Source organism: Pseudophryne corroboree, chromosome 3, assembly GCF_028390025.1.
Source record: "Pseudophryne corroboree isolate aPseCor3 chromosome 3, aPseCor3.hap2, whole genome shotgun sequence".
In the NCBI taxonomy this organism is placed as follows: Eukaryota; Metazoa; Chordata; class Amphibia; order Anura; family Myobatrachidae; genus Pseudophryne; species Pseudophryne corroboree.
Genome location: NC_086446.1, coordinates 389,103,755 through 389,247,933, shown reverse-complemented (window position 1 = coordinate 389,247,933; position 144,179 = coordinate 389,103,755). Strand labels below are relative to the sequence as shown.

The 144,179-nt window shown below is 45.5% G+C and overlaps 1 protein-coding gene, 1 non-coding gene and 1 pseudogene across 6 annotated transcripts; 1 reads left to right on the top strand and 2 right to left on the bottom strand.

Moving 5' to 3' along the window:
• Window positions 1-12,845: 12,845 nt before the first annotated feature.
• On the bottom strand, window positions 12,846-12,951 carry LOC134899968 (U6 spliceosomal RNA). The gene has a single exon (XR_010173493.1). It is a non-coding gene; the product is annotated as a U6 spliceosomal RNA (small nuclear RNA).
• Window positions 12,952-59,220: 46,269 nt separating this feature from the next.
• RAMP2 (receptor activity modifying protein 2) lies at window positions 59,221-138,524 on the bottom strand. Of its 5 annotated transcripts, none has more exons than XM_063960044.1 (6): window positions 138,401-138,486; window positions 96,077-96,262; window positions 81,794-81,862; window positions 76,857-76,895; window positions 67,226-67,316; window positions 59,221-60,453 (listed from the first exon to the last, which is right to left on the bottom strand). In XM_063960044.1, exons 3-6 carry the CDS (start codon window positions 81,849-81,851, stop codon window positions 60,198-60,200), a joined length of 444 nt encoding a protein of 147 aa, XP_063816114.1. In that variant the 5' UTR covers window positions 81,852-81,862; window positions 96,077-96,262; window positions 138,401-138,486; the 3' UTR covers window positions 59,221-60,197. The 5 variants fall into 5 exon arrangements, with proteins under 5 accessions (XP_063816114.1, XP_063816113.1, XP_063816112.1 ...); XM_063960043.1 differs by having other exon boundaries at window positions 96,137-96,262; XM_063960042.1 differs by lacking the exons at window positions 96,077-96,262; window positions 138,401-138,486 and adding exons at window positions 84,853-84,929; window positions 85,351-85,407.
• LOC134897568 (5S ribosomal RNA) lies at window positions 64,550-64,668 on the top strand (annotated as a pseudogene).
• Window positions 138,525-144,179: the final 5,655 nt, after the last annotated feature.

The window sequence follows — 144,179 nt, the reverse complement described above, 5'->3', positions numbered from 1 at the left end:
ACGATATGAATGATAATGATCTTCTTTAAAAAGATCTATTGTTTATACTATCTAGCGTGTATGCCTGAATAATGAACGATATCCGCAACCACAGCTCGTTCTCGTTCAGGCATTATCTACAGAACATGCAGCTTAACGTTAACTATATAATTGAGCTGCATGTTCCGTGAGTGCGGGAAATGAAGTCAATGAACGATATCGTTCATCAATATCGTTCAGTGTGTGTGCACTGACAAACTCACCTAATTAGCAGCAGCGATATAGAGCTGATTGCTAACTAGGGGAGGTTGCCCAGTGTGTACCTCCTGGCTATAGATATCAAGTCCAGTATATTCAATTGTTTGCTTAGTTTACTATAACAGTCCATCTGCCAACATATGTTACCCACTTTCATTGGGCACATATACCACCATCAACCAGAAGGGATAAAAAAAAAAAGTGTAGTATTTCTGGATGTCAAACCAAGACTCCTGCTTTCCATTAGCTGTGGGGTATGAAAGGGAAGACTCACCCCTGGAAACTCATATTTTTGGCCCTGTTCCTGCATTTTGTCTGCCTGTTGAAGTTGGCTTCCTGAGGTCTGGAGATAATGGTCATCATCTGTGTTTAACAAATGTTTTTAATCAATCAAGAATTAGATGAGTAGAGTATCTCTCTCTCTCCCTGAGAGTGTGATGTGGTTAGTGTATGAGTTGAGCAGCCAATCATTGACAGTGCGGACAAGCAGGGAGTTAATGTTGAAAGAGATAAAGGGGGTAATTCCAAGTTGATCGCAGCAGGAAATTTTTTAGCAGTTGGGCAAAACCATGTGCACTGCAGGGGGGCGGGGGGCAGATATAACATTTGCAGAGAGAGTTAGATTTGGGTGGGTTATTTTGTTTCTGTGCAGGGTAAATACTGGCTGCTTTATTTTTACACTGCAATTTAGATTGCAGATTGAACTCACCACACCCAAATCTAACTCTCTCTGCACATGTTATATCTACCTCCCCTGCAGTGCACATGGTTTTGCCCAACTGCTAAAAAATTTCCTGCTGCGATCAACTTGGAATTACCCCCAAAGTCAGAAATGCAGAAGTCAGAAATGCAGAGGGGGAGAGAAATGGCTGAAACTTGGCTTATAGATGAAGACAAGTTTGGCTGTCATTGAGTAGTATGCAGATTGGCATTTGGCAGAGCTGCGAAGTGGAAGCAGAGTGGGGTAAAAATATTGATTTAATGAAAATATGCATTCTGTATATTGTATTCCCCTTTCATTCAGCACAGGAAATTACTTATAAAACTATAAATAACAAAATAAACAGTATAATCTATAGTGTTAACAACTGCCTTTATTCTGATTCTGATTGCTTGAAAGGGATTCGTCCATTATTTTTCATTTATGAAATTATTATATATTCCCGTTTCCCCTACATTAGATGAAAAATAACATTATTTCTATTTTCTTTGTTTCTGTGATTTGACCCTCATTTAAATCCATCAGCTATTGCTGCTTGCAGAATGCAGTCGTACTTTGAAAGAATGGAAAGGTGAAATCACGTGTTTGCCAGCCACTCAGGTTACTTCATAATACAAGACCGAATCAAAAGACTTTTTCAAAATTGTTGGGACCCCAATAGCTACGTTTTTTTTTATAATTAATTTTACTTGACTTAATCATATGCTTTTTAAAGTTCTTATATTGACATTGTCCCTCATTCCGAGTTGTTCGCTCGCAAGCTGCTTTTAGCAGCATTGCACACGCTAAGCCGCCGCCTACTGGGAGTGAATCTTAGCTTAGCAAAATTGCGAACGAAAGATTCTCAAAATTGCGAATAGAAATTTCTTAGCAGTTTCTGAGTAGCTCGAGACTTACTCAGCCATTGCGATCAGTTCAGTCAGTTTCGTTCCTGGTTTGACGTCACAAACACACCCAGCGTTCGCCCAGACACTCCCCCGTTTCTCCAGCCACTCCCGCGTTTTTCCCAGAAACGGCAGCGTTTTTTCACACACTCCCATAAAACGTCAAGTTTCCGCCAAGAAACACCCACTTCCTGTCAATCACAGTACGATCACCAGAACGAAGAAAAAACCTTGTAATGCCGTGAGTAAAATACCAAACTTCTTAGCAAATTTACTTGGCGCAGTCGCACTGCAGACATTGTGCATGCGCATTAGCGACTAATCGCTCCATTGCGGAAAAAAAATAACGAGCGATCAACTCAGAATGACCACCATTGGGGGTAATTCTGAGTTGAACGCATCAGCAATTTTGTTAGCAATTGGGCAAAACCATGTGCACTGCAGGGGGGGCAGATATAACATTTGCAGAGAGAGTTAGATTTGGGTGGGTTATATTGTTTCTGTGCAGGGTAAATACTGGCTGCTTTATTTTTACACTGCAATTTAGATTTCAGTTTGAACACACCACACCCAAATCTAACTCTCTCTGCACATGTTATATCTGCCCCTCCTGCAGTGCACATGGTTTTGCCCAACTGCTAAAAAAAATTCCTGCTGCGTTCAACTTGGAATTAGGCCCTTGGGGCCTAATTCCAAGTTGAACGCAGCAGGAAATTTTTGGTGTCAATTCCAGATTTATGCTGTCTGCTGAAATACTCTGTGCTGCTGTCCAGCCCCAAAGGTTGCTAGGGGTGTCTTAGCCCCACAGTGTTTGTTCACAGATTGTAAGTCATATGTGTACGAAGTTTGGGGTAAATTGCTCCAGGCATTCCAGAGTTATGCTGTCTACTGAAATACTCTGTGCTGCTGTCCCACCCCTATGGGTGCTAGGGGTGTTTTACCCCCACAGTGTTTGTTCCCAGATTGTAAGTCATATGTGTGCCAAGTTTGGTGTAAATTGCACCAGGCATTTCGGAGTTATGCTGGAATATACATATACACATCACATACATACATACATACATACATACATACATACATACATACATACATACATACATACATAAAACTGGTTCTTAGCAAGCACCTGGGACCTAAGGAAAGTAGGAAAACTGCCAAATTTCAAGATTGTAGGCCTTATGGTTTAAAGATTTCATGATGAGTCAATCCATACCTCCCAACTTTTCATTCTCCTAAAGAGGGACACACGCGCGGCACAGCGTGCTCCCGGAAAAGGGGGTGTGGTCTAAGAAAAGGAGGCATGGCTTCGCTGAAGGACTCGCGATCGTAAGCCACGCCCTGGTTTCGTCACTGAGGGGGTATGCCCAGCGCTCTGTGAGCCGCTGCCATGCCCCCTCTCCCTCTGACTCCAGTGAATAATATATACATTATATATATATATATATTAGTGATGAGCGGGTTCGGTTCCTCGGAAACCGAACCCCCCCCGAACTTCACCCATTTTACACGGGTCCGAGGCATACTCGGATTCTCCCGTATGGCTCGGTTAACCCGAGCGCGCCCGAACGTCATCATCCCGCTGTCGGATTCTCGCGAGATTCGGATTCTATATAAGCAGCCGCGCGTCGCCGCCATTTTCACTTGTGCATTGGAAATGTTAGGGAGAGGACGTGGCTGGCGTCCTCTCCGTTTATTAATCTTGATGCAAATATTTGTGCTTATTGCTTAATTGTGGGGACTGGGGAGCAGCTGTATTATATAGGAGGAGTACAGTGCAGAGTTTTGCTGACAGTGACCACCAGTATACGTTGTCTGCCTGAAAAACACTCCATATCTGTGCTCAGTGTGCTGCATATATCTGTGCTCACACTGCTTTATTGTGGGGACTGGGGACCAGCAGTATTATATAGGAGGAGTACAGTGCAGAGTTTTGCTGACAGTGACCACCAGTATACGTTGTCTGCCTGAAAAACACTCCATATCGGTGCTCAGTGTGTTGCATATATCTGTGCTCACACTGATTTATTGTGGGGACTGGGGACCAGCAGTATTATATAGGAGGAGTACAGTGCAGAGTTTTGCTGACAGTGACCACCAGTATATATAGCAGTACGGTACGGAAGGCCACTGCTCTACCTACCTCTGTGTCGTCAAGTATACTATCCATCTAGATTCTATACCTGTGGTGCATTTTAGTTTTGCAGTTTGCTGACAGTGACCACCAGTATATATAGCAGTACGGTACGGAAGGCCACTGCTCTACCTACCTCTGTGTCGTCAAGTATACTATCCATCTAGATTCTATACCTGTGGTGAATTTTAGTTTTGCAGTTTGCTGACAGTGACCACCAGCAGAGCCGGATTAAGGGGGGGTCACAGGGGGTACATTACCCTGGGCCCCCCTGCTGCTAGGGGCCCCACAGTACAGTGTGCAGCTGCAGTGCAAAGTACACCGCAAGCTGCATAAAGTCCAAAGAAAGCAGAGGGAGAGGGCAGAGGGGTGGAATCCGAGCCGGGGGCGGGGCTACACGGCACTGCTTTCAGTTTCACTGCAGGCAGCATGTGAGAGGAGGGAGGAGAGAAGGCAGTAGGAGCAGCTACAGACATGTGCCCACGGCCCACCCAGTCAGTGTGTGATAGTGAGGTAAGAGGGAGGAGAGGAGCACTCTACAGTATATGTATAATATGGGTATAAGTGTGTGATTGATTGTGGTAGGTGTATATACAGTATGTCTCTGACTGTGTGTGACAAATGTATATATGTGTATAAGTGTGTGACTATGGGAATGTATGTGTCTGTGTGAATGTATGTGTATAAGTGTGTAACTGTCAGTGTGTAACAGTATATATGCTTGTGTATACGTGTGAGACTGTATGTATGCTTATATGTGTTTATATATATATACTGTATATATGTGTGTGTGTGTATATATATATATATATATATATATATATATTGTGTGTGTGTGTGTGTGTGTGTGTGTATATGTACATGAGTATGAACGCATGCATTTCCTGCCAACCATCACGTTTTGGTGGGACCGTCCTGTTTTTCGGAAACTGTCCCACCTGTGGGCTGGAGAAAAGGTAGGGAGGGATCGCTCCCACCTGCTGTGTGCATGATGCTGGGGGCAGCACAGCAGCTGGTTAAGTGATGTGCATGCCCCCTGCGTGAAGTGAATTTTTTGCGTGACGTGTGTCCATGCTCCTTGTTTATGTACACGCAGAAGGCTTGTGCACTATGGTGGTCATTCCGAGTTCGCTCGCTAGCAGTTTTTAGCAGCCGTGCAAACTCTATGGGAGTGTATTTTAGCTTAGCAGAAGTGCGAACGAAAGGATCGCAGAGCGGCTACAAAATTTTTATGTGCACTTTTAGAGTAGCTCAAAACCTACTCAGCGCTTGCGATGACTTCAGACTGTTCAGTTCCTGTTTTGACGTCACAAACACGCCCTGCGTTTGCCCAGCCACGCCTGCGTTTTTCCTGGCACGCCTGCGTTTTTCTGAACACTCCCTGAAAACGGTCAGTTGACACCCAGAAACGCCCTCTTCCTGTCAATCACTCTGCGGCCAGCAGTGCGACTGAAAAGCTTAGCTAGACCCTGTGTGAAACTACTTTGTTTGTTGTAATAGTACGATGCGCGTGCGTATTGCGCCGCATACGCGGAAGTGCCGTTTTTTTGCCTCATCTCTGCACAGCGAACGAATGCAGCTAGCGAACAACTCGGAATGACCACCTATGGCTCTTATTGAGATGTGGATGAGTAGCGGTTCATGCAGCAAAGTACCGATGTTCAGTACTTTGTGCATGGACCAGACCCGTACTGCATGTGCGCAGTACGGGTCTGTGGCGCCAGACATAAGGCGGCATCAGACAGTCAGAGATTGACAGTCTGATGCCATTTGGGGGCAGCGACGGCCTCCATTTCTCCAAACAGAGGCGTGTCTCCGGGGACACAGTAGGCCAGGATCTCTGTCAGAGGATGGATATTTCCTGGCCTCTTGGTAGGTATTGTGGCGGGCGGCTTGCGCAACCCCTTGGGTCACGCAGCCAGCCAATGCTTGTCGGGATTTAGGGGGTTCAGGATGTAGCCATCAGTATTGTGACCAACTAAATCCCCATCCTTGGACATAGTTCATATCAGTAATGCAGCTGGAGGCATTACACCTACTGCTGCATTACCACATTAGTGCTATCGCTGCTGCTTTTATGTAAGCAGCAGCGATAGCTACTCCGTCCACATCTGAATGAGGGCCCCCCAGTCTTAAATGCCCCGGGCCCCCCAAAGCCTTAATCCAGCTCTGACCACCAATATATATAGCAGTACGGTACGGAAGGCCACTGCTCTACCTACCTCTGTGTCGTCAAGTATACTATCCATCTAGATTCTATACCTGTGGTGCATTTTAGTTTTGCAGTTTGCTGACAGTGACCACCAGTATATATAGCAGTACGGTACGGAAGGCCACTGCTCTACCTACCTCTGTGTCGTCAAGTATACTATCCATCCATACCTGTGGTGCATTTCAGTTGTGCGCAGTATATATAGTAGTAGGCCATTGCTATTGATACTGGCATATAATTCCACACATTAAAAAATGGAGAACAAAAATGTGGAGGTTAAAATAGGGAAAGATCAAGATCCACTTCCACCTCGTGCTGAAGCTGCTGCCACTAGTCATGGCCGAGACGATGAAATGCCATCAACGTCGTCTGCCAAGGCCGATGCCCAATGTCATAGTAGAGAGCATTTAAAATCCAAAAAACAAAAGTTCAGTAAAATGACCCAAAAATCAAAATTGAAAGCGTCTCATGAGAAGCGTAAACTTGCCAAAATGCCATTTACGACACGGAGTGGCAAGGAACGGCTGAGGCCCTGGCCTATGTTCATGGCTAGTGGTTCAGATTCACATGAGGATGGAAGCACTCATCATCTCGCTAGAAAAATGAAAAGACTTAAGCTGGCAAAAGCACAGCAAAGAACTGTGCGTTCTTCTAAATCACAAATCCCCAAGGAGAGTCCAGTTGTGTCGGTTGCGATGCCTGATCTTCCCAACACTGGACGGGAAGAGCTTGCGCCTTCCACCATTTGCACGCCCCCTGCAAGTGCCGGAAGGAGCACCCGCAGTCCAGTTCCTGATAGTCAAATTGAAGATGTCACTGTTGAAGTACACCAGGATGAGGATATGGGTGTTGCTGGCACTGGGGAGGAAATTGACAAGGAGGATTCTGATGGTGAGGTGGTTTGTTTAAGTCAGGCACCCGGGGAGACACCTGTTGTCCGTGGGACGAATATGGCCATTGACATGCCTGGTCAGAATACAAAAAAAATCACCTCTTCGGTGTGGAATTATGTCAACACAAATGCGGACAACAGGTGTCAAGCCGTGTGTTGCCTTTGTCAAGCTGTAATAAGTAGGGGTAAGGACGTTAACCACCTAGGAACATCCTCCCTTATACGTCACCTGGTCCACATTCATCAGAAGTCAGTGACAAGTTCAAAAACTTTGGATGACAGCGGAAGCAGTCCACTGACCACTAAATCCCTTCAACTTGTAACCAAGCTCCTGCAAACCACACACCAACTCCCTCAGTGTCAATTTCCACCTTACACAGGAAAGCCTACAGTCCTGCAGGCCATGTCACTGGCAAGTCTGACGAGTCCTCTCCTGCCTGGGATTCCTCCGATGCATCCTTGAGTGTAACGCCTACTGCTGCTGGCGCTGCTGTTGTAGCTGCTGGGAGTCGATCGTCATCCCAGAGGGGAAGTCGGAAGACCACTTGTACTACTTCCAGTAAGCAATTGACTGTCCAACAGTCCTTTGCGAGGAAGATGAAATATCACAGCAGTCATCCTGCTGCAAAGCGGAAAACTCAGGTCTTGTCAGCCTGGCTGGTGAGAAACGTGGTTCCGGTATCCACCGTTAATTCACAGGCAACTAGAGACTTGTTTGAGGTACTGTGTCCCCGGTACCAAATACCATCTAGGTTCTATTTCTCTAGGCAGGTGATACCGAAGATGTACACAGACGTCAGAAAAAGAGTCACCAGTGTCCCAAAAAATGCAGTTGTACCCAATGTCCACTTAACCACGGACATGTGGACACGTGGAGCAGGGCAGACTCAGGACTATATGACTGTGACAGCCCACTGGGTAGATGTATTGCCTCCCGCAGCAAGAACAGCAGCGGCGGCACCAGTAGCAGCATCTCGCAAACGCCAACTCGTTCCTAGGCAGGCTACTCTTTGTATCACCGCTTTCCATAAGAGGCACACAGCTGACAACCTCTTACGGAAACTGAGGAACATCATCGCAGAATGGCTTACCCCAATTGGACTCTCCTGGGGATTTGTGACATCGGACAACGCCACCAATATTGTGCGTGCATTACATCTGGGCAAATTCCAGCACGTCCCATGTTTTGCACATACATTGAATTTGGTGGTGCAGAATTATTTAAAAAACGACAGGGGCATGCAAGAGATGCTGTCGGTGGCCCGAAGAATTGCGGGCCACTTTCGGCATTCAGCCACTACGTGCCGAAGACTGGAGCACCAGCAAACAGTCCTGAACCTGCCCTGCCATCATCTGAAGCAAGAGGTGGTAACGAGGTGGAATTCAACCCTCTATATGCTTCAGAGGATGGAGGAGCAGCAAAAGGCCATTCAAGCCTATACATCTGCCCACGATATAGGCAAAGGAGGGGGAATGCACCTGACTCAAGCGCAGTGGAGAATGATTTCAACGTTGTGCAAGGTTCTGCAACCCTTTGAACTTGCCACACGTGAAGTCAGTTCAGACACTGCCAGCCCGAGTCAGGTCATTCCCCTCATCAGGCTTTTGCAGAAGAAGCTGGAGACATTGAAGGAGGAGCTAAAACAGAGCGATTCCGCTAGGCATGTGGGACTTGTGGATGGAGCCCTTAATTCGCTTAACCTGGATTCACGGGTGGTCAATCTGTTGAAATAAGAGCACTACATTTTGGCCACCGTGCTTGATCCTAGATTTAAAACCTACGTTGTATCTCTCTTTCCGGCAGACACAAGTCTGCAGAGGTTCAAAGACCTGCTGGTGAGAAAATTGTCAAGTCAAGCGGAACGTGACCCGTCAACAGCTCCTCCTTCACATTCTCCCGCAACTGGGGGTTACGAGGAAAAGGCTAAGAATTCCGAGCCCACCCGCTGGTGGTGATGCAGGGCAGTCTGGAGCGAGTGCTGACATCTGGTCCGGACTGAAGGACCTGCCAACGATTACTGACATGTCGTCTACTGTCACTGCATATGATTCTGTCACCATTGAAAGAATGGTGGAGGATTATATGAGTGACCGCATCCAAGTAGGCACGTCAGACAGTCCGTACGTATCCTGGCAGGAAAAAGAGGCAATTTGGAGGCCCTTGCACAAACTGGCTTTATTCTACCTAAGTTGCCCTCCTTCCAGTGTGTACTCCGAAAGAGTGTTTAGTGCAGCCGCTCACCTTGTCAGCAATCGGCGTACGAGGTTACTTCCAGAAAATGTGGAGAAGATGATGTTCATCAAAATGAATTATAATCAATTCCTCCGTGGAGACATTCACTAGCAATTGCCTCCAGAAAGTACACAGGGACCTGAGATGGTGGATTCCAGTGGGGACGAACTAATAATCTGTGAGGAGGGGGATGTACACAGTGAAAGGGGTGAGGAATCGGACGATGAGGAGGAGGTGGACATCTTGCCTCTGTAGAGCCAGTTTGTGCAAGGAGAGATTGATTGCTTCTTTTTTGGTGGGGGCCCAAACCAACCAGTCATTTCAGTCACAGTCATGTGGCAGACCCTGTCGCTGAAATGATGGGTTCGTTAAAGTGTGCATGTCCTGTTTATACAACATAAGGGTGGGTGGGAGGGCCCAAGGACAATTCCATCTTGCACCTCTTTTTTCTTTCATTTTTCTTTGCATCATGTGCTGTTTGGGGACAATTTTTTTGAAGTGCCATCCTGCCTGACACTGCAGTGCCACTCCTAGATGGGCCAGGTGTTTGTGTCGGCCACTTGTGTCGCTTAACTTAGTCACACAGCGACCTTGGTGCGCCTCTTTTTTTCTTTGCATCATGTGCTGTTTGGGGACAATTTTTTTGAAGTGCCATCCTGCCTGACACTGCAGTGCCACTCCTAGATGGGCCAGGTGTTTGTGTCGGCCACTTGTGTCGCTTAGCTTAGCCATCCAGCGGCCTCGGTGCAAATTTTAGGACTAAAAATAATATTGTGAGGTGTGAGGTGTTCAGAATAGACTGAAAATGAGTGGAAATTATGGTTATTGAGGTTAATAATACTATGGGATCAAAATGACCCCCAAATTCTATGATTTAAGTTGTTTTTGAGGGTTTTTTTGTAAAAAAACACCCGAATCCAAAACACACCCGAATCCGACAAAAAAATTTCAGGGAGGTTTTGCCAAAACGCATCCGAATCCAAAACACGGCCGCGGAACCGAATCCAAAATCAAAACACAAAACCCGAAAAATTTCCGGTGCACATCACTATATATATATATATATATATATATATATATATATATATATTTATATTATATAAGGCGCCCATCATTTTATTGTGATCACTTACACTTTAACTTTAAGCTAGCTTAGCACTACAAATAAAGACACGGACACCAATAGCTAGATTTAAAAGGTCAGACAGTATTTATTGATGACTGACCGGAACTTTAAACTAGATTTTATGTTGGAGGTTGGCAAAGAAAAAGGCGCTACCAAACGCCAGCTCCAGTCATCTGATTATATCACCGAAACTGAGGAGGGGACTACCAAAACAACCACCTCCTACATGCCTAACCCGCATTGTGCAGGACCCACCACTCTTTCCTCTGGCAAGTATGGATACTCCCCTAGGGGAGCGTCCGATTGTCCAACCGCAGGGTAAGGACACACTCGCCATCTATTCCGAAAGAGGGTGCCCCACAATAACCACTTAGGCCTAAAAGACTAACATGCTTAACATTGCAAAAAACTACGGGCCTGGAAAACCAGCAAAAAAAACCGCGCTACCAAACCACCGAAAGCTACAAAAAGAACCCACAGAGCCACTGTCTCCCCAGCCCGAACAGACAGAAGAGAAACACGCTGCACCCCTACAATAACAACGAAGCATAATCCTCCCCGGCCAATGACAGCAGAACGCCGCTGAACAGCCAGTGAGTGCATGGAGCAACAAAAGGGGACCTGATAGCCAATATGAGGCAGAAGCCTACGAACACGACCCAAACACAGTACTGACTAGGGGCAGGACACCTAAACGGGCGACACCACCTACCTACCCGGTAGAATAGAAAACCCCACCAAATCACCCCCACGCAAGCCATGAGCTCCTTACCCACGGATGACCACCCTGTGACCAAACCACAGCCGTTCCTCTTGCCATAGGATGCGAAGCCACTCAAATTTTTTTTTAAATGGCCCAACAGGCACACGCTCCTGTGTGTCTATAGCATCTGAAAAAGAAAAGATCCCTAACACCTGTGACTAAAACAGACATTAAAATTACACTATAAACAGTAGCAAAAAACAAACCCAAGTGAAGGAGAAAACTCAAAAAACCTCCCGTGGACCTTTGATAAGCCAATTGTAATTAGGCCCCCTCGGAGGAAAATTTAAAAATTCGCTTCACACCCTCAATTTCTGAACGCTATCCGTTCAAAAACTGACCGGTAAACATAGTTTTCGGGTTCGCGCAACAGGCGCAATTAAGACCTTACAAACATACACAAAACTTATACAACGCAGATTCCCAGTGGCCCAGCACCCGAATCGCAGCCGCTGCCGTCCACGCAGCTGCCCAATCCGCAAGGAATGGGTACCATAGCCCTGAAGCCGCATCCAAACCCCATTAGAAAAAGGCGCTGCCAACCCACCAGCATCAGTCAACTAGCAGAAAACTGAATAACCTAGGAGGGGACTTCCCACTCCTCCTAAAGCATAACCCGCATTGTGCAGGTCTCACCCTCCTTTACTCCAGCAGAGCAATGGACGAAACCGCACGGGAACGTCCGTAGTCCACCCGCAGGGAGAGGACACTCGCCGACTTACCAAAAGGGGGGTGCCACACAATGACCACTTATGCACACCCTTGACCGCTGGCTGGTAGCGACTTTCCGCCAAACCGCAATACTATGCACATACTCAGCGGCCCCGCACCTGAATCGCTGCTGCTGAAGAAACCGTCGCCGCAGCATGCGTAACTGCCCCCATCCGCAAGGAATGGGTACCATAGCCCGAAAACGCATCCAACGTACACCAGTCGGATACCACGTAGACTCCCAGCACCGGAATCGCTGCCAAACCTGCCACCGCAGCATGCGCAGCCGCGTCAATCCGCAGTGAACAGGTACCCCAGTCGTAAAGCACAAAACAAAGCAAATCCCCAGCGGCCCAGCAACTGAAAACGCTGCCGCCGAAGAACCTGCCACCTGCAGCCTGCGTAGATGCCCCCATCCGCAAGGAATGGGTACCCCAGCCCAAAAACACCATAAAATGCACCGTCCCCGCGTCCCAGCACCCGAAGCGCTGCCGCTGAAAAACCCGCCACTGCAGCATGCGCAACAGCCCCAATCCGCAAGGAAACTGGTATCAATAGCCCATCAACCCAACCCAAACGCACAGAGGCTGTATACCACGCATATTTCCAGCAGCCCAGCACCTAAACGCTGTCACCAAAGAACCCGCCACCGCAGCAGGCGTAGTCGCCCCAATCCGCAAGGAAATGGGTACCCTGGACCCCTCCACTGCAAGCCCCCGGCAATCATCATAGCCGTAACGCTACAGAAACTGAAAACTAGCGAAGAGGACCCAGGAGGGTACACAAAAGAAAATGGCCATCCGCCAAAGGCTGCACCGGACACACACCCACGCCAAAGGCAATGTGCCACCATCCGTAAGCGCCTGCACTCTAAAAGGTGGAAACTAATGATCCCGGCCATCCCAATCCCTTGCAGAACCCGCCAGACTGCACAGGAAAATATGGAACGCCTCACGATTGGCGTGGCATCCTTGCGCAGGGGCCATGCTAATCTTCTCTGTATCGACCCACACACAGTACCTGTGCTGCCGAACCGACCACCATCTAGCGCCCCACCATAAAAGACCACTGAAAGGCAAACCGGAGTACAAAGACGACCAGTCACCGGCCACCAACCCACTGAACCGGAAAGCCCGATGAAAAAACCAGCGCAAAAGCTAGCCCAAACAGCACAACCTCACGAACCAGACTACGCCCCGCCTGGTCGGACCCAAACGGGACCACCAAACTTCACCTAAGTATACCGAAATTGACGTGCCCACTCAAAAGCTGCAGCCATAGGATGCCACGTCGCCCATCCCATAAGGGCCATGGATAGCACGAAAGACCTGATAGAGCTGCCAGCCGCAGCAGTACGGAGCGAAAAGAAGTGCCCGCAAGGGCAGACGCCCTGGCTGCCCCGGACCTGCCATCCCGGAAAAAACCCGCAGACCAAGGCCCTCAAAGTACCTAAGGTGACCCAATAAAAACCACCGCGGTGGAGTAAACAAACCTACCCAAGAAAGCCAATGAACCCCGGCAATCGGAGCCATCGTCCGGAGCATGGGAGGAGCCACCACTAGCCCGTCCAAGTAGCTGGACAACTCGGCCATCCGCCAGATACAAGTCAGGCATGAAAAGAAACATCAACAGTCGTCCCAGGCACCAATGCACGTAATGCAGCAAAGGAGGCGCAACCATGCCTCGCCACCCCAGGTGCCATGCCCGGGTCGCAACGCCGGGAAACAAATGTCACGCTGCCAACTTCTGGGAACCAGATGACATAACAGGTGGAGGACTGAGGGGGAGGAAGGACATCAATCATGAAAAGCGTAAACCACCTCCGGAAGCGTCCAGAGAAAGAAAACAAGGCCCCGAGCCATCACCGGAAGCGGCCTGTAAGCATACGGTCAAAAAACGTACAGAATTAAACCAACAGGTGAACAGAACAACCGAAGCGGAAAAAAACTCTCCACAACGGAAAACCCAGAAATCGAAAAACAGATACCGGGGCAAGGGATGAAGGTGAAAAGCGGACGCGACATCCAGCTCCAATCAGCAGGAAACACGACCGCAATGTCACTCAAACACAGGGACTAGTCAAAAGACAGAAAAACGCTCCCTGCAGGAAGCATCCGGAAAAGCAGTAGAAAACAAAACCCCATGTGGGTGAGACAAAGGTGACAGAAATGGGCACCCACCCGGAAACCTACCGGTAACAGCGGAAGGGCCTTCCGTGCTACCTACCCTGGTCCCTGAAGGAGCGGAAAGTGTTCCGCTCGCGACCGGGGTGCATACCTAACTGTGTGACCACCCGCGGAGAGGCGAACACGATAATGTACCCCCACCCTGTGCTGACCATAATCCGAGGCCACTAACCCTCAGCCCCCCAGGGTGGGAGCCCGTGCCAATAGGACAGTCCATGGTCCGAGCACCAGCATGGCAGGCAGAAACCCTGATATTAAGAGGCCCATGCGCCCCCAACCGAGCTAGCTGCAACCGCGTCCCCAGCTGCTAGCCTATCACAACCGCGTAGCACGACCCCTGTAATGTAGAACAAGGCCACCTGCCCCTTTCTAATCGTATCCATACCTACCCTGCTAAAATAAAATGGCACCCACGACCTACCAGTATATGTGCGGAGTAGCGAGGACCCCACGTACGTATGGGGAGAATGTAAAAACTCCACACAGTCAGAGCCCCGGTGGGAAACGACCGCATGACCACAGTGCAGTGCGGCAGAAATGCCGCCGTCACACCATCCGCACCGCCCGCAACCTCCGACATAGCACTATGAACCTGCCACCAAAACATCGGGGAGCCGACATGCCCGTAGCCACCGGCACCCCATCGTAACCAGTTCCCGTAGCCGCGCAACATGCAGTAAGCTAGGCAAATTACGTGGGCGCCCGGGGAAACCAGAGGAAACACAACTAGAACTAAACAATGCTAAAGGAACAAAGAAAACAGCATGCTCACCGTTATCTGAATTACCCTGGAACCACCCCGAACATCTCCAGCAGACACAGACACCGAATCTTCTCCCGGCCTTCGACTCGTGGACCCCCATTCCGCAGTCCTGCCGACGCCCGAACAGGAAACGTGTATCTGGGAAGAAAAGAGTGAGCCTAACAGGGAACCGAAACCGCAGCGCAACAAAGCGCCGCCGGGAACGGGGTGTGTGGGACGGCTGCGCAACAGTGATGGGCTGGACCCGGAGGGACAGATGCAGAAAAAGGGAAGGAGGGACCGGCCAACGATGGGAGCCAGCCAGGGAGCCGGAGACACCACCAGCATAACGCACCCTCCCAGCGGACAGGGGACCCTGAAGAGCGCCCGCGGTGTGCGTAGGGGCACCCCTCCGCACTGCAGGGCCCCAGGAGGAACCCCCGTGATACGACCCCCAGTGACCGAACCAAACCCCACCCACCCATATGCGTCAGCTGGGGGACCCAGGCGGTACCCCCCGGGTTCCCGAGCCACCAAGACAAAAAATCACCACCCCACTGGAAGCCGATCCGGCCGCCCCCTCCACCCCCAGAGAAACGAGCGCCAGGCCGTCCCCCCGCTGCGGTGCCAGTACTGCGCCAACCGTGGGGGGGGGGGGGGGGGAGCGACCCTGCACACGGAGCCCGGCCGCCGGAGGCCAAGGTGCCAGCGGCCGGAGCTCCGTAAGCTGAACCGCCCGCCATGCGCATGGGTAATCCGGCCAGCAGACGCCACATAGAGCAGCGTCCGCCGCTAGGCGCCACGGACGGGGACCGGGGGAGACGCCTGGGAGGGGTGGAGGTGGGGTGGCTAAACGCCGTGCCGGACCCAGAGGCCGAGACACGGCCCAAGACCACATAAACTGGCAGCGTCACAGGGACGAGCTGCCCACGCCAGCATGAGGCGTGAGCGGCATGCAGGAAGGGGAACGCAGGATAGCAGAGCTGGAGAGGGGGAGAATGAAAAGGAGAGAGAGGAGGAAGGAGGGGGAGCAATAAAACAGTGTGACCATTAAAACAGCAGCCCTAAGAAAAGTAATTAAAAACAGGCACACAGCCTGTGTCGTTGTACAAATGGCAAGAGGAAGTATGAAGCACATGACCCAAGCTTTTATATGCACTGAAGCCTACATCCACAAATACTGATGGAGAAGGAAAACAACCTCTGGAAAATTTCCAAGGTCCCTTGGAAAAACTGCCTAGCAATTGCTTTGTCATAAACAACCAATCACAAAAAATGGGGCTCTTATATGGTCTCGTGCTTATTCAGCCTTCATCTAATCATAGTAGCAGGCAGGCATAGCCACGCTGCCCGAACACACACACCTCTTTTCAATTTATATATATTTTTAATGCTCGGTGACGGTGCTGCTGTGTATTCAGACACGCAGCTAATCTCTCAAAGTCTCCTCTCCAGCGTCTCCTCCTATTGCACATGCGCTGTGACGTCATGATGTCACATGCACCATTTGGGACTTGGGAGCGCGGAGGGAGGAAGCAGCTCACACTGTTATTAAACAGCTGTGAGCTGCGAACTGCGGGCTGCGGGTGGACGGGAGGCAGGAGTCGGTGGAGTTGGGCTGTGGCGCGCCTTCCAATATTTTAGGCGCCCGGAGCTTGAGCTCCACCAGAGCCACCCTCCCTATGCCCCTGCTGACACTATTGGTTTTAGAAGCTTGATGAATTGCACCGAAATCATTTCTTATGGTTTTTTTTTTTTACTATGATTTATGCATATTTGCCGACTTAGGGGTCTATTTACTAAGCCTTGGGTGGAAATAAAGTCGCTGGAGATAAAGTACCAGCCAATCGGCTCCTAACTGCCATTTCTCAAACACAGCCTATGACATGGCAGTTAAAATCTGATTGGCTGGCCTGGTACTTTGGGGGTCATTCCGAGTTGATCGCTAGCTGCCGTTGTTCGCAGCGCAGCGATCAGGCTAAAAATCGGCATTTCTGTGCATGCGTATGCACCGCAGTGCGCACGCGCGATATACGGGTACAAAGGCATTTGTTGTTTTGCACAGGTTCTAGCAAAGTTTTCAGTCGCACTGATGGCCGCAAGGAGATTGACAGGAAGGGGGTGTTTCTGGGTGTCAACTGACCATTTTCAGGGAGTGTTTGCAAAAACGCAAGCGTGTCTGAAAAAACGCAGGAGTGGCTGGGCGTTTGCTGGGCGGGTGTATGACGTCAAATCCGGACATGAATAGGCTGAAGTGATCGCAAGCGCTGAGTAGGTTCAGAGCGACTCAGAAACTGCACAAACTGTTTTTGCAGAGCTCGGCTGCACAAGCGTTCATACTTCTGCTAAGCTAAAATACATGCCCCAGTGGGAGGCGGCATAGCGTTTGCACGGCTGCTAAAACTAGCTAGCAAACGATCAACTCGGAATGACCCCCTTTATCTCCAGTGACTTTATCTCCATCCAAGGCTTAGTAAATAGACCCCTTTATGCTTTACTCTCTGGAAGATGCCTGGAGAGGAGAAGCAGGTGGGCAGTGATGGGGCAGGCTAATCGCATCATTAGGCCCCACCCACTCATTAGGAAATTGCCGTGATTGGCGCAAATTTGCATAGTGATGAGGCTAAAAGGGCGCAGTATAGAATCATGTAATTAGGCCCCGTCCCCTCCGCCAGGACTGCAGATTAACTCTATTTATCTTCCCATTCAGCCCACTTCACTAGGAAGTGGGCAGAATGCAGGAGTGGTGCCCACTCTTTCGGGGACGCGGGGGAATACCTGAAAAACCGGGTTTCTCCCACAGGATCCGGGAGAGTAGGCAAGTCTGGGTTTATGCTATGTAAAAAGTTCAATTTTTCAATGAATTTCTGTGCATACAGTAATTTGGATTAGTTTACTCAGTTCTCTTAGCATGTGAGGGAATAAGTGGTTAAAACATGACTCTATGAATTTCATAAAACCTCTGTACAAAAGCTAAGAGGCTAATTCGGACCTGATCGCTGCTGTGCGATTTCGTACGGCGGGTATTCAGGACTGAACTGCGCATGCGTATGCACCGCAATGCGCAGGCATGACGGTCCGCAGTGACGGGGAGCACCTGGCAGCGACGGGAAGGTGCAAAAAATCCGATCGCACCGGCGATCGCAAGAAGATTGACAGGAAGAGGACGTTTGTGGGTGGCAACTGACCGTTTCTAGTCAGGAGGGACCCGGCGTTTTGTGGGAGGATTCCTGACGTCGGCTACGACCCCCGATCATCGCAGTGGCTGAGTAAGTCCTGGTCTGTGCAGAGACTGCAGAAACTGCTGTTTGTGCAGCTTTCCTGCACATGCGATCGCACTCCTGCACAGCGAATTCCCCCTCCCCCTGTAAGCAGAGGCGGATTGGCCATAGGGCTTACAGGGAAGATTCCCAGTGGGCTGACGCACCCGCGGGGCCTGTTTTGTTTGAGGACACGTGGTCCTTTTTATAGACATAATGAATAAGATGCAAAATAATTTGCATATATGATAATGACGTTGCCACTTAGCCTGTGATTGCAGATGATCTAGTGTATGCTCTGTCTGCCTGCTTGGCTGACATATAAGATTGAGTGAATAGTGATTGGGATACGGTTGGTGTAATAAGCAAGAAAATATATATTTCTAAAGAATTATATAGTTTCCTAAATTCTGAAGATGTATCATATAATGTGCTCATAATATTTAATTTTATTTCCTTTTAACTTCCCCCTTGATGCTGGACATGCCCACTATCTGGAAAGTCTTGGGGGGAGGGTGCTGCAGCCATGGCCCATGGCTAGACCTTACACCTCTGGTGCTGCCCATGTGGGGCCACTAGTACAAATTTTTCCAGGGCCGCTTTTTGTTCCCAATCCGCCCCTGCCTGTAGGCGGCAACTAACTGATTGCAGGGATGAAAAAAATGCACACTAGCGATCAGGTCTGAATTACCCTCTAAGAGCGCATTGTTTTAATCTCTGTTTAAGTTGCAGAAAGAGGCCAATAAATTGATTTAAAGAGGTGTTCTTGAGGTAGATAAACTGCTGTGTACTCTGAATAGTATGTTGTTTATATAAAATCCAATGTGCCAAACTCTTAGCGGTATGAAAAGCGTTAGCACATCATGCGTGTTTGGTGACATGTTGGCCATGAATGTCTGACATTCAGCAAAATAGTTCTGTAAATTGAATTATGCAACTTTATACCAGTAAGGCAGATTACAGATTCAGTTGCTTGCAGTTTAGAGATTAATAAACAATAGTCTTTCATTTAGGGGATGATTGAGTTTAAATGAAAAAAATGGCTTAAAATGTACCAGCACATATACGGAGTCGAGGCAGCTACTTTATGGTAGAGATGAGCGGGTTCGGTTCCTCGGAAACCGAACCCGCCCGAACTTCATGTTTTTTTACACGGGTCCGAGCGACTCGGATCTTCCCGCCTTGCTCGGTTAACCCGAGCGCGCCCGAACGTCATCATCCCGCTGTCGGATTCTCGAGAGGCTCGGATTCTATCGCGAGACTCGGATTCTATATAAGGAGCCGCGCGTCGCCGCCATTTTCACACGTGCATTGAGATTCATAGGGAGAGGACGTGGCTGGCGTCCTCTCCGTTTAGAGAAGAGAGTGAGACAGTAGAGAGAGACACAGTAGTAGTAATTTTGGGGAGCATTATTAGGAGGAGTACTACTATACTACTACTACTTGCTGAAGTGATATAGATTAGATAGTGTGACTGTATTAATTATCTGACTTGTGGGGGAGACACTGACAGTGGGGAGCAGTTAGAGTCTGAGAGCAGGACTCAGGAGTACATATAACGTACAGTGCACACTTTTGCTGCCAGAGTCAGTGCCACACTGCCATTGTGACCACACTGACCACCAGACCAGTATAATATATTTTGTGATTGTCTGCTAGGAGTACTACTTGCAAGTTGCTGATAGTGTGACCAGTGACCTGACCACCAGTTTAATAATCAATCACCACCACCAGTTTAATATATATATATATATATATATATAATTGTATATAATATATATATATATATATATATATATAATATTGTATACCACCTACCTGTGGTTTTTTTTTTTTTCATTCTTCTTTATACATACTACTATAGTAGCTTACTGTAGCAGTCTGCGGTGCTGCTGAGCTGACAGTGTCCAGCAGGTCCGTCATCAGTCATTACACAATAAATATATATACCTGTCCGGCTGCAGTACTAGTGATATTATATATACATATATATTGATTTCATATCATTATCATCCAGTCTATATTAGCAGCAGACACAGTACGTTAGTCCACGGCTGTAGCTACCTCTGTGTCGGCACTCGGCAGTCCATCCATAATTGTATACCACCTCCCCGTGGGTTTTTTTTTTCTTTCTTCTTTGTACATACTACTATAGTATAGTAGCTTACTGTAGCAGTCTGCGGTGCTGCTGAGCTGACAGTGTCCAGCAGGTCCGTCATCAGTCATTACATAATAAATATATATATACCTGTCCGGCTGCAGTACTAGTGATACTATATATACATATATATTGATTTCATCTCATTATCATCCAGTCTATATTAGCAGCAGACACAGTACGTTAGTCCACGGCTGTAGCTACCTCTGTGTCGGCACTCGGCAGTCCATCCATAATTGTATACCACCTCCCCGTGGTTTTTTTTTTCTTTCTTCTTTGTACATACTACTATAGTATAGTAGCTTACTGTAGCAGTCTGCGGTGCTGCTGAGCTGACAGTGTCCAGCAGGTCCGTCATCACAGTCATTACATAATAAATATATATATACCTGTCCGGCTGCAGTACTAGTGATACTATATATACATATATATTGATTTCATCTCATTATCATCCAGTCTATATTAGCAGCAGACACAGTACGTTAGTCCACGGCTGTAGCTACCTCTGTGTCGGCACTCGGCAGTCCATCCATAATTGTATACCACCTCCCCGTGGTTTTTTTTTTTCTTTCTTCTTTGTACATACTACTATAGTATAGTAGCTTACTGTAGCAGTCTGCGGTGCTGCTGAGCTGACAGTGTCCAGCAGGTCCGTCATCAGTCATTACATAATAAATATATATACCTGTCCGGCTGCAGTACTAGTGATATTATATATACATATATATTGATTTCATCTCATTATCATCCAGTCTATATTAGCAGCAGATACAGTACGTTAGTCCACGGCTGTAGCTACCTCTGTGTCGGCACTCGGCAGTCCATCCATAATTGTATACCACCTCCCCGTGTTTTTTTTTTTTCTTTCTTCTTTGTACATACTACTATAGTATAGTAGCTTACTGTAGCAGTCTGCGGTGCTGCTGAGCTGACAGTGTCCAGCAGGTCCGTCATCAGTCATTACATAATAAATATATCTACCTGTCCGGCTGCAGTACTAGTGATATTATATATACATATATATTAATTTCATCTCATTATCATCCAGTCTATATTAGCAGCAGACACAGTACGGTAGTCCACGGCTGTAGCTACCTCTGTGTCGGCACTCGGCAGTCCATCCATAATTGTATACCACCTCCCCGTGGTTTTTTTTTTCTTTCTTCTTTGTACATACTACTATAGTATAGTAGCTTACTGTAGCAGTCTGCGGTGCTGCTGAGCTGACAGTGTCCAGCAGGTCCGTCATCAGTCATTACATAATAAATATATATATACCTGTCCGGCTGCAGTACTAGTGATACTATATATACATATATATTGATTTCATCTCATTATCATCCAGTCTATATTAGCAGCAGACACAGTACGTTAGTCCATGGCTGTAGCTACCTCTGTGTCGGCACTCGGCAGTCCATCCATAATTGTATACCACCTCCCCGTGGTTTTTTTTTTTCTTTCTTCTTTGTACATACTACTATAGTATAGTAGCTTACTGTAGCAGTCTGCGGTGCTGCTGAGCTGACAGTGTCCAGCAGGTCCGTCATCAGTCATTACATAATAAATATATATACCTGTCCGGCTGCAGTACTAGTGATATTATATATACATATATATTGATTTCATCTCATTATCATCCAGTCTATATTAGCAGCAGACACAGTACGGTAGTCCACGGCTGTAGCTACCTCTGTGTCGGCACTCGGCAGTCCATCCATAAGTATACTAGTATCCATCCATCTCCATTGTTTACCTGAGGTGCCTTTTAGTTGTGCCTATTAAAATATGGAGAACAAAAATGTTGAGGTTCCAAAATTAGGGAAAGATCAAGATCCACTTCCACCTCGTGCTGAAGCTGCTGCCACTAGTCATGGCCGAGACGATGAAATGCCAGCAACGTCGTCTGCCAAGGCCGATGCCCAATGTCATAGTACAGAGCATGTAAAATCCAAAACACCAAATATCAGTAAAAAAAGGACTCCAAAATCTAAAATCAAATTGTCGGAGGAGAAGCGTAAACTTGCCAATATGCCATTTACCACACGGAGTGGCAAGGAACGGCTGAGGCCCTGGCCTATGTTCATGGCTAGTGGTTCAGCTTCACATGAGGATGGAAGCACTCAGCCTCTCGCTAGAAAAATGAAAAGACTCAAGCTGGCAAAAGCACCGCAAAGAACTGTGCGTTCTTCGAAATCCCAAATCCACAAGGAGAGTCCGACTCCAATTGTGTCGGTTGCGATGCCTGACCTTCCCAACACTGGACGTGAAGAGCATGCGCCTTCCACCATTTGCACGCCCCCTGCAAGTGCTGGAAGGAGCACCCGCAGTCCAGTTCCTGATAGTCAGATTGAAGATGTCAGTGTTGAAGTACACCAGGATGAGGAGGATATGGGTGTTGCTGGCGCTGGGGAGGAAATTGACCAGGAGGATTCTGATGGTGAGGTGGTTTGTTTAAGTCAGGCACCCGGGGAGACACCTGTTGTCCGTGGGAGGAATAGGGCCATTGACATGCCTGGTCAAAATACCAAAAAAATCAGCTCTTCGGTGTGGAAGTATTTCACCAGAAATGCGGACAACATTTGTCAAGCCGTGTGTTGCCTTGGTCAAGCTGTAATAAGTAGGGGTAAGGACGTTAACCACCTCGGAACATCCTCCCTTATACGTCACCTGCAGCGCATTCATAATAAGTCAGTGACAAGTTCAAAAACTTTGGGTGACAGCGGAAGCAGTCCACTGACCAGTAAATCCCTTCCTCTTGTAACCAAGCTCACGCAAACCACCCCACCAACTCCCTCAGTGTCAATTTCCTCCTTCCCCAGGAATGCCAATAGTCCTGCAGGCCATGTCACTGGCAATTCTGACGATTCCTCTCCTGCCTGGGATTCCTCCGATGCATCCTTGCGTGTAACGCCTACTGCTGCTGGCGCTGCTGTTGTTGCTGCTGGGAGTCGATCGTCATCCCAGAGGGGAAGTCGGAAGACCACTTGTACTACTTCCAGTAAGCAATTGACTGTCCAACAGTCCTTTGCGAGGAAGATGAAATATCACAGCAGTCATCCTGCTGCAAAGCGGATAACTGAGGCCTTGACAACTATGTTGGTGTTAGACGTGCGTCCGGTATCCTCCGTTAGTTCACAGGGAACTAGACAATTTCTTGAGGTAGTGTGCCCCCGTTACCAAATACCATCTAGGTTCCACTTCTCTAGGCAGGCGATACCGATAATGTACACGGACGTCAGAAAAAGACTCACCAGTGTCCTAAAAAATGCAGTTGTACCCAATGTCCACTTAACCACGGACATGTGGACAAGTGGAGCAGGGCAGGGTCAGGACTATATGACTGTGACAGCCCACTGGGTAGATGTATGGACTCCCGCCGCAAGAACAGCAGCGGCGGCACCAGTAGCAGCATCTCGCAAACGCCAACTCTTTCCTAGGCAGGCTACGCTTTGTATCACCGCTTTCCAGAATACGCACACAGCTGAAAACCTCTTACGGCAACTGAGGAAGATCATCGCGGAATGGCTTACCCCAATTGGACTCTCCTGTGGATTTGTGGCATCGGACAACGCCAGCAATATTGTGTGTGCATTAAATATGGGCAAATTCCAGCACGTCCCATGTTTTGCACATACCTTGAATTTGGTGGTGCAGAATTTTTAAAAAAACGACAGGGGCGTGCAAGAGATGCTGTCGGTGGCCAGAAGAATTGCGGGACACTTTCGGCGTACAGGCACCACGTACAGAAGACTGGAGCACCACCAAAAACAACTGAACCTGCCCTGCCATCATCTGAAGCAAGAAGTGGTAACGAGGTGGAATTCAACCCTCTATATGCTTCAGAGGTTGGAGGAGCAGCAAAAGGCCATTCAAGCCTATGCAATTGAGCACGATATAGGAGGTGGAAGGCACCTGTCTCAAGCGCAGTGGAGAATGATTTCAACATTGTGCAAGGTTCTGATGCCCTTTGAACTTGCCACACGTGAAGTCAGTTCAGACACTGCCAGCCTGAGTCAGGTCATTCCCCTCATCAGGCTTTTGCAGAAGAAGCTGGAGACATTGAAGGAGGAGCTAACACGGAGCGATTCCGCTAGGTATGTGGCACTTGTGGATGGAGCCCTTAATTCGCTTAACAAGGATTCACGGGTGGTCAATCTGTTGAAATCAGAGCACTACATTTTGGCCACCGTGCTCGATCCTAGATTTAAAGCCTACCTTGGATCTCTCTTTCCGGCAGACACAAGTCTGCTGGGGTTCAAAGACCTGCTGGTGACAAAATTGTCAAGTCAAGCGGAACGCGACCTGTCAACATCTCCTCCTTCACATTCTCCCGCAACTGGGGGTGCGAGGAAAAGGCTCAGAATTCCGAGCCCACCCGCTGGCGGTGATGCAGGGCAGTCTGGAGCGACTGCTGATGCTGACATCTGGTCCGGACTGAAGGACCTGACAACGATTACGGACATGTCGCCTACTGTCACTGCATATGATTCTCTCACCATTGAAAGAATGGTGGAGGATTATATGAGTGACCGCATCCAAGTAGGCACGTCACACAGTCCGTACTTATACTGGCAGGAAAAAGAGGCAATTTGGAGGCCCTTGCACAAACTGGCTTTATTCTACCTAAGTTGCCCTCCCACAAGTGTGTACTCCGAAAGAGTGTTTAGTGCCGCCGCTCACCTTGTCAGCAATCGGCGTACGAGGTTACATCCAGAAAATGTAGAGAAGATGATGTTCATTAAAATGAATTATAATCAATTCCTCCGTGGAGACATTCACCAGCAGCAATTGCCTCCACAAAGTACACAGGGAGCTGAGATGGTGGATTCCAGTGGGGACGAATTGATAATCTGTGAGGAGGGGGATGTACACGGTGATATATCGGAGGATGATGATGAGGTGGAGATCGTGCCTCTGTAGAGCCAGTTTGTGCAAGGAGCGATTAATTGCTTCTTTTTTGGTGGGGGTCCAAACCAACCCGTCATTTCAGTCACAGTCGTGTGGCAGACCCTGTCACTGAAATGATGGGTTGGTTAAAGTGTGTATGTCCTGTTTATACAACATAAGGGTGGGTGGGAGGGCCCAAGGACAATTCCATCTTGCACCTCTTTTTTCTTTAATTTTTCTTAATTTAATTAATTAATTAATTTTTCTTAATTTAATTTTTTGCGTCATGTGCTGTTTGGGGAGGGTTTTTTGGAAGGGACATCCTGCGTGACACTGCAGTGCCACTCCTAGATGGGCCCGGTGTTTGTGTCGGCCACTAGGGTCGCTTAGCTTACTCACACAGCTACCTCATTGCGCCTCTTTTTTTCTTTGCGTCATGTGCTGTTTGGGAGGGTTTTTTGGAAGGGACATCCTGCGTGACACTGCAGTGCCACTCCTAGATGGGCCCGGTGTTTGTGTCGGCCACTAGGGTCGCTTAGCTTACTCACACAGCTACCTCATTGCGCCTCTTTTTTTCTTTGCGTCATGTGCTGTTTGGGGAGGGTTTTTTGGAAGGGACATCCTGCGTGACACTGCAGTGCCACTCCTAGATGGGCCCGGTGTTTGTGTCGGCCACTAGGGTCGCTTATCTTACTCACACAGCTACCTCATTGCGCCTCTTTTTTTCTTTGCGTCATGTGCTGTTTGGGGAGGGTTTTTTGGAAGGGCCATCCTGCGTGCCACTGCAGTGCCACTCCTAGATGGGCCCGGTGTTTGTGTCGGCCACTAGGGTTGCTTATCTTACTCACACAGCTACCTCATTGCGCCTCTTTTTTTCTTTGCGTCATGTGCTGTTTGGGGAGGGTTTTTTGGAAGGGACATCCTGCGTGACACTGCAGTGCCACTCCTAGATGGGCCCGGTGTTTGTGTCGGCCACTAGGGTCGCTTAGCTTACTCACACAGCTACCTCATTGCGCCTCTTTTTTTCTTTGCGTCATGTGCTGTTTGGGGAGGGTTTTTTGGAAGGGACATCCTGCGTGACACTACAGTGCCACTCCTAGATGGGCCCGGTGTTTGTGTCGGCCACTAGGGTCGCTTATCTTACTCACACAGCTACCTCATTGTGCCTCTTTTTTTCTTTGCGTCATGTGCTGTTTGGGGAGGGTTTTTTGGAAGGGCCATCCTGCGTGCCACTGCAGTGCCACTCCTAGATGGGCCCGGTGTTTGTGTCGGCCACTAGGGTCGCTTATCTTACTCACACAGCTACCTCATTGCGCCTCTTTTTTTCTTTGCGTCATGTGCTGTTTGGGGAGGGTTTTTTGGAAGGGACATCCTGCGTGACACTGCAGTGCCACTCCTAGATGGGCCCGGTGTTTGTGTCGGCCACTAGGGTCGCTTATCTTACTCACACAGCTACCTCATTGCGCCTCTTTTTTTCTTTGCGTCATGTGCTGTTTGGGGAGGGTTTTTTGGAAGGGCCATCCTGCGTGCCACTGCAGTGCCACTCCTAGATGGGCCCGGTGTTTGTGTCGGCCACTAGGGTCGCTTATCTTACTCACACAGCTACCTCATTGCGCCTCTTTTTTTCTTTGCGTCATGTGCTGTTTGGGGAGGGTTTTTTGGAAGGGACATCCTGCGTGACACTGCAGTGCCACTCCTAGATGGGCCCGGTGTTTGTGTCGGCCACTAGGGTCGCTTATCTTACTCACACAGCTACCTCATTGCGCCTCTTTTTTTCTTTGCGTCATGTGCTGTTTGGGGAGGGTTTTTTGGAAGGGCCATCCTGCGTGCCACTGCAGTGCCACTCCTAGATGGGCCCGGTGTTTGTGTCGGCCACTAGGGTCGCTTATCTTACTCACACAGCTACCTCATTGCGCCTCTTTTTTTCTTTGCGTCATGTGCTGTTTGGGGAGGTTTTTTTGGAAGGGACATCCTGCGTGACACTGCAGTGCCACTCCTAGATGGGCCAGGTGTTTGTGTCGGCCACTAGGGTCGCTTAGCTTACTCACACAGCTACCTCATTGCGCCTCTTTTTTTCTTTGCGTCATGTGCTGTTTGGGGAGGGTTTTTTGGAAGGGACATCCTGCGTGACACTGCAGTGCCACTCCTAGATGGGCCAGGTGTTTGTGTCGGCCACTAGGGTCGCTTAGCTTAGTCATCCAGCGACCTCGGTGCAAATTTTAGGACTAAAAATAATATTGTGAGGTGTGAGGTATTCAGAATAGACTGAAAGTGAGTGGAAATTATGGTTTTTGAGGTTAATAATACTTTGGGATCAAAATGACCCCCAAATTCTATGATTTAAGCTGTTTTTTAGGGTTTTTTGAAAAAAACACCCAAATCCAAAACACACCCGAATCCGACAAAAAAAATTCGGTGAGGTTTTGCCAAAACGCGTTCGAACCCAAAACACGGCCGCGGAACCGAACCCAAAACCAAAACACAAAACCCGAAAAATTTCCGGTGCTCATCACTACTTTATGGCTTATCATTGTACTGATAACTACTGAGGCATTGGGCACAATATAGGCTACCTTGTCTATTTCATCAGTCTCTCAAAATGCGTGCTACTACAGGCAGCTATCCAGGTATACTTCTATGATAGTTTAAAGCAGTTGTTTTATTTATACTCTCATATGTCCATGCAGTAAAATGCACAGTTTACTTTGGTTGAAGTTCCAGATACTGCCTTGAAAATAAATGGAGCATAATACTTTTCTATCTACTAGAGATGAGCAGGTTCGGTTCTTCGGGATCCGAACCCCCCCGAACTTCACCCATTTTACACGGTTCCGAGGCAGCCTCGGATCTTTCCGCCTTGCCCGAGCGCGCCCGAACGTCATCATCCCGCTGTCGTATTCTCGCGAGATTCGTATTCTATATAAGGAGCCGCGCGTCGCCGACATTTTCACTCGTGCATTGGAGATGATAGCGAGAGGACGTGGCTGCGTTCTCTCAGTTTCTGTGTTCAGTGTGCTGCAAATATCTGTGCTCAGTGTGCTGCAAATATCTGTGCTCAGTGTGCTGCAAATATCTGTGCTCAGTGTGCTGAAAATATCTACGTTCTCTGCCTGAAAAATGCTCCATATCTGTGTTGCATTGTAGTAAATAGTAGGAGGACAGTGCAGAATTTTGCTGACCACCAGTATCTATATAGCAGTACGCAGGGGTGGATCCAGAAAAAAATGATAGGGGGGGCACCATGGAAGGGGCAAGTACATTTGCGTGTGGCTTATGTCTCCACTACATGGGGTATGTCTCCACTACAAGGGGCGTGGCTTCACAGGACAGGGAAAGAGTGACTTGCAGTAGGTGACAGGTAGAGTGACAGTCAGTGCGTGTCAGCTAGTGGTTGATGGAGAGTGACAGGCAGTGGGTGACGTGGAGGGTGACTGGCAGTGGGTGACACACAGTGGGAGAGAGGGTAACTGGGAGAGTGACTGACAGAGGGTGATAGAGAGTGGGTGGTGGAGAGAGTGACTGGCAGTGGGTGACAAGGAGAGTGTGACATGCAGTGGGGGGATAGGGTGACGGAGAGGGTGATTGGCAGTGGGTGACAGGGAGAGTGGCAGTGGGTGACAGCGAGAGGATGACTGGCAATGGGTGTCAGGGAGACTGGCAGTAGGCAACAGGGAGAGGGTGACATATGAGTAAGTGTAATGTGGGCCCCTATGACACACATACAGTATAAGTGGGGAGTGAAAGGAGCACACTTAAAAAAAAAGTTTACATTTTTTAATACAAAAAAAGTCTGTCATCATCATGCATGATATAACACATTCACATAAACAACACACACACTTCACTGACTCACTCACCTTCCCTGGGATAGGTCTCCCACAGCACAGAGCCCACTCCCATGGACTCCAGTAATGCTCCTCAGCAGTACCCAGCATGATAGTCAGCGGGTCCAGGCACATAACAGCACCCCGCTGTATTGTGGCAGCAGGCAGCCGCCGATCCTCCTGGGACTACCGCGGGTCCGGGAGAGAGTTTGAGCACTCAGCAGGTTTGGTGCACTCCGCTGCACCCAGCCTGCTACATTAACAGTATGGCGGCGGCACGCAGCCGCCGGGCCTCCTGGGACTACCGCGGCTCCGGGATTGAGTTTGCGCACACAGCAGGCTAGGTGCACTTCGCTGCACTCAGCCTGCTACATTAACAGCACGCAGCCGCCGAGCCTCCGAGGACAACTTCCCTAGTGCCCGCCGGCTCTATCAGGTGGAGATTGCAGCAGAGCTGTGACTGCTACTCTCCATAAAAAAAAAAAAAAAAAGAACTGCCACAAATGACAGGGGGGGCACGGGCCCGAGTGCCCCCCCCCCTGGATCCGCCACTGGCAGTACGGTACAGTAGTCCATTGCTCTACCTCCGTGTCGTCAAGTATACAATCCATCTGTGTGCTGCATTGTAGTTGTGCACAGTATATAGTAGGAGGACAGTGCAGAATTTTGCTGACCACCAGTATATATATAGCAGTACGGTACAGTAGTCCATTGCTCTACCTCTGTGTCGTCAAGTATACTATCCATCCATACCTGTGCTGCATTTTAGTTGTGCGCAGTATATAGTAGGATGACAGTGCAGAAATTGCTGACCACCAGTATATATATATAGCAGTACGGTACAGTAGTCCATCGCTCTACCTCTGTGTCGTCAAGTATACAATCCATATGTGTGCTGCATTATAGTTGTGCGCAGTATATAGTAGGAGGACAGTGCAGAATTTTGCTGACCACCAGTATATATATAGCAGTACGGTACAGTAGTCCATTGCTCTACCTCTGTGTCGTCAAGTATACTATCAATCCAAACCTGTGCTGCATTTTAGTTGTGCGCAGTATATAGTAGGAGGACAGTGCAGAATTTTGCTGACCACCAGTATATATATAGCAGTACGGTACAGTAGTCAATTGCTCTACCTCTGTGTCGTCAAGTATACAATCCATATGTGTGCTGCATTGTAGTTGTGCGCAGTATATAGTAGGAGGACAGTGCAGAATTTTGCTGACCACCAGTATATATATAGCAGTACGGTACAGTAGTCCATTGCTCTACCTCTGTGTCGTCAAGTATACTATCCATCCATACCTGTGCTGCATTTTAGTTGTGCGCAGTATATAGTAGGAGGACAGTGCAGAATTTTGCTGACCACCAGTATATTTATAGCCAGGGCCGTTTCAAGCCCGCTCGGCGCCCCGGGCAGGAAACGGGGCGTGGCCTAATACAGGGGGCATGGTCAGTTACGCCCCCTGTACATTACTAGCGCCGCTTGACTGCTGAGCGGTGCGCGATGACGTCATCGCGCACCGCACAGCAAAAGGTCCTCTCCACGAAGGGAAACTAGACGCGTAGCGTCTAGTTTCCCTTCACGGAGATTACCTTTTGCTGTGCGGTGCGCGATGACGTCATCGCGCACCGCTCAGCAAAGGTACACTCCACGAAGGGAAACTAGACGCTACGCGTCTAGTTCCCTTCACAGGAGGAGGGGACACAGCGGGCAGCGGGCAGCGGGCAGCGGAGGCGGACGGGGGACACAGCGGGCAGCAGTGGCGGATCTTGCCACGGTGCGGCGCCCTCCGGATGGCGCCAGCGCCCTCCGGAAGGCGGCGCCCCGGGCAAAAGTCCTGCTTGCCCGTGGCAAGATCCGCTACTGTATATAGCAGTACGGTACAGTAGTCCATTGCTCTACCTCTGTGTCATCAAGTATACTATCCATCCATACCTGTGCTGCATTTTAGTTGTGCGCAGTATATAGTAGGAGGACAGTGCAGAATTTTGCTGACCACCAGTATATATATATAGCAGTATGGTACAGTAGTCCATTGCTCTACCTCTGTGTCGTCAAGTATACTATCCGTATGTGTGCTGCATGTGCTGTTTGGGGACTATTTTTTTGAAGTGCCATCCTGTCTGACACTGCAGTGCCACTCCTAGATGGGCCAGGTGTTTGTGTCGGCCACTTGGGTCGCTTAGCTTAGCCATCCAGCGACCTTGGTGCACCTCTTTTTTCTTTGCATCATGTGCTGTTTGGGGGCTTTTTTTTTAAATCTGCCATCCTGTCTGACACTGCAGTGCCACTCCTAGATGGGCCAGGTGTTTGTGTCGGCCACTTGGGTCGCTTAGCTTAGTCATACAGCGACCTTGGTGCAAATTTTAGGACTAAAAATAATATTGTGAGGTGTAAGGTGTTCAGAATAGACTGGAAATGAGTGGAATTTATGGTTATTGAGGTTAATAATACTATGGGATCAAAATGACCCCCAAATTCTATGATTTAAGCTGTTTTTGAGGTTTTTTTGTAAAAAAAACACCCGAATCCAAAACACACCTGAATCCGACAAAAAATTTTCAGGGAGGTTTTGCCAAAACACGTCCGAATCCAAAACACGGCCGCGGAACCGAATCCAAAACCAAAACACAAAACCCGAAAAATTTCCGGTGCACATCACTACTATCTACACAGGTCAGAGGCAGCCATTTTGTGGTTTCATCCAATATTTATGAGAATGTAGCATCATAGGCCCTCATTCCGAGTTGATTGCTCGCTAGCTACTTTTAGCAGCGATGCAAACGCATAGTCGCCGCCCACGGGGTAGTGTATTTTAGCTTTGCAAGTGTGCGATCGCATGTGCAGCTGAGCAACACAAACACATTTTGTGCAAGACCATCTCGTGTGAGATGATTCTAGCGACGGAGGTCCCGGAATTGACGTCAGATACCCACCCTGCAAACGCCTGAACACGCCTGCGTTTGCCCAACTACTCCCAGAAAATGGTCAGTTGACACCCATAAACACCCTCTTCCTGTCAATCTCCTTGCGATCGGCTGTGCGAATGGATTCGTCGCTAGAAGCATTGCACAGCAACGATGCTCTTTGTACCCTTACGACATGCGTGTGCATTGCGGTGCATATGCATGCGCAGTTTTGCCGTTTTTTTACCTGATCTCTGCGCTGCGAAAATTGGCAGCGAGCAATCAACTCGGAATGACCCCTATAGTTGCCTACCCTCCTGCATTCTGCAGGAGACTCCCTAAAATAACAGCAATCTCCCTGAATCCCTGAATAGTCCATTAATCTCCCTGATTGCACCTTACGCCCATTATGCAGCTGTTACATTCTGGAGGAAAAAAAGAAACCAGAGATAAATACATTCACTGGGAATCATCAGTGACCTTTCTCTGCATTGGTTATAACGCACAATGGGGGTAATTCAGACCTGATCGCTAGGCTGCGTTTTTTCGTACAGCGGGCGTTCAGTGCAGGTGCGTTGCACGTGTACAAAGCTGATCGCCGCTCAGTGATGGGTTTGTGCGAAGGATCTATTCATACGGGCTTTCGCAAGGAGATTGACAGGAAGAAGGCGTTTGTGGGTGGCAACAGACCGTTTTCTGGGAGTGTTTTGAAAAACGCAGGCGTGTTCAAGCGTTTGCAGGGAGCGTTCCTGAAGTCAGTTCCGGTGCCGGACAGGCTGAAGCGATCGCAATGGCTGAGTAAGTCCTGGGCTGTGCAGACACTGCCCAAAATCTGTTTGTACAGCTCTGCTACACATGTGTTTACACACTTGCACAGCTAAAATACACTCCCCTGTGGGCGGCGACTATATGATCGCAGCAAAGCAAAAATCGCTTGCTAGCGATCAGGTCTGAATTAGGCCCAATGATCCCTAGGGCTACATTCATTTTAAATAAGGTTTCTCATGGCCACTTGACTTGCAGTATATGGAACCTCTTGTAAAACACAATAGGGTCATTCCATGTCAGTTTCACCAGGCATGACACCTACCGACTCATTTTTCAAGATACTTTGTACACTTGATACTACCACATAGATTCTAACCCATGACACATTTTTCTGCTCTAGGCCACACAGTTTTTGAGATATAGGGGGGGTCAAAATTTTGAAAAATTGCTGAGAAATGCTGTTTTTCCTGAGGTATATTTGGAATAAAAATCACATCTCAGTGCCTAATCCACGTATCACTTTGAAATTCTGACCCTTTGTCAATCAAAATATGTAGATTTCAGTCAAAAATGTTTTATCAGTATTTGCCTGACTCTGAGAGTTGATTATACATTCCTTTACTTCATACTTTAATAATTTTTGGGAAGCAAAAAAAAGTTGGTTCAATTAGCATTATCAACCCAATACACTGAATGTGAGATAGGACACATAAATAGATGCACAAGCAAACCAATATAAAAAGAAAAGGTAATTAAAATATTTGACACTTGAAATAAAGTCAACATTGGCACCTTGCTGTCAGGTATTACGTGAAATGAGGGTGCAATCAGCAGTATATTAGGAGAAAAACTGAAAACGCTAAATTAATATTGGGTGGAATAAGCGCGTTGTCCTTAGTTCTGTGTATTAAAAATGTGCTGTAGAGTCTCATCTTCGGGGCAGTACGGATGGTGTAATGGTTAGCATTACTGCCTCACAGCACTGAGGTCATGGGTTTAATTCCCTCCGTGGCCCTAACTGTGTGGAGTTTGTATATTCTCCCCGTACTTGCGTGGGTTTCCTCCGGGTACTCCGGTTTCCTCCCACAATCCAAAAATATACTGGTTGGTTAATTGGCTCCCAAATTTTTTTAACCCTAGTGTGAATGTGTCTGTGTGTACTGTACATGTGATAGGGAATATAGATTGTAAGCGCTGCGGAATATGCGTGCGCTATATAAATAACTGGTAATAAATAAACCGGTAATAAATACCCTCATCCATTGAACATATTGAACTCTGCTCAATATACTGTATTTATGCCTATACAGTTGTGACTGGCAGCTGTTGGCCCCAATGCCATAAGTAGATATGCAGGTAAACATGCTTTGCTACCCAACATTCTGGAACTGGGACCTGGACAGACAAGTCCACATGCTCGATCCACATACTGTAGATGCCACAAGTTCATCTATGCCACTCCCATGTCACACCAAACCTTGTCCTCTTTCCTATCTATACTTTACACCCGTTTGAACAACTGCAAAGTGTACTGTAAAGTTGATATATGGACATGGGTGATGAGTGCACTTTAAAATGTAATCTGTTAAATGAATAATAATAATAAATAGTCCGCTTTTATAAACCACTGTATCTATGACATGTTGCAGATTGCCTTTCTGCACATTGGGGACTGAAGATGCTGGATCAGTTCTGCGTGAATAATGACAGCAAGGGCCGTGATGGTTTGCATCCCAAGATTAAAATGTCACACTCACTAGTTTTCCACCAGAACACATGCTGTTATGATATCAAAGTTCCAGGAAAACTGTCACTTTGACAAATGAATAATGTTAATAAACAAATTAAACCCCAAGGGGAATATTATTTCAGGCAATAAAATACATTAGCGGGTAAATTGTCTATTTCATATCTGGTTTCACGAGAGCCACATCTGGTTGATGCAACATGGTTTTTAGGGTGTTGGTCAACTATATACTGTGGAAGCCCTGCTATGCTAACCTTTGTAAATACACATAGTCATTTTTAAGGTAGACTATGGTGCAATGGCCCTCATTCCGAGTTGATCGTTCGCAAGGCGATTTTAGCAGAGTTGCTCACGCTAAGCCGCCGCCTACTGGGAGTGTATCTTAGCATCTTAAAATTGCGAACGATGTATTCGCAATATTGCGATTACAAACTACTTAGCAGTTTCAGAGTAGCTCCACACTTACTCGGCATCTGCGATCAGTTCAGTGCTTGTCGTTCCTGGTTTGACGTCACAAACACACCCAGCGTTCGCCCAGACACTCCTCCGTTTCCCCGGCCACTCCTGCGTTTTTTCCGGAAACGGTAGCGTTTTTTCCCGCACGCCCATAAAACGGCCTGTTTCCGCCCAGTAACACCCATTTCCTGTCAATCACACTACGATCGCCGGAGCGATGAAAAAGCAGTGAGTAAAAATACTATCTCCATTGTAAAATTACTTGGCGCAGTCGCAGTGCGAATATTGCGCATGCGTACTAAGCGGAATTTCACTGCGATGCGATGAAAAATACAGAGCGAACGACTCGGAATGAGGGCCCATATTTGTATCCTGAAATGTTTACTAAGATCTTTTTAAAACAACATCAAAGAGTGCTTCTCAAAACACAATACCCTTGATGGCAATTTTAGGGCTTGTTATTGTGTATCCCTGTACATGAAGGAGGTTATCGACATTGGTGAGTCGATTTATCAAGTAATACAGCTGTACTCTGTGATGTCTGCTAAGAAGACACTCCTAAAAAAATTATTCATTGATTAAAAATATCCTATCTGTCTGGATCTCTATGAAATGAATAGTGCTATTGTACCGCCCCACCCAGGAAATACCAGCAACCAATGCACCAATCACAAATATAATAGTAGCAGCTCCTGGTAGCTCCTGGCATCCGAAACACAGGTGACAGGAGAAGAATCTACCATGTGTTGACCATCATCTAAATAAAAGATGGAGGATATAAAGACTAGCACACAGGCAAACACAAGTTTGTTATATTTTGTACAAGTCTATTTTACCCATTTGTCTATATATTTAAAGACTGGTGTTGCAAGTATACAATATATTGATATATTTGCTTCTATGGCTATATCTCTCAGCACTGGTTATTTTTGCAGTTGATATTCACCCAACACAGAGGGAGGATATAAAGACAAGCCTACAGATGATCTCGATCACTGTATTTCTGTGTACTATTAATATTTATCATTATTACTACAGATGAGCAGTTTGGTTTTGCTGAAAACCGAACACACCTGAGCTTTGGATTTCTTAGTCAAACCAAGTCCTGGCTTGGATCAGCCCACCAAGTTCTAATCTCGGATCTAAAAACCCAATCTTGCATGTTTTGAATGGCATGTAAGTCCCTCTCTCGTGATGTCAGTTGCCATTACACACTGGTGTGTTGTGGTCCTGTAGACCATCCTAACAGAGGTACTTATAACATTCTTCAGTTATTCCATTTGCAGGATTAATATTGAATTTTTTATGTGGTTCTATTTGTAATGTTTATTTGTTAGACCAGATACAGTATGTGTGCCATTTTTCCTTTAAAAGTAAACAAACCATTGATAAGCCATTACTATGCCAGCTGAAGTCCTGGCAGCATCAAAGTATCTTTTGGAGAAAGAGCACTACATAAATAAAATTATTATTATTATTATTATTATTATTATTATTATTATGTAAGCATACCTGGCTTTATGGAAATGTGGCTGTTATTGGTGAAACATTTGGTTCTGGTTTATAAGGCTCACCACAAGGTTATTAGCGTGAGTTGTAACAGAAACTGTGGCATAGGCTTCTGGGCGTCCATTTTGGATGAGAACCAATCACTTGGTTCTTGGTCTAGATCACCACTTTATCAGGGCCTGCTAGTGTGGTCAGAGGATTACTATCACATACATGAGCCAAGAGCAACCATCTTCAAACTATATTGTACATGACTACTGATACTGAGCCATATTGATTTCAATATTTCTTGGGTCTTGTGAGCTTGATGCATCATTCCCTATCACACTTTACAGAATCAAAGCAAAAACCCTTCCTAAGTCACTGATACTTAGCAGTGCTGTTACAGTTGCTGAGCAGAGGTCTTCTGCTCCAAAGGAAAATAAATTTGCCCACGCTCAGTTTTACCCATATGGTACATGGGCTGCTTGCCAATATTTATGTCATATATGTATACAAAACAGAAAGACTTTTGCTATTGACACAAACAATAATATACTGTACTGCTAATCTAGGTGTATCTAGAAAATATATGCATGGGGATTTTGTTCATATTTTGATCAAAACATTAAGCTTGTCCCTTGACGATGGGCCTCAAGCTTAAATGTTCTGGTCAAAATATGAACAGAATTCCCATGCATTTATGATTTCAGGGCTGGCTCTTCCTTATTAATGGTGGGCCCTGACAACAATACACTTTCTTGTGGTTGGCCCACCAGCCACCTTACTCCTTGAGCCATACGGATCACTACAGGACTGATCTAGCCAGGTGGCCTTTCCTGCAGGATTGTACAGTACAGATTCCCTTAATGACAGCTGGAGGATGAATACATGGGATGTCACCATGTCAGAGAAAGTCCAGCTGCCTGTTGTCACATCCCATGCACCATGCCAGGTAAGTGGAAGGGTCCGGAGCACACAGCAGCCAAAGAGCAGAGCCTCCTATTAGATGCAACCTGTGTGGGAGGGTGTTTCTCGGCCAATCAGCTGTGGGCTGGGTGTGATAGCCCTGCCGCTAACCCAATGAGAGCTCCTAGCCACGCCCAGTGTTAGGAAATGAGCCACAGATCTGGGCAAATATATAGGAGATTTTTGCATGTATAGCCATTTAAGAAGTCTGAGAGACGAAACGTATTGGGCCTTTCCCCAGAGACCTCCTGCTAATATCAGTTAAGACTCTTAATATTATTTATGCTATACCTTCCATTTTTGAAACCTCTTTTTTTCTTTGCACAAGCAATATGCACTTTAATTGAGGACCATATGTAGCATAAAGTATGTAGCCATTTTAAAAAAAACTAGCTGTTTTTAGAGAAGCTGTTTGTGCACATTTATGTAAAGGACTTTTTATTATATATATATATATTTTTTATTCATCTGTATTTTTTATTCCTAGTATTGTGAAATAAATATATATCTTTTTATACATATTTATTGTGATAAATTCAGTTATATATACACCTTAGGTCGCTAAAGAACCCCTATCCGGTATACCCATATATATATATATATATATATATATAAGAGTGGTTGCAGGGGGGCACCAAACAAACACCCTAGTATGACCACATATATATATATATATATATATATATAATATACTAGCTGAACATTGTGATGGATGTAACTGTCAACATATAAAAGATAATTAGTAGTTTAGAAGCAGGGGTGTTTCTAGAAAGGAGGAAGCCCCCTCCTCTCTAGCTGGCAGTGCTGTGTAGACTCTGGGCACTAGGGTCCCTAGGGGACCCTAGCGCTGTCCCAGAGTCTACAGCGCATGTGCAGGTCTCCGGGAAATGGCACGGCGGCCATTTTCCCAGTGATTTTCCTACTGTGCATGTGCGTATCACCGGGAAAATGGCGCTGCACCATTTTCAGAGTGATTTCGCCAGTGCTGCTGCTGTGCTGCGGGACTCTGGAGGGTAAGTATTTCTATTAATGGGTGCCGGGTGTGTGGTGTGGGCCCCCCTGGAACCCCCGGGGGCCCGTGTGCACCGCACACACTGCACCCATTATAAATACGCCAGTGCTTAGTAGCTCTTCCAACACACCTATGAGGTGGCTGCCCAGTGTCATTTTTGTTTATAGAGGTGTCGCAAGTAGCCCTGATCCCCGTCTTTTCTTTCTGTTCCGTTTTATAATCACTTTTCCTTTGCGAGATGGGTTTACAGTTTTCTTTCTGTTATCAATGTTGCCTTTTCATGGCTTTTGGGTACACAACATTTTTTTCTTCCTACCTCCCTTTCTGTCAGTTATTTCAGATCATTGAAGTATGGTTATTTCTGTCAGTTATTACAGTTCATTAAAGTATTCATTCAATTCCAACCAAAAGAAGGCCCAGAACAGGTTCCCTGTGTCAAAGTTCTGGCCAGTGTACACCAACGGGAGGTTCGACCGGGACACCAACCCACTGGTATGTCTTCTGGGATCAACTGTTACCACTCTTTGAAGTTTTCCTCAAAATACATCCAGTGGAAGATCCAGAACAGGCTCCCCGGGTCAAACTTCTGCCCAGCATATACCAACAGGAGGTCTGACAGGAACTCAACCCCCTAGTATGTGTTCTGGAATCCAATGTTACCATTCTGTGAAGTTTTCTTCCAAATCCATCCAGTGGGAGGCTTACAACAGTTTCTCTGGGTCACAGTTCTGCTCGGCGCATTCTGCCGTGAGGTCCGACTGGGACCCCACCCACCTAGTATGTCTCTTGGGATCCAATCTTACCACTTGGTGATGTTTTATTCCAAATTTATCCAATGTAAAGCCCAGAATAGACTCCCTGTGTCAAAGTTCAGCCCAGTGCATTCCACCATGAGGTCCGACTGACCCCAACCCCCTAGTATGTCTTCTGGTATCCATTGTTACCACTCAGTGAATTTTTTGTTCAAATCCACGCAGTAGAAGGGCTAGAACATGCTCCATGGGTCAAAGTTCTGCCCTGCGCATACCGCCGTGATATCCGACCGGGACCCGAACCCCCTAAAATCTGGCCAGGATTCAACTGGACCACCTCGCATTGGTTGCATCCCAATTGGTGCAGGGCTGTCCAGATGCATAACCAGACAAACAAACAAACAAACCAACATACCAATTAATTTTATATATATCAGATATATGATTTTGGCCCCCGAAAGGGGTGGATTTTTTTTAGTTGAAACCTCGCCAGCATTTTAAGTTGGATAAAAAAGGCTACAGTATGTGTGCAAAGTTTGGTCCACATACATTAAGCCATGTAGGAGCCTATGAAGAACAAATATATATATATATATATATATATATATATCCTATATATTTGCCTTGTCTGTGCCTAGCCCTCTAACGCTGGGTGGAGTCACAGATGTGGGCTAATCTATGCAGATCAGTGATGGCTGCCAGTGAGGAGAAGTTCTGACACACACCACACGCCTTCTCACATGTCCCCAGTCTTCTGACCAAGGTCCTGTCTAGAGGCATCCATCGTACCCCAGGTCCTGCAGCAGTGATGTGTGGCCGGGAGGCGACTCTCCGTCTGACGCCGAGCGGCTCTCACTCCCGCGCCCCGTCTGAGCCCCGGCGCATCTCCCCTGCCGCCTGTCACAGTAGCCTATACAATGGCCTGCCCCAGCAAGGAGAGAGACTACCATGCACTGGGGGGGGGGATGTCAGGCACAGTGGCTCACGCAGGAGCACGGAGCACAGACACCGCTGTTTCCCAGCTGCCTGCCAGGGGGAGGAGGAGAGATGTCAGGCAGAGCGGCCACCGTACACTGCTGGGCTCCCCGGCTGCCTGCTAAGGGGGGGGGGGGGGGAGAGATGTCACGCAGAGAGGCTCACGTAGGAGCACGGACACTGCACGCTACTGGGCTCCCCATCTGCCTGACGGGTGGGGGGGTTGTTAGGCAGAGCGGCTCACGCAGGAGCACGCACACCGCACACTGCTGGGCTCCCCGGCTGCCTGGAGGGGGGGGGGATGTCAGGCAGAGCGGATCAGGCAACCTCCGCACCTGCCTCTCCGCCACACGCCACTCCGCCACCCCTCCCCCACCCACGGCCCCACTTCCCTGCCCCTCCCTAATCCACAGAACCTCAGACCCCTCTTCCACCCACAGCATCTACAGACACCCTACCCCATCCGCATTCATCCCCCGCAACAGCCCTTCACCCACCCACAGCACCTCCTGACCTCCTACCTCACTCGCGGCCCCACTACACTCACCCCTCAACCAGCCGCACCGCCTCCGGACTCCCTCCTCCATCTGCCACACCACCACACCTGCCCCTCTCCCACCCACGCCGCTTCCGGACCCCCTACCCCACCCGCAGCGCACTCGCACCTTCCCCACCCGCAGCATCTCCTCACCCCCTACCCCACCAGCGGCCCCACTGCACCCCCCATCCGCCAGATCCCCTTTATCTGCCCCTCCCCTACCCGCGCCCCCCCCATAGCGCCTCTGGATACCACTCCCCCACACATCCCCACCTGCAGCGCCTCCAGATCCCCTCCCCCATCCACGGTCCCCCCACACCCACTGCATTCTGTACAGTGTGCCCTGCAGGCGCTGTTCACACCATCGCAAGGGGCTACGCCCCCTTCACCATCCGACGCATGGGTTAAGCCCCTTACGACGGTGTGAAGAGCGCCCGTAGGGCAGGATGAAGCACCTAGTATATATATATATATATATATATATATATATATATACAGGTTGAGTATCCCATATCCAAATATTCCGAAATACGGAATATTCCGAAATACGGAATTTTTTGAGTGAGAGTGAGATAGTGAAACCTTTGTTTTTTGATGACTCAAAGTACACAAACTTTGTTTAATACACAAAGTTATTAAAAATATTGTATAAAATGACCTTCAGGCTGTGTGTATAAGGTATATATGAAACATAAATGAATTGTGTGAATGTAGACACACTTTGTTTAATGCACAAAGTTATAAAAAAATATTGGCCAAAATGACCTTCAGGCTGTGTGTACAAGATGTATATGAAACATAAAAGCATTCTGTGCTTGGATTTAGGTCCCATCACCACGATATCTCATTATGGTATGCAATTATTCCAAAATACGGAAAAATCCCATATCCAAAATACCTCTGGTCCCAAGCATTTTGGATAAGGGATACTCAACCTGTATATATATATATATATATATATATATATATATACCTACATATTTTCACTATTAAATATATACAGCTTTTCCAGCATCAGTCATATAGATAAATGGCCCAGACAGTCTTTTAAACATTAGACTACTACTCCCTCTCCCAGACTGATAAGTAAATGGCACTCCCACCTTGCCTTCTTAAGGACTTTCTTTCACAGCTGCTCTGTTTTGATCAGCCACATGCCTTCTGCTGTGCCTAATCAATGGCCAGATTTTCCAGCATTGGTCATACAGATTAATTGCCCAGACAGTCTTTTATACCTTAGACTCCTTCTTCCTCTCCCAGACTGACACACAAATTACACCCCAACCTTGCCTACTTAAGGATGTTCTTTCCCAGCTGCTCGGTTTTGAGCTGTCACATGCCTTCAGCTGTGCCAGGCTGCAGGGGAGAAATCACTGAAATCAACCAGCAGGTAAGACACACATTTCTTTTAATCCTCCAAATGCATGACTTTTCTGTGCTTAACTGCTAAACACCCCTGGTTCCTCTGCAACACACTGTTCCTATTGCTACAGATCCCTCTCCCTAGTATGCGAGAAGCGCATATTTCTGGGACTGGACATCTGCATTGTTGTGTAGGATCCCAGGCCTGGTAAGCTGGGCATTCAGCTCTCGGTTTCTCTGCATCTAGTGTAATGGAGCATTGTCCGTGATTAAGGAAAATTCTCTTCCCAGCAAATAGTACCAAAGTGCCTCTATGACCCACTTTATGGCCACTCACTCCTTCTCTACTGTAGTGTATTTTTGTTCCCTCTGCAAACAAGTTCCTGCTCAAGTATAATACAGGGTGTTTTAGCCCCCCACTTTCCTGGGATAGGACTACACCTAAGCCAACATCAGAGGCTTCTGTCTGGAGGAAAAATCTACGGACAAAATCAAGTGACTTTAGTGCTGGAGAGGTACAAAGGGCCAGATGAAGATCTGCCCATGCTGTTTCAGCAAGACTGGTCCATTCCAGCTAATTGGGACAGCATTTATTTTAGCAAGTCTGTTTATGAGGCCACTCTAGTTGCAAAGAGACTGATTAACTGCCTACAGTAACCTACCAAGCCCAGGAAGGTTCTCAACTGTTACTTGGTCTTAGCTTTTGACCAATTTTTAACTGCTTCAACCCCTCCTATCTGAGGTTTCGCCTGGCCCTGTCCAATTACGTAATCCAAATACTTAGCTTCTCTCAGGGCCACTGCACATTTCTCAGGGTAAGCCGGGAAACCTGTGAATCTCAATGATTCCAGTACTGCCTCAACCTTAGGAAGATGCAATTCTCCGTCTACATTATGTCATCTTGATAGGCAGCTACATAGGCAGTATGGGGTTTCAGTACCTTGTTCACCACCCTTTGGTATAATATCCTCCACCTGTCACTTTTGCTTTTTCGAAAAGGTAGGTTCTGTGTCAATCAAGGACTTTTCTTCTATCATACTCATCAACCCTGGCACTGAATTCTCGTCCTGCCATGGTTTTAATAAATTTACAGTACATAATATATCTGCTCTTCCTTCCTCCCCCCGAGCCTGCTAGACCTTATAGTTCACAGGGCCAAACATCTCTACCAGCTCATAGAGCCCCTGCCAATGAGCAAAGTGCTTACTCTCTTGGGTTGGCGAAAGAACCAAGACCTTATCCCCGGGACAGAAGTACTGGGTTATCATAGTAGTATAATTTTTCTTCTGTTGACTTTGTGCTTCGTCTAAGTGTTGGCGAACCAAAAGGCTTATTTTTTCCCAACCTCTCATACATTTGGGAACAAAATGTACCATGTTTGGTTCTCTAGGCTCCTGTTGTTCACAACCCTCCTTTAGCATATCCATAATGCCCTGGGGGTGTCTCCCATATGGTAGCTCAAAATAGCTAATCCTCTGTGAGGCTTGGGGAACCTCTCTGACAGCATACAACAGCTAACGAAGATGGGTGTCCCAATCTTTTCCTTTCCTGCACCACTTTCAGATCATATGCTTCAGGGCCCAATTAAACATCACCAATTTGGAGAGTCTGCCTGCATCACCCACTTCTGCAGACCCCGGTCCAAAGTCTGAATGCAGTGTCAGTTGCTAGTAGCTTCACCATTCACTGGGGCAAGATTTCAGCTGGTTTCAATTACTTCCTCAGTATATTGATCAAGGAGTCCAACTGAGTTCTGACTGTATTTTCTTTGGAGAAACGCTACTCATGGAAGCGCTGAGCTCAGCCTGGCCTGGTTATGCAGAAACAAGCCAGTATAAGTCTTCAAGGTTGAGTACATTGATGCTTCCCTCTCCTCAAGGTCCATATAAACCTACTGGGCCTCACTGGACAAGTATGGCACTAGCTTCTCCACCTAGATTTGCAGTGATCATTTCACCCAATGTGCCTTTCTCTCAAAGGTGGCTAGGTAGGCTTCATCAGCTGACATTTTCTGTAGCTTGGGCTCCTCCATCTAGCTGTTGCTGCTGGCATTGCAGCAGCAGTCATTCATACCGCAATTCTTGCTGCTGTTGCATCTGTAACAGATGTTTCCTAAATTGCTGCTGTCTTTGCTACTGCCTGTTGGTGAGCATTTTTAGTATTTCCTCCATATTGGCTTCTTTGTGTGCTGGGAAGCAGAAACTAGCTTCCCTTTGCATCCCATGCACTGACATCACTTGCAACAAAGTCTCCACTACAGTTTTATTTTGTCAGGATGACCGCAGACCAGTAACCATTACACAGTAAATGTTCATGGCCTGTCGCTAACTAACAGGGATCTACGCCCCAGTCACTGGCCAGCTTTTCCAGCATCTGTCATACAGATAAATGACCCAGATTGTCTTTTATACCTGAGACCCCTCCTCCCCCTCCCAGACTGACAGGCAAACAACACTCCCACCTTGCATTCTTAAGGTAGTTCTTTCACAGTTGCACTGTTTTGATCAATCACATGCCTTCAGCTGTGTCAGGCTGCTGGAGAGAAATCACTGAAATCAACCAGCAGGTAAGACACACACATCTTTAATCCTCCAAATGCAAGACAGCAGTGCATTCATGGCTCACAGCTCAGCCTAAAATACTTTTTACTGAGGGAATATGAAAGCTTGTTGACAGATGGACAGATGGAGTGTATTGAAAAGCAGGGAGATTATGTTGAAAAATAATGTATTTGTCTTTTATGAAACTTGATTAAAATAAATTCTACAGCCAGGGTGTGGATTATTTTGAACTCACCCTTATAGATAGATAATAAATATATATATATATATATATATATATATATATATATATAAATTATCTAAGAGCAATAGATGCGAAGGCGCACAGGTAACGCTAAAAGGCATGCGTGGTGCATGTTATGAGTGATAAAAATATTTTATATGTACAATTACAATAAAAAGTGAAAAAATACTCAAGTATTTGTTTACAAATGACACTCCTGCATATAATAATGAGTGGCAGCAACCTTAATCAATGTGATATGTGCTTGGATACACATATAAAACGTGAATTAGAAAGTGAAGAAAAGGGCACCTCCTAGATTATATATAGATTATGTATATAAATTGTATAGATATATAGCATCAAGGCAATCATTCTTAAAGAAATACAGAAGCGTTAATGCTGTTTTAACATTTCAATATTCACATATTGTCATCGGGATCCATTGTTACGTATGCATGGTTCAGAGGTATGTGCATTGCAAAAGCACACAAGTTACGCTCCGCAACGGACTTCAACTCTGCAACAGACTCTTCATCAAATTTACTTTCCTTTTTTTTTTTCAGTTTTCACTTCTCAGACCATAGTCACCATAATTCCATTGCTGCATCGCTACAATTAAAAATAAAACGTTCCACAGTCATTCCACCGATGCAATTGCTTGGGTTATAAAGATAACCGTTTGAGCGCCATAAGCAATAATTCACAAATTGTTTTATTTAATTTGTTTTCAGCTGAGCCAGAAAAGCATTTGCTTCACTGACAGCAGATGTTAGCAGAATGGAGACTGAACATGTGGTCTCAGAGGGGCAAAATGACTATATTAAATAACCTAATGAATACCTATGGCGCAGTCTCAAATCAGAGGCAATTTGATATTAATCTCATTGGCTCCTCTTACAGGCTGTGGTTGTGCTGTTATTTCCCTTAGAGGAAAAAAAAATCTTAATAATACATTCAGTATTCAACAACTAGACCAGAAAGAGAAATGTGTTTGGGAATGGATGTCTGTACAGCTTACAGATGACTATAGCAATACTTGAGGTAGAGCAGACATGCCCTGTAGAAATATTAAGAGAAAACCTCTGGTGGTTTTGATGTTTAAGTGTTTTGATTGTTTCATTGTTGGCCATAATTTGGGTCTGTAGCAGAGCCAGATATATAAATTCATCCACTGGATTGATCTGCTCACTCCCAGAATGATGAGCTTGGCTGTCTTCCATCAGGGAGAACTAATGGCGTTTGCTCATTCTGAGAGTGAGACACTGTTATTGTTCATACTATTTACATTCTATTTTACCGGACTCCTCGGCAGAAGTGTTCCGTATGTTTTATACCTCCTCTTAACAGTTCCTTTTTTCAGTCCATGAAAATGTAAGATTATAGATTACAGCTTTTGCAAGATGTTGCAGTTCCCCAGTGTATCCTCCACAGTTTATAGAAAATGTTTACAGTATAGGGAACAGGTCCTACTTTTTGTTGTTCAATGATATTTTGTCTAAATATTACCATGTCAGATATAAAACAAAATTATTGGAAGCTGCTCCTTTTCTTAATTTAGTAGGATAAGTATAAATGCTTAATGGGGTTTTTCTAACCACGGAGAACTTTATTACGTAATTAATGCTCCCCTACAACTTATAAAGGGATGCAGTTAATTGCCCGACAGTCGGAATACCGGCAGTCAAAATAACGACGCCGGAATCCCAACATCAGTCAAAATGCCGGCGGCCCGGTACTCCCACTATGGTGGTGGTCCACCTCCCCACCCGAGGGGGGATATAATAGTGTGGCGAGCAAAGCTCGCCACTGAGTTTGAAGCATGGTGAGATCAGCGAGCCCACCAGGGAACACGCTGTGCTCGACTGTCAGGATTCTGATCGCCGGGATCCCGACTGTCGGGAAATCCTACTGAATCCCTTATAAAAATATATTGTTTTATCTTGCTGGCCTCATTTTGGGGCATAATGCCCAACTGACCATAGGTACTGGCGTCATTGCATCTGGTCCTTATACATAGTCGCTGACAATGACACATCCTCTTCTGGTAGCCACCTCCCCAGTAACCACCCAAAAACGCTTATCAAAATGACCATGCAATTTCAATTGGCGTTACTGCGCGGTAACTATCATGACACGTGCGCAGTGAGGCCTGGATACATGCACAGAGGGAACATGTCTTGCGCCCAATGGCTCCCCTGAGGCAACCTTTGAATCACCCCTTTTATGTTTATTCACTAAGGTTTTTATATTTAGGGGCATATTCATTATTGAGGCCCAAATTGTGGAGGTGGCTACTAATATATCGGAGCAATTCCATATAGTTATGTTGCAGGGATGGCTGCTTTTTGCAATACCTACCACCGCTGATTCCACCACTAATTAGTAGCTGCAGAATTTTAACCTGGCAATGTTAGTGCACATACATGAACTGAGGAGGTGATTCAGACCTGATCGCTGCTGTGCGATTTCGCACAGCGGGCGATCAGGTACTAACTGCGCATGTGTATGCACCGCAATGCGCGCTCGCGTCGAATAGCAACAAAGGGCATCGCCGGTCAGAGACAGGATGGTGCAAAAATTCAGATCGCATGGGCGTTCGCAAGGTGATTGACAGGAACAGGCTGTTTGTGGGTGGCAACTGACCGTTTACTGGGAGTGTCTGGCATGCCCAAGCGTTTTCAGGGAGGGTGTGTGACGTCAGCTCCGGCCCCGATCAGCCTGTTCTCATTGCACTGTAGGAAATAGGAATAAGTCCTGAGCTGCGCAAAGACTGCACAAAGTGGATTTTTGCAGCTCGACGTACACATGGGATTGCACACTTGCACTGTGAATATACACTCCCCCTGGAGGCGTCGACTATCTGGATTGCAGGACAGCAAAATTAGCAGCCCAGCGATCAGATCTGAATATCCCCGAGTTCACGCATGTGCACTCCTGGAGGGCAATAGGGCCCTAAGGGATCTACTTGGATCCCTCTTTGCAATCCGGACATCATTCCTATTTCAAAATGTCACACAGAAGGTTCCTGTAGTCATACTAATGGTGTATACACACGGTGAGATCGTTGCTATGCCTGATTTTCACTTGCGATTTCCCTTGAACTCCCCGGAGCCCAGCACCACCGATTGTGACTAACTTTTCTTGAGATATGGACTATGTGTGCTTAAGATTTTGGCTTGGGATGCGGTCAACATCCCGCTGGACGGGATCCCGGCGGTCGAAATCCCGACGCCGGAATCCCGACCATATTCTCCCTCCGTGGGTGTCCACGACACCCATAGAGGGAGAATATAATAGTGTGCCGAGCGTGACGAGCGAAGCGAGCAGGCAAGGGGCAGCGTTCCGCTCGCCACCCCTGTCGGGATTGTGTGGTCGGGATTCCAGCATCAGTATTTCGACCGCCGGGATCCCATCCAGCGGGATTACATACTAATCCCTTTGGTTTAAGTGCGATTTTGGTTTATGTGAGATTTAATTGACATGTGAGATTAACTAGATAGTACACCGATCTAGAAAGGATTGACTTGCCTGCACAGCCTATCTTTTCTTGTGATACTGACCTGGCGGGACCGCGCATCGGGATCGAATCTGGTTCGCAAGTGGAATCACACCTTGCGATTTGCACTAACTTTTCTTGCGATTTTGACTATATAGCCAAAATTGAAAGAAAAAATCTCACCGTGTGTACACACCATAATAAAAATAAGTATGGGTCCTATTGCTTTAAACATGCAGAGATTAGTGTTTGTGCATGTGTAATGGGCCACTAAGTGATCATGGCCCCTCTGAATATTCTGCTGTTGGTTTTATTTCTCTTGGCTACATCACATTTCACCTTCGGTCATTGGATATACCAAAGCAAAACAGAGCAATTTGATGCTGTATCCATCGACAGCAAAAAATAAAAAAATGACTGCCTAGATTGCATAAAGGACTAGTTTTTTACGTGTTCATTGTTTATGTTGTTTGATTTCAGATTATAATCTGAAAAGTGTTGTCAATGAAACCTCAGACAAGGCCCCATTGAAAGAAGCAGACACACAGTATCCAGTACCAGCAACTATAATTTGTTAAGAAGTGAACAAAGTAAGCGATGTTTGACAAATAATTTTATTAACCACACGCACAAGCAAGTTTTTAGTTTTCAAATTCCGCTGTATATGCAGTGATAAAACCATCGTAAAGTGCAAATATCAGGCTACATTGCAAGCATGTTAACAGGCCGGATTTGTGTAGGATTTACAGTGACTACACCAGTTACTGGCCAAATGTAATATACTGTATCAGGAGTTTAGCCTGCAGCTGTCTGTGCGCTGTGGCCTTTTACCCTCATTCATTTCTAATTTACACGGGCTAATTTACCAACAATAGGTGCAAAATGTTCACTATACACAATGGCCCTCATTCCGAGTTGTTCGCTCGCTAGCTGCTTTTAGCAGCATTGCACACGCTAAGCCGCCGCCCTCTGGGAGTGTATTTTAGCTTAGCAGAAGTGTGAACGAAAGATTAGCAGAATTGCGAAAAGAAAATTCTTAGCAGTTTCTGAGTAGCTCCAGTCTTACTCAGCCATTGCGACCAGCTCAGTCCTTTTCGTTCCTGGTTTGACGTCACAAACACACCCAGCGTTTGCCCAACCATTCCCTCGTTTCTCCAGCCACTCCTGCGTTTTGCAACTCGAACGCCTGCGTTTTTCTGCACACTCCCATAAAACAGCCAGTTTCGGCCCAGAAACACCCACTTCCTGTCAATCACACTATGATCAGCACAGCGATGAAAAAGCTCTGTTATGCCGTGAGTAAAATACCTAACTTTTGTGTAAAATAACTAAGCGCATGCGCTCTGCGAACCTTGCACATGCGCATTAAGCGACTAATCGCAGTATAGCGAAAATCGTCAACGAGCAAACAACTCGGAATGACCCCCAATGTTCACTAAGCAAGAAATAAACTATTAGCTTTATAAGAGTATGAAAGTAGTGTTGCAGACTAACACAGCCTTATTCACGAGTCAACATGGTTTGTAGATTGCATGCACAGTAGCCATGTAGTCCATTAGAGGAGGGCTTAGCCTTCAAACTGTCTTCCTGATGTTTTTGTTTATTTCCATTGCCTTTAGAAACAACAACATATTGGCCATCTAGATTCAAGTGTTTCAAATGCACAGAGCTGATCTTATCAGTTGTCATATCCGAGGGCAACAAGCATAAACAAATCTGCCTAGAAAATAATAGAATTTTAAATACCTACCCGTAAATCCTTTTCTCGTAGTCCATAAGGGATATTGGAGACAGAATTAGTATGATGGGCATAGATGGGTCCAAAGGAGCCAGTGCACTTTAAATTTCTTCAGCTGGGTGTGCTGGCACCTCCCCTCTATGCTTCCTCCTACAGGTCAGTTATAGGTAAACAGTGCCCGAAGGAGAATGACATATTTGAGAGAAGGAACATAACAACAATAATGGTGGTGAGAATTATACACTAGCACACCAAAACATAACCAGGCCAGCAACGTCTTACAACAGTAACAGCAACAGCTGAACAGGTAACACCTAACAGAGGACCTGCAGAAAGTCACCACACAGAGGCGGGCGCATAATATGCCTTATGGACTACAAGAAAAGGATTTACCGGTCGGTATTTAAAATCCTATTTTCTCTAGCATCCATAAGGGATATTGGGGACAGAATTAGTACGATGGGGATGTCCCAACGCTTCCAGAATGGTCCGGAACGTGCGGAGACTGCTGCAGCACCACCTGCCCAAACTGGGTATCCTCTTTGGCCAGGTTATCAAATTTGTAGAATTTCACAAAAGTGTTCTTCCCCGACCAGGTAGTGGCTCGGTATAGTTGCAAGGCCGAGACTCCACGGGCAGCCGCCCAGGAAGACCCCACTGATCTTGTAGAGGGCCTTCAGAGACTTAGGTACATGTAAGGCTGCTGACACATAGGCCTGTTTGATAGTAAGCCTAATCCAATGAGCAATGGACTGCTTTGAAGCAGGACAACCCTTCTTCCGCACATCATAGAGTACGAACAAGCAATCAGTCTTCCTAACCTGAGCTGTGCGTTTGACATAAATCTTAAAAGCACGCACCCCATCCAAAGACTCCGGTGGAGCTGAAGCATCAGAACAAGATGGAACCGCAATAGGTTGATTCAATTTGAAAGCGGAGACAACCTTCGACAGGAACTGCTGTCTAGTTCGGAGCTCTGCTCTGTCCTCATAAAAGACCAAGTAGGGACTTTTACACGAACTCCAGCTTGTAACCCTGAGAGATAAGGTCCCTTACCCAGGTATCTTGGCAGAAACCATCCCAGATGTGGCTGTAGTGATGTAACCGAGCTCCCACCGAGAGATCCCCTTGGGGTCGGTGGGCACCGTCATGCTGAAGCCTTAGCAGAAGCTGAACTGGTGCTCTGGTCTTGAGAGCTGGCAACGGCTGGTTTCTTAGGCCCACTTCTGGAGCCTCTAGCTGCATTGGAGGCACCCCGGGCCCTAGATCGGAATCTGGAGGACTGAAAGGACTGAGTAGACGGTCCTAGGTAGGTACGTCTAGCAGGCGGAGCCCCTGAAGGGAGAAACGTGGATTTCCCAGCAGTAGCTTTGGTGATCCATGCGTCCAATTCACCTCCAAAAGAGGTTATGTTTGGAGTTCGCATCTGCAATCCACCGTCACAACCATATGGCTCTGCGTGTAGACACAGCCATAGCAGTGGTCAGAGCATTAATATTGCCAATCTCTTTAAGGGAGTCACAGAGGACTCTTGTCCTGAATGTGTTTTAGGAAAGTTACAGTAGTAACCAAGGTCATATCCCCTGAAAAGCCCTTCTGAATCTGAGTAGCCCATGTATGAATGGAATGCGTCATCCAGCAACCAGCAATGACTGGCCTTTGAGCTACACATGCAGCAGCGTACAGATGGGTCCCTCGTTATCTTGGCTGGCTGAAGTGTTAGTCGCGATTGAGCATATGCAGCATGCCTGGTCACAAGGAGGCACGCCTAGTCGTAGGGAGGCACACAGAGCATTTGGCGTTATCTTTGAGTGTAATACCTGCGATCATCCACCAGATGTCACTTTTTAAAATCACCAATGCGCATGCGTGTGGACTCCATTAAAATACAATAGTGAACTACAGCGTAAGAACTACTTGCATCTCATTACACTACAATATGGTACACTATGTCATACAGTATATAACAGTATATACAGTACAGACGCAAACAGTACAGCATATACAGATGCAAACGAGCATGTTACAGGTACAGTATGGTCTATTGATGTTAGGAATTTGTGAGCGTCCAAATCCTGTAGTATTAAGTATAATGGGGAGAGATAAAAGCTCCTCCCTAAGTTCCTGGTTGCCAAATCACCATCCTTAGTATCTCTGTACAGTATTTTCTATTTGAGTACTAAATAGCACGAACTGCTTGTAACGTACTCTGCTGTAATGGTTACAGTGGCAAGTGTTATCTATAGCATAATGGCAAGAGATAAAAGTCCCTCCCTAAGTTCCTGGATGCCAAATCACTGTCCTTAGTATCTCTGTACAGTATTTTCTATTTGAGTACTAAATAGCACAAACAGCTTGTAATGTACAGCGGCAAGTGTTATCTTTCTAAGTATAATGGGGAGAGATAAAAGATCCTCCATAAGTTCATGGATGCCAAATCACCATCCTTAGTAGCTCTGTACAGTAATTTCCATTTGAGTACTAAATAGCACGAATAGCTTGTAAAAGTACTCTGCTGTAATGGTTACAGCGGCAAGTGTTATCTATAGCATAATGGTGAGAGATAAAAGCCCCTCCCTAAGTTCCTGGATGCCAAATCACCGTCCTTAGTATCTCTGTACAGTATTTTCTATTTGAGTACTAAATAGCACAAACAGCTTGTAACGTACAGCGGCAAGTGTTATCTTTCTAAGTATAATGGGGAGAGATAAAAGCTCATCCGTAAGTTCCTGGATGCCAAATTACCATGCTTAGCATTTCTGTACAGTATTTTCTATCTAGCCAGAAACCCCGCACCCCGTGCAAGCTGGGCGGACAACTGGAGGGGACCCAACACACAGTTGTTTGTTGTTTCCCTTTGCAGTGTCACATAAACTAGTGGTTGGTCTGCCCTGAAACCCAAGAGTCTCCTCTTTTGTATGGTACCAGTCCAGAGTCTCTGGGACACCCATAACCAGAGATATCAGTATGGAAACTGGACCCATTTTCCCATAGACTATAATGGACCCGTTAATTCAGACCCACCATGGGTTCCGACACTTGCCATGAGCCTTGTGGGGGTCACAGAAACTTGGGGTTGGTATCTTCCAGTAGCTAATCATCTCTCCTTCCATACCAACCTAATACTGAGCCGATTGGATCCTCAGAACTTGAGATATTAAGCTTTATGCCCATTTTAATTTAATAGCTCACATAAACCGAACGTCAGTGGACCATTGCTTTAACACGTTCGTTTGTGTCTGTACACACTACTTTTATTTATTGATCTATTGGTTTCTATTTTTGGATCCCGACAGACAGCTAATGTTTTCGACAGCGTCTCTGAACTCCACTGGTTAATCCCTACCTCCCCCTCCCCTTTATGCTGTTTAAGGGACTTGGATGATCATATTGCAAAACACAGTTTTAAGCCACTACCTCCCTCTACCCCCATCCCACTTCCTCCTTCCCCCCGGGAGGCTGCACAGTTCATACAGTAGCCAGGAAGGGAGGTCAGGTTACAATAAATGTACTGTATATGAAAATCAGATAGAGAACTGCAGTCGCTTTGATAGATGTGCAAATGGTACAGTAGCAGTGATCCCTTCTCATAAAGTACAACACAGATTATCTAACGCCGATGATCTACAGTACTGTGTTGCTTGAACAGTTAGATGCGTCAGAATACACTAATTTATATTTACTGGTATGTCTACGGGTGCTCATTACCGCTGTGCATTTTAGATAGCAGAATGAGTCGCTCCTGCAGATTTACCCTGATTTATGTGAAACCTGTGTGCACCCTTCTATTGAATGTATTACAAAGGATTACAACAACAAAAACAATAAGAAAGTGAATGTCAGGTGAAAAAATAAATAGATTGGCACTTTGGGAATCGAACCTGGGACTCTCAGCATGGGAGGTGGGAACCTTCACCACTAGCCCATGTCACTGCATGGAAGTTACACAAGTTCATGTGTAAAAGTAATGCAAGTTCCTTTCCATTGGTGTTTGTTTATGCTGTTAGGGGACTCGGATGCTCAAAATGCAAAACACAGTATTTAATGCACTGTACATACTTTAAAGTCAATGAGCTACATTATTCCTTTCACACATTAGTTGCATCTGCATACAAAAGTGTTTTAACATGTTCATTGGTGTTTGTATAAACTATTTTTTTTTCTCTCTCTCCATCTGACCATTGGTCACCATCTGTGTGTACACTATGTAGTACAGGACTGTATATTAACATTACAGTCATCACTGACCATTTGCCAGAGCTTATACTGTAGATCAATCCGCCGCTATTCAAACTAAAAGTACTGAACTAGTGGAGCATTAGCCACCCAGTGGTGATGTGTATTGCATGCTGAGTATGTCATCGTGCCACAACGTGCCTGTCCGTGATTAAACTCAGCAACGTAAGCTATCGCCTAGGCGTGACTAAACCTCCGGCTTGGCGGAAGAAACAGCCGATAACGGAGGACCCATCTGTATATAGATTTTAGAGTGCTCTCTATTTTTCTATCCCCTGGGTCCTTTACCGTAAAAGAGCCTGGAGCAGGGAGCACCGCCTTTTTAGAAAGGCGAGAGACTGAGACGTCTACTGCTGGAGATTCTTCCCAGGATTTCCTGCCTTCATGGGCAAATGGGAAGGTATTCAAAAACCTTTTGTACACCTGATATTTTTATCTGGATTTTTCCAGGCTAATTTTAATAAATCATCCAATTCTTTACAATCAGGGAAGGTGAAAGATATTTTGTCTTGTGGGAGGAAAAATGACTGCTAATTAGCAGCTTCCTCCAGGAGAAGCTTTAACACATCCCGTATAACAAATATAAGGGGTTCAATACCCTGTGTAGGGGTGGATATCATCCTGTATATCATCATCATCATCTGATAGAAGTGCAGGTAAAGCACGTTTTTGTGCACCTGTAGTGAATGGGGGGTTTAGCAGCTAGATTTGCCACTGCTTGATGCAGTTCTGGAGTTTTATTGGCATTTGCAGTGAGTTGAGATGACATATCAGACATCATAGTTTTAATAGCCCTCATCCAGGAGGGCTCTAAACTCTCCCCCACATTGTTATCAACATTTTGTGATGATTGACTACATTGCTCACATGATATGGAGTCAGATGAGCCAGGGGAAAATCTAGCATTACACACACTGCATAACTTCTGTTTTACCATTGTGAAAAGAAAAACAGGTACAATACACATACAATACAGCCTGAAATACAATACCAGCCTGCCCTATTGCATGTGAGAGGAGACACAGGAGAGAGGACACCAGCGCACCCAGTGCTGTGTAGTCCCAGTGAGGCTGTCAGCGTTTTATACCAACATAGTGAGTCTGTCTAATGAAAAATCCCTCAGAGGGATGATAGTTGTGCACAAAATAACGGCTCTCCCCCTTTACACCCTGTACCAGAGATCCCGTGTGTGCCATTATGGAGGAGCTGTGTGAGGCTGCTGCTAATGCAGAGGAAGGCACCAAAATGCAGCAGCGTCCGCTCTAATGTAGCTCTGCCCCCCGGTATGGCGCCAAAGCTACTGTTTATTTTTTATATACTGGCCAGGTCTCCCAAATGTTAGTAACCTTACATAAATGTTTGGTACCATGTAATAAGCCAGTCTCACGCAGGGGTCAAAGCGAGTCCCCACCAGGAGGGACCCGTATGCCTCACCCACGCTTTTGCCGCACCGTGAACCGGGGTGACCCCCCTAGCGGGGCCCCGGTGTTTAGTCACCACCGATGATCACCTTCTGCCAGTGTTAGGGGTGTGAGGCATGCGGCGGCTGCGACACCCAAGGCGCCATGCCCCGCTAAACAAACAGCCCCTCAGTATGGTGGTCCTGCAGCGGGGAAGTGGCTCTGCACCTCAAGAGGCCGGTTAGGCCCCCCCAACTCCCACGGTGCAGGTATGCTGTTGCCCAAATAGCATACCGAAAAAAATAAAAAACTTGAAAAGAAATTGAAGAAAAAAACTGTGGAGCTTGCAGAGTGTGCATCCTCTCCTGAGGGCTCTTTTTTCTAATCTGACCTGTAGGAGGAGGCATAGAGGCAGTGTCGGACTGCTGCATGTAGGGCCCACCGGGCAAATGCAGTGGTGGTGGCCCATGTTTAGGCCAATCTCTAAAGGCCTTGGGCCCAGCCGACACACTGGTTTGCCTAACCATTTTGCATGGGTTGATATATATATATATATATGTATATATATATATATATATATATACACACAGTAAATACTGTAGTGCAGGCATGATAATATACTAGATTAATAACAGCACAGTCTGGAACCTGATCCGTAGAGGATGGGGTGGGCGCCAGTCATTAGGGCCCACCGGAGGTTTCCCTTGTACGCCTGTGGGCCAGTCCAACCCTGCATAGAGGGGAGGAGCCAGCTCATCCAGTGGAAGAAATTTAAAGTGCACTGGCTCCTTTGACCCGTCTATACCCATCGTACACATTCTGTCCCAAATATCCCTTATAGATACTAGAGAAAAAATACAAGATGGCATTTAACTTTAAGGACTGTTTATGCTGCAGCACATTAATGGTATATTTAATAAACAATATTGTTTCAAAACCGCCAATTGTGGGTAATTTTGCTCATGGTATTTAATATGGCAAAATATTAAAGCAAAACATGCTGGGTGTGCATTTAATATTATTGCTGTTTTAAATACCACTGATCATTGGCAGCTTTGTAAATATACCCTTAAGTCTTTACCGACCTACAGTATATAATTGCAATATTTCCAATATACTGTATATCCTGTAATAATATGATTATTCTCATTTTAACATATAAGAAAAGACCCCAATAGTTTTTCTTTTGAGCTGTTTATTTTATTTTGGTTTATAGGGGACCATGCTGGTCTGATGGTCATGGAGATCAAAAGCTAATTGTAAGAGGTCTCTTGTGTATTCTATGCCATGGGAATCTGACTGTTTCTGCAGATAATGCTGCTTTCTATTCTATTTTAAAACTACAATAACAAATGCATTTACACTGCAGGACAAATGTATTTGTGGTTAACTCATACTTGTCTATTTTCCCAAAATGATGAGATACACATTTTTGGGAGCTCTCCAGGCCTCCCGAAAGAGCAGGTAACACGTAGAGCCACCAAAGGTGGGTACAGGCAGTATACATGGGACCAGGATAATGCCAGGGCCCACGGCATGACCTGTGGGCAGATACTTGTTTTTTTCAAACTGTCTACTGACCATCACTGGATCAGGTGGCCTGCCACTGCACCATTGCATAGGGGAGGTGGTGTCACAATCCGTCCCCTGCCTGATTTACTTGTACTGGGCCCTATAAATTCCTGATGGCAGACCTAGTCACTCTACAACATTACTAGAAAGTGAGCAAAGCTTGATTACACAGTATGCAGTGAATTAATCATCATGGCCCTGCATCACAAGTGCAAATCGTAACTGCACGCCCCACTCATTGATATACATTTGTTGAATGTGTAGAACATCTGCAGATTAATGCTGTCCATTAGCACGACCGACCAGATGATTTCACATGCGACCCACAGGAGCGCGCAATTGTGCGTATTCATTAGACGATGTAGACGATTTGTCGTTCCAATACTGCAAATCGTCTTGATATTGTTGTAGTGTGTACCCCCCCTAAGTCTTGGAGAGATATAAAGTGTAGAGAGAGAAACTACAAACCAATCAGCTCCTAACTGTCATTTTTCAAACATAGGGGCAGATGTATTAACCTGGATAAGGCATAAGGAAGTGATAAACCAGTGATAAATGCAAGGTGATACACGCACCAGCCAATCAGCTCCAATATGTAAATTAACAGTTAGGAGCTGATTGGCTGGTACATGTATCACCTTGCATTTATCACTGGTTTATCACTCCTTATGCCATCTCCAGGTTAATACATCTGCTCCATAGGGTCATTCCCAGTTGATCGCTCGCTAGCAGTTTTAGCAGCCATGCAAACGCTATGCCGCCACCCACTGGGAGTGTATTTTAGCTTAGCAGAAGTGCGAACGGTTGTATCACAGAGCGCATGCAAAAAATGTTTGTGTAGTTTCAGAGTAGCTCAAAACCTACTCAGCGCTTGCGATCACTTCAGCCTATTCAGTTCCGGATTTGACGTCACACACCCGCCCAGTAATCGCCCAGCCACGCCTGCGTTTTTTCTGGCATGCCTGCGTTTTCCCAAACACTCCCTTAAAACGGTTAGTTGCCACCCAGAAACTCCCACTTCATGTCAATCACTCTGCGGAAACCAGTGCGACTGAAATGCATCGCTATACCCTGTGCAAAACTACATCATTTGTTGTGCCCGTACGTCGCGCGTGTGCATTGCGCCACATACGTATGCGCAGAACTGCCTTTTTTTAGCCTGCTCGTTGCGCTGCGAACAAATGTATCTAGCGATCAAGTCCGTTCATGGCAGTTAGGAGCTGATTGGCTGGTACTTTATCTCTCTCCACTTTATCATCCTTCAAAGCTTAGTACATCTCCTTATTGTCAAAACTTATCAAAACTCACATCTCCTGATGATACTGAGTGTCAGCTTATCATTTCTCTAGGCCTGTCTCTAGTTGTGTGCATGCATATGCGAGCTTGCTAAGGCCAAACGTCTAGGCCTAAAGTAGTTATTTAAAAAAAATCAGGATCACTATACCATCAACATCAACATATTTGATCAAAAGTGACCCTAGAAGCTATGTTAGTGATGTGCCAGCTGTTTAACATATTTTCCTGAATACAGAGTACACAATAGTTAGCCTAAACATACAAAATGACAATGTTCTTCATATCAATACACAACTATGAAAATGCTTGTATTTCCCTTCTCTCTCTCTATCTATCTATCTATCTATCTATCTATCTATCTATCTATCTATCTATCTATCTATCTATCCATTTGAATGCATTGTGCCAAATCCACCTCCTGATGGGGCTCGGCACTACAGGACTTTGAAATATGCTCAGTTTATTTTCTATGTTTCGGGGAAACACACCCATCTTCATGAAAAACTTAACACACAATAAGCTTACCTTAAATCCCCAATGTGTACCAATTGTTCCCGTAACACATACAGTACAAACACACATACAAACACACTCTTCCTAACATTCTGAGAGACAAGATGGGACAATACTTAGCACATATAAAATAATTATCAAAACCCTCATATCTACATTATGGTTTGTCTGAGTACAAACAGAAGTGGTTTATAACAATTGCATGAGTTATTTATATCCAAAGAATACAGTTGGAGGTTTTGGCGATAGCCTGCAAGTTTATTACACCAATCACAGTCAGCTGCATGTCATCCACTCAAGATGCCTCCTGCAGGGTTTTACAGTCTTCATCTGTAGGCCAGATTAAGGCCAGAATTCTTCAGAGGAACTGATTTCCGTTTGAGAATTGGTGAGAACAATTTTTTGCGATATGTTTAATTTATACAGTATATGCTAAAGTAGGAGGTTTTTCAACGTCTCACATCAGTTCCCCCCCAGGCTGAAGGCTCACCTTTTGTCATAGATCATCTTATTGAGATATTAATGTATTTTTGTAAATATTAAAAAGAGATGACAAAAAAATTAAAATCTTCCAGTATTCCATTATAACAGTTTTTCTCCACTCTATGAGTGACTTCATCTTTACATCGAAAGACAATATTTCTTATAATAAATCTAGGCCATAAAATATACTCACACTGCTCATTTAAATTATTTTACACAGTTTTCTGATTTTCTGGTTTAAATGGAAGATATCCATGAAAGAGATTTGAACGAATTCCAGAATTCTGGACATTTTGTTGAAGTTTGCCACCAAGATACTTAATAACTATTTGTTGAAAATAGTTATGGTGTTGTCGTGCATGACATTTTAATGAGTTCATTTTATTCTTTATCCATCTGTAATGTCCTGAAATGCAGGTCTTCTAAGGACTTTTAAAGACATCAATTTCTGAAGAGACCTTCAAAGTAATGCTTCCATCTATTTTCTACAGGTTGGAAAATATTGTGTAACAAGATACCCAACATTTTTAATTGACCATAAACTGAAGACCAGGTAAGTTAGGTGGGTTGGACATTCCAAAATGTAAGTGGATTCAGACTTGTACAGTAGATGAGCATCAGGGATTAGGTATGGTCACAAAACTGACCATGCGCTATTCAAGCCTGCTGGTAAATATTAACAAGAGTTCTGGGGTATAATCTCCGTGCTTAGTTATATCAGCAGCTAGAACCTACGTCTGCGGTTTGCTAGTGTTGCTCTTGACAACAACAAGGGTGACAAGGAAAGGAATTATACAAATAGGTGCAAATATTAATGCCAGCAGCACAGGGTCAGGAGGGTCTGTAAATTCATAAGACAGAAGAGTGCAATTCGCAAAAAATTCTCTGTGAACATCCATGAAAATGGCATGTGACACTTCATTTGGATAGGGAATATTTCCATCTTCGGCTCCTAATTCAATGCAAAATTGTAATGTGCTGTAAAAACTAAAACAACAAAATAGAAAACATTGACTGATTAAATCATAATACAAATATTTATTGCTATACTTTTTAATTGTACAAATATTTTGGAGCTAATTTCAAGTTGGACACATCTGTGTCACAAGGTGTAACTAGCACCTACATGTTTATTTTACGTTACACATAAATCTTATGATAACGTGAAATTCAAACTAAACACATAAATACATTTACATCTAAAACACATGAAGTACAGAGGTCCAGTGAACTTGGGAGCAGTGTTCTGTCTGGTACGCAATTGTGGCAGCTGTTTATCTTAGGTCTTATATCATAAAACATATATATTATGCAAGTACTTGGAAGACAGCTTACCTCCTGCCTACAGCCAATCCCTTGCATTCTCTGAGGTTATAAATCTGGCAGTTAGTTGCACAAACTGTCAGATTATTGTGATTCCCTGCCTTGCGTCCAGGAAATACTATGCCAGACCTTACAGGTAGACGGGTCTATGTACTAAGCCTTGGAGACAGACAAAGTGGATGGAGTTAAAGTACCAACCAATCAGCTCCTGAACGCTATGTTACAAGCTGTGTTTGAAAAATGACAGAAACTGCTTGGTTAGTACTTTATCCATACCTCCCAAAGATAGATAGATAGATAGATAGATAGATAGATAGATAGATAGATAGATAGATAGATAGATAGATAGATAGATAGATAGATAGAGCTGCAAAAAGCATTAACTTCAAAGCCAATGGGCCTAATTCTGAGTTGATCGCAGCATCAAGTTTGTTAGCAATTGGGCAAAACAATGAGCACTGCAGGAGGGACAGATATAACATGTGCAGAGAGAATTAGATTTGGGTAAGTTATTTAGTTTCTGTGCTGGGTAAATACTGGCTGCTTTATTTTGACACTGCAATTTAGATTTCAGTTTGAACACACCCCACCCAAATCTAATTCTCTCTGCACATGTTATATCTGTCCCCCCTGCAGTGCTCATGGTTTTGCCCAATTGCTAACAAACTTGATGCTGCGATCAACTCAAAATTAGGTCCAATGTTTCAAATTGCCTTGTCTTTCTTCATTATTTTTCATACGGTGCCATTTTGTTCCACCAGAACTACTACTACACTATAAAACTGATATTGTAAAAGTTATTTGTTCATAAAAATCCAATTCCCAATGATGAATAATGAAATGGATAGTTCTGCCATGGCGGGTCATTCCGAGTTTTTCGCTCGTTGCCTATTTTCGCAGCGGAGCGATTATGTGGAAAATGCGCATGCGCGTGGTACGCATCGTGCATGCGCTAAGTACTTTCACACAAAACTTAGTAGATTTACACAAGGCAGACCGACGTTTTTTCATCGCTGGAGGGATCATAGTGTGATTGACAGGAAGTGGGTGTTTCTGGGCGGAAACTGACCATTTTCTGGGAGTGTGCTAAAAAACGCAGGCGTGCCACGTAAAAACGCAGGAGTGGCTGGAGAAACGGGGGAGTGGCTGGCCGAACGCAGGGCGTGTTTGTGACGTCAAACCAGGAACTAAACGGACTGAGGTAGGAGTAAGTCTGGAGCTACTCAGAAACTGCTGCAAATTATTTAGTAGCAGTTCTGCTAATCTTTCGTTCACAATTCTGCTAAGCTAAGATACACTCCCAGAGGGCGGCGGCCTAGCGTGTGCAATGCTGCTGAAAGCAGCTAGCGAGCGAACAACTCGGAATGACCACCATAGTGCAGATGTACTAAGCCTTGGAAAGTGATAAAACGATGAACTTTGGAGCCTTTCTCCCAACTTAATTATGCATATATCCTTAGACTTCTATTAAACACACTAATTTTCCCTCCCCCCTCCCCCTGTTTATACACACCTATATCACTTCAAACAATCTGGTACAACCATTAACCTATGATACATTCCTCACACTTATAACGGTCCTTTGTTTGCACGTTTTTCACCTCACATTTTATTGGTTGTTTCACTTTGTTTCACAGTTGCATTAACCTCTTTTGGGTTCAGTTTATTCCCATCTCCATATCTGACACTACACAATTTCACCCTTTCATTTTTATTGCTTTCCATAATCATATTTATATAATTATATCATCCATGTTAGCACTTTTTTGCACATATTCACTGATTTCATTACACTCATTACAGTAATTTCAATCTTTTTCACTTATATAAACTACATGCCAGATCACATATTTATTCACCCTTAAACCAAAATTCTATCACTGCCACATGGAATGAGGGCATTTAATCAGGCAGGGTGTGCACAAAGTCATCCATATATTAGTGGCATCATGGACCATGTAATTTTTATTATCACATGGTATCACTATTATTAATTTCTCTATATTCCTACTATTTTTATCTCCTCTCACTGTTTTACACTTTCACCCCCCTTTTCTTTATGTTTGGTCATGTATTTACTCATTTATTTATTAACACTCCTCAGTATCATAGGCAATTATTATAAAAACAAAAAAATTGTCGTTTTTTTGCTTATAATCCGGACATCCTAATTACTGGCACTTTCCTTTATCATTATTTTCCTTTTTGCTCTTGGTAATTTATTAAATACACATCCTTAATCGGCAATCATGTGATTATGTTATAATCTAGGCATGATGGTGTTCATGTCTGTTGTACCATGTAATTTATACATATATACAATCGGATTATTATTATAGGATATCACTAATTTACATAACAAATTCCTTCTATTAATTTGAACTATCTCCCTTTATTATGTTCATATCTCTGCTCCCTTTAAATGAAATAGTGACATCATTTTATCATGTAGATCACTTTAAGCTGTCAGTTTCATTCAATGGAGCTCATGTTTCTCTGGCGTCAGGCACAGCATTATCAATTATATGACTCTGCTGTGTCATTTTAGCTGCAAGAGCCATGATTGGTGGCATCCCCTAATATATTCTAACCCACGGCGCTACATGCTCACGTTACCCGTGAACAAGCCTGCTGCGAAACGTACGTTGGGTACGTGATTAGGGTCACGGAGAGCGCTCTCACGTGACCGGCCTCAGACCAGCGGCAGAGGAGAGGAGATCGGGCGAGACGCCCAGTCTGCATACCGCACGGACTCAAGTGGTTCAGCGGCACTTGACAGGACAGGGAGGCGCACAGTAGAATAAGTATCCCTCCCCCCTTCCCTGTCTAGATTGTCCTTACCCTCTAGCGATACAGCCAATGTTTAATTGGGCTATTATGATGCTGGTTGTGAGTGGCAAGTATATGAAAACCATTCACCGTAGGTGCTTTGTATGATTAACTGCATTATTACCCATGGTATTCAGCCGCAACTCTGGCTATTAAATGATTCAGGCTCTCTGGCATGCTTTAAAATGTACAAATTGAGAACATACCTACAGTATATTGCAGGGCATTTGAAGTTGCAGCGCTGTGTGTTTTTTTCCTAAATTTGCACCTGGCTTCTTAGTATCAGTCTATGCAAAATTTATGGCAACAATTGTATCTGATGTACTGGCTGCCAGTATTTGACTGTTTGCTATTGCAGCAAGTATTCTTTTTCCCGCCCCCCCCCCTTTCTTTTGATATATACCAAAAAGGTGGCTACAATTGTATCTGGGACATTGGATGTTATTATAAAAACACACTCAATTATTCATCTTTTTGTTATTGTAGCTAGTCTTCTTTGTTTCTTCCTCTGACACAAACTAACACCACACCTGACATTGAGCATGGACAATATCTTTATTAATGTTGATGTATCAGAAAGTATTATCCAACCAATGCTTTTTTGACAGGTAGATCCAGTCTGCAATAACAGACATCTCTTTTTTGGATTTTGTGTTTGTTTGTCACACATGCCTTAAATTGTAATAGGCTATTTTCCTTGTTTTGCCTCATGCTACGCACAGGAAAAACAGAGGCTTGCTGTCACTAACCGTTATTGACCATATGATTTAACCTCCGCATACCCATGTGTTTGGGCTGCCAATTGGTGCAATGACGGTCAACTAAATATCCTTAACGAGTTAGATAAATGCATTTAATAAAACTGGCACAATAATAAACATCCTTCATTTTGTTACATAACAGCTGCACTCGCTGCTCTTTTCCATACGCAACCTACTACCATACCACACTGGATATGCCCAACCCCGTCTGATCTTGGAGGCAATACAGTGTTGGGCCTAGTCAGTACTTCAGTGGGAGACCACTTAGGAATATCAGGTGTTGTAGGTTACTGATGGAACTCAATTGGTGATTGCGCTGACTCCACGGGAGGATGGGCATATGCTTGCCAGACACCAAATTACCACAGTAGTAATCCATCAATAGGTTCGCAGACTTAGCTTTATGTGTGGCTTATAAAGTTTAGAGCCATTCAATCATTATTTGCTTATTTTTTATTTTTTCTTGCAATTTCAATTGGTGTACCCAGTTTTTATATATTTTATATATATATATATATATATATATATATATATACATATATATATACACATATATTTACACTATTAAAAGTTACGTTTTAATTATCTCATTGTTACATCACTACTCATACATACATCAATAATTTCAAGCTACTCTCCGGGAGTGAGTGCTCCCAACCAAGGTCACTTTTTTCTAGCTTTCTCTTCCTATCTTTAAATACGTTTAGACCTTTGGGAGCACCGCTGACAATCACCATTTTTTCTACCCATAGATATTTATTCTTTCTGGCAGAAGGTGATTAATTTTAGACTACTGTCTAACCCGTCAGTTTTTCTCAGAGACAACATTTTATTTATTATTATTCACTATAATCCACTTAATACTGTGCGGCATTCCCAACCCAATCTTTCTCAAAGTGATAAAGTGGAGAGAGATAAACTACCAACCAATCAGCTTCTAACTGTCATTTTCCAAACACAGTCTGTACCGTGGCAGTTGGGAGCTGATTGTCTGGTACTTTCTCTCTCTCCACTTTATCACTTTTCAAGGCTTAGTACATCTTTCCCATAATGTGATACCTGCCGAGCCTAGTCAGCATGATGTGGTTAACTTACCTAGAGGAACTGGCAAACAAAAGATGTGTAGTGTTGTACTTTGATGTACTGTAGATGGTGTCATATGCAAGGCATTATACCAGTGTTTTCCTAACAGTCCTGGTTTTAGTGATATCCAGGCATGAACACAGGTGACTTAATTAGTACCTCAGTTATTTTTATTTAACCAACTGTGCTGAAGCCTGGATATCACTAAAACCTGCACTGTTGGTGTTCCTTGAGGACCGCGGTTGGGAATGCCTGCATTATACAATGCAAGGCATCCTACACATCAGGGGTGTCACTTACCTTGAGAACACCTGGAAAAGGGGGTGGGACTTCCGTAAGTGGGCGTGGCTTCACGGGAGGGGGTGGGCTTCACGTTCCGACCCCGTTTTCCATCACTTAGGGGGTTCGGGAGGTGCGGTCTGCCTCCTGCAGAGTGCTGTTTGGCAGTGGTGACTCCTACATAGTGACAGGAGCCGAGTGCTGCACATAATGTAACAGTGCAGCACTCGGCTCCTGTCACTGAGCAGGAGCCGGCATTTTGGTGTCACCCCTCGGCGGGTGACACCCGGTTGTGGGCGCCCCCCCCCCCCCCTTCCCGCGCCCCCCTTGTGATACCTTTGCTACACATCACATCACACTACACTACAGCAGTATGCATATGCTACTATGGATGCTCAATAGTTTTTATTGCAGCTTTTGGATCCAGTAGATATGAAAAATACACTCATATACAAAATCATAGAGTAATATTATCCTACATTGTATTGTAGACGCTAGTTTATGGCAGCGTCATCATAAATGGCACGTAACATTGCACACATAAAGCTGTCAGATATAGTAGATATAGAAATGCGCCACATAACACCACAGTGCACTCTAGTGAAAAGACTAAAAGAATACTGCACTACCCTGTACTGTAGATTCTGGCATATAAATGCATTAGGAGCAAAAATGCATCATATACTGATACATAACATTACATTGCAGTATTTCAGATTTTTTTTCTTCAATAAACCTGTCTGTTTAAAAAAACACCCCCCCAAAAAAATTTAGTAAAATACCCCCAAGTCGGTTTTCACATGCCAACTGAAGAACACAAAATGGACCAAAACAGTGGGGGTCATTCAGAGTTGATTGCTCACTGCCGATTTTCACAGCGCAGCGATCAGGTGAAAAAACGGCATTTATGCGTATGGGCCGCAATGCGCACGCATGACGTACGGGTACAAAGCTCTTTGTGGTTGTGCTCAGGTTCTAGCAAAGTTTTCCTTCGCACTGACGGCTGCAAGAAGATTGACAGGAATAGGGCGTTTCTGGGTGTCAACTGACCGTTTTCAAGGAGTGTTTGCAAAAACGCAGGCGTGTCTGAAAAAACGCAGGCGTGGCTGGGCATTCGCTGGGCGCCGGGCGGGTGTATGATGTCAAATCCGGACACGAATAGGCTGAAGTGATCGCAAGCGCTGAGTAGGTTCAGAGCTACTCAGAAACTGCACAAACTGTTTTTGCAGAGCTCAGCTGCACATGCATTCGCACTTCTGCTAAGCTAAAATACACTCCCAGTGGACGGCAGCATAGCGTTTGCACAGCTGCTAAAAACTGCTAGCGAGCGATCAACTCGGAATGACCCCCAGTGTGCATCCTAGTTTTTGTGCACTTTCTACTATACATTGTCACGTTAGTGCACAGGAGCAATCCACTCCCCTAGTGGATATAGAGATACCTGCAACCTAATGAATTTTATTGGATTGGAGGTAAATAATTACCTGATAACATGGTCCAATTCGCATAAATGCTCAGGTTTAATTTTGGACATTGAGTCATAAAAAATGTAAATGCATCGTTCATTATAATGATCTACAGAAAGAAACACAGAAACAGAAAAACAAAGTTAAACAGAGATATTCTATGATTGACCATTTCCTGAGCAGAAGTTTGCTGTACCTTCTTGACAGATGTCACAATGTTAAATATATATACAAGTGCTGCGCTTGAAGTGAGCTAGGTTAATTGGTACTTAGTGAAAAAATAAGTATATAAATAGGTGTCTGCTCCAATCAATCAACAGCTCACACGGAACTTGCTGATAAACAAATTTAATAATACACACAAGATAAATAAAAAGACAATTGTAAAAACAAATGTTTAAAACTAGCTCAAGCACACTGATACATTTGCTGAATGGATCACTGAAATAAAAAGTTTGTAAATAGTGTCACTTCAATGTTGCCACAATAGACCTGATTGTGGTCTCTTTGTATCAATTGGAACTGATAAATGACAGTTAGTACAGCCTGTTGGAGAATGAATGTAAGAAACTCTTGTACCTCTAAGCTACTGGCGTCCCAGTGCAGAGGAGAAGCCGCTGATTATAATTACCCGTCCTGCGGGAAATGCAATGACGCGGCACAAGAGGTACCGGAGCAGCTACCGTGCGTCCGCCGTTGGCACTAGCAAAGTGCAGATGGTAGGATCTTGGCGAGCCGGTAGTGGTGCTGCAGTGATACGCTGGGCTGGCGTTCCGGTTAAAAGTTCTCCACAGCTGATTGAGCAGGTTCAAGAAGCACCACTGCGGGTGAAAGTGACTGGCAACACTCAGTGCGTCCGTGAGCAATACGAAGGAGTGACGTCAACGCGTTTCGTCCCGTATCCCGGGACTTCCTCAAGACGATGGGGCTCACACTATGGAGGCCCGTATTTAACTCCTCAAAAGGACCCACCTCTAAATTCATTAGGGGTCCTGGTGTGCATACTTGATTGATTACTAAGATAAAATTAAATAAAACAAAAGACATGCAAGTTCCGCCTGATTGTAATGATCAAATCTAAAATTAATAATCGTGATACTATATAATAGAATTAAGAAACGATTACCGAAATTTACAAACTTTTTATTTCAGTGATCCATTCAGCAAATGTATCAGTGTGCTTGAGCTAGTTTTAAACATTTGTTTTTACAATTGTCTTTTTATTTATCTTGTGTGTATTATTAAATTTGTTTATCAGCAAGTTCCGTGTGAGCTGTTGATTGATTGGAGCAGACACCTATTTATATACTTATTTTTTCACTAAGTACCAATTAACCTAGCTCACTTCAAGCGCAGCACTTGTATATATATTTTATTTCTGTCTTTTGGGGGAAATAGCAGTCCCCCAGTGCTTGCAGCTGTTGTCCAGCTTTCTTTGAATTTATTTAATCAAGGTGCGCCAGGAGTGGGAGTGTTTACACACTCCCAAAAAACCTAGATGTCACAATGTTGTATGATAAAACACTAGCTACATACTAACTCCCATTAATTTTATACAGGTTTATTCCGTGAAAAAGAAAAAACAATACATTCTCTACTAGACATTGATTCTGAACATATCCTAATAATTAGCAATTCTAAATTACAGGCAAATGCTAACAGGTGAAAGTTATGGGCCCTACACATTTAAAGATCCGCCGCAAAGATGTCCGACTGCGGATACGGCCGACCTGGCGGCGGGGGGGGGGGGGGGGGCTCCATAGCAGCGCAGGCAAATATGGATGAGATCGTCTATATTGGCCTGCATGCACGGCCGGCGGGGCTTCAGCAATGAACAAGCGCGGGGGCGCATACCGTTCATCGCTGGTGCCCCCACACTGAAAGATGTGAATGATATCTCGTTCATAATGAACGAGATCGTTCATATCTTTCAGGAACATCGCCAAGTGTGTATGGTCTATTAGGCTTTTGCTGCCAATTTTTACATTGTCAAATGTTAAATGTACTGTGTCAATCATGTGTGGATGACATACATAGATGCCAATATCTCGTCTTCTCAATTATGGATGAGAAATAACAATTTATTATAGTGATACATTTAACAGTTGGCTAATATTAAAAGTAAAAATATTCACAAGCTTCCACTTGCGGTAGGGTGAATCACCCTCACCGATTACTGGGTTTTTTTTTGAAAGAGGAGGTTTATAACATACCCCTCCGCAAAATATTTTTTTCTAAAATATTTCTCTGTTGTATTGTGAGAAGTTTTATATTCTTTGCGTTTAACATTTTCTATACATATCGCCTACCCCGAGTTACATGTCTGGGCCTGTCCTCTGTTACTTCTTGTAATAATTGGTCTTAGCATCATTCTCTTACTTTCCAGGTCTGGGTGCTGTGTAGTATGGGTGCGTCTGTGTGAGCATAGTATGGGTGCGTCTGTGTGAGCATAGTATGGGTGCGTCTGTGTGAGCATAGTATGGGTGCGTCTGTGTGAGCATAGTATGGGTGCGTCTGTGTGAGCATAGTATGGGTGCGTCTGTGTGAGCATAGTATGGGTGCGTCTGTGTGAGCATAGTATGGGTGCGTCTGTGTGAGCATAGTATGGGTGCGTCTGTGTGAGCATAGTATGGGTGCGTCTGTGTGAGCATAGTATGGGTGCGTCTGTGTGAGCATAGTATGGGTGCGTCTGTGTGAGCATAGTATGGGTGCGTCTGTGTGAGCATAGTATGGGTGCGTCTGTGTGAGCATAGTATGGGTGCGTCTGTGTGAGCATAGTATGGGTGCGTCTGTGTGAGCATAGTATGGGTGCGTCTGTGTGAGCATAGTATGGGTGCGTCTGTGTGAGCATAGTATGGGTGCGTCTGTGCGAGCATAGTATGGGTGCGTCTGTGCGAGCATAGTATGGGTGCGTCTGTGCGAGCATAGTATGGGTGCGTCTGTGCGAGCATAGTATGGGTGCGTCTGTGCGAGCATAGTATGGTGCGTCTGTGCGAGCATAGTATGGGTGCGTCTGTGCGAGCATAGTATGGGTGCGTCTGTGCGAGCATAGTATGGGTGCGTCTGTGCGAGCATAGTATGGGTGCGTCTGTGCGAGCATAGTATGGGTGCGTCTGTGCGAGCATAGTATGGGTGCGTCTGTGCGAGCATAGTATGGGTGCGTCTGTGCGAGCATAGTATGGGTGCGTCTGTGCGAGCATAGTATGGGTGCGTCTGTGCGAGCATAGTATGGGTGCGTCTGTGCGAGCATAGTATGGGTGCGTCTGTGCGAGCATAGTATGGGTGCGTCTGTGCGAGCATAGTATGGGTGCGTCTGTGCGAGCATAGTATGGGTGCGTCTGTGCGAGCATAGTATGGGTGCGTCTGTGCGAGCATAGTATGGGTGCGTCTGTGCGAGCATAGTATGGGTGCGTCTGTGCGAGCATAGTATGGGTGCGTCTGTGCGAGCATAGTATGGGTGCGTCTGTGCGAGCATAGTATGGGTGCGTCTGTGCGAGCATAGTATGGGTGCGTCTGTGCGAGCATAGTATGGGTGCGTCTGTGCGAGCATAGTATGGGTGCGTCTGTGCGAGCATAGTATGGGTGCGTCTGTGCGAGCATAGTATGGGTGCGTCTGTGCGAGCATAGTATGGGTGCGTCTGTGCGAGCATAGTATGGGTGCGTCTGTGCGAGCATAGTATGGGTGCGTCTGTGCGAGCATAGTATGGGTGCGTCTGTGCGAGCATAGTATGGGTGCGTCTGTGCGAGCATAGTATGGGTGCGTCTGTGCGAGCATAGTATGGGTGCGTCTGTGCGAGCATAGTATGGGTGCGTCTGTGCGAGCATAGTATGGGTGCGTCTGTGCGAGCATAGTATGGGTGCGTCTGTGCGAGCATAGTATGGGTGCGTCTGTGCGAGCATAGTATGGGTGCGTCTGTGCGAGCATAGTATGGGTGCGTCTGTGCGAGCATAGTATGGGTGCGTCTGTGCGAGCATAGTATGGGTGCGTCTGTGCGAGCATAGTATGGGTGCGTCTGTGCGAGCATAGTATGGGTGCGTCTGTGCGAGCATAGTATGGGTGCGTCTGTGCGAGCATAGTATGGGTGCGTCTGTGCGAGCATAGTATGGGTGCGTCTGTGCGAGCATAGTATGGGTGCGTCTGTGCGAGCATAGTATGGGTGCGTCTGTGCGAGCATAGTATGGGTGCGTCTGTGCGAGCATAGTATGGGTGCGTCTGTGCGAGCATAGTATGGGTGCGTCTGTGCGAGCATAGTATGGGTGCGTCTGTGCGAGCATAGTATGGGTGCGTCTGTGCGAGCATAGTATGGGTGCGTCTGTGCGAGCATAGTATGGGTGCGTCTGTGCGAGCATAGTATGGGTGCGTCTGTGCGAGCATAGTATGGGTGCGTCTGTGCGAGCATAGTATGGGTGCTGTGTGAGCATAGTATGGGTGCTGTGTGAGCATAGTATGGGTGCCACTGTGTCAGTGTAGTATGGATGCTGTGTAGTATGGATGCCGCTGTGTGAGTGTAGTATGGGTGCCGCTGTGTGAGTGTAGTATGGGTGCCGCTGTGTGAGTGTAGTATGGGTGCCGCTGTGTGAGAGTAGTATGGGTGCTGTGTAATATGGGTGCTGTGTGAGTGTAGTATGGGTGCAGGGGGAGTGTAGTATCGGTGCTGTGTAGTATGGGTGCTGTGTAGTATGGGTACCGCTGTGTGAGCGTAGTATGGGTGCCGCAGTGTGAGCATAGTATGGGTGCCGCTGTGTGAGTGTAATGTGCGTCCTGCTGTGTGAGCGTAGTATGGGTGCTGTGTGAGCGTAGTATGGGTGCTGTGTGAGCGTAGTATGGGTGCTGCTGTGTGAGCATAGTATGGGTTCCGCAGTGTGAGCATAGTATGGGTGCCGCTGTGTTAGTGTAGTATGGGTGCCGCTGTGTGAGCATAATGTGTGTGCTGCTGTGTGAGCGTAGTATGGGTGCAGTTTGAGTGTAGTATGGGTGCTGTTTGACGTAGTATGGGTGCTGCTGTGTGAGCGTAGTATGGGTGCCGCTGTGTGAGCGTAGTATGGGTGCCGCTGTGTGAGCGTAGTATGGGTGCCGCTGTGTGAGCGTAGTATGGTTGCCGCTGTGTGAGCGTAGTATGGTTGCCACTGTGTGAGTGTAGTATGGGTGCCGCTGTGTGAGCGTAGTATGGGTGCCGCTGAGTGAGCGTAGTATGGGTGCCGCAGTGTGAGCGTAGTATAGGTGCAGTTTGAGCATAGTATGGGGGCTGCTGTGTGAGCGTAGTATGGGTGCTGTGCAGTGGTGCAAGTAGAAAAAATGTCTTATAGGTACTGTGTGGGTGTGGCCAAATGTCACATGGGGCATGGCCAAAGGAAATGGGGGCATAGCCAATGAAAATGGGGGAGTAATACACATATGGGGGGGAGGGGCAGATACACATACAACCCCAATAGTGCCAGATAAACGTTGTCCCTCAGTGCCAGATATACATTGCCCCACAGTGCCAGATATACATTGCCCCACAGTGCCAGATACACAAATGCCCCCAGAGTGCCAGATATACATTGCCTCACAGTGCCAGATATACATTGCCTCACAGTGCCAGATATACATTGCCTCACAGTGCCAGATATACATTGCCTCACAGTGCCAGATATACATTGCCTCACAGTGCCAGATATACATTGCCTCACAGTGCCAGATATACATTGCCTCACAGTGCCAGATATACATTGCCTCACAGTGCCAGATATACATTGCCTCACAGTGCCAGATATACATTGCCCCACAGTGCCAGATACACAAATGCCCCCAGAGTGTCAGATATACATTGCCTCACAATGCCAGATACACATTGCCCCACAGTGCCAGATATACATTGCATCACAGGGCTAGATACACATTGCCCCACAGTGCCAGATACACAAATGCCCCCAGAGTGTCAGATATACATTGCATCACAGGGCTAGATACACATTGCCCCACAGTGCCAGATACACAAATGCCCCCAGAGTGCGAGATATACATTGCCTCACAGTGCCAGATACACATTGCCCCACAGTGCCAGATACACAAATGCCCCCACTGTGTCAGATATACATTGTTCCCTAGTGCCAGATACAGAAATGCCCCCAGTGCCAGATACAGAAATGCCCCCCAGTGCCAGATACACATGTCCCCCCAGTGCCAGATATGCCCTCAGTGTCAGATATGCCCCCAGTGCCAGATACACATGTCCCCGCAGTGCCAGATATGGCCACAGTGCCAGATACACGTCCCCCCAGTGCCAGATATGTCCTCAGTGTCAGATATGCCCCCACAGTGCCAGATATGGCCACAATGCCAGATACAAATGTCCCCCCAGTGCGAGATATGCCCCCAGTGCCAGATACACACCCCCCCCAGTGCCAGATATGCCTTAGTGTCAGATATGCCCCCAGTGCTAGATACACATGTCCCCCGCAGTGCCAGATATGCCCCCAGTGCCAGATACACATGTCCCCCCAGTGCCAGATATGCCCCTAGTGCCAGATACACATGTCCCGCAGTGCCAGATACGCCCCCCAGTGCCAGATACACATGTCCCGCAGTGCCAGATATGGCCACAGTACCAGATATACATGTCCCACCAGTGCCAGATATGCCCCAGTGCCAGATACACACATCCCCCCAGTGCAAGATATGCCCCCAGTGCCAGATACACACGTCCCCCCAGTGTCAGATATGCCCTCAGTGTCAGATATGCCCCCAGTGCCAGATACACATGTCCCCCGCAGTGCCAGAAATGCTCCCAGCGCCAGATACACATGTCCCCCCAGTGCCAGATACACATGTCCCCCCAGTGCCAGATATGCCCCCAATGCCTAATACACATGTCCCCCCAGTGCCAAATATGCCCCCAGTGCCAGATACACATGCCCCACATGCCACCCCAGTGCCAGATATGCCCCCAGTGCCAGATATGATCTCAGTGTCAGATATGCCCCCAGTGCCAGATACACATGTCCCCCCAGTGCCAGATATGCCCACAGTGCCAGATACACATGTCCCCCCCAGTGCCAGATATGCCCCCAGTGCCAGGTACACACGTCCCCCCAGTGCCAGATATGCCCCCAGTGCCAGGTATACATGCACCCCTTCCCCTGCTGCTCACCGCTGCTACTGATGCTGGTGTCTTGATCGTGTGTGTGTGTGTGTGTGTGAGGGGAGAAGAGCGCAGCCTGCGCTTCTCCTGCCCTTCAGTCAGTGCGGGTGTCACTGTCTTCTTTCAATTCAGCGCCATCCGTGAGCAAGCTCTGATTGGCTCAAGGGCCGGCGCTGACTTGAAGGAAGACACTGAGGGGCAGGAGAGCGAACGCTGCGCTCTCCTCCCCTCAAGCAGCAGCGCCGGTGAGCAGCGGAGGGAGGGGCGGTGAGGAGTGTTGGCCCGTCGGCGTGGGTATGGCGTACCCACGGCTAAATTCTTAAGGGTACGCCATACCCATCCGTACCCGTCCACTTGCACCGCTGGGTGCTTCTGTGTGAGCGTAGTATGGGTGCTTCTGTGTGAGCGTAGTATGGGTGCTTCTGTGTGAGTGTAACCCTGATTTAGGGTTTAAACAACACTTATACTGAGGTAGTTATAATATGGTGACTAAAATGGAGTATAAGCATATATATTATTCATATAAAAGTTAATGGATGTTGTAATACTGTATGCATGTTTTGAGGTAAATAATACAGTTCACATATATGTAATTGTATGTACATTGATGTAAATGTAGTGGTGAATACAATGAAGGCTTATTTTATGGTTTCACAGTGTATCTAAAGGGTTAATGTCCTTGTGCTCCTAACTGTCAATCACCTAGTGGGGTGATTGCCAGTGGGCGGGGCATCACCTCAGAGTGGGTCATGTGACTACTAGAGAGGGGTGGAGAGGTGCTGTGAGTGTAGCTGAGGGAGAGACTGCATATCCCTTGGTGAGAGGACATAGTTTTTTGCTGCTCCGGCCGTCGCCCGCATTAGAGCTGAGCGGTATACATTGCGGCGGCCGGAGGGTGCTTAGTGTGTGTAGCCAGAACAGGGCTTCCTTACTGTAAAGGTGGTGACAGCAGCATTGAGACTCAGAACTGTTCATAGAACCCAAGATCAGCGCTAGTCAACTCACCCAGCAGTATTGGAAGGGCACATCTGTGACAGGGAGACAGAGAGGGTTCCTTCCTACCTATTACCGGCACAGACTCTGACAGCCACAACAAAGAAGCCAGGACCAGCAGCAGAGGCTCCATTCTGTGTGGCTGTAAGTGTAAGGGAGGAGTCGGGGGAGCATCCTGCAGCAGCATCACTAGATGGTAGAAGTGTGAGTGCATAATCCAGCCATTTATATTACCCCTACACTAAGCACAGCAAGCCATAGGTGACTATTGTACATAGTCAATTTCATATTGGGACTAAGGACTCCAGGGCTAGGCCGCAATAATGGCTATTAAGCAGTAGTAATGGGTCACAGTAGTCAGAGTGACCTATAATTACAGTTCCATGTATGGCTTAATCATAGTGCTAAGGAGAAGGTAGAAAGCACTGGGTATATATATGTAACAGGAGGAGTGGAGTGAAACTTGAACTGTTTAACGCTTCATAAATAGTTTTAAAACTCCCCCATATATCAGCATCACATCAGTCAAAGGAGAGCCAGAGACATTGTTCCGCAGCGCTAAATAGAAAGTAACACCCTAAAGCTGCCACCTAATGTGTGTATTTATGCCCCTGAATTAGCAGAATTAGAGTCAAGGACATTAAAGGTAGCCATACTACAGTGACATTGGATGAATGTTAAAGCCTCTTAGCCACAAAGGATAAGACTATCATCCCGATTCAAGGACTAGCTTGTGGCACTTTAATACAACTGTGTTATATGTATATTCGTGAACCCGTAAGAAGGACTGACACGAAAGAGACTATTAGTTTTAAAGTTAAAGGATTTGAGCTCGCTGTGACTATGATAAGAGAAACCATCTCTTGCAGATATATTTAATATAGACTCATCCTAAGAGACAACAATAATTTGAGGCATACAGGAATCGAAAAGCTATATATGCTCTGAACTATAGAAAGCATCAGCTACTTCAAATGGACACAAGGACGCAGCATAACAAAGGTTTATCATACCAGCTTCTTAGGAGTTTAGTTTAATACTGGACAACTACAGTAACATTTTTACTGAGGAAAGGATACAGATTCCTTGGTAATCAACTGTTGATGTTACTATATATGAGCTAAATAGATACTTTCTGTTATCTGCCAAGGAGGAACTATAAGTAACCTTATAGGAGAAAGTAATCGCTACCATAAGTAGACTGAGCCAAACATCTTTCTCTTTAACTGAAGGGAGAACTGATAGTTGATACTAAAACATAGTGTCAGACATTCTGTATTAACTGCTGTTATTTTTAGGAAGTTTATGGGCCCTTATAGTGCACTATCATATTAAGAGTACCCGGGTCACTCTAACACCTAAGGGTGTGTTGAAAAGAAAAAGGATTTGTTGTATTGCATGCAGGTACTGTGTATAGGCCTAATTGACCGGGGGTTAGCATGGATTAATGACTTAAAGGGGAATGTGTAATTGATGAAATGTTAATGTATACTTAATCCATTTGGTACTGGTCATTAAAGTGTTATACTTGCCATGTGTGTCTGGTCCGTCTGGAAGTTGATCTGAAGATCCTGGAAGAAAGAGACAGGTATATTAGATAATATATCTATGATATAAGGGAATCATCCCCTAAGGATAGAGATCAGGCTTACTCAAGCAAGCCTTAACGGTAGTTAAATACTACACATAGCTTGAGTGGAGGCACAGCTATTAGGTAACCATCCCTTAATAGAATACATAGACAGCTCTCGTTCAAATGTATTGAGGGTAGGGTTACATGAGCGTAGTATGGGTGCAGTTTGAGTGCAGTATGGGTGCTGTGTGATGTAGTATGGGTGCTGCTGTGTGAGCGTAGTATGGGTGCTGCTGTGTGAGCGTAGTATGGGTGCTGTTTGAGCATAGTATGGGTGGTGCTGTGTGAGGGGAGCTGAGACGGTGGGTGGATGAATGTGCTAATGGGTGTTGGGAGGAGGGATTGATAATGAATTGGGGAGAGATGGGGTAATGGATGCACAGGGATGGGGTGCTTCAGTAATGGGTTCTTGGACAGGGATATGTTTGCGGTTGTTGTGTATGAGAAATTGGTTAATCGGTGCCACCACCAAGTAAATACCATGCCACCTTTAAGACACCACCTGATACCCCATGTCACCTCTAAGACACCACATGATACTCCATGGGGGTCATTCCAAGTTGATCACTTGCTAGCTACTTTTTGCAGGCGTACAAACGCATAGTCGCTGCCCACAGGTGAGTGTATTTTCGCTTTGCAAGTGTGCGATCGCCTTTGCAGCTGAGCTCTGCAAAAACATTTTGTGCAGTTTCTGAGTAGGTCTGGACTTACTCAGCCCTTGCGATCACTTCAGTCTTTTTGGTCCCGGAATTGATGTCAGACACCCGGCCTGCAAATGCTTGGTCACGCCTGCGTTTTTCCAACCACTCCCAGAAAATGGTCAGTTGACACCCACAAATGCCTTCTTCCTGTCAATCTCCTTGCGATCGGCTGTGCGAATGGATTCTTCATTAAATCCATTGCCCAGCAACGATCCGCTTTGTACCCGTACAATGTGCCTGCGCACTGCGGTGCATGCGCAGTAGTGACCTGATTGCTGCGCTGCAAAAAACGACAGCGAGCAATCAATCCCCCATGTCACCTCTAATACACCACATGATACCCCATGTCACCACCAAGACACCACATTTCACCACATGACACCACATTTCACCACATGACACCACATGACACCACATGACACCACATTTCACCACATTTCATCACATGACACCACATTTCACCACATGACACCACATATCCCCACATGTCACCACCAAGACACCACATTTCACCAGCTGGAACGGATAATTGCATTTGTGCTGCTTGAATACCCAATACATAAGGTGTTTTTATGCATGTCCTGTAAGATTTTATGTAAGCCCATTTTTTCTAAATTAAATTTGTTATTTGAATATTTTTATTTTTTATTGTGTATGTGACTATTCATCAACAAGCGCTGCTATATTTATTGTATGTATGTCTTTTCTGGTATTTAGGGACTAACTATCCCTGTAATAGCAGCAGCTCCATTTATCATAGCAGGTCTTGACTTAAAGCGCCGTTTCATATATATACTACGGTACAGGGCCGTAACTACGTGTGTGCCAAGTGGGCTTGGCACACAGCGCAGTTGCCCTGAGGGCGCACGGCCAGCGGCATGTAATGAGTCAAATTGACTCATTACATGCCGCCTCTGCTGTGTGCGCCGCCGCGCTGTGAAGGGAGAAGAGAGCACAGAGCAGCGCCGGGCAGCGGACAAGGAGGAGGAGGGAGGGGGACTGGAGCCGCAGCAGCGCTATTTCATTGGTAGTAAGCGCCGCTGCAGCAGCCCCCTCTCCTTCCATATTGGCCTGCCCGGCGCTGCTGTGGATGCTGGGATGCGGTTCCTTCATCCCAGCATCCACAGCAGCGCCGGGCAGCCAATATGGAAGGAGAGGGGGCTGCTGCAGCGGCGCTTACTACCAATGAAATAGCGCTGCTGCGGCTCCAGTCCCCCTCCCTCCTCCTCCTTGTCCGATGCCTGCACAGAGGTAGCTGCATGAGGAGCCTGACTGCCAGCGGGGAGATGGTAAGTATCTCTCTCTCTCTCACACACACACACACACACACACACACACACACACACACACACACACACACACACACACACACACACACACACACACACACACACACACACACACTCTGCCATAATGTGTAAAAAGGGGGACGCTGTCTGCCGCAATGTGTAAAAAGGGGGACGCTGTCTGCCGCAATGTGTAAAAAGGGGGACGCTGTCTGCCGCAATGTGTAAAAAGGGGGACGCTGTCTGCCGCAATGTGTAAAAAGGGGGACGCTGTCTGCTGTAATGTGTAAAAGGGGCTCTACCTGGTGTAGTGGCGCTACTGTGCAGCGTAATTTGAATAATGGAGACTACTGTGCACCATAGTATGAATTGCTATTATGTTGTGGCCACGCCCCTTCCCTATAAAGCCACGCCCCTATATATTTTTCATGCGCCTACGCCGCGCACTGCCCCTGTCTTACATGGGGGGGCGCCAATGTAATTTCTTGCACATAGCACTAAAATACCTAGTTACGGCACTGCTACGGTATATAGGGGGTCATTCAGAGTTGATCGCTAGCTGCTGATTTTCGCAGCGCTACGGTCAGGTGAAAAATATAATATATGCTCATGCGTATGCCCCGCAATGTGCACGCGCAACGTACGGGTACAAAGCTCTTTGTTGTTTTGCACAGGTTCTAGCGAAGTTTTCAGTCACACTGACGGCAACAAGAAGATTGACAGAAAGGGGGCATTACTGGGTGTCAACTGACCGTTTTCAGGTAGTGTTTGCAAAAGCGCAGGCGTGTCTGAAAAAACGCAGGCGTGGCTGGGCGTACGCTGGGCAGGTGTATGACGTCAAATCCGGACATGATTAGGCTGAAGTGATCGCAAGCGCTGAGTAGGTTCAGAGCTATTCTGAAACTGCACAAACTGTTTTTGTAGAGCTCGGCTGCACAGGTGTTCGCACTTCTGCTAAGCTAAAATACACTCCCCAGTGGGCGGCGGCATAGCGCTTGCATGGCTGCTAAACTAACTAGCGAGCGATCAATTCGGAATGACCCCCATTATCTTGTTTGAGCTGCGGTTTAGTATGCTGCTCATGTATTCCTATGGGTGCTTGTACTTAGACGCACGCATGCACCTTAGTCGTGGGCACACTTGATTGACGCAAATATGCCAAGCTGCAAAATTTAAGTGTGTAGGGGGCAGGGCAATTGAAGGAAGGCTCTTGATACAACCCATCATGCAGGCCACACCCCCACACCACTGGTCATGGCCCCCACATCACTAGTCACATCCCCTGTGGCAGCACACAATAGGCCTTTTATGAATTTCAGCTCCAGGCCCATGTGAACCTTAATCTGGCACTGTCTGTGACGTCAGTCTTCGTGACGTCACCACGCACGCCAGCGCCTCTAGCAATGCTGGCAGGGAGAAGTGGAAGGAGACTGTATTCTGTAGTGCTGCCGCTGCATTACAATAGGGAGGACCTGTAATGCAGTGCGCAGTTCATTGAACTTGTAGTCTCCTGCTGGCTGCTGCGGTCACTCCCTGGCTGGCTGTCAGTCGTTTCAGCTCCCAGTTTGGAAAGTTTGATAAAGTTAGTATTTCCATAAAAATACACTGTCACTTAAACATATATATTATTTTCTCTGAAGTAAATGTGGATTGTATTGAAATTAGTACCATTTGTATGTAGCAAACAGATGGTTCATTTCAATATAATCCAGTATTATTTCAGAAAAACAAAAAATTTTTAGTTTGTTTTTTACCTCAATGAGGGGAATACAAAAACAGATGTGTCCTAGAACGTTGCCTGCGATGCATATGCATCACAGACTGTTTATCCCAGCAGAGCGTACCGTAGTACGCTCCCACTAATCAGACAGAAACAGAACGCCTCAAATGCGGACACAGGCAGCGGTAGAGCGATGCTCTCACTGCCCAGAGCAGTTAGGGGGAGCTGGTGCTGGGGAATAATCAGGGGTAGTGGGAAGCAGTGCTCCCTATAAGTTTTGCAATAATGTTTGGGCCGCTAGCGTGTGCCTGTGTACGCACGCATCCTTGACTGTTGGCATATCTATGGATTTTGGGCCTAATTCAGCATCCATAGTAGTTTTGCTAAAAGTAGCAAAACTACAACTGCTTTTTCTGTAGCATGCCGGGGGGCCGCCAAGCACAGGGTAAGGCCGCCCCAGATGCCGGGTCCCCCCCCCACCCCCACTGATATGCGAGCGAATTGCTATACAGAGATGCGCTCGCAGTTTAAGGGTAGCCCTCTGCCTCCGCAGCGTAGCTGTGAAGGCAGTCGCCGGGCCGCCACCTTTTGGGTCGCAGCGGCTGCGCGTACCATCATGCAGCCGCAGCGGCACGCCCCACAAATGGTCTATAAATGTCTGCGTTGTCCGAACCACACCCCTCAAATGAGGTGTCGACGCCCCATCACCACCCCCCGGCAGGATTCCGTGTGGTGTGATACGGGAGGAGGTCCATGGTGGGGTGTGGCACCATGAGATACCACACCGGGTGACCCCAACCCTAGTGACGCCTCTGTTACCACCTCCCATAGTGTACTGTACAATCAATACATGTACATACTGTGATAACCACCTATAACACTTTGAACATTATAATATTAAGAATAAAGTACATGCATCTTTGTACGTGCAAGAGGTGGGATGGGGGCATAGTATGCAGCATTGGGTAGCTCAGGATTATGTGTAACATAAGGGGGAATACAAACAAATGATTTAATATTACATTCCGATTAAGTGGAAAGGCACTATTGATAATGATTGCTTATATTACTAACCTATATCATATGTATAATGCAGTAACAAAATTATTAGCACATTTGCTAGGCTCACCTTTCATAATTGGGGAGGACGTGGCTGTAGGCTGTGTGGAGTTCTGCAGTGCTGTCATTGAGCTGGAAGCTGTTGGAACAATCTTTGATTAAAATATGTAATCATACAGTTTATACAAACAGTAAATCCAAACGAACTCAGCCAACCAAGCATTCTCAAACAGGCTCGCTTGGCTTGGCCATGCTGTGGCTGGATCTCTGCAAAATTGCAACATTTATGTATATACACATCAACAGCTGAACGATCTGACCACTCAAAGCTCAGGTCATATGACAAGAGGGTACAGTTACCGCAGTCAAAGTTGCTAGCATACACAATCAGATGCATGCATCATCTGATTGGATTACCAGCCATTCCAGTCAGCGTGTGAATCAATCAAACACCAGGGGCGCGATGCAGTCTGATTTAGCAGGACGTGTGGGATCTTGGCCGATCTCTGAGGTTTTTTTAAAAGGGCAGTCATTTACAAGGCATGGTTTTACAAAAGCGCCCGAGATCTGCTGGCATCCTGCACGTCCGGCAATCTCGGACTCCATTACACCCAGCCCTATGTGTCATTTTGAATTAATTCATGTATATTCTGAAATAACCTAACTGGCAGTCAAAATGATGGTGGATATATGCAACTTAATCTTAAATTCAGTCCTTATCTACAAACAAAATATAAAATGTTTACATCAAGCACTAAGGGGTATATCCATTTAGCTGCGTTAACCCGATGTAAGAGTTAACGTGACAAGTTTTGGATTAAGTTAGTCTGCATTAGCTGCGTTCATTTTCATTGCAATTTAATGCAGCCTTTTTCTTGCAGCACCAGAGCGGGTGCAAAGTTGGGGAAAATCCCAATTTTAAGGTAAAGATTTTGGGACTTCAGAATCCTTGGAACACCCCCTTAATGATTAATTAGAAAATTAGAAGTTTTTATTTATCTTAATTTGGGTAATAATTAATGACATGTTATTTTGGGGTGATATTCTGCTAAAAGATGTGGGACAAGCATATGGGGGTAATGTATGGATGGGGCAGGTGTTTGTAATATTGCAGGTGGGTGTTACAGGTGTGTTATAATAACCAGTTTTGATAAGTGCCTAAAAATGAAATGAGCCGCAAATCTTTTACAGGCATTGTTATGCACGCTTACATTTAAATAGAACATTTATTTGCTGAAAAACACCTGCCTTTTATCATATTTTCCACTGTTGCTGAAACTTTTTAAGAGCCCCATACATTTTGCTTTTGCCCAGTAATACACATTTATACTATTATCCAATATTTATTTTCAGTTTTTTAAGTTATAGGCTGATTTAACTATTTTTCCCTCTAATTAACACCGCCATTAATAGCCAAAATTACTGCGCAAGCATTTTTCTTTTCAATTGAATGGCACGTGAATCGAGAGTGCTCTTTAGCCTCCTGAATCAGAAATTGGGCGCATTAAGGGGGTCATTCCGAGTTGATCGCTCGCTAGCTACTTTTTGCAGTGCTGCGATCAGCTAGTCGTCGCCTATAGGAGTGTATGTTAGCTTTGCAAGTGTGCGAACGCTTGTGCAGCCGAGCGGTACAAAAATGTTTTGTGCAGTTTCTGAGTTGCACAGAACTTACTCAGCCGCTGTGATCACTTCAGCCTGTTCGTGTCCAGAATTGACGTCAGACACCCGCCCTGCAAACGCATGGACACGCCTTCATTTTTCCAAACGGTCAGTTAACACCCACAAACGCCTACTTCCTATCAATCTCCTTGCGATCGGCTGTGCAAATGGAGTCTTCATTAAATCCATCGCTCAGCAACGATCCGCTTTGTACCCGTAAGAAGCGCATGTGCATTGCAGTGCATACGCATGCGCAGTTTTGACCTGATCGCACCGCAGTCAAAAAACTTAGCGTGCGATCAGGTTGGAATGACCCCCTAAGTGCATTCATTTCTGCAAGAAAAATCTTGCGAACAATTAGTTATGCCCCCAAGCTTAATTAACATTTACGAATTTAATAAAAAGGGTTTACTATATAGTATGGAGGGGTGCTCTTAATGATTCATTTAAAGGTGTTAAATAACCAGAATGTTTGGCATTACTTCAGAGAGTCCGTCGTATATAGGGGGTAATTCCAAGTTGATCGCAGCAGGATTTTTGTTAGCAATTGGGCAAAACCATGTGCACTGCAGGGGAGGCAGATATAACATGTGCAGAGAAAGTTAGATTTGGGTGGGGTGTGTTCAATCTGCAATCTAATTTGCAGTGTAAAAATAAAGCAGCCAGTATTTACCCTGCACAGAAATAAAATAACCCACCCAAATCTAACTCTCTCTGCACATGTTATATCTGCCTCCCCTGGAGTGCACATGGTTTTGCCCAATTGCTATCAAAATTCCTGCTGCGATCAACTTGGAATTACCCCATACTTGCCTACCTGACCCTCTCCATGAGGGAGAAAATGCTCTGTTCCTGGACTTTCCTGGTAATGTATGATTGCCATCACCTGTGGTGAAACACCTTTCTTATCAATTACCTAGCTCACCACAGGTGATGGCAATCATACATTACCAGGAAAGTCCAGGAACAGAGCATTTTCTCCCTCATGGAGAGGGTCAAGTAGGCAAGTATGAATTACCCCCATAGTGTAGTTGGTACTCTCATAAGAGATAAGGGCAGTGTTTATATCATACTTGCCTACCTGACCCTCTCCATGAGGGAGAAAATGCTCTGTTCCTGGACTTTCCTGGTAATGTATGATTGCCATCACCTGTGGTGAGCTAGTTAATTGATAAGAAAGGTGTTTCACCACAGGTGATGGCAATCATACATTACCAGGAAAGTCCAGAAACAGAGCATTTTCTCCCTCATGGAGAGGGTCAGGTAGGCAAGTATGGTTTATACTGTATTTAGGATGTTTACAGATAGAAAAAAAAAGGGGGGGGGGAATCACTAAGGTGGGAGATGGAATGTAAGGGAGGTAGGGAACAATCATACTGCCCAGGAAAATATGATAAGGGGAACTAGGTGCAATAAAGGGGGGCGGGGGGGGGGGGAACAAATCAAGTAACTTAAACAGTTAATTCATACCTCCCAACATGACCCTCTCCAGGAGGGACAGAGTGCTCTGCTTCTGTACTTTTCCCTTTCTCTATGATTGCTGGCACCTGTGTTGAACAGGTTGATGGATAAGAAAGGTGTTTCAGCACAGGTGAGGTCAATCACAAATTAAGAGGGAAGTCCAGGAGCAGAGCATTCTGCCCCTCCTGGAGAGGGTCATGTTGGGAGGTATGGTTAATTACTAGATGAACACGTGACTGGGAATCCTTGAGTGAATATTGCTATACTTGTAACAGAAGTGCAGCTAGACCTTGATTGCTGACAGAACAAAGAGGCAGAAGGGTTTGAAATTCTAAAGGAATGAAGGAAAAGGACGGAAGTGACATGGGGCAAACTGAGTGGGTGCAGAGTGAGGGACATGCACAGCATGCATGGGAAAGAGAAGGGAAAGAATCAGTTATTGCCAGGTCACCGATCCCAGGGAAACCTGCAGTGCTGTCTGTCAGCAGATTCGATTGTAATACTCACCCAGTGCAGACCCTCCAACATGACCCGCCCCACTAGGTACAAAATGCTCTGTTCCTGGACTTCCCTCTTAATTTATGATTTCCATCACCTGTGTTGAACTAGTTAAATGATAAGAAAGCTGTTTCTTCACAGGTGATGGCAATAATAAATTAAGAGTGAAGTGCACAAACAGAGCATTTTGTACCTAGTGGGGCGGGTCATGTTGGAGGGTCTGCCAGTGTAGATGTAGTAGGACTTGAATTGCAGGGTACAGATCACAGACCTTTGCAATCAGGCATATGCTGACCGATATAGCCTCAAAGGACAACTTGTGGAATACTCAGTGATATGCTATATGGCAGGTGGTCACCACAATCTATCTCTCACCAAGAATATTATGTTTTAGGAGGCAGGTAGGGGGGAATGCAGTCAATTTACCGACAATCAAAATCCTGACGGTCAAAATACCGACAGCAATTGACCGACGGTCAAAATCCCTACAGGATCAAAATACCGACATGTAAAATGTCGACAGGTCAAAATGTCGACATGAGTTTTTCATGATTTTTTCATTGAAACCGACTTGGTCATACTTTACCATCCCAGTGGACCTGGCGGGGGAATATAATAGTGTGCCCGAAGCATGGCGAGCGCAGCGGTACACTTACATGGTGTTCATGTCGACCTATGTCGACATACACAAAAAACCAATGTAAAACTCATGTCGGCATTTTGACCTGTCGACATTTTACATGTCGGTATTTTGACCTTGTCTGTATTTTAAATGTCGGTATTTTGTCCATGTCAGGATTTTGACCTTGTTGGATTTTGACCGTCGGTCAATTGCTGTCGGGAATTCATACCGATCCCGGTAGGGGAAGATGCAGTCGTGTAATGGGGATGGGAAGTCTAGTGGAAACGGCCAGTTCAGCTGAGTACACAGGTAAACTGAATGTGCAAACTCCCACAGAAATTAAGGTGCTTGCAGTCTCTGAAGGATCATTCTAAATATACTACAAAGATTTATTTAAAAAGAGTGATACCCATGTTACCCGTAATTTATGTGAGAAACCAGCAATGATAAGCCCAATAAAACGGTGCTCATATCAATAACACACAAACAGTTAATTAAACTTCTACCATTGAACCAACACTCTTTCATGAGGCAGTGAAAAGTGTGGAAAAGTGAGCCAGTGGAAAAGTTGCCCATGGCAACATTTATAAAAAGCATTCTATAAATTATTTGAAGGAGCTCATGGGCAACTTCTCCACTGGCTCACTTCCCTACACTTTTCACTGCTTCATTAAGAGACCCCAGAGTTTTTTGTTGTTGGTACAAGACTTATGACTTAAGCCTCCTTCACATTTGACGATTTGCCGCCAAGGTGCCCGGCAGCCGATCCGGCGGCTGGGATGACGTGGGGGTGGTGGTGGGGATTTTCTTTACTCCCTGACGTCACCTGGCCCCATAGCCCTGCATGCTAATATGGACGATATTGTCCACATTAGCTTGCAGGCATAAATGACCCGGCACTAACGAAGAATGAATGCGGGGCCACACATCGTTCATCATTGGTGCCTACACACTGAGAGATATAAACAATTTCTCATTCATTGCTGAACGAGATTGTTCATATTGACTGCACACATTGGCATTAGGTCATGGTCAAACAATCAAAAACTGCAAACTACCGTTATCTACTATTACTTATTTTATTCAAAATATGTCAGAAAGGTATCTGTTCATTTAATGATATTACAAGCAGGAAGTGGCTGTGTATGAAGGAAACTAATTCCCCCCACTATCACATTATCTCAAATATTTATTCATTCATTCATTCATTGTTAAATAGCACACACATATTCTGCAGCTCTTCACAGAGTATATTTCAGTTATTCACATCAGTCCCTGCGCCAATGGAGCTTACAATCCATATTCCCTATCACTTGGACACACATACACACTAGGTGTATTTTTTGTTGTTGTTAGAAGCCAATTATCCTGCAGTACCAGCGGTTTTTGGATTGTGGGAGAAAACTGGAGCACCCAGAAGAGCCCCACACAAGCAGGGGAGAACATACAGACTCCACACATATGTTTTGTGGTAAATGCTAGGCATATACCGATGCATGTTTTTGACAATTCTTTTTATAAAACCAACTTTTATTTTAGGTACAGTGGTTCTTTAAATCTGCAGTAGTCACTTTAGATCAGAAGACAGAACAGTAGGGTTAATGTTTATAGTATGTTTTCCTACCCTCGTGATCAGCAGTTCCATAACTCCTTGGACCTATTTGTAAAGTAATACTTCAACACATTTCCCTTGTACCTCCCAGCCTTCATTTTTACAGCATGACCTTGTTTTGACACCTCTTTTACCGAGCGAGCTCCGCTTCCTTCCTGCACTGTGCTGAGTCCATTAATGCATGTGAACGTTCCTGTCACCGCCCCATGTTTTATCCCTGCAAGCTGGGTTTATTAAGATAATTCTGCTTTTCCTCTCTTTAACTTCCTCCACCTCTAACAATCCTCATCTCTTTACATTTGCAATTACACAATACATTTTTCACAAAGGACCCCAAGCTTAAATTTTCCATAAGTGTGCCAAGCACCAAGATTTCTTGCAGGCGCTCCCCTCCTCCTTACTTTGGCAAGAGAGCAAAGGAAGGTCGAACCCACAAGGGTATGACCAAGTCAGCCAATACACTGCAGAGACCTCTGGAGTTCAGCATATGAAAAGCATTAGTAGTAGTACCTTTAACAGAATATAGACAGTGGTCTGTAACATAACACATACAATCAAGGTGTTTTGTATTATCTGTTTTCCTAGCGCAATATAGGAATGAGTTACAAGCTAGAACAGATGATAGAACAATAATATGCAGTTTATCATGCTCTGTCTACTTTTTTTTTAATACAGCAGAGAAATGTATGGCAGATGACAAACAACAAACACATTTAGATCTAATTCCACAATAATGAACATACATAAAATACATTTTATTTATTTTTGTTTTTGCCCTCCTTTACTGAATGATTCCACCTCTGATTTCTCTGTGACAGGGGGGACCCACTCTGAAATCAGGGTTCCAAAAAGGAGGACCCAAACAGTGACACACTTCGCTGAAACAAATGGAAATGTTCTGTTTAGTCAGTTTCTTATTATAATTGATTTGCAAGTCTCCACATTGTGCCACAGAACTGGACAGTAGAGGCAAACAGGGAATAATATAGATATGAATATGTGGCATAGCTAGGACAAGCTGGGCGGGTGTGGTATGGCATGTCGGCATTCAGAATGTCAACATGGGCGTTATGTAATCATGTACCTCTCTTTATTGTTGTGCATCGAGATAGCCTTTCTTGTTGTAGTAGAAGAGGTTAAAATGATTTCATCCCTCTCTACATGTTTGTACAGTAGCCATATATACATGATAATAGGTCTCTGTGAGGCATTTCAGTTGATGTCACCAGACTAGAGGCAGCAAGTTACCAAAAATATAATCCACACATATATAGGGTGGAAAAAGCCCTATCAACAGTGAAAATGGGATCCAGTCATTATACCAGCGTTTGGGATGCTGGCAATCGGAATCCCGACGCTGAAATCCTGACACTGGTCAGAAGACCGATGCCGGGATCCCAACATGGAACACATTGCCGGCGCCAGAATCCTGACTGCTGGCATCCTGATCATACATATGCTGGGACAGGTTAGGTTTAGCTTGCTGAGGTTAGGTTTAGGCTGAGGGGGAGAATTAGGGTTAGGCTGCGGGGGGAGGGTTAGGCTTAGGCACCACCAGGGAGGGTTAGGGATGTTAGGTGTTGGGTTCCCGCTGTCCGTATTCTGACCGCCGGCATCCCAAGAGCTGAGATCCTGATATCATCCCGTGAAAACATCTATTTTTATAGCAATATGACTCATTTCCCTTTGATAAATCACCCCTACGTGAGCATATTTATGCATATTGCCTTACTTCTGTCTAAGGGGCAAGTTTATGCATTTTTACAGTCTGCACTCAAAAATAAATGTACCATTATTCAATTGCTGGGACACTGGCACTGGTAGGTTTCTGTCCCAGTGATGAGTAAGAAATAAAGTGATCACATATGCGATGACATTACTTGCTTGTTCGGACCCCAGGTGCACCGTCATCTGTCACATGTGCGAGGGCTCCAGTCACCTGGAAATGCTATGTTGACATGCCAACTGTTGACATCCACAATGTTTACATTATGCCAATGTTGACAAGTTGACATCATTTACATGTTGACATTCTAAATGTTGACATTGTGAATATCAACATTTTGTACTACACGCTTCTGAAGGCAGCAACTGAAATGCCTTATAGAGAGAACTATTCACTTGTACAGTATATATGACTAGTGTATGTAAACAAATATTGTTAGTTTAATCATTGTTACAGTTATCAACAAAAGCATTAGAGCAGCACAATTATTATATGTATAATTTTTCCCTACACTTAGGTGAAGAAAAAAACTACTGCATTGCAATGCTCACAATGGTGAGCAATATATACCATCCAACATTTATGGCAGTAAGAATAGGAGAGTTCTAAGGACCCCAAAGGATTGGCTCAAACATTTTGGTCAATCCAAAATCAGTATATGCTTCCTATCGGATACATAATGATCAAAGCAATATTTCCCTTAATACATAGCTGTAGAAATGTTTAATCTTTGATAGTAGCCATATAATGTGTCAATACCATAAACAGGCTTTATAAGTAACCTGCAGGGATGACACACCTTCCTCAGGACTTAATATACTATAGTCTTGTTTCATATGTATACATGCAGAAACTTATAGCTTGTTTAGGTTAAGTAATGCATTGTCTTATGAGCTATTCTAGAACTGAGCAGATCTGCATATTAGCGCATATCTTTCCGTGATGCCACACAGGAAAGGTGTTGGTTTAGAGCAAAGGAGTGTTAACAAAATTAGGGGGCTTCTACTAAGTCCTTCTTTTCTTCAGACCACTTCCGTTGTCAGATATCCTGATTTTTTTACACTGTCTTCTCCAATGTGCTGGCATCATATTTCTGAAGACAACGGCAGAAATATGCTATGGCCAGTAGTCAGTCTGCCATGCTAAGAGCCTGTTCTTGGTGCACATTGTGAGGTTCAGTGTCTCTCCCTTGACTCTTAAGGGTGTGATACTGGATTCTGGCCAACACTGGCATCCCGACAATTAGAATGCCGACAGGGGACAGGGTCATTATTTTACCCCTTCCCTGTCCCCTAACCTAACCCTAACCTGCCTGGGGTGGCAGCTAGGGCTAAGATAGTGGGGAGGCAGCTAGGGCTAAGACACCGGGGGTGGCAGCTAGGGCTATGACTCGGGGGTGGCGGCAACTGCTAACCCCCCTCTAGTGCCTAACCCTAACCCCCTTACACATTGCAGCTGCATCCAGGAAGGATGCGTAATCGTGGCGGGGCAACATTGCAGAGTTGGGGGGGTGGGGTGTTCCGAACGGGGATGGGCCAGAACTGATTTCGGGGTAGCTGCATGACGTCACACGCAGTCGTTCTGACAAAAAAACATGGTGGGCGGGGGATCCGGTCTGAATATCGACAGTGTCTAGGTCAACTATGTTTAGGCCGACCACTATAGGTCAACAGTCACTAGGTCGACATGTTTTCAAGGTCGACAGGGTTTCTAGGTTGACATGTACTAGGTCGACGGGTCAAAAGGTTGACATTACTTTTTCCCATTTTCTTTCTTTTTTTAACATTTTTCATACACGTGGACTACGATTGGAATGGTAACCTGAAGCATTGTTGACCTAGACACTGTCGATCTAATGATCCACACCCGCTGGGCGGTCCCCACCATGTAAGGAGATGAATGCAAATCTGGCTGCATACGCAGCGATCTGCGTTCATCTTTAAATAAGATCCCATGTACAGCAGCACAGACTAAACTGAATGTACATCCTTACATATGTTTTTAAAGACCTAGAGTAGGTTAAATCAGGATGTATTTGCTTTTTACAACTTGTACTTATGCAATCTTCATGGTACTGGTTACAGCTCTCGCTAGAATTGCAGAAATGATACTAAAAAGTTAATTAGCAAAGCCATGATAGCATAACAGTTTGTTCACATGGGACAAATTTCTCCTCCAATAAGTTTGTATGTTAGTGATACACAGGGATGTGTAAGAGTGAGATTATCATTAGTAAATAGAGAAAATCCGTACTCCTAATTGCCCAGCTTCATTCCTTAGAGCTCTGTTGAAACATCGAATAAGCCAGCTGCCAGGGCCTCTATCACAAGGGCAAATATCAATGGGAACAGGGACATTCCTGATGGGTGCCATTATAACCAGAACTGAAGGAGAACCATTAATCAACTTGGGAGGAACAAAGAGATGGAATGCTGGAAACAAAATTCCCAATATAACAAAAGATTTCTATGGAGAAGCCAGGTACAGACTGCGTGACCTCCTCTAGTTAGCAATCAGCACTATGTCGCTGATTTCTAATTAGGGGAGAGCGACAGTGCACTCCCCCGCACTCCTCGAACATGAAGCTCAATAATATAGTTAAAGTTGAGCTGCATGTTCGGTAGATCATGGATGAATGAGAAGGAACCACGGGTGCGCACATCATTCATCATTTATCCATACACACAGGACGAGATGAACGATAGAGCTTGTAAAAAAAAATTTTGTTGTTCATATTGTCCTGTGTTGTTGCCCAGTGTGTACAGGGCTTAAGAGTCATAAATTACCAATGAGCTGTTGTACAATTATTATTTATTTGGATCAAATCAATTGTTCATCTTATACTGTCCGTAGTTTGGTGATTAATTCAGGGACAAATTCAATCTGTTCACAGTAGATTAAGGCAGGGAGAATATGATTTAGGACGTCATTCAGAGATGGACGCAGATCGTTGCGTTGGTCCGGAACCATTTTTTTGGGAGCTGCTGCTTGTGAAGTCACGAGTCTCCCCCGAAAATGCTCCCGACACGTCCCCGTTTAGCCCACAACGCAATGTCACCGCACCCCCCCCATTACTGACGGCCACATCTGCATTCGGGTCTGAATGGACCTCTTATTGGGGGTAATTCCAAGTTGAGCGTAGCAGGATTTTTGATAGCAATTGGGCAAAACCATTGTGCACTGCAGGGGAGGCAGATATAACGTGCAGAAAGAGTTAAATTTGGGTGGGTTATTTTTATTTCTGCACAGGGTAAATACTGTCTGCTTTATTTTTACACTGCAAATTAGATTGCAGATTGAACACACCCCACCCAAATCTAACTCTCTCTGCGCATGTTATATCTGCCTCCCCTGCAGTGCACATGGTTTTGCCAATTGCTAACAAAAATCCTGCTGCGATCAACTTGGAATTACCCCCATTGTTTACACACACAGAAAGGTGCACCAATGCATCTGCAGATATATTGGCCACCTGCTGTGCTGTACAGCAGATGTAATATATCTGTGAAAGATGTCGTTCACAGACATATTGCTTGTACACACCCGCAGATCAGCAAAAGATGTATTGGCCAATCAATTGATTGGTCAATATATCTGCCAGTGTGTACCCAACATTAGACTGTTAGTAATGATTTTGGCATATACTGTAGCTCAAAATCACAGATATATGGGCCGATTAGTAGCGCAAGTATAAGGATCTTTGCCCAGTTTGTGAATAATTACTATGTAGGCCTCTAAGATAGTGGTCAGTAAGAGAGTGCGCTGAGGGTTTAAATTGAATAGGGAGTTAAGGTAGTCACTTATAATGTGCATGAGTTATCGGGGCCAGAGGATTTGGCAGATTTTTGGTTTTTAATGGTCTCGGGAATCTCTACAGTTGATATTGCAGCGCTTGATTGGTGAGCCATCTGGCATGATAAGCAAGGGAGTCCCATTATCCATTCTATCATGTCAGCCACGCTAAGGGAGTCATTCCGACCTGATTGCACGCTGCACTTCTTCGCAGCTGTGCGATCAGGTTGGAACTGCGCATGCATGGCGGGCGCATTGCGTAGGCACGTCATTGCCCGTCGCCGGGCAGCGACGCTGCGTATGAAGGAAGCGGTAGCAGCGGCAAATGCAAGAAGATTGACAGGAGGGAGGCGTTCTGAGGCATCAACTGACCGTTTTCCGGAAGTGGTTCGGCGAATGCAGGCGTGTCCAGACGTTTGGAGGGCGGATGTCTGACGTCAATTCCGGAACCTACACCGCTGAAATCATCGCACCAGGTAAGTATGTCTAGGGCTAGCCTTGTTTTACACAAAACTTTTTTAGCATAGCAGGGCTGCACAAGCGTTCACAGCCCTGCTATGCAGAAATACACTCCCCCCGTAGGCGGCGTCTAGTTGATCGCACGGGCAGCAAAAAGTTGCTACATGCGATCAACTCGGAATGACCCCCTAAGAGAGATGTGTTTCTTTTAGTGGGAAAATGAGACTGGCAGCACCAAGCTTTAACACATGCTGGCAAATTACATTTGCACGAATAATGGTACTCATGATCTAAATTGGAACCATGTCTTCAGACCATTGAAAAACATTTACTTTATTCTTCCGCCAATCTACATCGGTTTTCACATTTACTATAGTGTAAATTAAACCCAGCTTTTGATACAGGTCTGTTATGAAAATAGAGCTGTAACATATGGCACTTATCTCCAACTGGTGGACTGGAGGAGCCCCACTTTCCCATAGAATCTGAGGTTCCTTTGACTAGCTACAGTAGCCAACCTGGTCTGCCAAGTATTTTACCTTATGGGCTCATGCACACGGACAAAAGTTCATTGATGTCTGCTTTTATCAGGTCAGTGGAGGAGAAATGGATGTTCCCATGGGATCCAATGCAGAACTTAATGTGAAACTCTGCAAGGTACTTCGTGTTTTTTTGTACTGTGCATGAATGTGAAACAAGCATACACAAGTATGAGCGATGCAGTGCCATGGATATTTCAGTGGCATCTCCAGTTGCGACTGAATAGGTGTAAATGGCCTGTAATAGGACACTCTCATGTAGACAAAGTTCAGTGGCGCAGGTATGGACTGAAATTTACAGATAACGGGTAGTCTGGTTGCAAGGATGCATACAACTCTGCTGGGAGAATCTGCTGCTGAGTTACGGTCAACTGAATCAGGCCCATCAGGGGCCAACGCAGGATTTCTAAAGGGGGGTTTCTGGATACAGTATGTGATATACACACACACACACACACACACACACACACACACACACACACACACACACACACACAATATGGGATGCGCCAGAATCCCAACACACAATGGAATACCGCACCGGAATCCCAAAAGGGGCCAGGACATGACGCCGTATCCAGGCCGTCGACACAGTGGGGTGGGTAAGTATTACACCGGGGATGGAGGGGGTTAGGTTTAGTCGACCCCCAGGGGACTTAGAGTTACGGTGCGGGGAGGTGGGGGAGTTTTGGTTTGGGGTGGGAGAGTTAGGGTTAGGCACCACCATGAAGGGGGGGGGGGGGGTGTTAGGCTCCAGGGGGAGACTATTTAGGGTGTGCAGGGAGGGTGAGATAGGTTTATGTGTCACCCGGGGGAAGGGGGGGTTAGGGTTAGGCTGTGGTGGTGGGGGGGGGGGTTAGGGTTAGGCACCTAAAAGGGAGGGTTAGGTAGGGTAGGGGGAGGGTTAGACCAGGACTTTTCAAGTTATTGATACTCTAAACCACAGGTTTATATATGTACATGGGTGGTGTTCAGGTTCCCGGCGGCCAGACTCCCGACAACTGCTGTACAGGCGCCGTAATCCCAACCGCCGGCATACCGACAACTTTTCTCCCTCTTGCGGGTCCACGACCCCCAATGAGGGAGAATAGATAGCGTACGCGCGCCACCATGCGCCACCAGCGAGCTCGCAAGGGGCTCATTTGCGCTCGCCCAGCTGTCGGTATGCCGGCGGTCGGGATTCCGGCGCCAGTATGCTGGTCGCCGGGAGCCCGACCGCCGGCAACACGTACTACACCCCATGTACATATATAGTATAGCTGTATTCACAAAAAGTGAAAAATAAATATACATGCTCACATCTGCCTTCCTGCCACTTACACCATTGCCGAAGTCGTACAGCTCCATCGCTGATGGTGACTGCCTCCGTCCGCCGATTCCATAATTTCCGAGGTCCTGACTCCTGCATCTCCGCCGCTCACAGTGACTGCATCCGCCCGCCGCTGACGGTGACTCTGACAGGCGGCACTATGTGGACTTTGGAGGGACCTGCTATGGCTGACCATGTGCAGCCTGCAGCTCCCCCTCCCCGTGACATTCTCTATGCAGAGAGCTACACAGCTCTCTGCTAGAGTAGCTCCGCTGTCGCGGTCGCGTACTAGGGCGGACTAGCCCTGTGCTGGGCGTCCCCCAGCATGTCAGGGAAGATGATCGTAGCTGTGCTAAATTTAGCACAGCTACGATCAACTCGGAATGACCCCCATAGGCAGGTTAGATTGCTGTGTCATGTGCATGGCTGATACGGCTAAATGCACCACATTGACGTCTTTCCACAGAGCTCAATTAATTAATGTATCTCCACCATACCCCTTTAAAAACAGAATGGAGAGGGGAGATGATGTGAATTAACACTCATGTGCACTTAACCTAAGAAAAATAAACTGTTAATTGTATTTAATATAAAAAAATGTATAAATACCTATAAGTAACACTTGTGTAAATCATGGTCAGTGATGCTATCATTTGTAATTGGCACTATTAATCACCTTAGTTTGTACTGGAAACACTCAAGTGTTCAAAAGTAGAGACGGGCAAAATGTTCTAACCTCTTCAGTAGAACGCTTGTCTCATTCTGCATTAGGCCACCAAATTGCACACTTTTCTCAGATAGAATTTTGCTTTACGCGGTCCTTGTTCCCCTAAAATCTCTGTTCCTCCTGGAATTCCCAGTCCTACAAAAAAAAATCAAAAAAGTCCCTATAAAAGTGATACAGTTGCATACTGTAAATAACTGAAGTAAAAAGATTAGGTGGGACTCGGAGTGTCATGATTCCCCTTCAACACCAAATTACATGTATTTTCTCATGCTGGGTGCTGAATGGCTAGCAATAAAAGAGAGTCCAAGGAACAACCCGATTTGATAGGACTGTTATCCTCTAGGAGAGACCTATGATTTTGCACCCCCCCCCCCCTCCCCCTCACAGGCAAGGGGGTCTCTGTCTCCAGTTGCCAGGAAACCCCCTCTCCTCTCAGCCAGCCACTCAAATCATGGCCACAATATCGGTAGTATTTATAATAATACGATAACTAGAGCGACGGCCACAACAGGCAGTATAAGGGACTGAACATAACTGCTGAGCATGCCATTGGCAGATGATTCTCCTACCAAGTCTGCTGTTTGTTCTCTCTGGACTGATGTGCTCAGATCCACACAGAGAGCAGTTGTCAGCAAGAAAAGACAGGCATCACATGAGGTGGGAGAATGTGCACTTGAAAATATCAGCTCTTTCTCTGACGTCCTAGTGGATGCTGGGTACTCCGTAAGGACCATGGGGAATAGCGGGCTCCGCAGGAGACTGGGCACTCTAAAAGAAAGATTAGGTACTATCTGGTGTGCACTGGCTCCTCCCTCTATGCCCCTCCTCCAGACCTCAGTTAGAATCTGTGCCCGGCCCGAGCTGGTTGCACACTAGGGGCTCTCCTGAGCTCCTAGAAAAGAAAGTATTTGTTAGGTTTTTTATTTTCAGTGAGATCTGCTGGCAACAGACTCACTGCTACGAGGGACTAAGGGGAGAAGAAGCAAACCTACCTGCTTGCAGCTAGCTTCGGCTTCTTAGGCTACTGGACACCATTAGCTCCAGAGGGATCGAACACAGGCCCAGCCTCGGTCGTCTGGTCCCGGAGCCGCGCCGCCGTCCCCCTTACAGAGCCAGAAGCAAGAAGAGCATCCTGGAAATCGGCGGCTGAAGACTTCGGTCTTCATTAAGGTAGCACACAGCACTGCAGCTGTGCGCCATTGCTCCCTATGGACACCACATACTCCAGTCACTGATGGGTGTAGGGCGCTGGGGGGGGGGGCGCCCTGGGCTGCAATTAGAGTACCTTACATTGGCAAATGGCACATAATATAGCCTAATAAGCTATATATGTGCAAAAATCCCCTGCCATAGTATAAATATAAGAGCGGGAGAAGTCCGCCGAAAAAGGGGTGGGGCTATCTCCCTCTGCACACTGGCGCCATTTTCTCTTCACAGTGCAGCTGGAAGACAGCTCCCCAGGCTCTCCCCTGCAGTTTCCAGGCTCAAAGGGTTAAAAAGAGAGGGGGGGCACAAAATTTAGGCGAAAAACTGTATATTAAAGCTATAGCGAAAATCACTTTCTGTTAGTGTAAATCCCTGCTTAAATAGCGCTGTGGTGTGTGCTGGCATACTCTCTCTCTGTCTCCCCAAAGGACTATGTGGGGTCCTGTCCTCAGTCAGAGCATTCCCTGTGTGTGTGTGTGTGCGTGTGTCGGTACGGCTGTGTCGACATGATTGATGAGGAAGATTATATGGAGGCGGAGCAGGTGCCGATAAGTGTGATGTCACCCCCTGCGGGGTCGACACCAGAGTGGGTGGATATGTGGAAGGTATTAACCGACAGTGTCAACTCCTTTACATAAAAGGCTAGATGACGTACAGCAGTGGGACAGCCGCCTTCTCAGCCCGTGCCTGCCCAGGCATCTCAAAGGCCATCAGGGGCTCAAAAACGCCCGCTACCTCGGATGGCAGACACAGATGTCGACACGGAGTCTGACTCCAGTGTAGACGACGATGAGACAAATATAAAATCCACAAGGGCCATCCGTTGTATGATTACGGCAATGAAAAATGTGTTGCACATTTCTGACATTAACCCGGTTACCACAAAAAAGGGTATTATGTTTGGGAAGAAAAAGCATCCAGTGGTTTTTCCCCCATCAGATGAATTGAATAAAGTGTGTGAAGAAGCGTGGGGTTCCCCCGATAAGAAAATAGTGATTTCTAAAAAGTTACTGATGGCGTACCCTTTCCCGCCAAAGGACAGGTTACGTTGGGAGACGTCCCCTAGGGTGGATAAGGCGCTCACATGCTTGTCAAAAAAGGTGGCACTGCCGTCTCAGGATACGGCCGCCTTAATGGAGCCTGCTGATAGAAAGCAGGAGGCTATCCTGAAGTCTGTATATACACACTCAGGTACTATACTGAGACCTGCAATTGCTTCAGCATGGATGTGTAGTGCTGCAGCAGCTTGGTCCGATACCCTGTCAGATAATATTGACAATAGACAGGGATACTATTTTGCTACCTGTAGAGCATATTAAGGACGTAGTCTTATATATGAGAGATGCACAGAGGGATATTTGCCGGCTGGCATCTAGAATTAATGCAATGTACATTTCTGCCAGAAGAGTATTATGGACTCGGCAGTGGACAGGTGATGCTGATTCTAAAAGGCACATGGAGGTTTTGCCTTATAAGAGTGAGGAATTGTTTGGGGATGGTCTCTCGGACCTAATATCCACAGCAACAGCTGGGAAGTTGACATTTTTACCTCAAGTTTCCTCACAGCCTAAGAAAGCACCGTATTATCAGGTACAGTCCTTTCGGCCACAAAAAGGCAAGCGGGTCAGAGGCGCTTCCTTTCTGCCCAGAGGCAGGGGAAGAGGGAAAAAGCTGCACCAGACAGCCAGTTCCCTGGAACCAAAATCATCCCCTGCTTCCTCTAAGTCCACCGCATGACGCTGGGGCTCCACAGGCGGAGCCAGGTGCGGTGGGGGCGCGTCTCCGGAACTTCAGCGACCAGTGGGTTCGCTCACAGGTAGATCCCTGGGTTCTGCAAGTGGTATCTCAGGGATACAAGCTGGAGTTCGAGGCCACTCCCCCTCGCCGTTACCTCAAATCTGCCTTGCCGGCTGCTCCCAAAGAAAAGGAGGTAGTACTGGACGCTATTCACAAGCTGTATTTCCAGCAGGTGATAATCGAGGTACCCCCCCTTCATCAGGGGCGGGGTTACTATTCCACAATGTTTGTGGTACCGAAACCAGACGGTTCGGTGAGACCCATCCTAAATTTAAAATCCTTGAACACTTATATAAAAAGGGAGTTATAATTATCCCGTACTTGGACGATCTCCTGATAAAGGCGAGGTCCAAGGAGCAGTTGCTAGTCAGCGTAGCACTATTTCAGGAAGTGCTACATCAGCACGGCTGGATTCTGAATATCCCACAGTCGCAGCTGATTCCCGCGACGCGTCTGCTGTTCTTGGGCATGATTCTGGACACAGAACAGAAGAAGATATTTCTCCAAGAGGAGAAGGCCCAGGAATTATCATCTCTGGTCAGGAACCTCCTGAAACTAAAGCAGGTGTCGGTGCATCACTGCACGCGAGTCCTGGGAAAGAAGGTAGCTTCTTACGAAGCAATTCCCTTCGGCAGATTCCATGCATGGATCTTCAAGTGGGATCTGTTGGACAAGTGGTCCAGATCGCATCTCCAGATGCATCGGTTAACACCCTGTCCCCGAGGGCCAGGGTGTCTCTGCTGTGGGGGCTGCAGAGTGCTCATCTGCCCGAAGGCCGCAGATTCTGCATAGGGTCCTGGTAACCACGGATGCAAGCCTACGAGGTTGGGGGGCAGTCACCCAGGGAAGAAACTTCCAAGGGCAATGGTCGAGTCAGGAAACTTCCCTACACATAAATATTCTGGAACTAAGGGCCATTTACAATGCCCTGAGTCAAGCAGAATCCCTGCTTCAAAAACAACCGGTGCTGATTCAGTCAGACAACATCACGGCTGTCGCCTATGTAAATCGACAGGGCGGCACAAGAAGCAGGATAGCAATGGCAGAAGCCACAAGGATTCTTCGATAGGCGGAGAATCACGTGATAGCACTGTCAGCAGTGTTCATTCCGGGAGTGGACAACTGGGAAGCAGACTTCCTCAGCAGGCACGACCTCCACCCGGGAGATTGGGGACATCATCAAAAAGTCTTCCAGCTGATTGTGAACCGTTGGGAACGGCCACAGGTGGACATGATGGCGTCCCACCTCAACAAAAAGCTAAAAAGATATTGCGCCAGGTCAAGGGACCCTCAGGCGACAGCTGTGGACGCTCTAGTGACACCGTGGGTGTACCAGTCGGTTTATGTGTTCCCTCTACTTCCTCTCATACCCAAGGTACTGAGGATAATAAGAAGGAGAGAAGTAAGAGTTCCGGATTGGCCAAGAAGAGCTTGGTACCCAGAACTTCAAGAAATGATCTCAGAGGACCCATGGCCTCTGCCGCTCAGACAGGACCTGCTGCTGCAGGGGCCCTGTCTGTTCCAAGACTTACAGCGGCTGCGTTTGACTGCATGGCGGTTGAACACCGGATCCTAAAGGAAAAGGGCATTCCGGAGGAAGTCATTCCTACGCTGATTAAAGCTAGGAAGGATGTGACCGCAAAATGTTTTCACCGCATATGGCGGGAATATGTTGCTTGGTGTGAGGCCAGCAAGGCCCCACCGGAGGAATTTCAGCTGGGTTGATTTCTGCACTTCCTACAGTCAGTGGTGACTATGGGCCTCAAATTGGGTTCCATTAAGTCCAGATTTCGGCTCTGTCGATTTTCTTCCAAAAAGAAATGGCTTCACTGCCTGAAGTACAGACATTGTTAAAGGGGTGCTGCATATTCAGCCCCCTTTTGTGCCTCCAGTGGCACCTTGGGATCTCAACGAGGTGTTGGATTTCCTAAAGTCGCATTGGTTTGAGCCACTTAAAACCGTGGATTTGAAATATCTCACGTGGAAAGTGGTCATGCTGTTGGCCTTGGCTTCGACCAGGCGTGGATCAGAATTGGCGGCTTTGTCATGTAAAAGCCCTTATCTGATTTTCCATATGGATAGGGCGGAATTGAGGACTCGTTCCCAATTTCTTCCAAAGGTGGTATCAGAGTTTCATTTGAACCAACCTATTGTGGTGCCTGTGGCTACTCGGGACTTGGAGGATTCCAAGTTGCTGGACGTAGTCAGGGCCCTGAAAATCTATGTTTCCAGGACGGCTAGAGTCAGGAAAACTGACTCGCTATTTATCCTGTATGCACCCAACAAGCTGGGTGCTCCTGCTTCAAAGCAGACTATTGCTCGCTGGATCTATAGCACGATTCAGCTTGCACATTCTGCGGCTGGACTGCCGCATCCTAGATCTGTAAAGGCCCATTCCACGAGGGAAGTGGGCTCTTCTTGGGCGGCTGCCCGAGGGGTCTCGGCTTTACAACTTTGCCGAGCTGCTACTTGGTCGGGTTCAAACACATTTGCAAAATTCTACAAGTTTGATACCCTGGCTGAGGAGGACCTTGAGTTTGCTCATTCGGTGCTGCAGAGTCATCCGCACTTTCCCGCCCGTTTGGGAGCTTTGGTATAATCCCCATGGTCCTTACGGAGTACCCAGCATCCACTAGGACGTCAGAGAAAATAAGAATTTACTCACCGGTAATTCTATTTCTCGTAGTCCGTAGTGGATGCTGGGAGCCCGTCCCAAGTGCGGACTCTCTGCAATACATGTATATAGTTATTGCGTAACTAAAGGGTTTTGTTATGAGCCATCTGTTAATGAGGCTCATTATTGTTTTCATACTGTTAACTGGGTATAGTTATCACAAGTTGTACGGTGTGATTGGTGTGGCTGGTATGAGTCTTACCCTGGATTCCAAATCCTTTCCTAGTAATGTCAGCTCTTCCGGGCACAGTTTCCCTAACTGAGGTCTGGAGGAGGGGCATAGAGGGAGGAGCCAGTGCACACCAGATAGTACCTAATCTTTTTTTTAGAGTGCCCAGTCTCCTGCGGTGCCGGCTATTCCCCATGGTCCTTACGGAGTACCCAGCATCCACTACGGACTACGAGAAATAGAATTACCGGTGAGTAAATTCTTATTTTTTCCTACTGATTATATTATATCTAATCTATACAGTGGCATCCTTACCTGTGGTGACACCCGGTGTGGGACTATAGGGCCTAATTCAGACCTGATCACTCCTCTGCGAATTTGAAGAGGTTTGCGATCAGAGAGTCGCACCCTAGACAGAGTGAATACCTGCCCCGTGCAAGTCTGCGTACGCCTTGTGAAAATATCTGCAAAACTCCGGTCAGCTGCAAATACATTTGCAAATCACTCACCATCGAATGATTTTTCCTGTCTGTGCAGTCTGTGCGTAGCCCAGGAGCTACTCCTACAGTGCGATAGAATCAGGCTGTTCAGGGACGGAGCTGATGTCACACACCCTCCCTGAAAACGCTTAGGCATGCCTGCGTATTTCCTGACACTCCCAGAAAACAGGTAGTTACCATCCCCAAATGCCCGCTTCCTGTCAATCAACTTGTGTACGCCTGGTGATCAAAAAAGATGCTGAATTATTTAGCAGTTTGGCCTCACGCATGCGCACTATGATCCATACGCATGCGCAGTCGATCGATAATCGGCCATCTTGTGTATTTGCATGGGCTGCTAAAAAGGGTGTGGCCTCGTGGGCAGGGGACGGGGCCTCATGGCCTGAAACCCCGCTTTTGTCTTTCTGGGGGTATGGAGCTGCTGGCTGTCCCCATAGTTCAGTCTGTGTGTGCAGTGCCTGCTCCTACACTATAACAGGTGCCGGGTGCTGCGCAGAATGTTACAATGCAGCCGTCAGCCCCTGTCACTGGGGAGGAATTGGCACTTTAATGTCACCCCTCAGAGGATGAGACCTGGGTGCAGCCCGCACCTCTGTAGTGACCCCACTGAATCTATACTTATTATTAATGATGAGCGGGTTCGGTTTCTCGGAATCCGAACCCCCCCGAACTTCACCCATTTTACACGGTTCCGAGGCAGCCTCAGATCTTCCCGCCTTGCTCGGTTAACCCGAGCGTGCCTGAACATCATCATCCCGCTGTTGGATTCTCGCGAGATTCGTATTCTATATAAGGAGCCGCCATTTTCACTCGTGCATTGGAGATGATAGGGAGAGGACGTGCAGCGTTCTCTCAGTTTCTGTGCTCAGTGTGCTTGCAAATATCTGTGCTCAGTGTGCTTGCAAATATCTACGTTCTCTGCCTGAAAAACGCTCCATATCTGTGCTGCATTGTAGTATAGGAGGACAGTGCAGAATGCTGACCAGTGACCAACAGTATTATATAGCAGTACGGTACAGTAGTCCACTGCTCTACCTACCTCTGTGTCGTCAAGTATACTATCCATCCATACCTGTGGTGCATTTTAGTTGTGCGCAGTATTATATAGTAGGAGGACAGTGCATAATTTTGCTGACCACCAGTATATAATATATAGCAGTACGGTACAGTAGTCCACTGCTCTACCTACCTCTGTGTCGTCAAGTATACTATCCATCCATACCTGTGGTGCATTTTAGTTGTGCGCAGTATTATATAGTAGGAGGACAGTGCATAATTTTGCTGACCACCAGTATATAATATATAGCAGTACGGTACAGTAGTCCACTGCTCTACCTACCTCTGTGTCATCAAGTATACTATCCATCCATACCTGCGGTGCATTTTAGTTGTGCGCAGTATTATATAGTAGGAGGACAGTGCAGAATTTTGCTGACCACCAGTATGTATATAGCAGTACGGTACAGTAGTCCATTGCTCTACCTCTGTGTCGTCAAGTATACTACAAAAGTTCAGTAAAATAACCCAAAAATCAAAATTAAAAGCATCTGATGAGAAGCGTAAACGTTCCAATATGCCATTTACGACACGGAGTGACAAGGAACGGCTGAGGCCCTGGCCTATGTTCATGGCTAGTGGTTCAGATTCACATGAGGATGGAAGCACTTATCCTCTCGCTAGAAAACTGCAGTGCCACTCCTAAGTGGGCCAGGTGTTTGTGTCGGCCACTTGGGTCGCTTAGCTTAGCCATCCAGCAACCTTGGTGCACCTCTTTTTTTCTTTGCATCATGTGCTGTTTGGGGACTATTTTTTAAAATGGCCATCCTGTCTGACACTGCAGTGCCACTCCTAGATGGGCCAGGTGTTTGTGTCGGCCACTTGGGTCGCTTAGCTTAGCCATTCAGCGACCTTGGTGCACCTCTTTTTTTCTTTGCATCATGTGCTGTTTGGGGACTATTTTTTAAATAGGCCATCCTGTCTGACACTGCAGTGCCACTCCTTGATGGGCCAGGTGTTTGTGTCGGCCACTTGGGTTGCTTAGCTTAGTTATCCAGCGACCTTGGTGCAAATTTTAGGACTAAAAATAATATTGTGAGGTGTGAGGTGTTCAGAATAGACTGGAAATGAGTAGAAAATATGTTTTTTGAGGTTGATAATACTGTGGGATCAAAATGACCCCCAAATTCTATGATTTAAGCAGTTTTTGAGGGTTTTTTGTTAAAAAAAAAAAAAAAACGAATCCAAAACACACCCGAATCCGACAAAAAAAATTTCAGGGAGGTTTTGCCAAAACGCGTCCGAATCCAAAACACGGCCGTGGAACCGAATCCAAAACCAAAACACAAAACCCGGAAAATTTCTGGTGCACATCACTACTTATTATAAGATGTTTAACCTTTTCCTGATCATTTATGTTATTGACGTTAGTTAAATATATTTGATCCAGAAAGTTAGTTTTTTTAGGCTCTTTCCCTTACAGCCTGTACTGTAGACCATTTATAGGAGTATATTCAATTGATGTCGAAAACTGCCGTCTGTCGAAAAGACGACAGTTTTCGACTTTTTAAGGTCGAATCCTGATTCGACCTATTCAATATTTCCCTATACCCATCACTCTGTACTCTCACTATACCCATCACTCTACACACTCACTATACCCATCACTCTGTACTCTCACTATACCCATCACTCTATACTCTCACTATACCCATCACTCTATACACTCACTATACCCATAACTCTGTACTCTCACTATACCCATCACTCTATACTCTCACTATACCCATCACTCTGTACTCTCACTATACCCATCACTCTATACACTCACTATACCCATCACTCTATACACTCACTATACCCATCACTCTGTACTCTCACTATACCCATCACTCTACACACTCACTATACCCATCACTCTGTACTCTCACTATACCCATCACTCTATACTCTCACTATACCCATCACTCTGTACTCTCACTATACCCATCACTCTATACACTCCCTATACCCATCACTCTACACACTCCCTATACCCATCACTCTATACTCTCACTATACCCATCACTCTACACACTCACTATACCCATCACTCTATACACTCACTATACCCATCACTCTATACACTCACTATACCCATCACTCTATACTCTCACTATACCCATCACTCTACACACTCACTATACCCATCACTCTATACACTCACTATACCCATCACTCTGTACTCTCACTATACCCATCACTCTATACACTCACTATACCCATAACTCTGTACTCTCACTATACCCATCACTCTGTACTCTCACTATACCCATCACTCTGTACTCTCACTATACCCATCACTCTACACACTCACTATACCCATCACTCTGTACTCTCACTATACCCATCACTCTATACACTCACTATACCCATCACTCTGTACTCTCACTATACCCATCACTCTACACACTCACTATACCCATCACTCTGTACTCTCACTATACCCATCACTCTATACACTCACTATACCCATCACTCTGTATTCTCTGTACTCTCACTATACCTTACCCATCACTGTGTACTCTCACTATGCCCATCACTCTGTACTCTCACTATGCCCATCACTCTGTACGCTCACTATGCCCATCACTCTGTACTCTCACTATACCCATCACTCTGTACTCTCACTATACCCATCACTCTGTACGCTCACTATGCCCATCACTCTGTACTCTCACTATACCCATCACTCTACACACTCACTATACCCATCACTCTGTACTCTCACTATACCCATCACTCTATACACTCACTATACCCATCACTCTGTACTCTCTGTACTCTCACTATACCTTACCCATCACTGTGTACTCTCACTATGCCCATCACTCTGTACTCTCACTATGCCCATCACTCTGTACGCTCACTATGCCCATCACTCTGTACTCTCACTATACCCATCACTCTGTACTCTCACTATACCCATCACTCTGTACGCTCACTATGCCCATCACTCTGTACTCTCACTATACCCATCACTCTGTACTCTCACTATACCCATCACTCTGTACGCTCACTATGCCCATCACTCTGTACTCTCACTATACCCATCACTCTGTACTCTCACTATACCCATCACTCTGTACGCTCAAACCTACAATTAATTTTGATGACAGGTCTCTTGTGAGCAGAGAACACAGAAGTCAGCATTATCTAGCAGCATAGGAAGGATGTCTGTATAATTTTGTCTGGCACTCAGAGGATGTAACTATTATTTTCAATTTCAAACATCCTTTCCGTGTCACTCAGACAAATGGTAACATCCTTTTATAAAACAAAATGGGTCCACGTGCATACATAGTAGGTATGTATGCTTCAGTAACCGCTCATAGGAGGTGATTCAGACCTGATCTCTAGGCTGCTAAAATTGTTGTCCTGTGATCAGATACTCGCCGCCCAAGGGGAGTGTAAATTTGCCCGTGCAAGTGTGCGATCACATGTGTACGCCGAGCTACTAAAAATCCCTCAGTCAGTGGACAGCTGCATATCTGTTTGCACCTCACTCACCAGTGAATGGTTTTTACCAGTGTGTGCAGTCTGTGCGTAGCCCAGGACTTCCTACTACAGTGCAATGAGAACAGGCTGATCGGGGCCAGAGCTGACGTCACACACCCTCCCTGAAAACCCTTGGGAACGCCTGCGTTTTCCCTGACATGCCCAGAAAATGGTCAGTTACCACCCTCAAAAGGCCTCCTCCTGTCAATCAGCCTGCGAATGGCTGTGCGATTAGGATTTTCGCACTAGCTTGTTGCTGTTTGGCGATGCCTGTTTGCCGACGTGCGTGTGTATTGTGGTGCATATGCAAAGACGCACAGCAGCGATCAGGTCTGAATCACCCCCTTAGTACAAAGCTTTATAGTTAGATATGGCACACCCAATATCCAAAATGCTTTCTAAAATAAAGATTTATTGCCCATCATCATCCCTACTGTACTACATACATGAGCCAATTTTTGGTAAATATTTTCCAAATATTCTCTTGCAATAATTCTGTATGATTGCACTTGGCTTTAGGTCACCTGTGTGCACAAGTCTTTAGGGTGGGAGGTAAGACGGCCAAACATGCAACAATTTCACTGTCTGAAGGGTTTAAAAAAAATAATAATAATAATAATAATAATATATATATATATATATATATATATACACACACACACACACACACACACACACACACACACACACACACACTGATCATTAGAGAATTAATGTGAGACAAATGGGAAAAGATGCAATCTGGTCAGTACAACTTATCTTACACTAGGTCAGTGTGTTTTTATGTTTCTAGGGTAATTGGTCATTGAACATCATGATGCTTAATGATTCAACAGTAAAAAATGTATGGGCTAGATTTACATTTAGGAGTAAATCCAGATAATGGGCCTGATTCAGAGCTGGATGGAGAAGAAGAACCTGCACCTACATCTATTGGTGGTCACCTGTTTGCTTGTTACATCCATATGTCTGTAAGCCTTGTAATACCGACTGGTACTTCATTGATTGCACAATCAAGAATCTGTAGCATGTCATGGACATATAGATTGGGGTGTCACAAAACAGGAGATACAATTGAGCCTTATAAGGGGCATGTGGGAAACACTTGGATAATTATAATTATTATCCTTTATTTCTCTTTTACGTCCTAGAGGATACTGGGGTCCCCATTAGTACCATGGGGTATAGATGAGTCCACTAGGAGCCTTGGGCACTTTAAGAAATTAATAGTGTGGACTGGCTCCTTCCTCTACGCCCCTCCTACCAGACTCAGTTTGGAAAATGTGGCCGGAGGTGCCGGTCACGCTTAGGGAAGCTCCTGAAGAGTTTTCAGTATTTATTTTTCTGTTTGTTATTTTCAGGCAGGACCGTTTGGCACCAGCCTGCCTGCTTAGTGGGATTTGAGGAGCGGGGGGGAGGAATGGTCCAACCTCTTAAAGGGTTATTGGTCCCGTTCCCCGCAGACAGGACACATTAGCTATAAGGGCGTGGTGTGGCTGGTTCCATCATACTCTGTGTCTCCCTAAGGGGCTCTGTGTGGGTTAACTGTGCTTTAACCTCTTCTCTCCTGTGTGTGTTTCACTTGTTGCTACAGTATGTCAAAAGAGTGTGTATCTTGCACTGCAGAGTGCCTTTCGTCCCCAGGGGGATAACTACAGTGTACTCAGGATAGTACACCTCAGACTAGTGGGTCTGAACCAGTGTGGTTAGATTCACTAAAAGGGATGATCTCAAATATTTCTCATAAATTGTCCCAAGACGTAATACTTAAGACAGTCTATGGATGACCTAATAAATAAAGATTCAGCGTCCATACCAGTGTCTCAGACCCGTGCCATTTGTCCACAAAAGCGTACACTGGCTCAGATCCTGCATACTGACACTGATGATGCCACTGATGCAGATGACGGTGACGTGGGTGGGGGGGATGCAGATCTGTCACAGGGAACACAGGCACTAATAGAAGCTATTAGCGAGGTCCTGCACATTCCTGAAAAGGTGATAGAGGATGTTGAGGAATTTAATTTTAATGTAAAAAAGAAGTCCTCTGCTACTTTCCCTGCATCTAAGGAATTAAATCCTCTTTTTGAATAAACTTGGGTCAATCCTGACAAGAAATTTCAGATCCCTAAACGGTTGATAGCATCTTTCCCTTTTCCTCAGAACGATAGGAAAAAGTGGGAAATCCTGCCGATTGTTGATGCATCAGTCTCTAGGTTTCCCCTGTAAAATAATCTTACCGGTCCCAGGTGCAGACTCCTTAAAGGACACGGCTGACCGCAAGATTGAGATCACTATCAAATCTTTGTACATGGCTGTGGGGTGGCCCAGAGACCCACTATAGCTTGTGCTTGGATCACTAGGGCCATTTCCAAATGGTCAGGTAATCTAATGGAGGACTTAGATTCCTTACACAGGGTGGAGATAGTTTTACTCTTACAACATATACAGGACTCGACAAATTTTATGGTAGAGGCCCTTAAGGAGATAAGCTTACTCCATGCATGCACCACGGCCATGGCCGTGTCAGCACATAGGGGCTTATGGCTATGCCAGTGGAATGTGGGTGGAGATTCCAGGAAAGGCGTAGAAAGCCTACCATTCACAGGTGAAGCCCTGTTTGGAGATGAACTGTATACGTGGATATCCAAGGCTACGGCGGGTAAGTCTACATACCTTCCTTCCGCAGCACCCCCTGCAAGGAAAACCTACTCTGCTCCAACTCTGCATTCCTTTCAGAGAGCAAAGTTCAAGGGTAACTCCAAAGGTGCTCCTACTGCCTTCAAAGGTAATAGAAGTAAACCCAGAAAACCTGCAACTGCAGGTTCACAGGAACAGACCTCTTGCTCTGCTTCCTCAAAGCTTTCATCATGATGGTGGACCACACTGCCTGGAAGACTGGCAGGTGGGAGCCCACTTCAGATATTTCAGTCACATATGGGCAAAATCAGGCCTAGATCCCTGGGTCAAAGATCTTATCGCCCAGGGCTACAGACTGGAGTTTCAGTAACTCCCAACTCACAGATTCTTCAAGTCAGGCTTACCAGCTTCTACAGAAGCAAGTTTGACTTGGCAGGAACAAATTCAAAAACTGGTATGGACTAAGGTCATTGTTCCAGTTCCACCTCAGCTGCAGAACAAGGGTTATTTTTTCCAACCTGTTTGTGGTTCCGAAACCGGACGGTTCGATAAGACCCTTTTTACACCTCAAGTCACTGATCCCGTATTTACAGGTGTTCAAATTCAGGATGGAGTCTCAGAGCGGTGACCTCAGGTCTGGAGGAGGGGGAATTCTTGGTGTCTCTGGCTATCAAGGATGCGTACCTTCATATCCCATGCGTACCTTCATATCATATGCGTACCTTCTCATCAGGCTTATCTAAGGTTTGCATTACAGGACTGTCGCTACCAGTTCCAGGTCCTGCCATTTGGTCTCTCAGCGGCACCAAGGGTGTTCATCAAGGTAATGGCAGAGATGATGTTCCTCCTCCGCAGACTGGGAGTGAACATAATTCCGTACCTGGATGACCTGCTGATAAAAGCACCATCCAGGGAGAAGCTGTTAGACAGCATTGCCCTTTCGACTCGACTACTCCAGGTTCACGGGTGGATTCTGATCCTACCAAAATCTCACCTGGAACCAACGAGGAGGCTTCCATTCCTAGGAATGATACTGGACATGGAAGCACCAAGAGTATTCCTTCCATTGGAAAAGGCATTGGTAATCCAGTCGAGGGTGCGGGATGTCTTGAAACTAACCCGGATATCGGTGCATCTCTGCATTTGCCTTCTGGGGAAGTGCTACAGTATGGAAGGTTTCATGCAAGGCCCTTCCAGCTGGATCTGTTGGACAAATGGTCCGGATCGCATCCCCACATGCACAAGAGGATACGTCTGTCACCAAGAGCCAGGATTTCTCTTCTGTGGTGGCTTCAGACTTCTCACCTGACAGAGGGCCAATTCAAAATTGGATTCTGCTAACCTCAGAGGTTGGGGAGCTGCTGGAGATGCTCCTAGAGGATCTGTGGCCTCTACCTCTTCAAGTGGACCTTCTGCAACAAGGGCCGTTCGTTGGTCAAGACTTACCGCGGCTACGTTTGACAGCATGGAAGTTGAGCGTCAAATTCTAGCCCAGAAAGGAATTTCGGACAGGGTTATTCCTACCTTGATCCAGGCCAGGAAGGGGGTAACGTCTAAACATTACCACCGTATTTGGAGAAGATATATTTCTTGGTGTGAACTCAGGAAATCCCCTGTGGAGGAATTTAAACTGGGATGTTTTCTGCTTTTTCTACAGTCAGGTGTGGATGCGGGCCTACGCCTGGGCTTCATAAAAAGTCCACATTTCGGCCTTGTCCATATTCTTTCAGAAACAATGGGTTTCTCTCCCTGAGGTTCAGGCGTTCTTAAAAGGCATTCTGCACATCCAACCGCCCTTTGTGCCTCCCACGGCACCTTGAGATCTCAAAATGGTGTTGCAGTTTCTCCAATCTGAATGGTTTGAGCCTCTACAGGAGGTTGACGTAAAGTTTTTTGCTGTTGGCCTTGGCTTCAGCAAGGCGTGTGTCAGAATTGGGAGCATTGTCTCACAAGAGCCCCTATTTGATATTTCATGAGGATAGAGCTGAACTCAGAACTCGTCAGCAATTTCTTCCAAAGATGGTGTCTGCGTTTCAATATCAACCAACCTATTATGGTTCTGGTGGTTACCGACACCTCATGTTCCTCAAAGTCCCTGGATGTTGTGAGGGCTTTGAAGATTTATGTTAAAAAATAAAGTTAAAATTGGGTGTCCTGCTTCAAAGCAGTGTATTGCTCGCTGTACAGGTCCACTCGACTAGATCAGTGGGTTCATCCTGGGCGGCTGCCCAGGGTGTCTCGGCTTTGCAGCTCTGCCGAGCAGCTACTTGGTCAGGTTCGAACACGTTTGCTAAGTTCTACAAGTTCGATACTTTGGCCTCTGAGGACCTTCCATTTGGTCAATCAGTTCTGCAGAAACCTCAGCACTCTCCCACCCAGTTTGGGAGCTTTGGTACATCCCCATGGTCTAATGTGGACCCCAGTATCCTCTAGGACATAAGAGAAAATAGGATTTTAATTACCTACCGGTAAATCCTTTTCTCGTAGTCCGTAGAGGAGACTGGGCGCCGGCCCAGTGCTTCGTGTTTTCCTGCACTGTCACTTCATTAAGTATTATTGTTGGTTCAGCTGTTGCTGTTCCTGTTCAAGTTTGGTTAGCTTGGCTTTTGTGTGCTGGTTCGAATCTCACCACTGTTCTGTTAAATCCTTCACTAAGGATATGTCTGTCTCCTCGGGCACTGGGGGTCATTCTGAGTTGATCGCTGCCGATTTTCACAGCACAGCGATCAGGTTAAAAAAACGGCAAAACTGCACATGCACCGCAATGCGCAGGCGCGTTGTACGGGTACAAAGAGGATCGATGCTGGGCGATGGATTTAGCGAAGATTCCATTCGCACAACCGAATGCAAGGTGATTGACAGAAAGAGGACGTTTATGGGTGTCAACTGACCGTTTTCCTGGGAGTGTTTGGGAAAATGCAGGCGTGTCCAGGCGTTTGCAGGGCAGGTGTCTGACGTCAATTCCGGCACCAAAAAGATTGAAGTGATCGCAAGAGCTGAGTAAGTCCAGAGCTACTCTGAAACCGCACAAAATGTTTTTATTGCGCTTTGCTGCAAAGGCATTTGCACACTTGCAAAGCGAAAATACACTCCTCCGTGGGAGGCGACTATGCGTCTGCACGGCTGCTAAAAGTAGCTAGCGAGCAATCAACTCGGAATGACCCCCACAGTTTCTAGACCGAGTCTGGTAGGAGGGGTATAGAGGGAGGAGCCAGCCCACACTATTAATTTCTTAAAGCGGACCCGCCTATACCCAATGGTACTAATGTGGACCCTAGTATTCTCTACGGACTACGAGAAAAGGATTTACTGGTAGGTAATTAAAATCCTATTTTATATGGCACCACAAGGGATCCGCAGTGCCTATTACAGAGTACATAATGAAATGCACAAACAAGAAAACAGCACTTACAGTTCAAGACAATATAGGACAAGTATGGAAAACCAGGGGTTAGGTGCCATCAATGGGGGCATGGAGTAATGGAGTATAAGATAGTGTAAGTAAGAAAAGGAAAGGCACGTGAGGAAAGAAGGCCCTGTTCTTGCGAGCTTACAATCTAAAAGGTGAAGGGCTGACAGACTGGGATGACACAGAAGGGGTAGACAGTGAGCATAGACAAGAGGGTTACTGGTGATTAGTCCATGATCACTTTCCCTCATTTCAAAAGCTGTCTATGCCACTGATAGTAGCAGTATAGTTGGTTAACAGACTTATTTTGAGTGACTTAAATAAAGTTGCAGAGACAGTCCTGTTTTGCGTCTGCTCTGCTTATGAAGGTGGAGTCAGGTGCTCCAATATACCCCTATTGGCAGCAGTACTTTATGTTGGCAGAGTATTGCGGTACTTGGTGCAGTGACGTTAGTCCACACACTAATGAGTTAATAGCAATTGGGTTTATGCGCAATACACACAGGTGACTTGAGTATGCAGCAATAGTATGCAATCGGTCTGTGATAACATACAGGGAAACACAGGTCTTGGCGGTACTTATCAGTGTCCTGATATGGCTACGGTATGACTGCGGGGATGGCTCCGGTGATAAGGGGCGGAGGACTGCATGGTCGTGCAGTCTGACTCCCGCTGTGAAAGAGAGGTGATGCTCTGCCCGGCTCTGTATTAGCTCCGAATGCGCGGTACATTCGGTATGCGGAGAAATGCTGCAAGTCTCTCTCAGCTCTCACATGCACTCAGATCCAGTGCTGTACTCACACTCTCTAAGATGGAGGAGCTCTCTATACTAACTTCACCTTCCAGGGACACTGGATACTAGGGGATGAACACTAGAGGATGCGCCCATGTAATCCCATGCATAAGGAGACAGGTACGGAGCGCACCTAGGGGCTAATTCAGACCTGATTGCTGCTGCGCGTGTTCGCACAGCAGCGATCAGGTCTGAAGTGTGCATGCACCGGCGTTGCAGTGCGCCGGTGCATGGCAGACAGCCGACGGCTGTCTTAGCCCTGCAATCGCCTCTGCCTGATTGACAGGCAGAGGCGGTCGCTGGGTGGGAGGGGGCGGGCTGGTGGCATTTGGCGTGACGTCATATGCAGCCGCTGCGACCCGGGCAGCGACGAGTTGCTCCCTGCCAGCGCACAGGAGCTGCGCTGGCTGGGAGCTACTCCTACAGTACAAAAGCATTGCCACTGTGCAATGCTTTTGTTCTTGTACGACGGGATAGGGCCTGTGATACGGGGCGGACTAGCCCTGTGCTGGGTGTTCCCCCAGATGTCTGTGTGACTGATCGTAGATGTGCTAAATTTAGCACATTTACGATCAGGTCTTAATCACCCCCCATATACTAACACTTTACAGTCACTTGCTGTACTTACTCGGCTCTAATGTTATGGAACACGTATCTTCCAACATCTGTAGTTGCTGGAGATGGAGAGCAGTGCACACTTGAGAGGGAAGCATGTTTCTTTTGATGCAGAGGTTAGTTTCCATTGCAATGCAAGATTTCCTGGTGGAAAGCAGTCCACCATTCGATGGTGGATTTCCAAAGTCCATTACTATCATGGTCACACCCCAACAAACAATTTCCTTTCATTGCAACGAACACTATTGCAGGTGTGCATGTCATCTGTGAATGGGACTTACTTCCCCATCTGCTCAGTGGGAGAGAGATCTCAGATCAGGAACGGACCTGCCAGGACTTTTGGCAAACTGAGTGACTCACATTGAGTTCACTGAGCAAGCATTGATATCTGACTATAAGCTCCCTGCACTCCAGGATCAACATACAGAGTGGCCTGTGAGAAGTGGTTAGCGTACCGTTTTTAATATACTGAATAGTAGAGGATATTCCAGCTACAGTATATACTGTATATATATATAATATATATTAGGGATGAGCGGGTTCGATTATCCTAGAACCGAACCCTACCGGACTTTGCCTTCCGAGTTCGGTTCCGAGCCAGGCTCGGAAACCCGAACGCGGCAAATTGTCATCATCTCGCTGCCGGATTCTCGCGGTATTTGGAATCCATATAAGGAACCGCGCGTTGCGGCCATTTTCACTCCAGTATCGGAGAGTGTATTGAGAGGACATGTCCTCAGTGTTCAGTGTGTGTGGGGGCGGGAAAGTGGGGTGGCGAGTCTTGTGCTGTGTTGTGCTGCTCAGTCCAGTCCAGTGTAGTCAGTGTATTGTGCTGTGTCAGTCCAGCCAGTCACAGTCAGAAGCAGAACTCTGTGAGGCAACGGAGTCATCTGCCGCCGGGCTCCTGCTCTGAAGGGGGCACTTCTCCTCCCATTATGTGACACCAGTGAATTAAGTTAATTGATAGCTGCCGCTATCTTTTCAGTGGCCAACTTCCTCACTGGTCCCTGCACCTTACAAATCAACACCCTCTTTGTTATACACATTTTACAAGTGTCACACCCAGGATTAGAAACCACAACCTATTACACTGGAAGCAGACACCTTACTGATGATGCTGTTTGTTCCTGTATAGGGAAAAAAGTTGGGAGGTATGCAGTCACAGTGTTGGTGTTCTCTGCTGCCATATATCTAGTGTAGCTGTATAAAGTATTGTTGTGTTGTGCTACATCAGACCAGTGGTAGTGTCCTGTTCATCAGTCATTCCAGTGACGATATACGCTGTTGCTATATGTCCACTACTGCCGTATAATAATAATAACAACAACCACCACCACAAGTCCCTTACAGTGTTGTTGTGTTGTGCTGCATCAGACCAGTGGTAGTGTCCTGTCCATCAGTCATTCCAGTGACGATATACGCTGCTGCTATATGTCCACTGCTGCCGTATAATAATAACAACAACAACAACAGCAACAAGTCCCTTACAGTGTTGCTGTGTTGTGCTGCATCAGACCAGTGGTAGTGTCCTGTGCATCAGTCATTCCAGTCATTCCTGTGCCGCATATTGTCTTATATAACTCCCAAAAAATAATGGAGAACAAAAATTTGGAGGATAAAATAGAGAAAGATCAAGAACCACTTCCTGCTGAAGCTGCTGCCACTAGCCATGACATAGACGATGAAAAGCCATTAGCGTCGTCTGCCAAGGCCGATGCCCAATGTGATAGTAGAGGGCATGTAAAATTCAAAAAGATAAAGTTCAGTAAAAAGAACCAAAAAAAATAAATTGAAATGGTCTGAGGAGAAACGTAAACTTGCCACTATGCCATTTACAACACGGAGTCGCAAGGAACGGCTGAGGCCCCTGCTATGTTTATGACTAGTGGTTCAGCTTCACATGACGATGGAAACCCTCATAACTGAGGCCTTGACACTTATGTTGGTGTTAGACGTGCATCCGGTATCCGCAATTATTGCAGTGGGATTTAGACAATTGATGGAGGTGTTGTGTCCCCGGTACCAAATCCCATCTAGATTCCACTTCACTAGGCAGGCGATAGCAAGATTTGGACTTATAATTACAGTGATTTTGCCAATTAATGTCAGTGATTTATAATTATTAATTACAGTGAGCTTGCCATTTAATTCCAGTGATTTGGACGTATAATTACAGTGATTTTGACAATTAATGTCAGTGATTTACAATTATTACTTACAGTGATCTTGCCAATTAATTACAGTGAGTTGGATGTATAATTCCAGTTGGAATTGTTTGTGTCGCTTGGCTTAGTCATACAGCTACCTCATTTCACCGCTTTGACATCTTTGCATGAGGTGCTGTTTGGGGCCTAGTTTTTGAAAAGTGCCATCCTGTGTGACACTGCCATATGAGTCCAGGGGTACCTGCTGTGTGTGTGTGGGGGGGGGGGACGGGGACGACAAGGTGGAACTAGTTCCTCCATCTCCATTGCCCTGCACAGTAATTCCAACAGAAAAGCCCACCCCATCATCTGCGTCATTCGATGATACAGGCGGCACTAGTGTTACTGATGAGCTGCAGCCACCCACTCCTTCCTCAGGTCCTGGTGCCTCCATGGTCCTCCTCCATAAGTTCCACCACCTCACAAGGACATTTTAAGCCCTGGCAGTATTAGTCCTGGGGCACTGCCGTATAAGTCCACCAATTGCAGACTTTTTAAAAAGTGATTGGAGCATGTTGAAGATGCTGTCAGTGGCCCGAACAATTGCGGCCCACTCTCGACATTCAGCTACTGCGTGAGACTACTAGATGGGCCAGGTGGTTGTGTCGCTTAGCTTAGTCATACAGCAACCTCGGTGTACCTTTTTTTTTTTTTCTTTGCATCATGTGCTGTTAGGGGCCTTTTTTTTTTATATCTGCCCTCCTGTCTGCCACTGCAGTGCCACTCCTATATGGGCCAATTGTTTGTGTCGCTTGGCTTAGTGATACAACTACCTCATTGCATTTATTTTCTTCTTTGCATCATGTGGTGTTTGGGGCCTTTTTTTTTTTTATATCTGCCCTCCTGTCTGCCACTGCAGTGCCACCCCTAGATGGGCCAGGTGTTTGTGGCGCACACTTGTGTCGCTTAGCTTAGTCATCCAGCAACCTCGGTGCAACCTTTTGGCCTAAAAACAATATTGTGAGGTATTCAGAATAGACTGGAAATGAGTGGAAGTGATTGTTATTGGAGGTCAGTAATACCGTAGGAGCAAAATTACCCCCAAATTCTGTGATTTTAGCTGTTTTTATGTTTTTTTCAAAAATCATCCAGATCCAAAACCGAAACCAATACATGAAAGGGTGGTTTTGGCAAAACCAAGCCAAAACCAAAACACGAAAGTGGAATTAGAACCAAAACACGAAAAGTGCCAGCCGCACATCTGTAATATATATATATATATATATATAGCAAAACAGTATCAGACAAGCACTCCCACAAGTGAACAACACAGGGTCCGGTGCCCTCAGTAAGCAATGCTGTAGAAGTAAAAAAAATGTTGCTGCACTCAGAGTCTTAAACAGGAAAAAAGTGTATTCAATATGCCATCACAAAAAGCTCCAACATTTCGGGGCTGTCCCGCCCCTTTGTCAAAGGGTGCTAGATTAATGGTATTGTTCACGTACTTAATTGCAGTGGTATACAATAAAAGTCTCAAATACATTCAAGTAAAATGTATTCATAAAAATACAATAAAACATCAAGAGCATCGATAAGGTTTCACAAAGCGGTGTCTTCGGATTTATCCGATTTTACATTGTTTCTTTGTTGGTATAGATTCACTGAGTGACACAAAAGCAGAAAGATAGATTGACCCAACGCGTTTCATCCCTTAATGAGACTTCTTCAGGGGTACAGAAATCGGATGCTCAGACATCCAAGGTGGGAATAACTTGATAAACCATCTACACCTCTAATTGTACATGTTGAGGTAGGTATATACAACCAGGTTATATCTGGTGTATTAGATTGCAACGCAATATGGCTTCATATTGTGGCGTGATGGATTATATCTCAACAATGGTCTTAGTATAACCGATGAACATATCTAAAACCATTGTTGAGATATAATCCATCACGCCATGATATGACCATGACCCTACTCCTAGCAAGATGCTGCAATCACCCACTGTGTGTCATCTCTTCTAGGCGTGACTTATTCTACCCAGGGTAAATTCTACGTAGTGCAGCCAATATTGCTGCCTTACCTGGTACCTTTCATGAGTGTAATATAGAACCTGTGGAAGTTTTGCCCCAAAATGACTGCCCCAACACTGCATTTAGCCTACTGTACTTTCTAGGTTTCTGTTTTTTAGAATTTCTGTTTGGTTTTCTATTTTGTGTAATTACCAAATCCTTGTACAATGCACTTATGGGCCTAATTCAGACCTGATCACTAGGCTGCATTTTTGTACAGCCTGCGATCAGTTCTAAACTGCGCATGCATATGTACCGCAATGTGCAGGCACGTTACACGGGTACAAAGTGGATTGCCGCTCAGCAATGGGTTTGTGCGTAGAATCCATTCTCATGGGCGTTCGCAAGGAGAAGCCGTTTGTGGATGTCAACTGACCATTTTCTGGGAGTGGAAGGAAAAACACAGGCGTGTCCATGCGTTTGCAGGGAGGGTTCCTGACGTCAATTCCGGTCCCAGACAGGCTGAAGTGTTCCCAGCAGCTGAGTAAGTCCTGGGCTACTCAGAGACTGCACAAGATCTGTTTGTACATCTCTGCTGCACATGTGTTCGCACACTTGCACAGCAAAAATACACTCCCCTATGGGTGGCGACGATGCGAAGGCAGGATTGCAAAAAAACCCTAGCGAGCGAACAGGTCTGAATTAGGGGTGTAGTATGGTATGCCGGTGGCCGGGCTCCCGGCGACCAGCATACTGGCGCTGGGAGCCCGACCGCCGGCATACCGACAGCGTGGCGAGCACAAATGAGCCCCTTGCGGGCACAGTGGTGTGCTACGCATGCCACGCTATTTATTCTCCCTCCAGGGGGGTCGTGTACCCCACGAGGGAGAATATGTGTCGGAATTCCGGGTGTCGGGATATAATTATATTATAAACCTGGACTTATAATTTTAATAAGCACGTGGGCGTCAGACGTCAAGGAAAAGCTTTTTGGTGGAATACAGAAAGTTCCACTTCAAACCATTGCTTCTGTTTTGATTTTTTTTAATTAATTTTATTTATAAAGTACTTACTGTATTTTCCTTTAAAATCAAGCGAAGCTGCATAAGGAACATACAGCAGCAAACAGGAGATTGTGCCAAGGGGTTCACTACGGCTGGCCGGCGTTCGGGCTCCCGGCTACCAGCATCCCGGCGCCGGGAGCCCGACCGCCGGCTTACCGACAGCGTGGCGAGCGCAAATGAGCCCCTTGCGGGCACAGTGGTGTGCTACGCATGCCATGCTATTTATTCTCCCTCCAGGGGGGTCGTGTACCCCACGAGGGAGAATATGTGTCGGAATTCCGGGTGTCGGGATATAATTATATTATAAACCTGGACTTATAATTTTAATAAGCACGTGGGCGTCAGACGTCAAGGAAAAGCTTTTTGGTGGAATACAGAAAGTTCCACTTCAAACCATTGCTTCTGTTTTGATTTTTTTTAATTAATTTTATTTATAAAGTACTTACTGTATTTTCCTTTAAAATCAAGCGAAGCTGCATAAGGAACATACAGCAGCAAACAGGAGATTGTGCCAAGGGGTTCACTACGGCTGGCCGGCGTTCGGGCTCCCGGCTACCAGCATCCCGGCGCCGGGAGCCCGACCGCCGGCTTACCGACAGCGTGGCGAGCGCAAATGAGCCCCTTGCGGGCACAGTGGTGTGCTACGCATGCCACGCTATTTATTCTCCCTCCAGGGGGGTCGTGTACCCCACGAGGGAGAATATGTGTCGGAATTCCGGGTGTCGGGATATAATTATATTATAAACCTGGACTTATAATTTTAATAAGCACGTGGGCGTCAGACGTCAAGGAAAAGCTTTTTGGTGGAATACAGAAAGTTCCACTTCAAACCATTGCTTCTGTTTTGATTTTTTTTAATTAATTTTATTTATAAAGTACTTACTGTATTTTCCTTTAAAATCAAGCGAAGCTGCATAAGGAACATACAGCAGCAAACAGGAGATTGTGCCAAGGGGTTCACTACGGCTGGCCGGCGTTCGGGCTCCCGGCTACCAGCATCCCGGCGCCGGGAGCCCGACCGCCGGCTTACCGACAGCGTGGCGAGCGCAAATGAGCCCCTTGCGGGCACAGTGGTGTGCTACGCATGCCACGCTATTTATTCTCCCTCCAGGGGGGTCGTGTACCCCACGAGGGAGAATATGTGTCGGAATTCCGGGTGTCGGGATATAATTATATTATAAACCTGGACTTATAATTTTAATAAGCACGTGGGCGTCAGACGTCAAGGAAAAGCTTTTTGGTGGAATACAGAAAGTTCCACTTCAAACCATTGCTTCTGTTTTGATTTTTTTTTAATTAATTTTATTTATAAAGTACTTACTGTATTTTCCTTTAAAATCAAGCAAAGCTGCATAAGGAACATACAGCAGCAAACAGGAGATTGTGCCAAGGGGTTCACTACGGCTGGCCGGCGTTCGGGCTCCCGGCTACCAGCATCCCGGCGCCGGGAGCCCGACCGCCGGCTTACCGACAGCGTGGCGAGCGCAAATGAGCCCCTTGCGGGCACAGTGGTGTGCTACGCATGCCACGCTATTTATTCTCCCTCCAGGGGGGTCGTGTACCCCACGAGGGAGAATATGTGTCGGAATTCCGGGTGTCGGGATTCCGGCGCCGATATACTGTGCGCCGGGATCCCGACATTCGGCAACCAGAAGACCACCCCTGAATTAGGCCCAATATCTGATGTCTGTCAAGCGACTTGGAGTCCTAGTCCTAGAAAAGCGCTATATAAATAAAATTATTATTATTATATTAACGTGTAATTTTTTTTCTTCTAAAACAATGAGATCTTCCTGTTAAAATGTTTGTCCTTACAACTTGCCACATTATTTTGGCTGCGGTAGCGCTAGATTAGATCTGCAGGGCTTAGTCTTTAGTACACTCCAGCAGTGTGTATATTTTCATATAAAGAAGGATTGTCCATATTAATGACAAAAGATTATTATCAAAAGTGAATGTATATTTAAATAATTTTCAGTTATTAAGCTTGGCAATGTTTCCTTTCAGAGAGTCTGTTTTTAAAATGTCTGAAACTCTCATATATACTATTTTGTTTTAATCTGCTTATTATTTGTACAATAATTACATTGCCAGGTAAATATAATTATATTATAAACCTGGACTTATAATTTTAATAAGCACGTGGGCGTCAGACGTCAAGGAAAAGCTTTTTGGTGGAATACAGAAAGTTCCACTTCAAACCATTGCTTCTGTTTTGATTTTTTTTAATTAATTTTATTTATAAAGTACTTACTGTATTTTCCTTTAAAATCAAGCGAAGCTGCATAAGGAACATACAGCAGCAAACAGGAGATTGTGCCAAGGGGTTCACTACGGCTGGCCGGCGTTCGGGCTCCCGGCTACCAGCATCCCGGCGCCGGGAGCCCGACCGCCGGCTTACCGACAGCGTGGCGAGCGCAAATGAGCCCCTTGCGGGCTCGCTGCGCTCGCCACGCTACGGGCACGGTGGCGCGCTACGTGCGCCACACTATTTTATTCTCCCTCTATGGGGGTCGTGGACCCCCACGAGGGAAAATAAGTGTCGGTATGCCGGTTGTCGGGCTCCCGGCGCCGGTATACTGAGCGCCGGGAGCCCGACCGCCGGCATACAGAAGACCACCCGTGCCAAGGGCTTCACATTCCCTGTCCCTGTATTCCAGGCATTCCCAACCACGGTCCTCAAGGCACACCAACAGTGCAGGTTTTAGTGATATCCAGGCTGCAGCACTGATGGTTAAATCAAAATAACTGAGCTACTAATTAAGTCACCTGTGCTGAAGCCTGGATATCAGTAAAACCTGCACTGTTAGTGTGCCTTGAGGACCGTGGTTGGGAATGCCTGCTGTATTCAGTTGCTTAACGGGAATTCAAAGAGAACAAGCGCCACCTTGTGCCAGGGCGTTTAAACACCCAAGTGATCGACTTCATTCACCTGAAGCTTCACAAGGCTGAAATTAATTAAACTGTTTACTTTAATCAGTAATTCTCCTATTAAATATTTATTTATTATTTTATTACCAGTTATTTATATAGCGCACACATATTCCGCAGTGCTTTTACAGAGAACACTTGCCCTTTCAAATCAGTCCCTGCCCCAGTGGAGCTTACAATCTAGGTTCCTTATCACATGTACACACAGACACAATCACTAGGGTTAATTTTGTTGGGATCCAATTAACCTACCAGTATATTTTTGGATTGTGGGAGGAAACCGGAGAACCCGGAGGAAACTCACGCAAGTACGGGGAGAATATACAAACTCTGCACAGTTAGGGCCATGGTAGGAATTGAACCCATGACCTCAGTGCTATGAGGCAGTAATGCCAACCATTACACCATCCGTAAATGTGTTTATATAAGCACTACAGATTAGAACAGTTAAAAGTACAGAAATGCCAGGGCAAAGCTAATATTAAACATGGTATCGGTGCTCTAGGTCAACCATGAGAATTTCAACAGTCCTTAGGTTGGCCACTAATGGTCTACGTGCAGTATGTCGACATGGTCAAAAGGTGGACATGGACAATATGTCGACATATAAAATGTTGACAGTGCTTATGGTCAACAGGTACAAAAGGTCAACAGATGCAAATGGTCGACACATTTTTTTAAAGCATTTTAATTGACTTTTTCATACTTTACCATCCACGTTGACTACGATTGGGAATAGTAACCTTGGCTGAGGGCAGCAAGACAGCTTGCCCGAAGAGTTTGCCATGCGAGGGGACATGGTACAGTAATTAGTGTTCCACGTGCCTTGATGGCGAAAATGACACCCACAAAAGTTTAAAAGTGTTGTATCAACATTTTTTGTGTCAACCTTTTGTCATGTCGACCTTTTCATGTGTCGATATTTTGACCCTGTTTACCTAATGCATGTCGACCTAATGGCTGTAGACCTTTTTAATGTAGATTTGGTGATCCATACCCACTAAACATAATTACAAATTGTTCTAGATAAATAAGTTTCAGTCACATTCACAAATACATGCAATACATTGCTGGTGGCCTACATGAACTGGAAGCACCCATTTTCATTAGCTGAATAAATATATACTGTATGAGTCTGTAGCCTATTTATTCAACTAGACTACTAGAGAAAAATCATATTTTACAACTCTCCCGGACATTCACGGAAAATTCTGCAGTTTGGGACACTACCGGATTCACAGGAGATTATCAGTCTCCCATTGAATTGCATCACTCTGGCCTTCCCCCTGCGGTTTATCACTGAAAATTGCGTAGTTAAACAGCAAGGCATGCGGTTGCCATGTCTTGAAAAATAATGTAGGGTGCTTGATACCTCACGAGGCTACTAACAAATGTCAAGTGCTTGCAGTCAACTAGATAATGTTATATTCACGTTTCATATCTGCAATTGCACATGTAACAAAATGCCTTTGTGTTTATGTGGTGGTTTTAGGTGCGCTATTCCTTTAAACAAGATCAAGTTATGGCTTTCCATGTTTTATAATATATTGCAACCTTAGTAAAAAGGTTTAGAATCTCACTGGAGCTGAAACTCTTGCAAAATGCTACTGTGATGACACATTAGGCAAAAAGTAATTGGCACGTTTGAGAGCCATGGATGTTATCATATCAGACATTTATTATATTTCCAAACTGATTGAATCAAATGTTACAATTGTCAAGTACATCCTTGGTGACCATCTGTTCTTTAATAACAATTAATGAAATCCCTGATATTTTTATTCCCTACTAGCTGGAGTACCCAGCGTTGCCCGGTATTTTAAGAATGTTTGTATACAAAAATGAATTTAAATATTAAACACACAGTATAAATAACGTAGTATAAAAAAAGCATGTAAAATGTTATACACATCAATAAAATGAAAACCCAATGTGCTGCTGGGGGACCGTGCTACTTCCACTATATAACTCTCAGTGTGTGGGTTCGTGCTACCTCCATCCCCCTCCTCACATCATGTCACTGTCCCTGTCACATGCAGTCCTGTCATCACTGACTTATCATGCATGTCCTGATATAGTTTGTGCTGCTGGAGGGGGTGCTAGTGATGTGTTACCCCCACAGTGTTTGTTCCCAGAGTGTAAGTAATATGTGTAGCAAGTTTGGTGTAAATTGCTCCAGCAATTCCAGAGTTATGCTGCCTGTTGAAAAACTCTGTGCTGCTGCCTCAACCCTAGGGGTGCTATGGGTGTCTTACCCCTAGAGTGTTTGTTACCAGCTTGTAAGTCATATGTGTACCAAGTTTGTTGTAAATTGGTCTAGGCATTCTGCAGTTATGCTGTATCCTGAAATTCTATGTGCTGCTGTCCCATCCCTAGGGGTGCTAGGGGTGTCTAACACCCACAGAGTTTGTTCCCAGATTGTGAGATGTGTACCAAGTTTGGTGTAAATTGCTCCAGGCCTTCCACAGTTTTGCTGACTGCTGACATACTCAGTGCTGCTGCCTCACCCCTAAGGGCGCTAGGGGTGTCTTCATCCCACAGTGTTTGTTGCCAGATTGTAAGGCATATGTGTACCAATTTTTGAGTACATTGCTCCAGCAATTCCGGAGTTATGCTGTCTCATGATATACTATGTGCTGCTGTCTGCCCCCCTAGGGGTGCTAGGGATTACAAATTGTTTTAGTTGCCTCCACCATGTTTTAATACACTTGTATGTGAAATTTCACGTTCTTCGCTTGTAAACTGTGGAGAAGGACAGATTTTCATTTTTATATATTAGATTAAGAACAATGGCCCTGTACCCTATTATTTTTGGTCTGTAATTACTCTAATTAGAATACATACAGTTCATCCCAACCATGACCAGATTTACATTACTGGAGTCTGTAAACACACAACCCTTTGCACCCCAAGTACTACCCCACTCGCCTATTCTCTAGTTCAGTCTTTCCCAACCTCGGCCCCCAAGGCACAGTCACAGTCCAGGATTTGAAGATATCTATGTTTTGTCACAGATGGTTAAATCAATATAACTGAGGTACTAATGAAGAACCACACAGAAAAAAAAAGAAATTGCAGAGACACAATCTATAGTACTAAGCACTGCTAATAAGAATATTTATAATAAACTCTGCATTATAACATAGAGCAAAACTGAGGTGCTTAGCATAATTTTTGGGCAAAAATATGGGCCCACCAACCGTGACCAGGTGACCTCATCTGGTGGGTTTCTAAAACTAAGGTTGAAGTCCCGGGCACAGGACCCCCAAGTCAGCACAAGCCAACCGGCCCAAGACATCACACCTGTGACCTCTGATTGGCTTTCTGTCCATGCTTTGTCTTCCTTGGTCTGTATGAGTATCTGCTTTTCTACCTATGTGCAAAGTTTTTTCTGTCTCTGGATCAACATATGGCTTATTATCTAAAATATTTTCCTGGGCCAAAAGCCTTCTAGAATACAACTGTACTACCACTGCATGCACTGGGGGCAGATGAGCGCCCACTCTATAGGAAAGAGGGCTGAAAGGGCTAAAAACATGATTAGCTGGTTTTAAAGGGTTGCTGTCATGGTGTCACATTATAACATGAAGACAAATTCAGTCCTTTGTATTAAAGTCACCACCCAAAAAGAGTCATCTAGGGTTCCACAAACTGCAGATGCTGCTTGTATAGCAGACCCTACGATAACTACTTTCTGGTAAATATTTCCGAAATGTCTGTGAAAGCTATAAACTACTGTATATTTAACTAAGGCCTTGCTCTGGTGAGTCAGAGCAGCAGAGAATCATCATCATTATTCCATTACTAAAAGGAGATCTATAATCTGTGCTTTTGACTTTGAACCACAGAACACTGCACTTTAATTTGTAGATGCCTCATTTGAAGCCGGGATGCAGTCACTTTACCTCCAATCAAAATCCCGACGGTCTAAATCCCGACACCCATTGACCGATGGTCAAAATCCCGACAAGGTCGAAATACCGACACGGACTAAATACCGACATGTAAAATACCGACAAGGTCTAAATACCGACATGTAAAATGCCGACAGGTCGAAATACCGACACAAGTTTTTCATGATTTTTTTCATTGAAACCGACTTGTTCATACTTTACCGTCCCAGTGGACCTGGAGGGGGAATATAATAGTGTGCCGAGCGCAGCGAGGCACCGTGCCCGAAGCATGGCGAGCGCAGCGAGCCATGCGAGGGGACGCGGTACACTTTATATGGTGTCCATGTTGATTTATGTCGACATACACACAAAAAAACAACAAAAAATGCATGTCGGTATTTCGACCTGTCGGCATTTTACATGTCGGTATTTAGACCTTGTCGGTATTTTACATGTCGGTATTTAGTCCGTGTCGGTATTTCGACCTTGTCGGGATTTTGACCATCGGTCAATGGGTGTCGGGATTTAGTCCGTCGGGATTTTGATTGGCGGGATTTCATACCGATCCCTTGAAGCCTTGAGTGGCTTTTATAACAACCCTCACAGTGTTGGTTTCTTGGAGACAAATCTTCACTCTCTGCTGTAAGGTCATCGGCCACTAGAGAACACTGTGCTGGATTCCAACACTGGTTCATGGATTAAAACTGGAAAGATCTATAACGAAGTAATCCACTCATACTAGGTCTGCCTCAGCAATTAAATCATTACTTAGACCAATACTCCATTAATGAATTCTTATCAACAATGTGTGCAGTTTAATAATCTAAATATCCGAGTTTATCTCATGTGGACATAAAGCCAGTGTAAATTACAGCTATAGTAGATAACATTATTAGCACACAACAGCATCAAACGTTTGGGCTGGTCTGTGCTGCCCATAGAGATATCTCTGCCTGTTCCAGATCTATAAAACTGTAAAACGACTGTCACAGAAAGCACATCTAGGCCCATAGGTATTTCCTTCTAGGAATCATATCATTATGTTACTAGTTAATATCGTTATACAACCAGCAAAGATTTTTAAAACCACTTATTAGTATATCCTGCAATGATTCACAAATGGGAACACACTGAATACAGACAAAATGTATCCTTTTGCTTTTCTTGATAGTGGGACTGCAGGGATTGTATTGTATATTAAATTATTGTTTTATTGTGGCTCAGAGCTGAAACATACAGTACTTGCTATGTTCTAGATTATAAAGTGACTCTAGCAGTCAGCAGTGTTCATATGGAAGAAATTTAGATTTTACTGCCTTAAGCATTGGGGAATCCATTGTAGCATATATACAATTCCATTACTGATTGAATCTTGGGAGCAATTGTTCTATAGAGCATGTGTTGTTATAAGCAATCCCTTTCTTTACCTACTTGTTTTACAATTTAAAAGTACAGACTAAAAACATACAAGGAATATTATGATGTAATTGCAAAACATTTGCTAACATTACTGTACCACCTCATAGACTTTTTGACTGTGTGATTCAGCTATTTCCCATTTCAGGTTTATGCTTTCTCAGTACCCGAGACAGGGCCGTTTCTTGGGGCAGGCGAGCAGTGCAACCGCACTAACTGTGGCTCCCTGCTTCCCCCTCCTATTTCTCCCCTAGTAACCCACTCGGAGGGCGGAGTTTCACGGAATGACGCGGTTGCGTCATTATGTCCCGACGCAACCCCGTCACTCCGCGAAACTCCCCTTCCCCCCCCCCCCTGAGCGGAGTACAGAGGAGGATCCAAGTTAGGAAGAGGGAAAGGTCGGCGCGAGGAGCGACTGGTGAGGCGGGCCGAAGAGCGGTAATCGCCTCTGTAAGTATTCTCTCTCTCTCTCAATGTGTTAAATGGGGACACCTGCCATAATGTGTGAAATGGGGACTCTTGCCTGCCGTAGTGTGGGGATTTAATGTATCAAGGGCATTGCGGTGTGTGGCATAATTTGGTGCAGGGGGGCATTACTGTGTGGGGCTTAATATGGTAGAATTTTTTTTCCTGTGGTGGTCGTGATCTGTTGGAGCAGGGTCAAAAACTGTATTGTGAGGTAGTCTTTTCAGACAAGGCCACACCCATTTAGATGAGGCCACGCCCCCTTGCCGGGTGCGTGCGCACTTTTTTTTTATCTAGGTGTGTGGGGGTGGACGGGACATTTTTTTATGTCATGGGGGGGCGCATTTTTAAATCTTGCACTGGGAGCCAAATTGGCTAGAAACAGCCCTGCCCCAAGACAAACCTTTTTGTCTGTCTGTTGTTTATACCCTGACATTTTTTTATTACAGAGTTTGTTCACATTTATAAAGTTCTATGGAATCTACTGGCACTATAGAAATATGTGGTAATAAATAAGGTTATATAAAAGAAAATATAGAAAAAAGAATTATCAGACCTTTAACTTTACCTGTTGGTGCTGGGATACTATTTGTTCTATGAAAGATGTGGGATTATTGCCATTGTAATGACCACAGTGGTCTAAACAAATTGAAATAAAAAATAAAAAAAATACCCCAAGTTGAGGAATTGTTTGACTAAATTACTGGTGCCGCTATTTTTTATCAATTATTAATTTAAGAAGTACCTTTTTAAGAAGTGCCTATAACCTGCAATGAATAAAGGAGGAGGTTTAGCAGCGAACAATGTGAAAAGTGTGATTTAACTCCTATCTTCTTATTCTCATCTACAGGTAATGTTTAACTACCGCTACTACCTCTCAGTGACGTGTGGTGGGGTGAGGCAGGTGGTGCAGAGCCTTTTCTGTCATACTAACATATACGCCAGAGCTCTTACTATATAAAGTATATTAAAAAAACAAAGAATTTTTTAGAAACATATTTTCTACCCTACCACCTAGCCCTGCTCCCTCCCATCTTTCCCTGTCCCCTCACCTCACATTCATCAGTATCACACTGTACTCCCTCCATGCCCAACTCCTGCAGTTTCCCTTCCTCTCTCAGAAGCCAGCACCATAACTACACCCTCTGTATCCCTGCCTTCCAAAGTACTCTCACCTCAATGCTACAGAAACCCAGATAATCTTATTTGCATCTCTCCCACAAACTCATATTCCCTATCCTGTGCCCTCTTTAATGCCATATCTGTTTGTACCAAACTGGCCCCCACCCAAACCCTTTTTTTCTGCAACTCCCTGCATCTGCTGAAACCTGGATTACCCCCTGTGACACCACTTCTCCCACTGCTCTCTCTGCTGGGGGCCTCACATTTTCACACACCCACTGACCTCGGGGTCGCCATGGTGGTGGTATTGGGGTTCTTTTACCTTCTAGCTACTCCTACCAACTCACACCCTCAGAACTTTCCCTTACGTTCTCTACATTTGTGGTCCATGCTATACACCTCTTCCAACCTGTTGTTCTACATGTAGCTGTAATTTACCATCCTCCTAGAATTCCCTCTAAATTCATCGACAACTTTGCTTCCTCGCCTCTCCACTTCCTTTCTTCTGACATTACCTCCATTATCTTGGGCAATTTCAACATCCCTGTCAGTATACCCACAAATCCCCTGTCTCTAAACTCCTTAACCTTACATCTTCGCGTGGTCTATACCAGTGGACCTCCTCCCCCTCCAATGTGAGTGGACAATCACTGGATCTGGTCTTCACTCACCAAAGTTATATCTCTGATTTCTCCAACTCCCCTTTTTCCCTCTCCGACAACCACCTGCTCTCTTTAACTTATCTCTCTCTGCTTCTCCATCTCTACCTTCTTAGGCTACCGTCACTAAGCATATTGAGGCAATAGACACCACTTCCCTATCCTCCCTGTACAACTCACTTCTCTCTCTCTCATGCCTTGAACAAGCCACTTCTCTATACAACACATCCCTTACTTCTGCTCTTGACTGTTTCTCTACCGACCACTATTCAACCTCGTAGAGAAACACCTCAACCCTGGCACACCAAATGCACCAGAGATCATTAAATTGGCTATATAGTTAAAATCGCAAGAAAATATCTCACCGTGTGTACACACCTTAAGGTACCAAATTGTATTAATGAAATATGTACTGCAATTATTGGAAACATTTTTGGTTGTGTATTTTGACGATATTCTCCTTTTTTCTGTTTACTCAAACACTGTCTCCATGTTAAAATTGCATTGGATAAGGCACAATAAAACTAACTTTGTTAAATCTCAAAAATTGAGAATTTCAAGTAACCAAAGCTTCTTACTTACTGTAGCGGATATTGATGGTCATTCTGAGTTGTTCACTCACTAGCAGTTTTTAGGAGCCGTGCAAACGCATTGTCGCCACCCACTGGGGAGTGTTTTTTCCCTTTGCAGGAGTGCGAATGCCTGTGCAGCAGAGCGCCTGCAAAAACATTTTGTGCAAAACAAGACCAGCCCTGTACTTGTGCGTTGATTCTAATGTTGGAGTGTTGGCTTTTGATGTCACACACCCGCCCAGCATTCACCCAGCCATGCCTTTGTTTTCCCTAGCACACCTGCATTTTTCTAATCACTCCTGAAAACGGTCAGTTGACACCCAGAAACGCCCCTTTCCTATCAATCTTCTTGTGGCCGCCAGTGCGAATGAAAACATTGCTAGAACCTGTTCAAGACCACAAAGGCCTTTGTACCCGTACGTTGCGCGTGCGCATTGCGGTGCATGCATAGAAATGCCAATTTTTAGCCTGTTGGCGGTGCTGCAAACAACGGCAGCTAACGATTAACTCGGAATGACCCCCATTATTTCTAGACTTTTCTAGCGGCAGGCGAGCCATGCAACTGCATGGGGCGCCCGTTGCGGCACTTTGTGGCTCCTATCCTTCTCCCCCTCCTCCATCCAATAGTCTTCCACGTCATTTTGCAAAACTCTGCACTTCCCTGAGCGGAGTACTATAGACGGGAGGAGGGGAAGCAGGAAAGCAGTGCTGGCAGGCTAGCTCCCGTCAGCCCATATACACACCTGGTAATGAGCATTACCCTTGGAAACGGGCATGGATCCCAGAACATGAAACCCCTAGCAACGAGCATGACACACAGAGAAGGAAACCCCTGGCAACGAGCATGACACCCAGAGCATGAAACCCCTGGCAACGATCATGACACCCAGAGCATGAAACCCCTGGCAATGAGCATGACACCCAGCACATGAAACCACTGCCAGCGAGCATGACACCCAGCTCATGAAACCCCTGCCAGCAAGCATGACACCCAACGCATGAAACCCCTGGCAACGAGCATTTGTTTGGCAAATTTATAATGGGTGTAGTGTGTGCGGTGCACAGGGGCCCCCGGGGACCAGGGGGGCCCACACTGCACCCAGTTTTTAAATACTCACCTCTCCAGAGACCCAAGCAGGTGGCATCTCTCTACAAAATGGGGCAGCGGCCATTTTTCTGGAGATTTACGCATGCGCAGTAAGAAAATCTCTAGAAAAATGTCCACGGCACCATTTCATTGGACATTTGCACATGTGCAATAAAGTCTGTGCCCCTATAGTGCTTAGACTTCATTGCTCTAACGAGCGCTGCAGAGGAGGCGGGCCTCAGTAGAGGAAGATGGACAAGGTCCTCCTCCTCTGTTAATAGAACTAAGCAGCAGTGTCTATGCGCTGTTCCTTGAAGCAGAAGAGAAGCTATTGACTAGTGACAAACCCAGAAGCCAGGGTAGCATCAGCAATGCTGTTTGGCAAAAGACTTGAGTATAGCGACATCTTCAGCAAATCATAACTCTTCTGACAGCATTGAGTAAAAGAGGGAAACATTCATGAAATATGGCCATCAGAAGTCTTTTTTTGTGAATCTATTAAAAGTAGTTTATCTTCCTAGGCGTATTTACAATGGTTACAGGATGTTTGGTGTACACTGGCCCCTGCGTCCAGGGAAGTCCCACACCACTCATCCAGCACCCAGAATATACTTACCTTGTGCTGGCAAGTGGGTCCCCCATCCTCTGCTGTGCCATCTTTCCAGTGCCATCTTTGGGGAAAAAAGGTGCCATGTAGTGAAGGCAAAAACTCTTGCACTGTGCCAGAGCCTTTGCTCTTTTATGCTCAAGCCAAATAACACTGGGAAGATGGTGCCATGGAGTAGGAGGGACCTGCCTGTCAGCACAATGTTATATGGAGAGGCGCTGGGGGGAGCGGGGACTGGGGACACTGCTCAGAGGAGGCACACGGGCCCCCTCAGGCACCAATACACCCCTGCATATATTAGTGCTCCGGTTTTTCAGTATCCAGATACTCATTTGTCCTTTGTTGTAGCAGTAGACAACTTTGAAGTACAGATGTGTCTTCATTCACCTACAGACATCTCATAAACAAAGTACATCAGTTTATATGAAAGAATAAAGAAATAAAACTCTGACTGAAATGCGGTTACGATAGTCATGTTCTTTAAATGAGGAATGCATATATGGAAGTATCACAATGAAGCTCAGCCCATGCCAAGGGCAGTGACCAACATCATCTTGGAACTTCCATTTTTTTCTAGTAGCTTTTATAAACAGAATTTACATTCTTTAAACAATTGCCAAAATAAAGATGAACTAAAGCAGGTTCACAATGGCAGTGGCTACACACATAGGCGGTAAGTATGGGTATTGCTGAGAATGTTACCTTGCTGGTAGTAATCTGTGGCGTAACTCCAATACTTACTATTATTTCATTTATACTAAATTCAACTTTATCAAGTTCTATATTTTCATTATACCTTTATGTTCTACCAGTGTTTGGTTAGAGTAGAAAGGCAGTGTTTTTCTTCTACAGTTACAATTTCAGATTGTTACACAGTAAAATTAATTGGAAATTGTAATAACTGATTTTAATTTCAAACACATTCATTACAGTTTCTTGATTAATTCTTAAGGAAACTAAGGAGTCAATTTATTAAGCAGTGATGATAACCACTTACTCCATCTTTTTTGCAGGATAAAGGGGTTATCACCGCTTCCTCCTATTTAAGAAGAGTGAGGGATACTGCAGAGAAATCACTGATTTCTATTGCATCCCTCTATTTTTGTACTGTATTGCGTCCCCATAGCCTGCAATGGGAACTGTGGTGTCTGCTCAACTTAATAAGCAGTGGAAAGTGGAACGTCATGCATTGATTCTTCAATGGTGGCTGTATAAGGCTGAAGATGGTTCCCATGATCTCTTATGGGTCATATCTCACTGCACAAGTAGTGCTGCACATACTCATTCCGAGTTGATTGCATGCTGCCGATTTTCGCTGCGCTGCAATCAGGTCTCTACTGCGCATGCGTATGCACCGCAATGCGCACACGCGTTGTACGGGTGCAATGCGGATCGTTGCTGAGCTATGGATTTAACGAAGAATCCATACGCACAGCCGATCGCAAGAAGATTGACAGAAAGAGGGCATTTATGGGTGTCAACTGACCGTTTTCTGGTAGTGGTAGGGAAAACGCAGGCGTGTCCGGGCGTTTGGAGGGCGGGTGTGGGACGTCAATTCCGGCACCAAAAAGACTGAAGTGATCGCAAGGGCTGAGTAAGTTCAGACCTACTCTGAAACTGAACACAAAATGTTTTTGCAGTGCTCGGCTGCACAAGAGTTCGCACACTTGCAAAGTGAAAATACACTCCCCCGTGGGCGGTGACAATGCGTTTGCATGGCTGCTAAAAACAGTTAGCGAGCGATCAACTCGGAATGAGGGCCAATGACTGAATGCAGCAGCATTACATTGTATGTGAGGGGGAGAAAACAACCGCTTAGTAGCTGGGATTGTGATGGATTGATAAAGTGTATACAAAAAACATTCCAAATTACCATGTTATGCATCGATATGGAATATTATTGTATGTGGCGCCACAACAGTTATTAATAAATAGAAACCTTACTTGCAAACAATCCAGTTGTTTAGTTGGGTATCAGATCTGTGCAATTTGGCCAGCCAAGTGTGTCACACACCATCTAATTACAGTAGTTATATAGTACAAAAAAAAAAAAGTGGTTTGCACATAAATTCCCTTTATTTTCAACCAAGAAAATCTCAGCTGATTTTTGGCATAATTTAAATAAATAATCACAATTTGCAATTCACTTTACTACCCCACAAATATGGAGATTTGGAACATCCTGAATGAATGTGAGTGCATCAGAGGTCGGAATTAGGACAGCTAGTGAAAAATTATGGAACTGTTCTGGGAAAACCAGAAAACATATATATATAGCAATCACGAGACCACCCAGCGGTAACATTGCCGATGCCGAAATCCCGACAGGCGGTGAAATGCCATGACACCCATATAGGGAGAATAGATCCAGTAGTGAGCTCAGTGAACCCCCGTGCCCACAAGGGGCTTTCTAGCGCTCGCCCCGCTGCCGGTATACTGGTGACCCTATCCGTTTGATAGATAGACAGTGTCTAGTTAGACAGTCAATAGACAGACACCACATGTTAGATGGACATTAGGTCGACAGGGTCAAAAGGTCGACAGGGTCAAAAGGTCGACAGGTCAAAAGGTCGACGGGTTCAAAAGGTCGACATGAAAATGGTCGACATAAAAAAGATAGACAAATGTTTTTTTTTAAATGTAACATGTTTTTGGATTATTTCATACTTTCTCTATCCATGTCGGCATAGAGTTGGTTATAAACCTTGTGGCGAGCGCAGCGAGCCACCGTGCCCGAAGCGTGGCGAGCGAAGCGAGCCCCGCGAGGGTATGCCTTTCTACAATTGGGGATCCCAGATGACAAAACTATCCACACAAACCAGAAAAATGCAAAAAACATGGTGTCTACCTTTTTCATGTCGACCTTTTCCATGTCGACCCTTTGACCCTGTCGACCCTTTGACCCGTCGACCGTTTGACTTGTCGACCTTTTCCATGTCGACCTTTTGACCTGTCGGCCTTTTGACCCTGTCGACCTAATGTCCATCTAACATATGGTGTCTATCTATTGACTGTCTAACTCAGGGGTGGCCAACCAGTCAGAGACAAAGAGCCAAGAAATCTTGTTAGGTACATCAAAGAGCCGACTTTGAGCCGAAGGCGCACTTGCAAAAATGGGGTGCGACCTTGTGCCTGCTAGGCCACACCCCTGGTATAAAATACATTGAAAAAGCCAGATCCAACATAAAATACAATGAGAGCCACTTCTACATCAAATAATTGAAAAAGCCAGATCCGCATAAAATATTGAAATTCAAATAATTGAAAAGCCAGATTCACATAATACACTTTAGTTACCCCATGTGTCACCCCAGCCAGCACCCGCCTGTGTCACTCCAGCCAGCTCCACCGTGTGTATTTGGCTCCCTCAGTTCTCAGTCTACGTAGTGCTGCTGCATGTCTGGCTGGAGTGCAGCCGTTTACAGATCTATTTTGGTCACGTGACTTTGAGTGTTGGGAGCCACATTTGAATGAAGAAAGAGCCGCATGTGGCTCAAGAGCCACGCGTTGGCCACCACTGGTCTAACTAGACACTATCTATCTTTCATACCGGAACCGTTTTGTGATTGTGAGGAAGTGGCAAAAATACGCATACTGTAGATAGATGATAGTTAGATTCAAATACATACATAAAATCTAACACTATACTGTATGCATAGGACAAACATAGCTGGCATACCTGTGCCAGAGACCGCAACCATAGTATCTCCAGCATTTGCCATTTCTCACCTTTCAGTATTGCTGATGTGCAGTCAATTTTACCCTAAAGCTAAGTACACACTAGGCGACATGTCGCCCGACCCGGCAGACTGAACAGACATATTGGGCACATTGTCTAGTTGTCTAGTGTGTACCCACTACTGCGGCACTTCCGCAGGTCGTTTACTAGGTCACCCCACCAGGCATGATGCACGCCCGATGGGACAACCCGGCATACAACGGTATACAGGTTAATGTGGCCGTGAACGATATATAGCACAATCACGTAATATACCATTCAGTTTGTACAGTACAGCTAATATATCGTTCTATCGGCCGTGCTAGCGACTGGGTACACCAACGTTAAGTGTGTACCCAGCTTTACACTAAGATAATTTGATAAATTCTGTTAAAAACATTTGTATTCCTATGAACTGCATTTGTATTCCTGGTAGTTTAATGTTTCTAGTTTTTCCTTTTCAGTAACTGTTTTTTTCTTAGTTCCCTATGTACAGTACATTATTTTATGTTTCTTGCATTAGATCTTTAGTATACCCATCAATGCGAGATCTAGTCTAGGTGTATATTTACTTACTTATCTAGCACTTTCTAGAAGATAATAGCCAGAATCTGATCTGTTGCTATGTGCAACATTTCCACTTTTGAAAACCCGCACTGTATTAAATATACACCTAGTCACCAGTGGTTCCGGTATGAAAGATAGATAGTGTCTATCATGCCTGGTGGGGTGACCTAGTAAACGACCTGCGGAAGTGCCGCAGTAGTGGGTACACACTAGACAACTAGACAATGTGCCCAATATGTCTGTTCAGTCTGCCGGGTCGGGCGACATGTCGCCTAGTGTGTACTTAGCTTTAGGGTAAAATTGACTGCACATCAGCAATACTGAAAGGTGAGAAATGGCAAATGCTGGAGATACTATGGTTGCGGTCTCTGGCACAGGTATGCCAGCTATGTTTGTCCTATGCATACAGTATAGTGTTAGATGATAGTTAGATTCAAATACATACATAAAATCTATCTACAGTATGCGTATTTTTGCCACTTCCTCACAATCACAAAACACACACAAGTCTGCACTTCTCTGCAATGACTGTCAGCTGACAGTGCTACACTGGTTATTGGAAACTATAACTTGCCTTAGAACCTTTTTGGGAAGCTGATCTGTCAGTCACTTCTGATCTTTTTACTTTTGATGCCAGCACATATCATAAAGCAGTGAGTAAACATTAGCAACCAATCTGAGAAAACATACTGCTTTCAGGAGGACATTCAGTGAAACACAAGCATCATCAATAAATAACTATATGGGAAATTATCATTCATACTGCACAAAGGCTGCTAGGAGCCAACAGGACCATTATAATTTGATTTGTTAATCCATGTATTGTATACTAGTTCATCCAAACAAGAAAACAACGTTTATAAAACAACACTAATTAAAAGCAGCTCTGTGTTTCTTTTTTTCAATAGATTAACATTTTGAGAGAGTATAATAGAAAGTGCAGTTTTCTCCTTTGAACAAGTACACTTTCAATCAGTTTAACACTTCTATGACAAAAGATAACACTGTATTTTCCCCCAGAACCTCGACAGACTTGTATGAATTCCAGCTTTTTATTGAGCAAGCTGCTAGTTTTTAAATGAAGAATTTAGCAAGAAAGAAATCTGCAACATGCATGTGTGGGATAGTACATACTGTAGGTATATAAGGAGATGCTCTGTAAGAACTTGCCGTAGTCTGGTTCTCCACAGAGGGCAATAAGTCATATCTTATACATTGCACAGCAAGTCATATCCTATATACTGTACTGTACAGTATGTCATATCCTATATACTGTACGGTAAGTCATGTTCTATATACTGTACTGTACGGTAAGTCATATCCTATACAATGTACTGTACAGTAACTCATATCCTATATACAGTACTGTACAGTAAGTCATTGCCTACATAGAGTAAGGTAAGTCAAAACCTATATACTGACAATAAGGCACATGCTATATACTGTACAGTAATTTACATCCTATATACTGTGCAGTAAATCATATCCTATACACTGTACAATAAGTCCTATCCTGATCTATCTACACTGTACAGTAAGAGTTGTGTTTAGCCTGTTGCTCAGTTTCTCCAGATCCAAACTTGCAAGAAACTTAGTTGAAAGTGCAGAATAATAAATGACAGTACACAGATGTGCAGACAAATAAAAGAGAAGATGTTGTAAGAGAAACAGCTTACCCCAAGTGAGCAGGCACAGCGAGCTAATGAGCGTGCAGAGGAAAGTACTCTCCATCCTCTCTCCCTGCGCTTATTAACACAGCACAGCCAGCTGAGTGGGAATTAAGCGAGAATAGTATTTCAGGAAGCGAAGCCCTTTCCTGCACAAATACAGATTTCGTGTAAATAATGAGATTACTCAGCACTGCCTTAGAAACAGACCTCCCACCGGGAGACCCGTCACAGAACATATATGACGTGACGTGTAGAAAAAAAGGGGGATTCTGCACCAGAAGTTTGCAACAATTCAGTGTAACCTTGTCAGACTGGAGCTGGCTTCCACTTAGCATCTGTGTCACATATCAAGGAGCAAAGAGGTCGATTTATCAGTCTTCTGGCTGAGCTAAAGCAGCGCAAACAGATTTATCTAATCATCCATTTCCTAAACAAGTCTTGGGATGTTTAGTAACATTTAAGATATGACCCTCATATGCAGGCAGGGAAATTATATTTAATAAAGGTAAATAAATTCCAAAACACAACTGGCTACTGGAAGATTTACCGTTATGCAGCCTTCACAAAACATATTCAAATATCTTCATATACTTGGTAAACATTAATTTGTAGATCACTATGAGGTGCTGTTGCTATCACTGTTTATGTTGAGGCATCAAAGTTCTGATTGTTGCATTATAGATGCTTCTCTGTATACTTTGCAATGGGATGTTTTCCACTTTTCCTCACAATTATCACTTTTTGCAGTACTGTAAATAAGGTTACTGTATCTATTAATTAAAGGGTTCTAGACCTGATAATTATGATTTCTTATTGTCGCCATTTGTGGCAATAATAAATTTAGTGTTTCTCAAATGTATTAACTGGATGTAGTTATGTGACTGGCGGTCACAATACCTCCCCCTACATCCCGAAGCCTGACAATCCCAACAGTCTGCACGCCAACTAAAAGGGACTATATCCACATCACCCATAGAGTGGGAATAGAACCTGTGGCGAGCCCGCAGTGTGGAGAGCGCTGCCAGCCTGCAAGGGGCTTCATTGCGCTCCCCCCAGCATACTTCAGCTGGGAACCCGGCGTCAGGATGCTGACTGGACGCAGGTAAAACATACCCAACCCTCTGCTGACCCTGCATTGGGGCCTATTTCACATTAACTACAGTATTTGCAGTTTTTGGAGGGTACCCATTATAGATTAAGGATTTCCCAGATATACTATGGAGGGATCACAGCAGATATCTATAAATATCTTCCACAGTATTTTTGTTCGCAGGTGCAGGCGCCACGGGGCTTCTGTGCTGCAAGATTTACCAGCTTGGCCTCTATAGGTAACGCCAGCTCCAGATGGGTACTACAGTACGTATTTTGCAAACTTTTATGTAGAGGAATGTTTATGCAGACCGAATCAGCTTTTCTGGGACCGTCTCCTGGCATGAGCAGAATACTACCTTTGCATGAAAATTATCATTTTCATGTTGCGGATTTATGCATTAAAAATGCAGATTGTGATAAAATAAAAAGCCCAACATAAGGCTCCCTCTCTGGTACATTTTGAGTAAAGTAACCCATAGGATACATGGCAAATGCCATCTGGAAATGACGTTAGCTTCTGGAGTTTGGTAAATTCAGCAAATAAGCAGCTCCCAAAGGTTTGTACTTTTGGGATTGAAAACAGGAGAGCACAGCGGTTATCTCTGATATTTGCTGCATTTAATGAATAAATAAGATTTAGCAGATTAAAATTGAAAATACTCATTTGCGCTATGTAATTTGGAAGCTGCTCCATTTAGTTATAACAATATGAATTAATTAATGAAAGGACCGCTTTGTATAAAATGTATATATTATTGCTAGTGATGAGCGGGTTCGGTTTCTCGGAATCCGAACCCCCCCGAACTTCACCCATTTTACACGGTTCCGAGGCAGACTCGGATCCTCCTGCCTTGCTCGGTTAACCCGAACGTCATCATCCCGCTGTCGGATTCTCGCGAGATTTGTATTCTATATAAGGAGCCGCGCGTTGCCGCCATTTTCACTCGTGCATTGGAGATGATAGGGAGAGGACGTGCAGCGTTCTCTCAGTTTCTGTGTTCAGTGTGCTGCAAATATCTGTGCTCAGTGTGCTGCAAATATCTGTGTTCCGTGTGCTTGCAAATATCTGTGCTCAGTGTGCTGAAAATATCTACGTTCTCTGCCTGAAAAACGCTCCATATCTGTGCTGCATTGTAGTATAGGAGGACAGTCCAGAATTTTGCTGACCAGTGACCACCAGTATTATATAGCAGTACGGTACAGTAGTCCACTGCTCTACCTACCTCTGTGTCGTCAAGTATACTATCCATCCATACCTGTGGTGCATTTTAGTTGCGCGCAGTATATATAGTAGGAGGACAGTTCAGAATTTTGCTGACCACCAGTATATAATATATAGCAGTACGGTACAGTAGTCCACTGCTCTACCTACCTCTGTGTCGTCAAGTATACTATCCATCCATACCTGTGGTGCATTTTAGTTGTGCGCAGTATTATATAGTAGGAGGACAGTGCAGAATTTTGCTGACCACAGTATATAATATATAGCAGTACGGTACAGTAGGCCACTGCTCTACCTACCTCTGTGTCATCAAGTATACTATCCATCCATACCTGTGGTGCATTTTAGTTGTGCGCAGTGTTATATATTAGGAGGACAGTGCAGAATTTTGCTGACCACCAGTATATGATATATAGCAGTACGGTACAGTAGGCCATTGCTATTGATATATTACTGGCATATAATTCCACATATTAAAAATGGAGAACAAAAATGTGGAGGGTAAAATAGGGAAAGATCAAGATCCACTTCCACCTCGTGCTGAAGCTGCTGCCACTAGTCATGGCCGAGATGATGAAATGCCATCAACGTCGTCTGCCAAGGCTGATGCCCAATGTCATAGTAGAGAGCATGTAAAATCCAAAAAACAAAAGTTCAGTAAAATGACACAAAAATCTAAATTAAAAGCGTCTGATGAGAAGCGTAAATTGCCAATATGCCATTTACGACACGGAGTGGCAAGGAACGGCTGAGGCCCTGTAATATGTTCATGTGATGTTTGGGGACTATTTTTTAAATCTGCCATCCTGTCTGACACTGCAGTGCCACTCCTAGATGGGCCAGGTGTTTGTGTTGGCCACTTGGGTCGCTTAGCTTAGTCATCCAGCGACCTCGGTGCAAATTTTAGGACTAAAAATAATATTGTGAGGTGTTCAGAATGAGTGGAAAATGAGTGGAAATTATGGTTGTTGAGGTTACTAATATTATGGGATCAAAATGACCCCCAAATTCTATGATTTAAGCTGTTTTTGAGGGGTTTTTGTAAAAAAACACCCGAATCCGACAAAAAATTTTAAGGGAGGTTTTACCAAAATGCGTCCGAATCCAAAACACGGCTGCGGAACCGAATCCAAAACCAAAACACAAAACACAAAAAATTTCCAGTGCACATCACTAATTTATTGCACAAGGTTTCATAGCAATAATATATCCATTTTATACATAGCGCTCATTTCATTAATTAATTAAGATTTAGCAGATTGTTGATTTCTAATTACTGAGGCATAGGAAGAAAACAATAACATAAATTGAATATGTATGGCAGTGCCAACTGTTTATAGTCTGTGAAGAGGGTTTCTGTGCTGCCTCTAATATTTGTTGATATGTGTGTGTGTGTGTGTGTGTGTGTGTGTGTGTGTGTGTGTGTGTGTGTGTGCGCGTGTGTGTGTGTGGGGGGGGGGAGGCATTGATAATGTGGGTAAGAGATCCTTGAATGTTCTCTCTGCATTGAATACAAATGAATCAAAAAGCAGCTTGTGTAATATCTTGATGCAGCAAAAAAAAAAAACACACAATAATTTCTCTGATACTATAAAGTCATGGCTGAAATCATAGATGGGAGGTATTGTAGTAAGAGAAAGGGGTGTGGTATTGAGGTTAGACAGTTAAATGATAGACATTCATTAGGTTAACCCCATATGGTTAACAGTCAAAAGGTTGACAATCAAAATGTTAATTAGGTCAAAAGGTCGAGAGTCAAAAGGTCGACATGGTCAAAAGGTCAATTTTTTTGTGTGTGTTATTTTGTAGCTTTCAATATTTTTTACCCAAATTTTTAAATGCGTCCTCTCGCCACTCTACAGGCTTGGTAGCTCGCTCCTCTTCGCTCGCCACACTGTTACTAAAGGTAATAGTATGTGGCATGGATAGTAAATAAGGCACAAGTTGTATAAGCATGAAAAAAATTACATGAGATGCGGTTAAAATGCCTTCTGGGAAGGAAGGGGGAGGGGAGGGGAGGGGTTAGGTTTAGGCACCACTAGGGGGAAGTTAAGGTTAGTCACTAAGGAGGGAGGTTAGGGTTATGCTGCAGGAAGGGAGGGTTAGGGGGTAGGGGAGAGGGGGTAACATACTTATCTTGCCCTTATCGGGATTTCACAGATCGGGATTCTGGCATCGGTATTGTGATCGCCAGCATCCCGTTCGGTGGTCAAACATACTGAACCCAACTGGAGGACCACAATTTTAATTAACTTTAATGTCACCTTTTGTTCTCCTAAAATGCTGCTTAACGTAGCAATGTTTTAAATAATTCAGAATTGTGAGGTTGAATCCGGATTGTCTCTGTGTGTCCCTATTATACATTTGATATTTTTCCTTTTTACCCTTGTGTAATGTTCTGTATAGAGTGTGCTTGGGAGGTGCAAAAAGCATTCAATTCAAAGTACAGAGAGGCCCAGTCTCCACCAATCAAGTACTTTTGTAAATGAAACAAAAGGTCATTTTAGTATAATATTCTGCAACATTTTTTTTTAAACGTGGTTGCTATAAAATTTCACTTTTCAAGTAATTATCCGCAGTAAGTATCATTTGTTTTTGTACAGTAACTGGTTTGTAGGTGAAATGTCATATACTTATGGTCTTTACACTGAACAACTAAAATAGAAACCCTTCTAATTTGTACGCGTTAAACTATATCCATAAAAAGGGTCATGAAGGTTAAAGACCACTGTATTAGGTGTATCTAACTAAGGGGCTGATTCAGACCTGATCGCAGCTGTGCGTTTTCGCACCACAATGCGCACGCGCATCGGCCAACAACGGGCATCGCTGTTCAGCTACAGGATGGTGCGAAAATTTCATTCACACAGGCGTTCTCAAGGTGACAGGAAGAGGCCATTTGTGGGTGGTAACTGACCGTTTACTGGGAGTGTTCGGAAAAATACAGGCATTCCCAAGCCTTTTCAGGGAGGGTGTCTGACATCAGCTCCGGCCCTGTTCAGCCTGTTTTCATCGTACTGTAGGAGTAAGTCCTGGACTGCGCACAGACTGCACACAGTGGATTTTTGCAGCTCAGCGTACACATGAGATCGCACACTTGCATGGCGAATTTGCACTCCCCCTTGGGCGACGACTATCTGAACGCAGGACAGCAAAATTAGCGGCCCAGTGATCAGGTCTGAATCACCCCCTAATAGCAAATTGCTGCTCATTATCCTCTAAAGAATCTGACTCAACTGGAACATAGACTCAACATGGAGTCAAAAGTATGTTGCAGGAATGGTGGTAATGTGTATATGTAATTCCTACATGATATGTAGGAAAATAGCAGATTATCTATCTATCTATCTATCTATCTATCTATCTATCTATCTATCTATCTATCTATCTATCTATCTACAGTGTCAGGAATCTGCATTCTCCGTCTCATCACTACTGTGGAACTACAGGTTCCAGCAGTTCAGTTCTGTT

Bases quoted from the DNA above. Each gene is read 5' to 3' on its own strand.
- RAMP2 (XM_063960041.1), bottom strand. From the start codon at position 138,455: ATGGAGAGTACTTTCCTCTGCACGCTCATTAGCTCGCTGTGCCTGCTC. The intron at 81,863-138,400 runs GTAAGCTGTTTC...TTGTTCCAACAG, and splicing joins GCTGTGCCTGCTCACTTGGG to CTTCCAGCTCAATGACAGCA. The intron at 60,454-67,225 runs GTAATTATTTAC...TTGTTGTTTTAG, and splicing joins GAATTGGACCATGTTATCAG to TTTTTACAGCACATTACAAT.